Source organism: Culex quinquefasciatus, chromosome 2 (genome assembly GCF_015732765.1).
Source record: "Culex quinquefasciatus strain JHB chromosome 2, VPISU_Cqui_1.0_pri_paternal, whole genome shotgun sequence".
In the NCBI taxonomy this organism is placed as follows: Eukaryota; Metazoa; Arthropoda; class Insecta; order Diptera; family Culicidae; genus Culex; species Culex quinquefasciatus.
Genome location: NC_051862.1, coordinates 80,731,105 through 80,875,283, shown reverse-complemented (window position 1 = coordinate 80,875,283; position 144,179 = coordinate 80,731,105). Strand labels below are relative to the sequence as shown.

General features: G+C 36.7%; 2 protein-coding genes across 2 annotated transcripts; both read left to right on the top strand.

The window, feature by feature from the left end:
- Window positions 1-65,454: 65,454 nt before the first annotated feature.
- On the top strand, window positions 65,455-120,793 carry LOC119766078. The gene is made up of 4 exons (XM_038250459.1): window positions 65,455-65,635; window positions 120,226-120,546; window positions 120,617-120,657; window positions 120,737-120,793. Exons 1-4 carry the CDS (start codon window positions 65,455-65,457, stop codon window positions 120,791-120,793), a joined length of 600 nt encoding a protein of 199 aa, XP_038106387.1.
- A 7,706-nt stretch (window positions 120,794-128,499) lies between these two features.
- Window positions 128,500-129,811, top strand: LOC6040004 (caspase-1). Its single transcript, XM_038254977.1, has 3 exons — window positions 128,500-128,898; window positions 128,980-129,318; window positions 129,451-129,811. The coding sequence occupies exons 1-3, from the start codon at window positions 128,601-128,603 to the stop codon at window positions 129,663-129,665; spliced, it is 852 nt and encodes a 283-aa protein (XP_038110905.1). The 5' UTR covers window positions 128,500-128,600; the 3' UTR covers window positions 129,666-129,811.
- Window positions 129,812-144,179: the final 14,368 nt, after the last annotated feature.

Below are 144,179 nucleotides of genomic sequence, written 5' to 3'. Positions count from 1 at the left end.
TCCGATGATCCCTGCGATGTTGTTGTCCTTCTGGTTTCGAAGACTGTTGACCTTTGATGACTTCAATGTTTGATGCTGCTACCTTCGATGAACAATCCAGCTCGCACGCGATGAACAAGATTTTTCGCTGACAAGTTTCTGAGCTCACAGAACGCACAAAAAAAACGACGAGTTTAGGTCTTCGTCTACTATTTTCAAGTTCGTTTCTCGGAATTCACGAACGATGAATTTCAGTCTTCACCATCTGGTTTCTGAGCTCACTTCTCAGGACGCACAAAACGACGAATTAGAGTTTTCGCCAACTGGTTTCCGAGCCTCTCTCAGAATGCAAAACGACGATTTTTAGTCTTCGCCAACTAGTTTCTGAGCCTTTTCAGGATACAAAACGACGAATTGGAGTCTTCGCCAACTGGTTTCCGAGCCTCTCTCAGAATGCAAAACGACGAATTGGAGTCTTCGCCAACTAGTTTCTGAGCCTTTTCAGAATACAAAACGACAAATTGGAGTCTTCGCCAACTGGTTTCCGAGCCTCTCTCAGAATGCAAAACGACGAATTGGAGTTTCGCCAACTAGTTTCTGAGCCTTTTCAGAATACGAAACGACGAATTGGAGTCTTCGCCAACTGGTTTCCGAGCCTCTCTCAGAATGCAAAACGACGAATTGGAGTCTTCGCCAACTAGTTTCTGAGCCTTTTCAGAATACAAAACGACAAATTGGAGTCTTCGCCAACTGGTTTCCGAGCCTCTCTCAGAATGCAAAAACGACGAATTGGAGTTTCGCCAACTAGTTTCTGAGCCTTTTCAGAATACGAAACGACGAATTGGAGTCTTCGCCAACTGGTTTCCGAGCCTCTCTCAGAATGCAAAACGACGAATTGGAGTTTCGCCAACTAGTTTCTGAGCCTTTTCAGAATGCAAAACGACGAATGGAGTCTTCGCCAACTGGTTTCCGAGCCTCTCTCAGAATGCAAAACGACGAATTGGAGTTTCGCCAACTAGTTTCTGAGCCTCCCTCAGAATGCAAAACGACGAATGGAGTCTTCGCCAACTGGTTTCCGAGCCTCTCTCAGAATGCAAAACGACGAATTGGAGTTTCGCCAACTAGTTTCTGAGCCTCCCTCAGAATGCAAAACGACGAATAAGAGTCTTCACCAAATGCACATTTTGGCAGAAACAATCGTCACTTCGTCACAATTTCTACAAGCCCGCAACTTTTTAATCCGGCTAAGTCCAGTTTCGCTTTGCCGAGATTTTTCCAAGTTCGGAATATTTTCAAGTCCAGAACTCCGCAAGTTAACGAAGTCCGATCCTTTTTCGGCTAAGTCTTTACCAGAATTCCAGAAAGCCTTCTCACTACTTTGCTGGAGTTATTATAAGTCTCAGGACTTTACTTTTCGGTCTTTGCTCTACTTCGCCAGAATTCTTCCAAGTCCAGAATTCACTTTTCGGCTAAGTCTTCACCAAATTCTAAGTCCACGAACTTCTCTTTTGTTGGCTAAGTCCTTGCATTACTTTGACAGAATTCTTCTAAGTCCAGAATTCACTTCTTTGGCTAAGTCTTTTCACAACTTCACCAGAATTCTTCTAAGGACTTCACATTTTCGGCTAAGTCTCTGCACAACTCGGCCAAAATTCTTCTAAGTCCAAGAATTTCACTTTTTTCGGCTAAGTGTTAGCGCCACTACACATCACCGGATTTCTCTAAGTTCACTATCCGGTTATCTTCTTTGGGCACCAAATCACTTCATTGCACTTTCACAAGTCCGCTCTCAGCGTCGGACACGCTTATACTTACAGTCAGATTTCTACCGACCGGAAGCCGAGGATCCTCGACAAGAGATTTCTACACTTGCCGTCCTGGAGTCCTCTCTGGAGCCACCATGTTGCGCAGCCAAGTTATCAGGGCAGCATGCCCTCTGGAGTAAGCCTGCAGCGTTGCAAGGTCAGGAACTATCCACTGGTAGGGTTTCCTCGGCGATGTCACTCCAGGTACTTACTTCGGGACACTTTTGCACCTTACTCACTGCACTATTACTTTGAACTATAACTGGACTCCACTTGTATTTCTTTCTGAGGGAAACACGTTGGTAGGATGATCTTCGAACTTGATTTTATTGAATCTTCAACAGGATTTTGTTCCAGGTTGGATAAGTTACAGTAGCAATGTATGAATCACCTAATGCTTGATCATGTTACGTTAGCATTCGATATCTACGTAGAGAAATTTCGTGACCGAGTACATCCCTTCGATGCCCTAGTTTATTAATTAATTGATCCGATCTTCTCCTAGAACTAAACATGTACCCCAAAGGGTCAAATAGTTAAGCGGGTTGCCTACATTTCAAGCAACACTTAGATGTCCTGAGATTTCAAATCATTCTTGCCAGATTTACCGTTATTCTTCTATGGATCTTTAAGAGCGATTGAACGCATTTGTAACGTTCTCGTCCATTCCTCCTGTAGGATAGAAAAGGATGGCATACTAAAAATGAGTAGACCACGCCTTCTTTTAAGTTGACATAATGTAGTCCGAGCAGATGCCAGACATTCTTGGGAATCGTTCGTACGATCTCGCCTGATTTCTTCGCACTTTCTACATCTTGTGCGCTGAAAACAATAGATTCTTTGTATCCTCACTTATGGTTTGCTGTGACGCCACTTGGTTTTGACCTTGATTTTAGAAATGTTGTGACTTCTCGCGACACTTGCGTTTCGTTTTGATCATCGATATTGAGCTGGACTGATTTCAAATGTTTATTATGCTCGCGCGGCGACACATACCATCCTGCATTTTTCGTCAGTCTTTTGGTAACTTTTTAGGCTATTTCCTCAAAAAATTTGAACGAAAAAAAATCGTGACATCACCTTTAAATTTAAGTTTTAGACTTAAAAATCAAAAAATCTCATAGATGTGGCGTGTATTTTTGTTTCAGTGTATTTTTTTCAGAAAGCCCGTCCAATTTCCTACAAGTTTGTCTTTGACCACTTTTTGATACGACGTAACGGCTTCAAGATACAGTAATTTTTAAATTACAAAATACAAAAATATTTAAATACCTTACGCCCTTCTTAAATGTTATTTTCGAGTACTATTGGCTCCATATACACAAAAATGGCTTATATAGGCCTAGGATAACATGTCTACAAAGTTTCATTGAAATCGGAGAGGGTCGGGTACAAAAGTACCAGAAAAATTCCTGATTTGAGCTGGGATTGCTCCTATGGGCAATTCTCTGAGGCTTCGGCCATTCCATTTTTTTTTATTTTTTAATCTAGCTGAAACTTTTTTGTCCATACGAAAATGATTTATGAAAATTCAAAAATCTGTTTCTTTAGGTGGATTTAGGAATTTTTTGATCGATTTGGTGTATTTAAAAACAAGAAAATTGATGTTTTCTAAGTCTCACCCAAACATCCCACACTTTCCAATGTCGATATCTCAGCAACTAATTGTCCGATTTACAGTGTTAAAATATGAAACATTCGTGAAATTTTCGATCTTTTCCGATCTTTTCGAAAAGAACATTTTCAAATTTTACAAATGAGCAGTTCTCTACGGAATCGGTCTTTTTTCTTTAATTTTAATTTTTGTATTTTTTAATCCGGCTGAAACTTTTTTGGTGCCTTCGGTATGCCCAAAGAAGCCATTTTGCATCATTAGTTTGTCCATATAATTTTCCATACAAATTTGGCAGCTGTCCATACAAAATGATATGTGAAAATTCAAAAATCTGTATCTTTTGAAGGAATTTTTGATCGATTTGGTGTCTTCGGCAAAGTTGTAGGTATGGATATGGACTACACTGAAAAAATTGATACACGGTAAAAAAATTTGGTGATTTTTAATTTAACTTTTGTCACTAAAACTTGATTTGCAAAAAACACTATTTTTAATTTTTCATTTTTGATATGTTTTAGAGGACATAAAATGCCAACTTTTCAGAAATTTCAGAATGGGCAAAATCTTTGACCGAGTTATGATTTTTGAATCAATACAGATTTTTAAAAAATCGAAATATTGGTCGCAAATTTTTCAACTTCATTTTTCGATGTAAAATCGAATTTGCAATCAAAAGTACTTTAGTGAAATTTTGATAAAGTGTACCGTTTTAAGTTATAGCCATTTTTAAGTAACTTTTTTGAAAATAGTCGCAGTTTTCATTTTTAAAAATAGTGCCCATGTTTGCCCACTTTTGGAAAAAATATTTTGGAAAGTTGAGAAAATTCTCTATATTTTGCTTTTTCGGACTTTGTTGATACGACCCTTAGTTGCTGAGATATTGCCATGCAAATGTTAAAAACAGGAAAATTGATGTTTTCTAAGTCTCACCCAAACAACCCACCATTTTCTAATGTCGATATCTCAGCAACTATAGGTCCGATTTTCAATGTTAATATATGAAACATTCGTGAAATTTTCCGATCTTTTCGAAAAAAATACTTTCAAAAATTTTAAATCAAGTCTAACATTTCAAATGGGCGTAATATTGAATGTTTGGCCTGTTTGAAATGTTAGTCTTGATTTTGAATTTTTGAAAGTATTTTTTCGAAAAGATCGGAAAATTTCACAAATGTTTCATATATTAACATTGTGAATCGGACCTATAGTTGCTGAGATATCGACATTAGAAAATAGTGGGTTGTTTGGGTGAGACTTAGAAAACATCAATTTTCATGTTTTTAACCTTTGCATGGCAATATCTCAGCAACTAAGGGTCGTATCAACAAAGTCCGAAGAAGCAAAATATAGAGAATTTTCTCAGCTTTTCAAAATATTTTTTCAATAGTGGGCAAACAAGGGCACTATTTTTAAAAATGAAAACTGCGACTATTTTCAAAAAGTTACCTAAAAAGGTTATAACTTGAAAATGGTGCACTTTTTCAAAAATTCACTAAAGTACTTTTTGATTGCAAATTCGATTTTACATCGGAAAATAAAGTTGAAAAATTTTTGCGACCAATATTTCGATTTTTTGAAAAAATCTGTATTGATTCAAAAAATCATAACTCGGTCAAAGATTTTTTGCCCATTCTGGAAATTTCTGAAAAGTTGGCATTTTATGTCCTCTAAAACATATCAAAAAATGAAAAAAATTAAAAATAGTGTTTTTTGCAAATCAAGTTTTAGTGACAAAAGTTAAATTAAAAATCACCAAATTTTTTTTTATCGTGTATCAATTTTTTTCAGTGTAGTCCATATTCATACCTACAACTTTGCCGAAGACACCAAATCGATCAAAAAATTCCTTCAAAAGATACAGATTTTTGAATTTTCACATATCATTTTTGTATGGACAGCTGCCAAATTTGTATGGAAAATTATATGGACAAACTAATGATGCAAAATGGCTTCTTTGGGCATACCGAAGGCACCAAAAAAGTTTCAGCCGGATTAAAAAATACAAAAAAAATCGAATGACCGAAATCTCAGAGAATTGCTCAAATCAAGACTAACATCTCAAATGGGCGTACTATTGAATATCCATCAATTTTCCTGTTTTTAAACCTTTGCATGGCAATATCTCAGCAATTAAGGGTCTTTTGAATAAAGTTCAAAAATGCAAAATATAGAGAATTTTCTCAGCCCTTTAATTTTTTTTTCAAAAGTGGGCAAATATGAACACTAATTAAAAAAAATGAATAATTATTTTCATTATGTTCAAAAAAGTTACCTTAAAATGGCTATAACTTGAAAACATGCACTTTATCAAAATTTCACTTAAGTTCTTTTTGATTGCAAATTAGATTTTACATCGAAAATGAAGTTGAAAAAATTTGCAACCAATATTTCGATTTTTTTAAATCTGTATTGATTCAAAAAATCATAACTCGGTCAAAGATTTTTTGCCCGTTCTGTTTTGTCTTTTTTTAGGCTAAAACAACTCAATCATATTTATACGCGGATGACGAATTAACAACAAAACGAAGAGAGATGGCTGTAGATGAAACAGATGAAGAAGATGAAGATGTCATAAAAGCAAAATATTAGAAGAAAAAGTGTTGTGAGATAACTTCTAAATCCCTGGAAGAAGAGGACGAAGATAAACTTGAAGAACTTGATAATTCATTCTCTAAATATTCCGCTAAATATTTGAAACATAGACAGAAATCGTTAGAAAAAAGGCATGGCAACAATTATTGAAATATAGCCCGACAAGTGATTTTAAACTCTGTACACACTTAGATTTTTCTACCGTACTCGGTAAAATTTTTACCGAAATCTCAACAGCCGAGTGCTCGGTACTCAGCTCGGTAAAAGTTTGAACTACCGAGAGCTCAGTAAACGCTAATCTGACAGCTGGTTTGAACTTTTACAGAGGATCTCGGTAAAAAATTACCGGTTGCTCGGTACATATTCTGAATTTTTACGGTGCTTACGGTAATGGTTTTTTATGGATTGAATTTATTTTCCTTTTATTTACTCAAAAAGGTGACCAAATTTATTCACAAACAATACCTATGTACATTCACAATAACATCACAACTTATTTTTTCTCGATTATTAAACAATAGCAAAAATGACGACATAAACCAGCTCCTTCTAAAACGGATCAAAAGATGAAGCTTCGACGTGAGCTGAAAGAAAAATGATTATTCTAAATAGTAAATAATTTAATTTTCTCAAATAAAAAGACACATAGGGGAACAGCATCTAATTCCAGCGTGCCTCTAATGTTGGCAGGTTAGAACTTTGGTATTCAATTACAGCTGATTAGAAACGTTTTCAACTGAACTCGAGTGATAAATAGCTCAATAAGAAGTGAGCAAGCAAGTTTCTATCAAAAGTTTTGTAACATTAGTTGTTTAAATAGTAAAAATCAGCAAATTGGATGGAGTTAGGAGCGAGTTCTTAATCTGCCAAACATACGAGAATTTCCCCTACCTGTTATGTTGTCACAATTTATAGTTTTAAATTACTTTTTTTCTGAATGTACTCAGAGAAATGTCCGACAACAGCGACCAAATAAGGGGAGAGGGGGTAATATGCACCCCGGGGCAAAATGCACCCCCTGCTTTTCTCGGTATTTGGAAGAATTTTCCGGGAAAAAATCATAGAAATTGGAAGCTTAAAATTGTAAAACTATGCTGGAAAAGTTTGAGCATGGTAGGATAAAAACAGCCAAAGTTATTTGCAAAACTTTAGAATGTTGTGTTTTGATCTAATTTTTATTGAACTTTCAATATGATTTTTTGAAAATATAAAAAGCATTTATTGATATTGTAAGTGTTGAGGTGTATAGTTTTTGCCATAATTTTCATTATTCTGTAGATAGATGAGTCCAAAAACATAAAAAATGCATTTTTAATTGAATTTTCTGCAAAAAGCGTGGTCGGGCCAAAATGCACCGCTGTAAAAACAGCGGTGTCATCTAGTGGTGACTAGTGAAAACTGCTTTTACCCGGTGCATTTTGCCCCGTTGTTGTAGTGCATTTTGCCCCAATGTTGCGGTGCATATTGCCCCGCATGGTTGTTTGAAATGAATCAAAAATGTTTTTAGAAATTTGATATTTTCAAGCAATTTTGAGGTATCTTAAGACTTGTTTCACATGGATGACGAAGAATAATAGTTGTTTCAGAACATCGAACAAAATTCTTCCACAGTAATGCTGTAATGGTTGAGAAATCAAAGTTTTCCCTTAGGGGGTGCATATTACCCCCTCTCTCCCTACAAAAAAAATGACAGCTACAAAATGACATAAGTTTCAACTGAGAGACTCGGTAAAACTTTACTGAGCTTTCAGTAAAACACAAGGTTATTAGCTGAGTACTCGGTAATTAAATTACCGAGTACCAATAATTTACCGGAAACTAGGGTTCACTGAGTAGCTCAGTGAAATAAGTACTGAAGTACGGTACTTTCAGCGATTTTTTTACCGTAGTTCACTGCCGCTCTAATCTAGTCCGTCCCATATGTAAAAAGTGGATGCTGAGATAACGCCGTGAGAAGGCCAAAAAATGTTGCACCATTTTTCACATTTCCAATCAATATTTTTTTGCTCAATTTCTATACAAATATTTCTTACATGAATTTGTTTCATTAATCTTAAAATTTAGAGATAAATTTATATATTTTCATACTAGAACTGACTTGCCTTTATTTTTCTATAAATAAAGGCAAGTCAGTCAATGATATCAAGGTAGGCATGAACATTTTCACCAGAAGTTAAACTGTCATTTCAAGGTTTGTTTGGGTAATTTTCAAGTGATTTTCTCAAATGTTATAAAATGAAGTTTTTTATGTTTATTTCAGATTCATTAATTTATAGTTAAGTTCATAACAATGAAAATGTAATCATAAACGAGACGAAAATACTACAGAGGCAACAGATATTTGAATGCGTGTCTCTACGTCTGGACCGTTGAAATTTAGTGAACCACAGTCTACGTTTACCGGAAGCAGAACCTCTTCCAGAACTAGGACCAGGGCAATTCATTCAAGATTTAATAGAACTTATTTTATGGAATATTGCTCATAATGGTATGTAGTTTCTTGTTTACTTGTGGTTGTCCCTTGCATGAAAAAAAAGCACCAATTGTTTAAAATATTACGCATCAAAATTTATAAATATTCTTGCAGATATGAACTGCTTATAATCTTTTTTTCAAGTTCTGCGGGTTCATAGAAACATTGTCCTTGAAATTTAAATGGTTTCACGTTTATTCAATCGATTCATGATACATTTCTTTAGAAGGAACTGACTTGCCTTTATTTTGCTTATGGGACAGCACGAAAGTGATTTTTATTTTGGAATTTTCAGAACAAACATCACTTTTTTATTAGATTGGCTCAAAGTACATGTAAAAACAATACTTTTGCTATGTTTATCTCAAAAATGACCAAAATACATATGGGACGGACTAGATTAGAGCGGCAGTTCAGTATCCCTGACTGAAAAGTCCGTCAGACGTCCGTCGTTTGTCGTCCGTGCAATCGTACGACGTCGCACGACAATGTCGTGCGACTTTCGCGCGAATGTCATACGTTTTTGCACCAAAATGTCGTATTTGTCGTGCGATCGATAATCGAAATTGTACGACATTGTCGTACGACATTCGACCGACGTCGCACGGTTTTGTTATTTAGGATGTCGTGCTATTGTCGTGTGCTGTCATTTCGGATTTTTAGGCTGTTGAAAAAAACTGTTGTTTTGTTTTTTATTTTATTTTTTATTAAAACACATCTAATTTCACAATAATATTAACTTTTTCACTTCCGGATCGCCGATTCTTCTCCAACTTGGCATTCTTCGGATGCTCTCGGATTTGCCTTGACCGCAGCTTCCAGCTTGGATGTTAGTGTTGGACTTTTGCTTCTCGACGAGCTGATCAAAGTTTTACCCGGATGCGACGCCAATTTTGGATCTCAGACGGATTGATGGCCACCGGGGTACGAGATAACGTGAATACTTCCGTGGGTTCTACGGAGGCGGACTCATGGTTTCCGGCATGATCAGATTGGAATATGTTAGTTGCCTGAAAAAAGATAACGCAAGGATCATACAATATAAAATTTTAGGAATTTGGGCTTTTAAATATAAGGAATTTAAAAAATAACATTCTTAAAAAAATCTAAAATTTTAAAATTCTAAAATTTTAAAATTCTAAAATTTTAAAATTCTAAAATTCTAAAATTCTAAAATTCTAAAATTCTAAAATTCTAAAATTCTAAAATTCTAAAATTCTAAAATTCTAAAATTCTAAAATTCTAAAATTCTAAAATTCTAAAATTCTAAAATTCTAAAATTCTAAAATTCTAAAATTCTAAAATTCTAAAATTCTAAAATTCTAAAATTCTAAAATTCTAAAATTCTAAAATTCTAAAATTCTAAAATTCTAAAATTCTAAAATTCTAAAATTCTAAAATTCTAAAATTCTAAAATTCTAAAATTCTAAAATTCTAAAATTCTAAAATTCTAAAATTCTAAAATTCTAAAATTCTAAAATTCTAAAATTCTAAAATTCTAAAATTCTAAAATTCTAAAATTCTAAAATTCTAAAATTCTAAAATTCTAAAATTCTAAAATTCTAAAATTCTAAAATTCTAAAATTCTAAAATTCTAAAATTCTAAAATTCTAAAATTCTAAAATTCTAAAATTCTAAAATTCTAAAATTCTAAAATTCTAAAATTCTAAAATTCAAAAATTCATAAATCATCCAATGCAGTTCGCGTTATTTCTAAAATTCCTAATATTTGATAGACCAAATTTCAAAAATTTTAACATTGTATAATCCTTAAAATACTGCAAAAGCTAATAGTTCTTAAAGTTATTCAAAGATTTCTGGAGTTTTAAGAAGTCTTAGAATTATTAGAATTCTCGAATTTTTAGACTTTTGAAAATTTCTAATTTTATAATTAGGAATTCAAAATTTAAAAGCATTAAAAAATTTGATTGATATTTTATTTTAGAATTTTTAGAATTTTATACTCATAATTTGTAGAATTTTTGAATTCTAAACTCTAATTCTTAATATGTCGAACGACATTTAGATTTTTTTTTATTTCAAGAATTTTGTGAATATAAGAATTGTAATAATGTTAGAGGAGGGAGTGCGTGTGCCTTGAGCTGTGCGGTTCGTTTTGTTCAGCGGGCGTGATTCGGCTTCATTTTTTTAGTGTTTTATGTGCGTTCTGGTTCGGAAAATAGTTAGAAAGTCTCCACGTAGTACCAGCAGACTTTAATGTGTCGTTTGTTTTGAAAATTTCGCGGTGATGTCGAGGTTTTTCGAAAGTTTTTGCGTTTGTGATTGATATGTTTCGCCATGTTTTTTTCACATTTCGGGCTCAGAGGTACCGCAGAGAGACATATCACACGAATACCAATGCAGTGATACTGCGCTGTGAGAGAGTTTCTGGAGAGGAAGAGAGGAAAATAAAATAAAAGGAAAAAGAGAGGGCAAACAAACCACGTTTGCTTGTTTGGTGTGTTTGTGTGACAGCTGCTCGTGTTTAAGAGAGCGAGTGTGTGAGAGGCAGTCAACGTCGATGATACGACGGTCATCGTCACTGCACCGCCGTCATCGATGACTCTCTTGTTCTGGGCTACGGGCAATGCATTGCAATGCCCGGCTTATGAGAGAGAGAGCGAGGAGATTGATCGACGAACTGTGGCGCTTGCTGAGGGGGAGTGGGAGGATGAGTTTCGTGTGCAGAGGCTGACTGCTGCCCCACCGTTTCCAGGTGGGAGAGCGACGGAAATTTCTGTTGCGCTTGCCGACTGCATTCGGCGGATGCTGCGATGATGTTAGAGTTCGCTGTTCGCTCGCGTACTCGACAGTTGGTGCCCGCAAGGACTGGGGTCGGAGAGCAAGAAATTGGGAAGGTTGAGGATCAAGGGGGTTTCGCTTCACCTCAGGTATGCTTTTCCTTTTTCAGATGTTAAGTCAGCAGTTTTCTTTAAGGTGAGTCTGATAATTTTTTGCAATGTATAATTATAACATGTGCACACATGTAAAAATATTAAATAATAATTTTGATAAAAATTTTAAACCCATCAGAAGTGGTGATCCATGTTAGTACTATTTACTAAATATTATTTTCTCTACCAACAGGTAGCGAGTTGTGGCGCTATAACCACGGCAAATAGTGTCCAGGGCATTTGTGGAAATACAATGTCCCATCCCCGAGGGTCCCGGAGCACCAAAACTTCTTAGCATGGTGCTCCCATCGATTTATTGCTCTAACAAACAGGAACGTGAGCGGGGGATCCCCACATTTCTTCCTCCCCTGTAGATTCAGAATTGTGTTGTTGTTTGAACATTCGTGCTCAAACTCAACCTACTTCAGAGTTGCGTTGGAGAATTTGAACGGTGTGCGTCGTGGTCCTCACGCAGGATTTTCGTTGCCGTTTCCGTCTCTGTTGTCCCCCCGATTGTGTGTGTATTTCGATCCGGGCGGTTTCGGGATGTTTGACAGTTGCGTTGGAGAATTTGAACGGTGTGCGTCGCGGTCCTCACGCAGGATTTTCGTTGCCGTTTCCGTCTCTGTTGTCCCCCCGATTGTGCGTGTATTTCGATCCGGGCGGTTTCGGGATGTTTGACAGTTGAGTTGGAGAATTTGAACGGTGCGCGTCGCGGTCATCACGCAGGATTTTCGTTGCCGTGTCCGTCTTTGTTGTCCCCCCGATTGTGCGTGTATTTCGATCCGGGCGGTTTCGCGTTTTCGCATTTTAGTTGGTTTTATCTTTCCACAGCCGGCTGTCTAAGATTAAATCATTTATGCTAAACTCAACACCAAATAACCGGGAATAGTCTCATCCGCATACTCCGACTGTTTGCCTTGAGAATGCATAATACATCACACCATTAAACAAAATTTATTGATTATTGGGTCGCATCATCATCCTCTATGTTGAATCCTGGCCATTACCCTTACCCACTAACAAAATCCCAAGTAGAAGTAGTTTTCCGGCACACGCGGGGGTGTGGATATCGTATAGAACCCACCCTTGGTAGCAGCCTGTGCTAACTAACATTCCCGTCCTATTCCCTCGAGATCTACAAACTGACATGGCGGGCGCCGTTGGTGGCCAATGACTGTTTCCTATTCGCACCGGCTCTAGTTTTGATAATCGTGATGTTTTATCTTTTCAGCGCATTCATGCATGCTGTTGATAAGGGAAACATCATTTGATCGTTGAAGCGTGTGACCGGTTGTGCTGAAGGGATATTATGGTCCTGTTCAGCAACGGAGAAGGACAACCATGGGTGGTCTCTCATGCTCATGCTCATGCTATAAGAATTGTAATAATGTTAGAATTTAACAATTTTAGTATTTTAGAATTGAAGAATTTCAGTATTTGAGTTTTTTTTTTTCAATTTCCAAATTTCCAAATTTAAATATTTTAGAATTTCAGATTTTTTAGTGAAATGTTTTGAGAACTTTAAGATCTCGAATATTTTATGAATTATTAAAAATTTAAGAATATTTACAATTCACAATATTCCATGAATTTAAAGAAATTTTTAGTACTCGAATTCTTGCATTCTATAATTTTGAAATACTAGAGTTTGAAAATTAAGAATGAAAAACTTTAGAATTTTACAGTTTAAGTGTTTAGGATTTTTTAAATTCTAGTAATTTAGATTTTTCTTTAGTTTAGAATTATTGGGAAAAACGTGGATTAGATAACAATTTTGATGTTTTTCACACAAACACACACTTCGTTTCTAAAACATGACTCACCAGTTTCATCAGGTATGTGCCGCAACCTCCCGCGGAAAGTTAAACACCAAACACCAACCGCTACCTCGATCGCAAACCGGTTCCTTCCCGTCCCGTCTTTCGGAATGACCCGCCAAATTTCCCGTCCTCCTTCACCGCCACGAAGACCGAAATCTGGAATAGAAAACACCAAGGAAGACACTTTGATTCAGTCACTCGCGCACCCCGGCCGGAACATTTCGGCAGCAAAAATATCACAATCTAGAACTAAACTTACCTATTATCCGTCGAAAATGGTCCAAAACCTTTTCAGCTTCTAACGAAACGAAACTATTGGCACTACGCCCCCCGGGGCATGGCCTTCCTCTAACGTGGGATTTCTGCTCCAGCGCCTCTGACGAGACAGGAGAAACCGGGACCGACGTTTTACTTCACCATCCGATAGAAGCTCAGTGGATAAGGCGGGAATCGAACCCGCGTCTCATAACATCATCGGGATCGGCAGCCGAAGCCGCTACCCCTGCGCCACGAGACCCAGCTTCTAAACCAAATCCCAAAAGTAACGACAGCTGGTTCGATTCAGTTGCAATCAAGTCCGAACAAGATCAACTGAAGAGAACTGTCAAACTGCGTCGACGAATATCGTGACGTCAAATTGAAGGAAAATCGATGGAAAAAACAATGTCGCGCATGTCGAGTGTTAGTCGTTCGTTTGTCGTCCTTTCGACCAATCGATATCGAAACGGTAAAATGAAAACCGCGCGACAGCTCGTACGACGTGCGACATTTTTCAAACAGGGATATTTCCTAAATTCAACTGACAGCTCAGTAAAATTTGATTTTTACAGGGTAATTTCGGTAAATTTTTTACCGAGTATTGCGTATTAGTGTGTAATCTTTCCTCTTTCACTAACCACCTTGAAGAGATGAATGCACGATGGTGTAAAGTCTCTATAATAAAACAAAAAAAAACTTCAATCAAATTATTCGCTCTACAGCAGCCATTATCAACCTTCTTCTACGCTGGTACCCCCTGCCATGTAAATCAAGTAGGCCCGGTACCCCCGTTGAGAATCGCTGCTCTACAGCATTGCTTTGGCGTTCTCGATTGCGAGATTCTTACTCGAAACTAGGTGTCCGAAGGCTTAATTGTTGAGGCAATTAAACCTCTTTTTACACCTTAGCTTCCATCCACCCCGGGATTCAAACTAACGACCTTTGGATTGTTAGTCCAACTGCCTACCAGCGTCTCCACCGAGGCAGGACCCAGGGAGATGACTCCTGCACCTGGATTGAGCTAACGACCTAACCCTCTAGGTTAGACCGGGGCCAACATTTACTTCGCCGTCCGACGGAAGGCGTAGTCAGACAAATCTCGTCTCGAAAAATGCCACCGGGACCGTCTGGGATCAAACCCAAGAAGACTGGGTGAGAGGCAACCACGCTTACCCCTACACCACGGTTCCCGGCAAAACATATCAGAAAATAAAAAATAGTGTTTTTGCAAATCAAGTTTTAGTGACAAAAAGTACAATTAAAAATCACCAAAATGTTTTTTTTACCGTGAATCTTTTTATTTCAGTGTAGTCCTAATCCGATACCTACAACTTGACCGAAGACACCAAAGAGCAATTACATGTCAAATATGGAATCGGTTGTACCCGACCCTCTCCGATTTCAATTAAACTTTATAGACATGTTATCCTGTTGTTGTGTATATGGAGCCAGTTTCACAAAATAATGACATTTGAGAAGGGCGTAAGTGTTTTAAATATTTTTGCATTTCGTAATTAAAATATCGCTGTATCTCGAAACCGTTGCATCGTATCATTTTTTTATTTATTTGCGTTTAAGGACCACTTAACTCAAGAGTCATTCGGGTCCGAAGTGAGGTTTGCGTTAAATTGAGCAGTACAAATTTGATATCCTTAAAAACTCCAGGGTTTTTCCGATCTCGTCAAGATTGTCTCCTAGGGCGACGTAGAGTGAGTTTGCGATGCCACTTTCTTCTCTTTGGTGTTCGAACTTTCGGCAGTCTACTAGGATGTGTTGAACTGTAGTTGTTTCTCCACAAGTCTCACAGGGTTCTGGATCGCAGTTTGCCATTAGATGTCCATGGGTGAGGTGCGTATGGCCAATACGTAGTCTGGTGATAGCTCTGGAGTCTCGACGGGTTAGTGTTCTGGAGGACAGCCATTCCGTACTGCTTTCTTTGATTCTGCGAAGTTTTGTGTCGTAGCTGTACCAAAGTGTAGAGAATGAGACGAGAAAAGGCAATATTATGCAAAATTATATTAGCGATTCTATTATTCTTCGGAAAATAGTGCTACGAATTATATATTGACCATTTGAAATGTTGAAGTCGAAATTCGATTGTTGTTGCTTGCTGAGATGCAACGGCGACACACACGAAACGAGAATAACCTCATGTACCACGAAAAGGACAGCAACGCGTGAGTGACCGTACTAGTGTGTGTGTACGTCGATCAGGTTGAGCTTGTCTGTCTGCGCAACGCAAAGCGATGTGAATGAAAAGAGAGCGACAACGACCGAAGTCATCGATTGCTGTGATGCTTGCACGGCGGCGCAGGCGATGAGCGTCGGGTAGGTTACGCTCTAACAAAGGAAAAAATGAGAGAGTCGTATGTGTGTGTGTGCGCGCTCTTGGAATGATCGTGGAATGCTCGGGGGTCTTCAGTCTGGTTTGGAAATTTGCAGTGGTTGGTCGTTTGACGACATTTTGCAGTTTCCATCTTCAAGATGGCTGCACCGATAAAAAAGGCTTTGTTTCGAGCTTTGTTTACTACATGGCGCAGTTGGTGGGTAAGTTGGGTCAGGATTTCAAAGAAACAGGTGTTGAATAATAAAGTGATATGAAGTCAGTTGACGAACGCCTCAACTGGACTAATAATAAACAGTAGAAAAACAGTTGACGAACGCCTCAACTGAACTTTTTAACAACGAAAGTTGACGAACGCCTCAACTAAACTTAAAGAAAACAGTACGAAAACAGTTGACGAACGCCTCAACTGTACAAAAAAAAAAAAAAGAAGTGTTGACGTATGCCTCAACCACTTGAATCTGTGATTTTTGAAATAATAGTAAAAAGAGAATAATCTTGGACGTAATTTAGTGCTTGTTGGATTTTAGTTGTGACTTGGGTCCCAATCACACCGGCCAGAATCAAATAAAGGGCATAAATTACAGGTTGACTTCACAAAGATTGGCTTGATGAAAAAGAAAACAAAATGGCGATCATGAAGATGCATCATGAATTGCACAAATTGCATGGTATTTTGTTGATCAATTTGCTTAAATCAAAGTAAAAACATGAAAGAAGAGTTTGGTGAGTCACGAAGACGCAACTTGGCTAAGAAAAATTATGAAAAAAATGAACCAATGAGAAATACCAGAACATCAATGTTCTAACGAAGAGCAATAAAAAAAAGAGTACAAGCTATAAATGTGATAAGAAAAATATGTTCTTATCAAATTTTTATGAGAGGGAACAATAAAGAAATAAAGAGAAGCAACAATGTTTTATGAAGTTGCTGAAATAAATAATGAAGATGATAGAAAAGACACACTATTTAAAAAAAATGTTAGTGAAAAAAAAGAAGCTAAGCAAGAGCAAGAGCTAAATCCTCAAAGGTGATAAGATTTTGTAAAATATGAAATTCTTATCAAATACAATGATAGAAGATGCAAAAAAAAAAATAGTTGAAATGCAAAAACAAATCAAAGAAAAGCATGGTTCGTCACAAAGAGCGAACTACAAAAATACAAACTATGAAGAAGATCAAATAAGAATGAATGAAACAAAAGATGAGAGTAAATGTGTTTTTAATATTATGAGAGAGAAAAATAATGAAAGAAAGAGAAGCAAAAATGTTTTATGAATTTGCCGAAATAAACAATGAAGATGATAGAAAAGACAAATTATTGAGTAGATCAAAATAAGAGAGAATAAGTGGAAAGAGGAGAGTTAAAATGAGTTAAAAAAAATGCTGGAGATGATTAAACACAAATTGATTGAGTGAAAAAAACGCACAAGTGCAACAATGAGTAAAATTTGAAGAGTAAAATCCATAAAGGTGATAAGATTTTGGAATATATCAAATTCTTGTCAAATATTAGCATAGAAGATGCAAAAGAAAAAAGAAAAATTAAAACAGAAAAGTTAAGTTGAATTGCCGAAAAGAAAAAAAAAACACACATTTAAAAAAAATGTTATTGAAAAAAAGGAAAAACAAGAAAAAAGCTAAGCAAGAGCAAGAGCAAATTCCTCAAAGGTGATAAGATTTTGTAAAATATCAAATTCTTATCGAATATTATGATAGAAGATGCAGAAAACAAGTTAATTTAGTTTAAATGCAAAAACAAATCAAAGAAAAGCATGGTTCGTCACAAAGAGTGAACTACAAAAAATACAAACTATGAAGAAGATCAAATAAGAATGATTGAAACAAAAGAGGAGAGTAAATTTGTTTTTTTTTTATATTATGAAAGAGAAAAATAATGAAAGAAAGATAAGCAAAAATGTTTAATGAAGTTGCCGAAATAAACAATGAAGATGATAGAAAAGACAAATTATTGAGTAGATCAAAATAAGAGAGAATAAGTGGAAAGAGGAGAGTATTAAACACAAATTGGTTGCGTAAAAAAAAAAACGCACAAGTGCAACAGTAAGTAAAATTTGAAGAGTAAAATCCATAAAGGTGAAAAAAGAAAAATTAAAACAGGAAAGTTAAGAAAAAAAATCAAAGAAATGTATGGTGCGTCACAACAAGCAAATCAGAATAAATACAAAAAAAGAGAGACTTAAGTGAAAGAGGAGAGTTAGAGTGCTTTTGGTGGTCATTCACAACATGGTTCAGAGAAATTATAAAAAAATGCACCGCAAAACTATAGATACATCAAAAAGAAGAAATAGCAATCTAGCAAAACAGTACATAAAAACGAATGAAGAGTAAAACTCATAAAGGTGACCTTAAGGGAACACAGTGACTAAGTTAGTTATTATCTTCTTCTTGCAAAATCATTCAATTTCCGCACTCAATCTGGTTGGTATAGAAGTACAGATTAGAAACAATAATATTCAGACAGTATCCAAAAATTTAAATAATGTATTTGAAAACCAACACGTTTTATATTTTATTTTTGTATTCATTTAAAAAAAAATAAAAAAAAGGAAGGATTAAGTATTCTGTTAGTGACAGAAAGAATGACACCATTGTTTTAAATATTGAACTTGAGAGTTTCATAAAAAAAAAAATAAGGTGATTTTTAAACAGAAAAACAAATAGTTAACAATTGTTTGGAAGTTCCTGAATTAAACTGAAATTGAAACTTCCCATGGAAAGAAAAGTATGAAATATTTGGAACTGATTTCAAATCTCTGACATTTTAAGAAGTTAATGTAAGAAACATTTTTATGGAAACCTACATGCCTTCGATGTTATTTTAGGAAAAAAATGATATGTGATGTTTGAAATAATCATTAGACCGAATTTGCGAAGAAAAAAATAATTTAAGTTATTTTTCAAGGAGAAAAAAAACATTGAAATGATTTTGAATGTTTTTTAACTGTTAAAAAAAAAGATGTTATGAAGGAAAGAAAGAGCATATGTTTTGATATGGTTCCTAAAATTTGATAGTGTTCAGGAAGAATATGTAAAAAAAAGGGTAGCTCGGAAAATAATACGTTTTTTGTTTGTCATAAAACCAACACAAAACTGAATTTCTAGAGGAAATAAATTATGATATTTATTTCTCAAAAAATGGCAAAACAAAATTGGATTGATTAATATTTCGTTAGTTTATTCAGAAAATTTCAAAGACTTTGGATTTGGATGGATAAGAATACTAGAGCACTGGATTAAAATACATCAGTAGATTTATTTGCAGCACAAATTATACAACATAATTTGGTTTGGTGTTTGATGTTTCTGTAATGAATTCCTGAAGAAAAAAAGCAGTGTTTTTATTCAAGCAAAGAAAGCAAAATATTGTTGACTGGCAGACTTGTTGATACAGGTTTCTGTTAAAAGTAAAAGAAAGATACATGATAGGATAAGATCACTAGACGGAGTTTCTGGAGGAAATGTTATCAGAGATTTTCATGCATAAAAGAACAACGTAATTTGAAATGCTGGAGGCTTAGTTGCTTAAAAAAAAAACCTGTGATTTTTTCAAGCAAACAAAAGTGCAAAATAGTTTAGATTGATAAATGTTTCCATCAGTTTAAAGAATAAATGTAAGGGATGTCAGTTTTGATATGGCCTTAGAAAAAAAAAATAAATGGAAGGGATTTTTTTTTTCAAGAAGATATGAAAGATTTTTTGGATGAGATTGAAAATGGTTTTTACACGAAAAAAAAAATAAGTTACGATTCCTATAATTTCTGAAAGTGTAAACGCAAGTTTAAAGAAACAACGTTACAAACGGTAGCATAGTTTTCTTCAAGTTTTTATTGATCATTGAATCGTTATAATTTTTCACTGAAGAAATTGTATTTTCCTTAAAAAAAAAAAAAAAACGGTATTTTGGAAAAAATCCTACAACTGAGTTTTTGAAAAAATGAGCGATTTATTTTTTTTAAGGGATGTAAATAAATTTAAAATGTTTTGATTGATTTGAACTAAATTCTTAAAAAAAATGATGTTTTTATCTCAAGGAAGGAATAGTGCAAGATAATTCGAAATGATTATTAAATTCTTGATTGTTTCAGAAAAATGGAACGTTAGCTTGGAAACTTAAACGTCTGATCCGAATTTCTAGAGAAAATGAAGAAATTATTTCTGCTCAAGAAATGGAAAGAGCAAAATATCTTGGATCAATTAATTGACTAAAATTTTGAGCGAAAATTGAATTAAGGTGAAGCCGTTGATTATTTTCGGAGATAATTGATCAACACTCTAAAATATTCTGTACAAAATTCAATTTAATGAATTTCTGCCCCAAAATGAATCAGCATGTGCCGGTGGTTGCCTTCTTGAACCATTGAAGAAAATTTTGATATAAATCAAATGTGTCTCAAAATTTATATAATTTTGTGGAACAATCATTGACGTCCTAGTTGATAATCATTGATAATGACGATTTCCATAACTTCGCAAGGAATGGGATAATCGTTACCAAAAAGAATCAGCATGTGTAGAGCACTATTCTAAACCACTTGTAGAAGGAATTTTGTCAAAATATTGAAAGCGACACAAAATGTATAACATTGAACGAAAAATCATGGCAATGATGGAAGTCTTTACGTTAAAAGTGATAGTCTTAATGATTTTGAACAAATTTGAAAATATATATTTTTTTTTTGTAAGTGTGGAAAAAGCTTGGGAATTTATTGAAATATAAATAGGCATAGTTGGCAGGTTCGTCAAAGAAAGACAGATGTAAAAAAAAATGAAAAAAAAAACAAAAACAAAATTTGAAACTCTTGTATTAAAATTCAAGAACAAGAAAAAAATATGTGTTACGTGTACGTACACGGAAACAATGTGAGAGTATACGAGTAAAAAAAAAATTAAATAAATAAAATGAACAAGCTGCTTTGATGAATACTGGGAGTGGGAGAAATATCATAACGTATTATAATGGAAGAAAGTATGTATAACTTTTAAACTTTGGCCACTACAGATGAAAATATCAGTTATTTTTAAAGAAATCTTTAAAAGAAGCAGAAAAGAGTAGAGAAGGGGGCGAATGTAGAGAATGAGACGAGAAAAGGCAATATTATGCAAAATTATATTAGCGATTCTATTATTCTTCGGAAAATAGTGCTACGAATTATATATTGACCATTTGAAATGTTGAAGTCGAAATTCGATTGTTGTTGCTTGCTGAGATGCAACGGCGACACACACGAAACGAGAATAACCTCATGTACCACGAAAAAGGACAGCAACGCGTGAGTGACCGTACTAGTGTGTGTGTACGTCGATCAGGTTGAGCTTGTCTGTCTGCGCAACGCAAAGCGATGTGAATGAAAAGAGAGCGACAACGACCGAAGTCATCGATTGCTGTGATGCTTGCACGGCGGCGCAGGCGATGAGCGTCGGGTAGGTTACGCTCTAACAAAGGAAAAATGAGAGAGTCGTATGTGTGTGTGTGCGCGCTCTTGGAATGATCGTGGAATGCTCGGGGGTCTTCAGTCTGGTTTGGAAATTTGCAGTGGTTGGTCGTTTGACGACATTTTGCAGTTTCCATCTTCAAGATGGCTGCACCGATAAAAAAGGCTTTGTTTCGAGCTTTGTTTACTACACAAAGTTGATTCCATCTTTGTCGCAGCAACTTTTTTACGCAAAGCTTGAAGTCCGGGTATGGTATTTCCTCAAGTTCAGCGTTTTGTGTCGAGGAGGCACCGGTCTTTGCTAGCTCGTCCGCTTTTTCATTACCGTCAATATCACAGTGTGCTGGGACCCAGCAAAGTTCGACAGAGTCACGAAGCCTAGCGAGTTCTCGACGGATTTTGACAACCCACGGGTGATGCGTTTTGTTCCCTTAACTGCTGATATGACGCTCTTACTGTCGCTGAATATAACGGTTTGATGCGGGTTGCGTTTGGCGAGTTCGATGGCTTCCAGGATTGCGTAGGCTTCAGCGGAGAATATAGTCAGTTGCGAAGGCAGTGTTATACTTCTGGATGTTGACGAACTGTAGACACCGCAGCCTACCCCGCCAGTCTCGTTCAACGATCCGTCAGTGAAGATTTGTGCGTGGTTCGGATACAGCTCTCCAACAGTTTGGCGAAACACTGCTCGTTGAACCGCGGGTGGTTCACATCCAAAACGGTCAGCTCTGCATGTACCGCGCTTCAAGACCCAGTCGTTTGGAGTCGGGGCGTCAGCGACGATGACTTGTGACATGTTGACGTTCAGTTTGGTGGCGGTGGTCCTGGCCCGCAGGGCCACCGGGTAGTTTCTGTTAATCCTGTTCCTAGCGAGTTGACGAGTTGAGTAGAGAATCAGATGTTCATCAACCAGGAAGTTGAAGGTAGCAGCCCAGAGTCAGCTAGGATGCTGTCTATTGGGCTAGATCGGTAGGCTCCAGTTGCGAGACGGATGGCTTCGTGGTAGACTGGTGCGAGTTTCATGTACTCGCTCTCTCCGGCGCCGCTGGTGATTGGAATACCGTACAAAAGTTTTGGTAGAAGGGTGGCTCGAATCAGGTGAATCATGGTGACACGGTCAGCTCCGAACTTTGTTTTTCCAAGACATCTCATTAGATTTAGGCCTCTCCTGCATTCAGCCTTCGTTTTGGCTAGATGCCTTTTGAACGATAAACGGTAGTCTAGCCATACGCCAAGTACTTTGTGGGATCCAACAAACTCAACTTCTTGGTTCTCTAGCTTAAGGGTTGGTTGTTTCTTCGCGTGGAATCGTTTGAAGCACACGTGCATCGCAGCTGTTTTGGAGATTGCTACCTTGAAGCCAGTTTCTTTACTCCAACGGGCGATCGCGTTGACTACAGTTTGTAGTTTTGCCGAGCTCGTCGTACGTTCACGTCCGAGACTCCCAACGTGATGTCGTCGGCGAACAGTTCCAGGAAGACGTCTCTGTCGATGTACTGTCTAATGCTGTCGATGGCAAGCAGGAAAAATGTTACGGCTAGTACTGAACCTTGGGGTACGCCATTCTGAAACACCTTCAATGAAGATACTTCACCGTTGAAGTGCACACGGAAACGTCTGTCTTCGAGGAATCTCGAACAGAAACTTGCCATGTGTCCGCCAATTCGAGCTTTAGCGAGTCCTTCGAGGATGAGCCGACGCCATGTTCGATCATACGCCTTTTCAATGTCCAGAAAGAGAAATTCTGCGTGTTTTTCGTTGCGATCGCGTTCTTGCCGTAACTTTCTATACTTGCCAGCGTGTCCAATGTCTGCCTTCCCTTTCGGAACGCAGCCTGGTGCTGGCCGAAGACGTTTCGCTCTTCTAGCGTATCCATCAACCTCCGATTTATCATTCGCTCGAAGAGTTTCAGGACGCAGCTAGAGAGGTGAATCGGGCGGAGATTTCCAGGGATGTTCGGATTTTTTCCGGGCTTTGGGATTGGCACCAGTATAGTTTCCTTCCACGTGGCAGGGAAAGTATTACTCGTCCAGATTGAGTTATAAGCGTCGAGAAGCTTATCCTTTCCGATTGCTGGCAGATGCTGTAGCATTGTGTTGTGCACTCCATCGGGTCCAGGAGAAGATCCAGAGAGGTCGTTCAGCTGAGTTAGTAGCTCGTCCTTTGAGAATGTTTGTAAGTAATTTGCACCTCGATCTCCCGGAAATGAGAACGGCCGCCTTTCGACTCTGGTTTTTCGGGTACGGAAGTCATCAGGATACGACGAGTCGGACGAGCTTTGTTCGAAGAACTCTGCTAGATGTTCTGCGATTTCTTTTGAGTCGGATGTTTGTCGGTCTCCGACTTTGACTGACCAGGTGCGAGTGGACGATCTTTTGCCCGATATTGAACGAATTTTTCGCCACATTTCCGATGGGGGCGTGTCTTCATTGATTGTTGATACATATTCTTGCCACGAACGAGACTTCTCTTCTTCGATCACTTTTCTTGCCTTCATCCTCGCCTGCTTAAACTCTTCATGTGCTGCTTGAATGAGAGTTTCATTTACGCGCCTTTGCTTCCTTACGCTCTGGAGCTGACGTAGGGCACGTCTCCTTTGCTTGACGGCCTCAGCTACACGTTCGTTCCACCACGGGACGGAGCGGGGTGGATGTCCTCTTTGGTTTTTGGGATTGAGGCCTCGGCGGCGCTGATGATTACTGCTGTCAGTTCTTCTATGGTATACTGCTGCTCTGGATTGATGCTGTTGTATACGTCCAGTTCGAACTTGTTCCAGTCGGCCGAGGGTATTATCCAACTTTGTCTTCTTTTTTCGGGGACAGACACTCCTGAGAAACCGACAAGTATTGGAAAATGGTCACTGCTGTGCACGTCTTCGGCGAGCTTCCAGTTTAGTCGGCTGGCTAATGGTGCACTGCATGCTGTGATATCTGGCGTAGAAGGGCTTTGGCAGGCTTGATGAGGTTGGTAAGTGTCAGCTCCGTCATTTAACACAACCAGGTTCGTTTCTTCGAAGGTGCTGGCCAAAGTGCGCCCGCGTGCGTCGTCGTCATTGCTCCAGAGTTCGTTTTTGCGTTCAAATCCCTGCCAAGATAACTGGACCTGGAAGCTGCTCTAGAAGGTCCTCGATGTCGGATCTGGTGATCTCCTCGTTCGGTGGAATGTAAATTGAACACACTGTGGCTTTGACGGGGATGTCAATTTTTACTGCTACTGCTTCTAGGGTCGTTTGCAGGGTAACTTGTTCTGCGTCTACTCCATCTCGTACTGCCAGCATCACTCCTCCGCCGTGATTTGATCGCAGCTTAGAGAAGATGCTGAATCCTTTTATGCTGTAGTTTTGGTGTTGTAGTTTTACTTCTTGCAGTGCGATTACAGTTGGTTTGTGTTTGTTAATAAGAAGTTGAATTTCTGCATGTTTGGATCGCACTCCGTTGCAGTTCCACTGGATTAGGAATTTGGCGAGATGGAGTTCGGGTCGAACTCCATAGAGCTGGAAGATTCAACCTCCACGTAGATGGTCTCGGAAAGAGAAATAAGATCGTCCTTGCTGGTCGTTGTTGTCTCGATGGCCAGCGTTTTCGGCGCTGGAGATCGGGATCGGTTACTGTCGTCAGAGTCTAATTCGTCGTTTTCTTGGCTTCCGAAGATCTATCTCGCTTGGTGGGCATAGGGCGGCGTTCTTCGTTAGGTGTCATCTTATTACTGGTGAGAGTTTTCACTTTCTGCTCCAGGAGGGTGATGAAGTGCTGCTTGTTCTCCAGCTCTTTGGTCAGGTACTCGATTTGCATGGAACTTTTTTCGAAGCACTTCTGTAGTTTTAGGTAACTTTGGTCCACTTCACTTTGCTTTTTAGCATTTCTTCGAATTTCTGTTCATATTTTAGTTCTAACACTTTCAGCGATTCTTCCTTCTTCTTTATTTCACTTAACCACTTGTTTTTTTCTTCCTCAATGTTCACTTGCTCAGCCGTGTTCATAGAGCCGGCTGCAGCGACTTTGGCGTAGTTTCCGGCGTTCGTCCTGCTCTCAAGGAGTTTCCTCGCTTCGTGGTAAGGGATGTTTCGGTCGATTTTGATTCTCACTATTTCCTCCTCGGTTTTCCTTTTTGGGCACTGTCGATTTGTTGCAGCGTGGCCTTCTCCGCAGTGTTTACATTTTGCTGGGTTTGGGCAGTCGATGTTATCGCCGTGGAAAGGCCCAGAGCAGTTGGCACAGGCCTTTGCACCTCTACAATTTTTGCTGATATGGCCATATTCAAAGCATCCGTAGCACAGTGCTGGTGGGGGGTAGTATGGACGGACCGCGACCGAATGACATGCTACTTGTACTCTTTCCGGCGGGTGGGGTTTGTTGAAGGTTATCACAACCGATCCAGTTTCAACTTTATTCACACCTTTTTTCAGATGTCGTGCAGCTTTGATCCCTTGTTCCGACAGTTCTTCAACGATCTGCTCTTCCGTTACACCAATTAGATCCCGGCATGAATTCACTGCTCTTGATGTGTTTCGGAACTCGTCGTCCACAACTTCTACTTTTGTTATTTGATCGCCAAGTACAGTTAGCTTGTCCTTCAGCTGTTTAGCCTGTGCTTCGTTTGGTACTCTGACTGTGTACGTTCCGGCTTTGAAGTTCTTGCGGATGTTCTCGACGGTGGCACATGCCCGGATAGATTTGGTAACCAGGAAGATGTTTACAGTGGCCAGAGATCCTTTGTTCGGTGCTTGTACTGTCACGTAACGAGATGAACCTTTCAAGCTCCAACTTGGGTCAAGGGTAGGTGGGAATGCGTACATTCCCCTTCCACTCGAAGCCATGTTGACCGCCTCTCCCTCGGAGGGCGCCTCTTTGGCGGACAATTCACTCAGAAGGCTGAGATTGTGTACTTCCTTTGGCAAAAATTACAGTTCTTCTTCACTTGTTTACATTTTGGTTTGTTGTCTCTTCTAGGTTAGGTATTCTCCTTTGCGGAGCACACCACGGATGGTTTCGGCCCGGGCCCTTTTTGGTGGCCCACTGGGACTGCGAAACTATTTAAACACCACTGTACTGTCCTTAGCTAAGTTTGCAGTTAGTTCGATAACTAAATCACTTTTAAATCTGACAAAATCGCTCGAAATTGGCAGAGCAACGCAGACGCTTGTTTATTCAACCGAACGTCACTGACATCGTATCAAAAAGTGGTCAGAGACAAACTTGTAGGAAATTTGACGGGCTTTCTGAAAAAATATACTGAAAGAAAAAATAAACAATCCACTTTTATGAGATTTTTCGATTTTTAAGTTCAACAGTCAAATTTCAAGGTGAGCCCACGTTTTTTTTCGTTCAAAATGTTTGTGAAAATAGCCTAAGATGTTACAAAAAGGCTCACAAAAATGCAGGATTGAGCAACTTTCTTAAAAAAATACAAAAATCATTTACATGATAACATCATAATTTTGAAAAGTGCACTAAACGTTAAAATTTAAAAACCCGAATACGGAAATCGATTTTCCAGACAGTTTTACATAAAAGTCTCCATATTGACCACTGTCCTAAGCATCCAACCCTTGTGAAGTTACAGCGGTTTAAAAAAAAAGGTTGAAAAAATAGGTTTTTTGATGGTTTTTGGCAATTTCTATATGACAGACAACATATATTTAGGATTTTTCCCGCGAACTTATTAGCTTCTGGGTGATATCCTGATTTGGACCACCGTAGTATTGTAATTGAAATATTTTTTTTCTCTATTGTATCACACTAAACACATGTATACTCTAATCATACTAGCATAAAATTTGGACTAATGTTTTTAAAGTCATATTTCTTTTTCAAAGTAAAGGGTTATGAAAACTAGCATGATATATTTTTAAGGGCATTATTTTTAAACTTGGCATCATTTCCCGGCAACAGTTCTTCAACATCCCACCCCCACCCTCCAATACGTGGGAGGATGAAATACGAAGTGATACCATAAAAACCAGCTATAAAAGGATCGTTATCATTTCGTTTGTATGCATTTTCAGTGCTCCGTCGCGCCCGGGGCTACTTTTTGACATTCACAAAGGGTAGATACACTATACACGTGGCCCATGACTCGACTCAAAACGAATGAGTTAACTTGGGCAAGTGTTCCAACAGGGGGAGGAGTAGGTAAGGCTGTAACCAAATCCCTCTAGGTATCATCTCCAAGGATGTGAGTCGCGTGAGCTGGCACACTGCTGGCTTTGGCTCTGGCGTTGAGGTTATGTATCGGGTTGGTACGCAGGAAGATATACTCAGAGGAGGGATGCACCAGAGTCAGTATCCAGATTCGTGGGGACACCAAATTCAGTGCCATGTGGTATGTGCTTGCACCATCATCATCGTCCCGTCGTATCCAGGGCGATAAGAATAATGGCTTACAACTTGGTCCGCGACCTCCTCGCCGTGAAATCGCTGTTACTACCAGAGTTACGCGAAGATTTTATCGCTACGTCAGAGCACATAAATGGAGCGCCCGACCAAAAGTGATAGTGTGCAATATCTCTACTGTTCTGCGTACAGGGAAGGTCAAATTTATACTTTTGCATTTTGTAAAACATTGCATGAGATAACCAACTTAATTGTTATTATTTTTGAAACAGGCATTTTACAAATATCTTAAAACTTTCAACTCGTACTGTTCATACATCCTGACGAAATATCCCCTCAACATCGTGGCTTTCGGGATTGGGTGCAGGTTACTCTTATTTTTCCTTCTCCCTGAGTCTGTCTGTCGGTTCCGGTCCCTGATCTCTCATTTCTTGGTGCAGCACTTACAATATCCTGAAGTCACCAAGTACACACATAACAATGACTCCTGGCTGTCAACCGTTCGTTGTACGATTATGGTCGAGGGAGGGAGGTCCTCTCGACATATTTTTCTTTAAAAAAGTTCTGCACTTTTTTTCGTCGCATACCGGCTACCAGATCCAGGGGAGGTGAATATGGGCGAAAGCATAAATTCTTATAGGATAGCAGCCAGCATTCACAACCCATGAAGATATGATATGCCATCATCATGCGGGGGCAAATCCCGAGAAGTTGAGCGACCACGTACACGCTGAGAAGGAAAGAACTATTACTTTTCAGCGCACTGAAGTGCTTTTCCGGATCCTATTCTCTCGCTTCCTTGATTGTCGTGTAACATTTGACACTTGATTCAGCGCTGCTGCTTCTCAAGATGATTCCATTATCGCATTAGTTTACATCGCACGTGGCCCAGGATGGGATTATTGCGCATATTATGTTGTTTTTGAATGGTGCTATATCAGTTTTCTTTGAAATGCATGTGGTAATATAACTAGATGGGGCTTTTGATTGTTGTGCTGAACGGTTTTCGAGCAATCTTAATTTTGCTCGCTTACATGTTATATGTGCAAGTATAATTTGGTATCGAAATTGTTCATGCTTTTTGTTGAAAATTTTTGCGTCATCAACAGCAAACAGGTCGCCGAACTTTTGATGATATTTCAAAAGTAAAACTCCAGCCTCTGCCATGTCATGGTCCCCATTATATGGTCATAAAATTGCTCTCGGCGTATCATGTGCCCAGAAACTTATCAAATTCTGGCAGAAAAGTGGAAATCATAAAATTGGTCGCCTCATCTGCATAAAGGCCCATGTGCAAGCACATCCGAGAGGCGTTAGTCATCGGGGCAAATGATGCTCAAATACCTCCTTCTCTGCGGTAGAAAAAAAAGCAGCGATAAAAATGTTTTCTTCCGAAACTTTCAATAAAAGCGATTCCACCACGAGAGTTGCAGTCGCGAACGTTGCTGCTGCTGGGAGTGAACTGTAATTAGGGATAATGGCATGATTGACCAAAAATGTATATTATTTAAAAGACATTAGAAAAAATGCTGTTTTGCCTGCCATTCACTCGCGGCGGGCCACAGTTGGTCATAATTTTAATAACCTTCAATTTTTCATCCCTCCCTTCTTGGTTGGTCAAGCTTTTATCCGAGACCGGGAAGGCACAGGTACTTCTTCAGGCTCACGTTCCCTTTTGTTTCAGGTATGTTAAGGACCGGCCAACACACCGTGGTGGTGTGGAAGCCATAATTCAATTATCATCCGCGCGTAGTCTTGGGGAGGGTTCCCGTCGGTGGCATCGTGACTGGCGGAACATTCCGGCACTAGGCCACGCTGCACTGGGTCCGGGGAGCCGTAATTGTTTCAGCGGAATTCGTCATTAGATGATAAACTTTTAATAAGTCCTCGAAGTACGTTTGGACGTTGTCGGAGCAACTTAAGGTAGGTATTATAGATAGATAATGTAATTATAGTGTAACTAACGAGAAGCTTCTATAGATGTAGCTAACAGTCGAAAATGGAAGCGGTTTGTTTCAGTAAGGCAACCGAAAATAGGAGAGGTTTAAATTTTTTTCGGAATTTGGAGTCCGCCGTCATATAAAAGTTCCTTTGATATATATTTTCTAGCTGGTCGCCATTTAGAGCTGCAAATTATTAAAAACATGTCTTTATTCGAATGCCTCGAAAATGTTAGGTGACGTATCGCTTCACTGATACGAGATATCGAAAAATGGACCTCTTTGGAGGGCTCGGGGCAACTTTTTTACTCAAATATATTTTTAAACAATGAAATAATTGTATTTATTTAATTTTCGATTGATCAAAAAAAGTGCTTCAAGATTTTGAGTAGACATTTTTTTTTTAAAAAAGCAGATTTTATAACTTTTAGTTGTTTACTTACACTGCAAAATAAATTTCACTGTAAAAAAAAACTGCTAATTGGAACGGCAGACAGTTCTGTCAAAAACTTGAATCTACGAGCTCGGAGATCGTATAACAACTGGATTCAAACCTCACCATTAGTTTAACGGCTGGTTTTGACGTTTAGTGCTATTTAAATGCTTTCGATTTAGCGAGCATTCGGAATTTGAAATAATGAATCTGCTCTTTACCCAGCTTTCACTGGCTTATTTCGAAAATTGTTGGAAGAGGATTTGGTAGAATAAATTGTAAATAATTACCAAATAATCAACTTTAACATGGCTTCAATAAAACACTTCCATTCGAGCAGGTTTTGCTTTTTAGTTCAGTGTATTTATTATGGAAGAACGGCCATTTCTACCCACGGTGTGCTTTGTAGAACAAAGTAATGATAAAAAATTCGCTTTGTCTGATATTTGGCACCGTGAAAGAAGGGCTCTTTTCCGTCTTTTTTCCGAAATGTATCGTCGGGGGGTCTAGAGCTACTTTTTTCGATTTTATGGGACAATTTTCATAATGATATTATCATCATTGATCATTGAAAAATTAAAATTTTATCAAGTTTTGACGAAGTTCATAGAAATTATTCTATAGCATCGTAGACTGGGGTCAATCGGGACACATGGGGCGAATAGAGACAGCAGTTTTAACCATGTTGCAGCACAATATTTTGATTTTTCTGGTTGGTTTCGTTTAGAACAGACTCTGACCAACAAAATGTATACATCCATTTCCAAATTTAAAAGCTTTAAGTCAGGGGTGCCCAAAGTATGGCCCGCGGGCCAAACGTGGCCCGCGATGTGATATTTTGTGGCCCGCGGACCCATTTTTAACACTCAAACGCTCGGGTAGTCATTTGACCCCTATTTTTTTTTCTTAGAAATCCCATAACTTTTGATAGAATTGACCAATTTGGATGCTTTCGGTTGCAAAAGATCCAGATTTGTCTATATTTTGAACTGCCAGATGGGGGACAAATGTGGTCCATTTTTACCGGAGATATTCCGGATTCTGTTGGGGGTACCTCGGCCCTCCTATATGGGTATTTGGCCAATATAATAAAAACTTTTCAACAGAAAAATTTCGGAAATGATGCAAAACTACAAGGCATCATCCTAATACATCATCCTGCAAAAATAATTGACATGGTTAAGTCCTACGGGGCAGCGGAGCCGGTTCCAGTTGGGCAACAATTGACATCAGCTCAGTGAACCGTTTCCGGATAGAACCTGTTCCGGTGCCCGAAGGTCTTCAGCATGTCATGTATCTATGCAGGATGATGAATTAGGATGATTCCTTGAAGTTTTGCATCATTTCCGATTTTATTCTGTTGAAAAGTTTTTATTATATTGGCCAAATATTCATTTAGGAGGGCCGAGGTACCCCAACAGAATCCGGAATATCTCCGGTAAAAATGGACCACATTTGTCCTCCTTCTGACAGTTGAAAATATAGACAAATCTGGATCTTTTGCACCCGGAAGCATCCAAATTGGTCAATTCTATCAAAAGTTATGAGATTTTTAAGAAAAAAAATAGGGGTCAAATGACTACCCGAGCGTTTGAGTGTTAATGATCATGTAAAATGGCCCGTTGACCACTTTTAAAGTGATTTTATACTTTTTCAAAATTATGGTTTATTTTAAGTTTTTATATGCTAATCTTTTTTATTTTTTTGTTATTAAAAAGAAACTTATGGTTTATCAATATTTTGATCCCCACTTAAGGATACAAATAATTTGTTCAAAAGATTTTATAATTAAAACAATTTCACACGTTTCAATATGAGTGAAACTAGTGGATATCGTCAAAACTTTCATCAAACATTTTTAGAAATATCAAAAAAAACTAACTTTATCCACCTATGTGGTTGATGCCTTCCTCACTTTTTACCAACAATGGGTAATATGAGTGGTTTGGACACATTTTTCAGCTATTTTTTTAGATCCAGAAAAATAAGTACACAGATATAACTTAAGTGGTCATAACTCGAGACAGGGTTGCCAGATTATCAATGTTGTGGACTCGTTGGAAAGGGTTTTCGATTACCTAACTAATGATGATAGATCCGGCCATCGTTTGCATACATTTAATTGAGATCCGGCTTCAAAAAAGTACATAAATATAACATAAGTGGTCATAACTCGAGACAGGGTTGCCAGATCTTCAATGTTATGGATTCATTGGAAAGGTCTCTCGATTACCTAACCAACGATGGGTCGGATGATGGATCCGGACATCGTTTACATACATTTAATTGTGATCCGGCTTCAAAAAAGTACATAAATATCACTTAAGTGGTCATAACTCGAGACAGGGTTGCCAGATCTTCAATGTTGTGGACTCGTTGGAAAGGTCTTTCGATTTCCTAACCAACGATGGGTCGGATGATGGATCCGGACATCGTTTACATACATTTAATTGAGATCCGGCTTCAAAAAAGTACATAAATATCACTTAAGTGGTCATAATTTGAGACAGGGTTGCCAGATCTTCAATGTTGTGGACTCGTTGGAAAGGTCTCTCAATGACCAAACCAACGGTGGGTAGAATGATGGATACGGACATCATTTGCATACGTTTAATTGAGATCCGGCTTCAAAAAAGTACATAAATATCACTTAAGTGGTCATAACTCGAGACAGGGTTGCCAGATCTTCAATGTTGTGGACTCGTTGGAAAGGTCTCTCGATTACCTAACCAACGATGGGTCGGATGATGGATCCGGACATCGTTTAAATACATTTAATTGAGATCCAGCTTCAAAAAAGTACATAAATATCACTTAAGTGGTCATAATTTGAGACAGGGTTGCCAGATCTTCAATGTTGTGGATTCATTGGAAAGGTCTCTCAATTACCTAACCAACGATGGGTTGGATGATGGATCCGGACATCGTTTACATGCATATAAATGAGATCCGGATATATGTGAAAACACATTTTTATACATAACTTTTGAACTAGTTATCGAAACTTCAAACAATTCAATAGCAATGTATGGGACCCTATACCAAGTCGATTGCAACTGGTTTGGTCAAAATCGGTTCAGCCAGTGCTGAGAAAACTCCGTGAGAATTTTGGTCACATACATACATACACACACACATACACACACACATACACACACACAGACATTTGTTCAGTTTTCGATTCTGAGTCGATATGTATACATGAAGGTGGGTCTTCGAGCTTTTAATAAAAAGTTCATTTTTTGAGCAGGATTATAGCCTTACCTCAGTGAGGAAGGCAAAAAACGTTTAAGTTTGACTTAGGTAGAATTCTGTAATAGTTGCAAAAATAAAAGTTTTCTTTATTAATTTACAAGTCACCCTCAAACTTACATTGCACTTCCTTAGCCCGAGCAGGGGTAAATAACACGGGAATACCATATTTTGGTATTACTTGGCATAATAACAAATACCAAAATGTGCCCTTGGTTGCCCAGTAATAGATGGTATAATACCATGAAATCATACCAAAAAACTGTATGGGGAAGACCAAAGCAATACCAAAACGTGCCATTCCAAGGGCAAATGAATACCAGACAAATTACAACTTTCCGGGTAAATAAAAATCTCGTTGGACAAAAAACAATGAGAATTCTCTATAGAATTACAACGGGAATTCAATTTGGCTAATGGGATTGCAATGAGATATGGGTAGAATTTTGATGCTATATTTAAATTCTTCGAACAGGCAGGAAAACGAAGTCTTGCTTGGAGAGCCAAAAAATATCAGGTAAAGAAAACTAGAGGAATACTGGAATCGAACTCATGACAGGTAAGGTGCAGACACCATTTTAGCTACCCGTTTACCAACTGAGCTATCAACGCTTGCTGAAAACGAGCTGCTGCTGCATCAACATCTTTTAGCTGCAGGCAAAAATATCAGGAAATTCAACGAAAGAGAAACAAACTAAACCAGAACGAGAAAGGCTATAGCCCAGGCAGCGTGGCATTTTTTGTGAGATTTTTGAGGATGCATGATTCCAACTGAATAGGATTCAACACAAATTCAATATTAAAAGGATTTTAGAACGAAGTTCGAATACCACATGCATACCAACATTTTGGTATTGAAAGAGTTATTTCATCAAATTAACAAAGATTGACATTATTTTTTTGAGTTTATCGATTATGACGCAAAAGGCACACAATGTTAAATAAAATCCATTCTAAAATTTGAATTTTTTCACGTTAAACCTATTGTTGTCGTAAAGTTAATCGTCTAAATATATAAATGTTTTTCTTATCAATTTCAAATGTATGTATGTATGTATTTTAAGAATGTTAAACATCATTTAAAATAGATTTTTTTATGAATCACCTTTATTTTATAATATTTTTTTTAAATTCCTTTACAATACCAATGTATGGTATTCCCTAATTTATAAAGATCATCAAATGACTTTTTTAGACCAAAATAAAATAGTTGGCTTTAATTTGGAGTAGATTTGCGTCTTTAAGTATATAAGTAAGTAACAGTATGTCAAAATTCGATATTTTTCTAACATTTGCTCAATAACAAAACAATACCAAAATTTGGTATAATACCAGAGATTGGTATTAACTTACACTTTAGACATTTTTTCAAGGGCTCGCGAAAACCAACATTTGGTATTGATACCATTGAATGGTATTATTTTGCATTTCCCTTGTTATTTACCCATGCTTGGGAGGGATTCGAGCTCATTACAGTTAGATAACGAATCTGATTGACTATCAACTGATTCAGGCAGACAAGCAGACAGACAAGTTTGCAGCAAATATTTTACAAAGCTTTCGTCGATCAACCCACCCTCCACCATTATTAAAAAATTGACTCAAAAAACCAGGAGCATAAATGTATTTTCAAAAAACTTAAAAAAAATGAAATTTAAGTGCATTTAGCTGAAATTAATTAAATATGCATTCCTTTGCATTTAAAATCATTTGAGCATGTTTGGGTTTATTAAAAATAATTTGAATTTTAGTGAATTTCCGATTAAATAAATAAATGTTGATTCGCTTTTTTTGAAAAAAATGATTGCAGGTTAACTATACGGAAGCTTAAAACATTTTCTAAAAGTTGTTTTTCATTGAAATGTTCAAATTCTGGATCTCAACGATTGTTCATTAGCCACACTTAACTTATAGAAGAATTGTTCAACATGTAATGTCACAACAATTTTCGAAATATAAAAACAAAACTTTATTTTTTTTGAAAACACAAGTACATTCAGCTAAGAACTTTTCTTTTCAAATACCAGAAACAACAATACCGATAGTAACTCGTTATTTTGTGGTTTCTATTATTTTGAAAAGACATTACAGAAATGTAATCTTTTACATTAAAATAACGTAATTTATTTTTTTAAACAACCTTTTTTTGTAAATTTGGCCCGCAAGCTCATTTGAGCTTCAAATTTGGCCCGGCCTTCACAAACTTTGAGCACCCCTGCTTTAAGTGCTTCAAAAACTGCTGTCCTTATTCAGACTGGAGTCCCGATTCACCCCAGATAACGGCATTCTTTAAAAACATAAAGGTGGACAAAAAAGAGCGAACCGCTCAAAGAGCCGGTTCACTAAAAAGAATGAACGAACCATGGCTCACAAAAAAACACGGTTCTTTTTGAAACTCCGGTCTTTTGATAGAAACATTGCAACTATTCCAAGATGCAATAATATTCAAGCCTTTGTATATTTCTAAGTTTATAAATGATTGTAGCATAAAATTTGTTTTTGAGAACTAAAATGTGGTTTGAAAATTTTCAATGCTTTCAATTGTTTACATGGTGTACAAAAGTGAATGATTTTCTAAACAAAATAAAAAACTTTTTATTGCACAACTGATCGTAAATAAAGATTTAAGAATTACTCGAGTACAAATATAAGCATTTTAAAATGCTTTACTTGGAAAATTTTGCTGAAAAACTTCTTAATTGCCATATCCTAACTCCTCGTGCCCGATAATACTTTGGCATTTATAGACTTTTTTGATTGAATCAGAATGTAGAAAAATTTCGCAGGATATTTTCTCAAAATAAAATACCAGAATGTGTTAAATTTTAGCATAAATGATCGGAATTTCGTAAAATTGATAGACATTTTCTTCTAAATCCTAGATTTTAGTTTGGGTGCTCTCCCCATTCAATTATGAGAACTTTTAGACCTATGGTTTACAAGTTAAACTACTCGTGTTTCGTTTTTTTAAATGTTTTAAAGTCTAATATAAAAAAAAACATAAAAATCCCACAATTCTTTAAAATAGACAAAATTTTAAAAAAGAGTGATAGAACCGTTCAGAGGAGCGGCTCATTTTAAAGAGCGAGCGAAAATGAGCGGCTCCGAAAAAAGAGCGGTTTTGCCCACTTCTATTAAAAACTCAGTAGGCAATGTCCATTATTTGAAAGGGAATAAAATTCAGAAAATTTGGAGAAAGTCACTATTTATTTTAAAAAATAATGCATATCTCTGCTTACATTTAACTAAAACTGATACTTTTTTTATGGAATTTGTTCTAGAATATTTTAAAATGTAATGGTTTATTGTGGCAGAGGATTTAAAAAATATTTTTTGGAGCCTATTTAGTAACAAACAGTTCAATAATTTATTAATTCTGCAAAGCATTTTTAATTTTTATTATTGATATCCCAGCATAATTTGACTTGCATGCAAGTTGGAAAAACTTGAATGGGAACCAACTGAAAATATAATTTTAAAATGGCTATAAATATACGTAGAAACAATCAAATTTAAAAAACCAGGAGTGTTTCAGAAAGGGGAAAACGTGAACTATAAGATACATGTATTGGTTTAGTTGTTTATTCAATAGTTCTTTTGTAAAATAATCGACAAAGTAGCTAATTTTGGCCTAAACTAACATTTCAAACGGGTGTATCTCAAAATTGGAACCATTTGGAGCAATTCTGGACTCGGATTCGGATTCAGCAGGCAAAATTCTACTAGGAACACATATACTCGTCTCAGAGACAAAATCTTGTTGGACTGTGTTATCAGACACAGCGATTTTTTTGAATAATCATGTGCTCCAAAAGTACACCGTGTACCAATCAAATCTTGTACTCGCTCTTCAAATTATACATAAATTTTCGATTGTTTGCCCCTTTTTTTCCAACGAGGTTCACCGAGATTCATACTCGAAACTAGGTGTCCGAACGCTTGATTGAGAGAAGGCCTGGACTGAGCTAGACCTCTTTTTTCTCGTCCGACGAAAGTGTTGAAAAGTCCATTTCAGTGCATAAAAGTAGAACTTTTCAGCATTTGTTTTAAAAGCATTACTTTTCGTTTTTGTTAATTTGGTAGGGAAAAGTAGGCTGTTTCGTCGTTCAAGAATGACAGCAAAAGTAAGTAGTATAGGGTGACGTGAAGTTATAAGGAAAAATTCAATATGGACTAATTTAAGAGCGAGTCCACGAGCAAAGCATACCCATCTCGCATCGACCTCACCAATCTGCCTGAAATTTTCAGGAGTTGTTTGTATATACAAAACTAGCATCTGGCCAAAATATGAGCACTCTAGGTCAACGGGAAGTGGGGCAAATCGGGACACAAAGTTTGAAGGTTCAAAAACGTCAAAATTCGTTAAAAGGCTGTAACTTAGGCAAAATTCAATTTTATTTCAAAATTCAAATTGCGTCTGAAAGGGCTTAAAAAATACAACAAAATGCAGGGTAGAGCATCCCAATTGGTTAAATCTAAAGGGAGTTATTGGCATTTTAGTGAAAAAATAGCATAATTTTCAAACTCAAATAAAAAAGTGTTCCATCCAGATATCAACTCGGTTCGACCTGCAGCTTGTAGGGGACATCTGGGACTACCATCTGAAACTGAGAACGCTTTGGGTAAGGCAGTTTAACATATTAAATAGACACTTTTACTTTTAGTGAATTTTTTGGTTGAAAGTTTTTGCTCGGGAGACCCTTTAGATCCCGTTTTCTGGTGATAATTTTATCATATTCGTGATCCTGAGACAATTTCACAATAGAAACATGCTTAAACATGTTTATTTTGATCCATTTTATCCCTTTAAAAAATAAAACTTTAAAAAAATCATCGATTCACATTTATCGTAAATCAAGCTCGTTTCCAAGGATACTAGATGACACCAGAAAAAAGCAGCTTCTTATTTTTTTTTGACTTTCATTTTTTAAAGGGTTAAAATGGATCAAAATAAACATTTTTGTGTATGTTTCTATTGTGAAATTGTCTCAGGAACACGAATATGAAAAAATTATCTCCAGAAAATGGGATCTAAGGGGTCCCCCGAGCAAAAATTTACAACCAAAAAATTCACTAAAAGTAAAAGCGTCTATTTAATATGTAAAACTGCCTTACCCAAAGCGTTTTCAGTCTCAAATGGTAGTCCCAGATGTCCCCTACAAGCTGCAGGTCGAACCGAGTTGATATCTGGATGGAACACTTTTTTATTTGAGTTTGAAAATTATGCTATTTTTTCACTAAAATGCCGATAACTCCCTTTAGATTTAACCATTTGGGACGCTCTACCCTGCATTTTGTTGCATTTGTTAAGCCCTTTCAGACGCATTTTGAATTTTGAAATTAAATTGAATTTTGCCTAAGTTATAGACTTTTTAAGATTTTTGACGTTTTTGAACCTTCAAACTTTGTGTCCCGATTTGCCCCACTTCTCGTTGACCTAGAGTGCTCATATTTTGGCCAGATGCTAGTTTTGTATATACAAACAACCCCTGAAAATTTCAGGCAGATTGGTGAGGTCCAAACGACGTCCCATACAAAGGGGTATGCCCTGTTCGTGGACTCGCTCTTAATCAGAACAAGCATTTTCCGGTTCAATCTGGGCCCTCAAACATTTGAGAGCGATTGGTTTTGACCAGGCATTCGGCAAAGCAATTCAAAAGATTGGAAATTTGTATGGGAAAACCCACTTTTAGAAACCATTTTGATAGGTTGCTTCCTCATTACGTTAATCATAAAGATTTTGGGTAGTGCTGGCAAAAAATATAATTTTCAGCACTAATTTGAAATGCATCTTTTAAAAACTCTGTATCAGAAGCTAGATAAGACCATACCATGCAATTTTTCCAGAAAAAAATAGCTGAGCACCCAATTATACACCTTTTAATCGAATGAAAATAGTTCATTGAAGAATATCTTAACGGAGATAAAAAACTAAATTTAGAGCCTGGAAATTATGAACATCAAATAATGTTTGACAATAGTGATTACTGATGATTACTAATAATATATAATACAATGATTTTTTTTATAAATAAGTTCGTTAAAGCTTAGTCAATGTATTATAAAAGACTATATGGGCTAGTCATTGAACAATTCGGGAGAATCCTGATTGGCCGAAGGTTGGGCACCCCTGATTTAGAATAAACATTGATAGCGTCCAATTTTACCTAAAAAATCCTTTTAAAAATTCAAGGGTTGAAAAATATGTTTCGTTGTATCGTTTAATTTAAGCAATAATTCTAGTTTCACTTTATTGCCACTAAAATAGATTTTAGAATGCTACACAGCAAAAAAAATCTGTGTAAAAGCGGCGAGATAGTCGAGTGGGTTGGGGCGCGGACTTGGCAATCTGAACATGACTCTCGCCGGATTGATGTTATTTTTCCGGTGAGCAGACCTGAATTTTTTTCTTCGGTACATGCTTTTTGTGTACACGTTTTCTCATACAATATTACATGCTTTTTCTCACAAAAGTGATGTGCATGCATTTGCATGCGATTTTACCATCGGATTTTTTTGCTGTGTATTGTTGTGTAAATTCTAAAAATCTGATGAGATTTCTTGAAGTGAGTTAGGTGGTTGAAATCAAATTGTGGTTATTAGCATAAAATTATTTTAAATCAAGATTTTCATGCATTGAAAAGATTTTCAAATGAAATAAGATTCCTAAAACACTTTCCAACTCAAGCACACTTCTCCACCCAGCTTGGCTGCGACGAAACAAAATTTGATATTTATCAGCAGCTCCGAGACAGAATTCGATTTCAAATGTCAGGAGGCATAATCAAATCGGAATTTGACGATTATTAGATGTCAATCCAGTTTATCTCCTTCCGGCCGTGCTTTCTCTCTCAGCCTCACTCTGTCTTGGCATTGTGAAATCAACCCAGCAACAGAAAACATACAGCTTTTCTGGGGAGGCCACAAACATTGTGTGGCTCCTCCCCCCGAATCGAACGTATTTTTCAGTTGTTCGACGCGAAACCTCTCGAGAGCCAGCATCAGATAAAGGACACCTCCCTTCAAATCAAACACTCGATTTTTATGGAGATTTTTGCTCCACGGCTTTTCGGAAAACCGCACCGAGAGTCTCGAACAAGTGCGTCTTCATCAGGAGACGGCAGGTTTCCAATTGTGATCGGGGTTGAAGCCAAATTCAATGAGAAAATTTATGCCCGATTCTTTTTCCAGTGAAGGGGGCACTGTAGAAAAATATCTTAAGTTTTTTATTTTTATAAATTTTGTAAGTTTTGACAAAAAAAAGCGATGTTTTAAAAAGGTTCTTGAAAATATTTTTTCACCGTGACTTCAACGAAGAAAATTTATAGAAATTTATTCCAGCAGCAGCGAAAAGAGAGTTTTGAATTTTATCACAAGGCAAGATCTTTCCCCCGGCAAAATCCGGGGGAACATTTTCGGAAGAGAAGCTAACAAGTGAGGAGAAGGGGGAAAACTTGATGTCTCTGTTTGCGCCCTCTCAATTTTTCCACAAAGCCACACCACAGGCATCAATTGGGGAAAATTCACTTCCCTGGAAGAGGAAGAGAGAGGCCGGCGGCGGCGCGTGTTTGCTCCATATTTCCAATAGAAGACAACTTGATTATGTATATAAGTTTATTATCACCGAGTGTGGTAGCTGATAAATATTTATGGCCTGATAATGCAGTGATTTTTTGCTCTTTTCCGGTTCGTAAATGAGCTCGTGGCACAAGGAGTGAGGAGGGGGAGGAAAATTCGAGGGAAAACATTGTAAAAAAGGGCACTCAGGGGGAGGTTCATTTAGCCGAACAATACTCAATTTCGCAATCCCCCTTTTGCCGATGTGGGTTTAAAATTGGGACTGAATTAAAATATATGGTCAAACAAACAAAAACACAAGTGATGCATCATTTTGGTTACGAGCTCTGGAATGGTGGAGTTGGTATGAAGGGCTTTTTTTGGTTTGCATACTTTTATAACAATTTTCAAATCATATTTTATATTTTTGGGACCAAACTTCTACCACATTTTTTACCAACTTTTTAAAAGTCCAAATGAGATTTAAGCTTTTTAATAGTCCAAATGAGATTTTTTCTGGGAGTTCCCAGGCCAAAATGATTCGACCCGTTTTTTTTACCAAATAGCCTATGTCTAGAAATATTTTTATCGAATTCTTTGGACAATTTTACGTAACATTCAAAAAATGGGAGGAGTTCATAAACAGGATTTCGAGTTATTATTTTATTAAATAAAATCCAGGTTTTGCGACTGCGCACCTAAACGGGGTAAAGACGAAATCGATAAAAAATCAACTTTTCTCCCTAAAACTGTGATAACTTCAAAATTGGACCGATATTCTATACATGTGCGTCCATTCGCTTGTGTGTCTCAAAATTCTGCTACCTAGCAGAAAGGATTACAACTTGAACTACACAAAGATTGAATACTACAGCCATGACGATCCAGGTAAACGGCCCATGAAACAGGTCCTCCGTGGCCTGTACGACATGGATGTGAATGTTCTGAAAGAAGAGCTCAAAACTCTTAAGTTAGTCGTGATCGAAGTCTTCAAGATAACGAGACACAACAAGGACATCAAGTATCGTGATCAACTGTACCTGGTTCATTTCGAGAAAGGATCGACAACGCCGGCTAAGCTGAAGCAGTTCGGGCCATTTTCAACATCATCGTGACTTGGGAACGTTATCGTCCAGTGCACCGTGACGTGACGCAATGTTCGAACTGCTTGCAGTTTGGACATGGTGGAAGGAACTGTTTCATCAAGAGTCGTTGTGCAACCTGCGGAGGTGAGCACAAAACTCAAGCTTGCGAAACAATCAACGAGAACATCGAAGCGAAATGCTTCAATTGCGGCGGCGACCATTCGACCAAGAATCGAAGCTACCCAAAACGAGCTGAGTTTGTAAAAAATCGGCAGCAAGCGACGACGAGGCACCAACCAATTCGTCGCAAAACACCACCAGCATTCACGGACGTGGTTTTTTCTGCGTTGGCGTCACCAGGAGCGGGATCTGTTCGAGTGGTTCCAAATCTACAACCATTGCCGTTTGTACAGCGGCAAAAAGTTGCAGAGGATACAACACCATAAGGCTTCAGTCAGCAACCGAGGGAAAACCAACCAGCTTCAACGGATGAAGGCAGTAGTGACATGTTTTCACCACAAGAACTTTTGAACATTTTCATCGAGATGACAACAATACTGCGTGGTTGCAAAACTCGCCAGGAACAAGTAAGAACGCTTGGAGCATTCAGCTTAAAATACAGTTCGTAGTTTACTCGTTCTAATGATTTTAAATAACTCAACAAAAAAATGGTTTTAGGTTAGGATTTGTTGTTAAAGCGGTTATTCTTTTTACCCAAATGTATTCAATGCAAAAATGTAAAACAATTTGAAGTTAATAAATGAATGTGAACAGTTAACAATAAAACAAAAAAACAACAAAGATGAAGAGCATTGAAATGTGATTGTTTTAAGAATGTTCAATAAAGATATATTTGAATGAAAAAAAAAAAAAATACAAAAGGGGCAACTTTTGGTTTGGTTGAAAATTAGGGTTTTTGACCTTAATCGTGAACCAACTGAAAATTTTTGGGATTTTTTTGTCTTCTAAAAAGTTTTTGAGTTTGTCAATCCAAGCATCTTTGTCGAAGACCCCAAAGTTTAATCTCACAATCTACGCCTTCTACGACCAAATTTAGAAAAAAGCATCTGAACGAAAACCAGTTTTTTGAACGTAGCATTTCAGGGTAAAGTTTTAGAGAAAAGTTGTTACAAGCAGACTTTTAAAACATTTTAATAGAAAAAAAAATGTCATTCTGACACTCGTAAAAATAACCCTGTGAAGTTACCAAAATCACGGAACGGAATGATTTTTATTTGTTTTAAATGAAAAATGCCTCTTTTGGGTTATTGCAGTTTCGAAAAGAACATTCAAGTTCCCAAGAAATTTTTGTTACAGTTGAGTAACGGAAAAAGTAAAATAGTAGTTTATGCAACAAGTTCCAAAAGAGGATTTTTTCAGCACGAGTCGTACATTTATCCAACGAGGTTCACCGAGTTGAATAAATACGAAGAGTGCTGAAAAAATCAAGGTTTGCAACGAGTTCCATACAAATTTTTTTGCAATTCCAAAAAACACACACTGAGTGAAATTTTTATGTCAAATTTTCATGTATTTTGTCAATAAATCGTTTAAATAAAAAAAAATGTTGAAAAGTGTTACTTTTCGAAACAAGTGCTGAAAAGTTCAATTTTTCAGCACCCATTTGAGTGCTGAAAAGTAGAACTTTTCAGAATTTATTTTGAAAAGTGTTGCTATTCGATTCTGTTATTTTTGGTACAGAAAAGTAGGCTATTTCGTCGTTCAAGAATGACAGGAAAAGTAAGTAGTTTCACGACGGAATTGCAAAAAAAAAAATTTTTTTTTTTGTATTTTTTTCGATCAATTTTTTTTTTAAATTCTGCGTATGCCATCAAATTGATCGTCCAAAGCTTTAAAAACATACAAAAGTATTCTTTCCAAACTATTTATGCTGAAAATGTCATCATGTCATTTTAAGCGAATATGGGCAGTAAATATAAACAATAAAGTAATTTCCCACAATTTGCTGATTGATGAAAACTTCAGTTTAATTTTTCACGTGTTCGTGATCGAAACTTTTCCGCCGCAACTTTTAATTTTAATTCATCAACATGAGTTCGCTCGCCTAGCAAACTTTAGCCCGTCCATGTTTCGGAGTCTATTTCAATTAGCACTCGTTATCCCACCACCAGACAGTACTTTCTGCTTGCGAACAGCTTCCTTCAAGATGGTTCAACTGGGCGTGGGTGGATTCCGGTTCTACGGGAATGATAGGAAAAAAGTTTTCGACGCGTGAAGGATATTTTTAATTAATTTTATTTCATAAAATCGTACCAAACTCCCACGCCGGACACACCTGCTGCTGCTACTGCTGCTGCCTCACCGATGAAGGCCGATACCATCTTCTCAAAATCAAACTTAATCACGCACTCTACAACATCTGGGCAGATTACAAACTCGACAAGTCCCTTTTCATACCGGCGGCGGCCGCCGGGCTCAAGTGTCAGGTAGTGGTAATTTGTCAGCCCGAGGATGCTGGAATGATGCAAAAAATAGGATGATCCAGCGGACTAACCGGCAATCCAATTAGCAGAAGCTCGAGTTTATTAGATTCTTTCTTTGAATTACGATGAATTTTAATTTATGATGAATGAATAGCGCTCTGGAAGAAGTTCTCTGGCCGATATGCGAAGGAGCCTTCCTGGCTGCGGGATGTGGACTCTAAGCTCTTAATTAGTTGGAAATTTGTTGAACCAAGCGCTAATCGGGAATTGGAAGCTTTCGGAGCGGGCAAGGGTTCTAAATACAAGTAAATTGGATTTTATTCGCCGAAGCATTTTGACAAATTGCAACTAAAAACATAAAAAACCAGCTAAAATCGACACTCGAGATAATACAAAAAGGTTATCTTATGTTTTGAACAAATTTTCTAGCGATTTCATTCACATTTCTGCACCTTAATACGATATCATTGCAAGTGACAGCGTGACGAAACATTGGTACACGGTTAATTGCAGAAACTGCGCGACTGACAAATATAATACAGCTAATGTACCGCATCCTAGGGACAGACACTTTCCGTCACATTTGGCCAATATAATGGCGGCGGGAAATGCACTTGAATTTTTGCATCTGCTCGTCGCTCGACAAATCCTCAACGACGGCGGTAAGCATCCTCCATTAATGCATGTTTCCTCCCAAAGGGTTAGAAAAAGCAATCCCATTCAACTCTTGGACGTGTTTACACCACCATATTTTCACTTAACCCTTCACGAACTAATCCCATCTAAATCCACACAAAAAATGCGGAATCAGTTGAAGATTCAAGAAAGCATTCAAAATTGCTCTTAAAATATTAAGTTATCACATAAAAATAATTTAAAAAATAATGCAAAAATAAATGAAGCTACAGAAAAGTTAGAACTAGACTAAATTTATACATGTCATTTTTCTTGAGAATCAAATGCTGTTCAAATGGATATTATACAGTATGTAAAATAGTAGTTTATGCAACAAGTTGCAAAAAGAGGATTTTTTCAGCATCCAACCGAGTTGGATAAATACGAAGAGTGCTGAAAAAATCAAGTTTTGCAACGAGTTCCATACAACATTTTTTGCAATTCCACAAAACACACACTGAGTGAAATTTTATGTCAAATTTTCATGTATTTTGCAAGGGAATGATGGAACGAGAGGAATCACAAATCCGTATAATAATTTCAAGATTTTTCAGGTGTAAACCGAAAACGCCATCAAAAATAAAAGTGGAAGAATAAGGCTTTTGACTGCTAATTCAATTGTCGGTGTACTGTACAGGAGCCGCACTGTTTAATCATTTTCTGACGTCCATTCAATTTTGCAGTCCAAACCCAGTCATTGAATAGGAAAAATAATTTTTTTTTCAAATTTTCTTTTGTTGATTTGTGTGCACCTACGTCGAAGAACAAGATTGTTTACTTTTTGCTCTTTGGTCTGACAGATTTGGTCTGTCAGCTTTATCATGGATTTTGGTCTGGTCTAGGCGAGGGATAGGACACAGCACCTTCCTGGTATTTTGTCAATAAATCGTTTAAATAAAAAAAATGTTGAAAAGATGTTACTCCTCGAAAAAAGTGCTGAAACGTTCAAGTTATCAGCACCCATTTGAGTGCTGAAAAGTAGAACTTTTCAGCATTTATTTTGAAAAGGGTTGCTATTCGATTCTGTTATTTTTGGTACAGAAATGTAGGCTATTTTGTCGTTCAAGAATGACAGGAAAAGTAAATAGTTTCACGACGGATTTGCAAAAAAAGTATTTATACCCCTTGGAAACTATGTACATATTTTGATGAAACATGTAAACAATTTAATGATGCCAGAGAACTAGTACTACGTTTTGTTCAGAAACTCATACCGAACATTTTGCTACAAAAAGCTCATGAAAAGATGATTTCTATAAAAAGTTCTTTAACAAATACTATTTCAAAAATCAAAAAAAGGTGCAAAAAAGTTTGTAAACCTTTCGAAAAATTAACATAAATAATGTTATTTGTTGACAAATCACAATAAATGCAGTCTCCCAACTTGAAATAGGCATCCTTGACTGATCAAAAAAAATAATTTAGTTTGAATATAAAGTTTACTAACTACTTAGTATAATAGTTTATATAACACAACAGTATATTAGCATAAAAGTTTATAGACACAATAAATATATTAAAAAATGGGTAGTGACTATCTAATGGTGAGGGTTAACGACGATGATGCAGTTTTTCACACTCCGCGCGGATCACTTGTGGAACTTTGGCTGCTGCTGATGACTGTTGCAGTTCCACCAGCTCCAGCTCGGTGATTCTCTTATATGGCTTATTAGGGTGTAATATCAAAATCGATTTTCCAGCACAGCAATTTTTCAGTTCCTTTTGGGGTCCTAAACAACTCCCCAAAGTTTGGGCACGATTGGATTAGTCCTCACTTTGCGCAAAGCGATTCAATTTTCCATATAAATTTGTATGGGAAAAACCATTTTTTTGAATTTTGATATTTATTAAATCCACGTTTCAAGCTGTACTAAAACCGGATTCATATTCAAATGCTCTGGAAGGTGCTCTACAACTTTCCCGAAGAGAGTATGGTGCTAGCATGTCCCTAAGAGAAGATACAGCGTCCTCAAAACTCGTCTAAAACGTGATTTTCGAGCAAAAAACACATTTTAGACGAGTTTTTAACACGCTGTATCTTTTTTTAGGAGCAAGTTAGCACCATACTCTCTTCGGGAAAGTTGTAGAGCATCTTCTAGAGCATCCGAATATGAATCCGGTTTTAGTACAGCGTGAAACGTGGATTTTATAAATATCGAAACCCAAAAAAATGGTTTTTCCCATACAAATTTATATGGAAAATTGAATCGCTTTGCGCAAAGTGAGGACTAAACCAATCGTTCCCAAACTTTGGGGAGTTGTTTAGGACCCCAAAAGGAACTGAAAAATTGTTGTGCTCGCTAAATTTGGACAACTTTATTTTTTTCCATACAACCATATTACACCCTAATGGCTTATATAAATATAATAAAACCCGCGGGGATGATTTGTTGTCAACGCGGGTCCCGCCGACGTGGAAGAGCCGAAAATGTCATGTGCTTGTCGAGTTGCGTTGAAGCTGCTGCTGCATCTTGTGAAGTGTGAACCATTTCTCATCCTGTTCACGGTTGCACTGCACTGTGGCGAAAATCTGCGGCGGCGGCGGCGGGCTCTCTGGAATGTGCACTGTGGAAAATGTTATTCAACTGTAGCTAAGTGTTGTTTTTTAGAACTCTGGAAAAAATGTTTTGAGAACACATTTTTTGGAACCACACAGGTTTTGGATCTTCATAAATTTGTTTGTATTTTAGGCAAAGTTTTTTTTTCTCATAATGATACTTGTTTCAAGAACTTCTGCACCGTGATATTTAATTATAATTTAAAAATATCTTTTTCCTTAAACATTTTTTGCGTTTTATTTGAAAGTGTGGGTCACTCCATGACAACTGAGTACACACTTTTGGACTCAATATTTGTCGATTTAAACCAAACTTTGAGGAAACGTTAGTCTATAGATTGTAAACAGAAATTCCAAGTTTGGTGCCGATTTGACCATCCCTCTATTTTAACACCGCCCTATCCTTTCACGATTTTTCGATTTTATTTTCTTTGCTCATAATTTTGTAAGTAGAGGACCAAAAGACTTACTTTTGGTTGCATTTTGTAGGAAATTGTCCAAAGAATTCGATACTAATAAAATATCAATCCTTAAATGTCTAAAATATGATTTTTCGCAGTTTAAGTTTGAAAACGTGGTTTTGCGTAATTTTTCATTCATGATTGTTTTTACTTTATCTCCATCGTGTTTCCAGGACAATTTTATAAAAGAATCATTGAAAACGACAACCTCAAAACAAATCAAAGCATTGCCGAAAAACAACCTCCGGAGTTAAGTAACTTGAAAATTTCCCAGGCAAAACTGGCTGTTTCTTGGGATTTTTTTTATCGATTTGTTTGGACAATTTCCTATAAAATGTTACCGGAAGAAAGCCTTCAGTTTAATTGTTGCAAAGTTATGAGTAAAAAAAAGATGTTGAAAAATCGTTAAAATAGAGGTATCAAATGTAGACGAATGGTCCAATCTGCATCAAACTTAGACATTGTGATAAATATCGATAGAAAAACGTTCCCTCAAGGTTTGGTCCAAATCGGTTAAAGAAGAGTCCTAAGGTGACCCACACTTTTTGGCACACTATGTTGAGTGACCTAAACTGAAATAAAAAAAATGTACCAAATTCCTGAATTCTAGGAATTTTGGCTCCTTTTCTTATTAAGTAATTGTTTTTTTTGGATTACTTAATAAGAAAAGGAGGCAAAATTCCTAGAATTTAGGAATTTGGTACTTTTATTTATTTCAGGGTATTCAAATCACACGGCAGTTTCCACTATCAAATCAAAGCCATTCGAGAAATCTACAAAGAAATTTCCCTTTGATGATTGTTTATTTTTAAGTTGTGGTTTGGTTGAGCGTTTTAGCAGAATGCATTACTGTGAATACAAAGAGACGAGTTGTTCCTTTTAATTCCGCTATATATTTTAATATCTTGACAGATACGTATTTCGTCTACTACTTGCAGACTTTATCAGTGTTCTGTTCTCGACTTTTTTTAAAGTATTTTATGACTTTTAGACAGTCTGAACACCTGTTGAAAGCTATAATCCGTGGTGTAATAGGCATTTTTCTTCTTAAAGTGTTTTTTTCTAGAATTCCGAAAAAGTCAATATTGAAGGTTTGGCCCACTTGAAATGTTAGTCTTGGTCCTAAAATTTTCAAAATGTTCTTTTTTCAAATGAATTATACAATTTTACAAATGTCTTATTTCAACATTGAAACATTAGTTGTTCAGATACTGGCATTAGAAAATAGGGGAATGTTTGGATGAGACTTAACAAACTTAAATTTTCTTGTTTTTTTTTTCTTTTATTTGCTGTATTTTAGCAACCATAGTTCCAATTTTCTGTGTCTGCTAGGTAATTTTATTGGATTTTTTTAAAGTTTTCGATGAAATTATTTGAAGGAATGGACAATCATGGACACTTCAGAAAACGAATAACAAGATTTTTTTTGGTTGAAAATAAAAACATTTAATGGCTATATCTTGTGAACGGTGCACTTTATCAAAAAACCAATATTTAAAATCTTTTTTCAAGCTTCCCTGTACCGTGCGGTACACGCGGTTCACTTGTCCCTCGGGTTTGCTTTGCGCCTGCTTTGTTCGGTTTACACCCGTACCCGACTCACACGAACCGAGGGTATTTTGGTTCATCGTACCAGCGCACCACGACACTCTCGGTTCGCCGCGTCGGTTTTGTGTCTGGCACTCACCCATGGCATGAACCCGGTGTATGAACCAAGGTGCTTCACTAGGCACGAGCCGAGGTACGTGCCGTGGTATGCGCTGGCGGTACAAAATGGGTTCAATACCACGGCGCGTACCACAGCACGCTGGGTTCATGCCATGGGTGAGTGCCAGACACAAAACCGATGGGGCGAGCCGAGAGTGTCGTGGTGCGCTGGTACGATGTACCAAGATACCAATACACAAATGGGTTCAGGCACGTACCGAAGCTAGAAAACCAAACCCGCGGTGTGCGTTGGCACTGGCGCATGGGAAGCTTGCTTTTTTATTAAAAAAAAAACAATTATAACGGTGGCAATATTTTTATCCATACTTCTCCAAGGCTCAAAAGTTGACGTTTTTTGTCCCATAAAACATATCAAAAAAATTCAAATTGAAATTGATTTTCTGTAAAAGAAAAAAACATTTTAGAAATAGGCAAACAAAATACGTATACTTTTTTTTTAAATAGTCTTCAAAATTCAGAAAAGATCAGTAATGCGGTGCATGTGGGGACGCGCAGTCCTGTTTTTTTGTGTTATCTTCCGTCTCTTTTGTGTCGTTGTTTGAGTGTATGGGTCGATTAGTCATTATAATTAAATAATGGCATCAGTAGTGCGGTGCCTGTGGGGACGCGCAGTCCTGTTTTTTCGTGTTATTTTCGTCTCTTCTCTTTTGTGTCGCTATTTGTGTACATGGGGTGATTGGATTTCTTCTTCTTCTTTTTTTCATTTTTTTAGTTCACGCGTTCGTTGGCCGATGAGTTTTTGTTCTTTTTATATAGTTTTCGATAGAAACGATCCAATTTTTTTTGAGACAAGCAATTCGTATTGCTGGATTAAGTCCTTTTCATATCATCGAGGATCGGAAGGCACGTCGACGAATATGTTTTAAGGCTCATGATATAAAATAATTTTAATGAATGAAGCCCTTCCTACATCACCGTTGATCGGAAGGCACGCCGACGGAGAGTTGCAGGAGAATCGCGGTCGAATTAATACTATATTTAAATCCCTAGATAGCTATCTTTCCGCAGCCAGCTGCCTAAGATTTAAAAAAATATTTCAACCGATAAACAAATTGCTTATGGTTGCATCACCTACCACAGTGAATCCTGACCTCATACCCATCTTACTAACCCCTCAAAACTCATGTGATACTTTGTCGGAGACGCAGCCGATTTAGCGGTCCCATCACTCAAGTATCGGCTAACATTCCCATCCACTTCCCCGTGTCTTACCTCTGGTCGTGGCCGGCGTCGGTATTGATCAGCACGATAGGGACCTTTGAAAATTGCGAAGGGGTGATGATCAGAATCAGACAAATCTCGTTTAGAAAAATACCTCCGGAACCGTCTGTGATCGAACCCAGTCCAACTAGGGTGAGAGTCAACCACGCTTATCACTACACCATCGGTCCCGACGTAGAGAATTGCTCTATTTCAATTTTAATTGTGATTTTCCAAATGAAAATATCATTATATGCTTTTCTCGTTACCTGATAGAATTTTTCTGCTGAAGATCGATGAATGATGAGGCCTTTAGGAATCTAAAGAAATATTAGTATACACAAATTTTAAAAGTAATTTTCAATCAAATTTGCAGTGAAACTGCTATAAGCATGGTTGCTTTATAATTTGTTTAAAACAATTTTTTGAGTAAATTGTATTTTATTTTTAAAACAATTTTGATGTTTTAGATACTTTTCCCAAGGATAACGTAGAAAAAAATATAATAGTTGTTTCAGAAAATTTTATTAAACACTTCCACAGAAAGGCGTAAATGGCTGAGAAATCACAGTTTTCCCTTCTTATAAGCAGAGACGCATCGAGCTCTACAGGCTCAATAAAAACTCCTTACCTGCTCTGTATGGTAGAACAGAGCTAAGCTCTGTATGCAGCGAACAGAGCCAGCTCTGTATGGGGAAAAATAATATTGATTTGCATATATCTCAAAAACGATAAGTTTTAGAAAGTTGGCATGTTCTAGAAAGTTGCTGGTACCAAAAGGTTCTATATTATTGTCTCAGACGTCATTACAATTTGATTGATTTTAGTTGTGCAAAACAAGAAAAAACTATTTATTTTCTTAGATACAAGGTAAAGAATATTTTTGTTTTCGACAAAGTTGCTCAGCTACCAAAAATGAACAACTCTCTCGAAGACACCAAAGCTCTATCTTCAATAGATACCGAAATAAAAAATAAAAACTATTTTTATAATAAATACTGCTTGCGACAAACAGAATACAGGTAATATAATGGCAAATTTCCATAGAGAGCATTTAGAGCTAAAAACTCTTCACTAATTTCCCTTGTTTGAAAAATAAAAAAATATATGTAGAATACAGGTAATAGAATGGCAAATTTCCATAGAGAGCATTTAGAGCTAAAAACTCTTCACTAATTTCATTTGTTCGAAAAATAAAAAAATATTTAGAATATAGGTAATAAAATGGCAAATTTCCATAGAGAGCATTTAGAGCTAAAAACTCTTCATTGCGTTCACTGTTTGAAATGAAAAAAATATTTAGAATACAGGTAATAAAATGGCAAATTTCCATAGAGAGCATTTAGAGCTAAAAACTCTTCACTGAGTTCACTGTTTGAAAAATAAAAAAATATTTAGAATACAAGTAATACAATGTCAAATTTCCATAGGGAGCATTTAGAGCTAAAAACTCTTCACTAATTTCCTTTGTTTGAAATAAAAAAAAATATTTAGAATACAGGTAATAGAATGGCAAATTTCCATAGAGAGCATTTAGAGCTAAAAACTCTTCACTAATTTCCCTTGTTTGAAAAAAAATTAGAATACAAGTAGTCATACAATGGAAAATTTCCATAGAGAGCATTTAGAGCTAAAAACTCTTCACTGCGTTCACTGTTTGAAATAAAAAAAATATTTAGAATACAGGTAATAAAATGGCAAATTTCCATAGAGAGCATTTAGAGCTAAAAGCTCTTCACTGAGTTCACTGTTTGAAAAATAAAAAAATATTTAGAATACAAGTAATACAATGGCAAATTTCCATAGAGGGCATTTAGAGCTAAAAACTCTTCACTAATTTTCTTTGTTTGAAATAAAAAAAAAATTTAGAATACAGGTAATAGAATGGCAAATTTCCATAGAGAGCATTTAGAGCTAAAAACTCTACACTAATTTCCTTTGTTTGAAATAAAAAAAATATTTAGAATACAGGTAATACAATGGCAAATTTCCATAAAGAGCATTTAGAGCTAGAAACTCTTCACTGCTTTCCTTTGTTTGAAAAATAAAAAAAATATTTAGAATACAGGTAATAAAATGGCAAATTTCCATAGAGAGCATTTAGAGCTTGAAACTCTTCACTGATTTCCTGGCTTGAGAAATGAAGAAAAAATGGTTTTTGCTATTTAATTTCAATTTCTTATTTTATTTAAAAAAGGTGACAAAATGTAAAAAAATATCATAGAGATTATTTAGAGCTTAAAACTTTCTTATGGTTATCTTGCTTGAAAAATATAGTTTTTTTCTGTTGAATTAAATAAAATAGAAAAGTTTCCTGAAATCTTTATAAGGTTAAACTTATGTTAACTGATTTTCTTTTTATAAAATTAAAATAATTGTTAGAAGATTTAGTTTTTATTTTTTTAACTTGCATATTTGAAATTGTTTTTTATCTTAATTTGTTGTACAAAACTTGTAATTTTGTTAAACATTTGTTTTGTCAAGACAAACATAAAAATAGCTGTGCAATAATTTTGTTGTTTCTAATCTTAATTACTTACCAGTACAATAAAAAGAATATAATTTTATAAATTTGTAGAATTTTATCTGAAATTTCTTTCAACCATCCAGACGAGAGCATTTAACATAAAAACTCTCTATGAACACTCTGCTATACTAGTTTTCACTTCAGACGACTTCTACCAAACATGCCTCATATTACCTGTGCCTACGACGCGGTCGCTTTGTGTTTGTCGCAAGCAGTATTTATTATAAAAATAGTTTTTATTTTTTATTTCGGTATCTATTGAAGATAGAGCTTTGGTGTCTTCGAGAGAGTTGTTCATTTTTGGTAGCTGAGCAACTTCGTCAAAAACAAAAATATTCTTTACCTTGTATCTAAGAAAATAAATAGTTTTTTCTTGTTTTGCACAACTAAAATCAATCAAATTGTAATGACGTCTGAGACAATAATATAGAACCTTTTGGTACCAGCAACTTTCTAGAACACGTCAACTTTCTAAAACTTATCGTTTTTGAGATATATGCAAATCAATATTATTTTTCCCCATACAGAGCTGGCTCTGTTCGCTGCATACAGATCTTAGCTCTGTTCTACCATACAGAGCAGGTAAGGAGTTTTTATTGAGCCTGTAGAGCTCGATGCGTCTCTGCTTATAAGGGGAGAATCTTATCACCCAGCTGCTGAATTTAGTTTTAGAAGTCATGTTATTTTTTTTCTACATAACGTTTTTAACAGTGTTCCAGTAACACGTGTGTACAAATCCGAGTGTGTGTGTGGTATCAAGTGCAAATCGGTAAGGCATCATTAACTGTTGTACCCTGCACGGACAAGCCAGAGACAGAGTGCGCGGTAAGGAGCAGCAGTACGTGGCTGTGAAGCATCACACCAGCAAGTCACTTGTTCTTGACTGCGACGGAGTCGGTAGTTCTAAGTATAACGCAATGAAGCGTTACCGTCGACACTTTTGAATGTCAACGGGCGCGCTAAATGAAGAAGATATATTTTCGCACGCAGCTGTGAAATTGTTTGCGACTTTTAACACTCTCATGGGGACCGGGTTAGAAAAGATGAAGTTCTTTTTTTTTGTCATCAGGATGATCTGCTACGGGCCTTTACGAGACGCTTAGCGGGAGTTCTTATGGAGACACCGACCGCGGCGCGGCTTGTTCCGAAGTGCCATTCAGGACGCCGCCGGTGCATTGCATTGAATTGAAGTTCTGTCTACATGATTTGTGGCTCATGTAGAACTGTCGTTATGGCGTGTTTGTTATGATTTATGATGTGGTGGCGAAGAGGCCGCGGTAGATGAGATGTAGATCCCTTATTCTGCGGCCTGGCGCGATGATTTGTGCAGTGTGAACCAGTGCGCACTCCCCGGGGAAGGACCGCGCTGTGTGGCAACACTTGCTGGCTATGGTATTTTTTTACGATTTTAGAAATGTTTCTTGAATCTTGGAGATAAGGATTTTTGGCAAATGTAATGATCGGACTCCAGGTAATCGACAATTTTTTATACCATGTTGGATTTTCACTTTTCGGTTAAAGTTCCCTTCATTTATTAAACAAAAACATTCTACGAATAATTCTCAAAAAGAACAAGTTACTTAGTCGGAACGGATTCCCAAAAATCCAGCTGATACAATTCCAATTTGATCCACAGTCTGGTCGTTCCTGCAAAAAAACACAAAGCGTCATCCAAAATAGAACTTCTTATTGAAGTCCAAGTCCATTTCCGTAGTGTCCAAATTGCTGACGCCACTACCCCTGACAACCGACTGCGGGGTTCTTTCTACAGGAAGATGAAGACTAGCATAGAGTTGATGCTGGGCACATACACGCATATTTCAAACACACAATAGCAGCATAAATGAAGCACAGATGTGTTTTGTGTCGGCCACTTTCGGGTCGTTTGATTCATTTACAATACCCGATACTTCACCCCCCCCCGTACCCGGAAGAAGCAGAAGAAGACAAGGACATCCCCAAGCGGAAGGAGACGTGCCGAACAAAGGCCCAAATTAGATTTCGATCGAGCTCGCATCCTTCGGAAGTCTCTAAGAGTTTTCACACTGTATGTTTTGGGGGGAAGTCCTGCCAGGATACGATGGAGCCTTCCCGTAAGGCCCGCAGTACGTGGGTCGCCTATCGATACGTCTGTCTGTCCGCCGTATGAGATGCCTTCCGGGGCGAAACTGGTTCGCTCCCTTTTTCCAAGATGGGTTGCTGCCTGCTGGAAATCGAGGGGAAGTATTGGAATTAAATTACTTTATTATTGTGTGATTTAATAACTGCGTGAGGGTAAAGGAGGTTGCTGTCTCTATTCGAAACATGTTATGGAAGGAAACCTAGTCATCACACTACGTTGAGAAAGGAACACCAAAACCAAGTTTATGTACAAAGCAATGGTTAGAAATGATGATTAGGTTATGAGAGGCGCCGATATGAGCGAGTTATTTTATACTGAAAGATGACTCAGCACTTTGAACATATCCTGGCCTGTTATAACCTTTTTATTTAAAAAAATGTTCGAGCATTTTTTAAAAACTATCAACATTGATCTCTACTTTTTTGAAACACGGTTTATAAGGGGTTCACAAACATGTAGAAAACATCAAAATTTCATATTACAGAAAATTTATTAAATCCACTAAAAACATGTTTTCCTGACAGTTTCATGAAGATATGTCATGATTAAAATGAGTAACAGACGATTTAAGAGCGAGTTTTTCACCAATGTGTAACAGGCAGACATGCATCGGCACTATGAGCTCTTTCTAACGGCACTCAGCGGATGCATGTCTGGTAACAGGTCGTATCGAGGTGCTCCGATTTGGATGAAACTTTCAGCGTTTGTTTGTCTATGTATGAGATGAACTCATGCCAAATATGAGCCCTCTACGACAAAGGGAAGTGGGGTAAAACGGGCTTTGAAGTTTGAGGTCAAAAAAACATAAAAAATCTTAAAATTGCTCGCATTTCCGTAAAACTTCATCAATTCCAACTCTCTTAGATGCATTCGAAAGGTCTTTTGAAGCACTTCAAAATGTGACATCCAGGATTGGTTTGACTTTTTCTCTTAGCTTTTGCAAATTACTGTCAAAAATTGATTTTTTTAAAACCTTTATATCTTTTTCCAACATCCTCCAACACCCATTGTTATCCGAGCATTCGTTGGTGAAGGTTGTCTGAATCAACATGACTCGTCGCGTCCCGGCGCAAAACGCCGGCAATATTGCCCTACCTGCGGCTCAAGCAGGCAAAAAAGTGGGAATTTCCAAAAGGAAGGTTGAGGCCTCAACTGATGGCCAAAAACCGGGGATTTCCAAGAGGAAGGTGCTTTTGGAAGTGACATCGAACAGCAAAAAGACGAAAAAGAGCGACGGTACTGTACCGATGGATGAGGAGGAGGAGAACTCTTCGTCGCACGAGGAGCAGCTATTGAAGAACAACAAGTTCGCTGGACTGCCTGACGAGGACCAGGTAGCGGAAGCAAAGGAGAATGAAGTGAAACAGCGAAAGGAGAAACTGCCTCCTTTTTATGTGCGGCAATCAGCAGCAACGATCGACTTTCGTGCGGGGCTGGTTGAACTCATCAAGTCTGGGAAAGTCCTAGGCAACATTCGTCTGTGTCAGGACGGATTTAAGGTGCTGGTGCAATCCAGGCAGCACTATCAACTGGTCAAGGATTACTTGACCGAAAACGAGGCGGAGTACTTTACCCATGATGTCGTCATGGATAAGCCGTACAAAATCGTCGTCAGAGGTCTGTACGACATGCCAGTGGAGGAATTAGCTGCCGAGCTAAAAGTTTTGAAACTGGATGTGTTGGCCGTGCACAAAATGAGCCGACGCAACAAAGACATCAAGTACCGTGACCAGCTCTACCTGCTGCATTTGGCTAAGGGATCGACGACGCTTCCTGAGCTGAAGGCAATTCGAGCGGTTTTCAACATTATCGTGTCGTGGGAGCGATACCGACCAGTGCATCGTGACGTCACACAATGCTTCAACTGCCTGGGCTTCGGGCACGGAGGTAAGAACTGCCACCTAAAGCGTCGTTGCGCCAAATGTGGTACCGATGCGCACATCACATCCCAGTGCATCCAAGATTCGCTGGTGAAGTGCCTCAACTGCAACGGTGAGCATTCGTCAACCGACCGAAAGTGCCCCAAGAGAGCTGAGTTCGTGAAAATTCGGCAGCAAGCATCGACGAAGAATCAGCCTCAGCGTCGTAGAACTCCTCCAGCCCTGGTGGAGCAAAATTTTCCACCTCTTCAACCGCGACGCCAGGTCCCGAACTTGGCACCGTTGCCGTTGGATCCCAGGAAGAGAGCTGAGATGAATCATCCACGGCCGGGTTCCAGCCAGGAGCCGAGACCGCCACCACCGGGCTTCAGCCAGGAGCCAAGACCAACCCAAGAACCAGCAGTTGAGGAAAATGGTAATGATCTTTACACCTCAACCGAACTCCTCAATATTTTCAAACAGATGTCCGCTGCACTGCGTGGATGCAAAACCAAGACCCAGCAGATTGAAGTGCTGACCTCGTTCGTCATCCAGTATGGATCGTAGGTCCCTCAAGCTGCTGAATTGGAACGCTTGCTCCATTAGGAGGAAGAACTTAGAGCTGGTGGATTTTCTTCGCGAGAAGGAGATCGACGTAGCTGCCATCACGGAAACTCATCTGAAGCCCGGTGAAAAAGTTTATCTGCAAAACTACAAGATCGCGACGCAGCTCGATAGGACCACCTCTGGAGGAGGAGGTGTGCTTGTCGCTGTTCATCGTGATCTCAAGCCACGCCGGCTGCCACACTTCAAGCTGGACATCATCGAGGCCGTTGGGGTGGAAATTCCCACTTCGGTTGGCCCAGTACTCTTCATTGCTGCATACTGCCCACGTCAGGTGAATTCCAGAGATGGTTCAGCAGCAAAACTGAAGGGCGATATCCAGAAGCTGACACGGCGGAGCGCAAAGTACATCATCGCTGGTGACCTCAACGCGAAGCATGAAGTTTGGGGCAACAGCAGGAGGAATCGGAACGGAGTGATTCTGCACAACGATCTGCAAAACGGATACTACAACGTTGTGAGTCCGGATCGTCCAACGAGGGTGGCTCGGTCTGGGAATCACTCAATCATCGACTTCTTCATTACCAATATGGCTGAGAACGTGGCTCATCCTGAGGTGTTTGAAGAGTTGAGTTCTGATCACTATCCGGTGGTTGTGGAGGTTGGAGCTTCCGTTACTCCGCAGCGGCAACCAACCCGGAAAGATTACCACAACGTTGACTGGCAGCAGTTTCAGCAAGTGGTAGACAGCAACATCGACTATGATCAACACCCGGAAACTTCTGCTGATATTGATCGTTCGCTGGAGGTGATCCAGCAGGCTATCAACCAAGCAGAGGCTGCCAACGTTCGGGAGGTTCCTGTTAATTTTAAGGTAACTGATATTGACGTAGATACTAAACACTTGATTAGACTTAGGAATGTTTATAGGAGACAATATCAACGGACTGGGGACTATGACAAAAGATTTCAGTGAACAATTTGAACAAAATCATACAAGACCGACTTGACAATATCAGAAATCAAGAATTTTCAAAACATGTAAGCCAGCTTGGGAATTATTCAAAACCATTTTGGAAACTTTCAAAAGTTCTTAAAAACAAACCAAAGCCTATTCCTCCTCTTATTGTTGAGGATTCTCCTTTGATTACATCCGAGGAAAAGGCAAATGCACTTGGGCTTCATTTTGTTAGTTCACATAATCTTGGCGCTTCCATGACCAGCCGTAAAGAAACATCAGTTGCCAATAGTATTTCAACAATCAATGACTCTACCTTTGAATTTCCTGCAGATTCCCATGTTTCTGGTGAGGAAGTCAAAGTTGCAGTTAAACAAATGAAAAATATGAAAGCTCCAGGCTTTGATAACATTTTAATCTAGTGTTGAAAAAACAGAGTGATCAGTTCTTTCAACATCTAGCCAATATTTTCAATAAATGTTTGCAACTTGGTTACTTCCCCACCAATTGGAAACTGGGCAAAGTCATACCAATTTTGAAGCCTCAAAAGATCCAACATCGCCAACAAGTTATCGTCCCATTAGTCTTTTGAGTAGTCTGTCCAAACTCTTTGAGAAGGTCATCTATTCAAGGCTTTTGGATTTTACCAACGATAATAATATAATTTTGAATGAGCAGTTTGGCTTCCGAAAGGGGCATAATACTGCTCATCAGCTTACGAGAGTAACTAAAATCATCAAGCAGAACAAGCTTGAGTCTAAATCAACTGCTATGGCTTTGTTGGATGTTGAGAAGGCTTTTGACAATGTTTGGCATGATGGTTTGATACATAAACTGTATTTATACGGTTTTCCAATGTATCTTATCAAAATTATCCAGCACTATCTTTCGGAGAGATCGTTCAGGGTTTTTCTGAATGGGATTGCTTCTGGATTATTCAACATTGATGCTGGGGTTCCCCAAGGAAGTATTCTTGGCCCACTTCTGTACAATATTTTTACATCTGATTTGCCTACTCTTCCTGGTAATGGTGTGTTGTCACTTTTTGCTGATGACACTGCCGTTATTTATAAGGGTAAAATAACCAGATATTTAGTTGGCCGTCTTCAGAAGGGTCTTGACGTTCTTTCCGAATACTTTGGCGACTGGAAAATTCGCATAAATGCAGCCAAAACTCAAACCATCATTTTTCCACTTTCCAAATCGGCCAGATTTGCCCAAAGGATGATGTTTTGATAAAAATGAATGATGTTTCGATACCCTGGTCAAAGGAAGTTGTCTATTTAGGTCTCATACTTGACTCGAAACTATTGTTTCGGCAGCATGTAGATAAAATATTGAACAAGTGCAGCATTCTCATCAGGTGTTTGTATCCTTTAATTAACAGAAAATCAAAGCTATCTTTGAAAAATAAGCTAGCAGTTTACAAACAAATAATTTACCCCGTTATTGAGTATGCAGTACCTGTTTGGGAGTGTTGCGCTAGAACTCATAAATTGAAGCTCCAGCGTGTCCAAAACAAGGTACTCAAAATGGTTTTGAATGTTCCTGGCTGGACAAGATCAAGTGAGGTTCATGAATTAGCAGAAGTAAAAATGTTGGATCAGAAGATTCAAGAAAAATGTTTGAAATTCAGGGAAAAATGTGCTATATCTGAATACCCCTTGATTCAAGGATTGGTTTAGTTTATGGTAAGATTAAGTTAGTTTTATGTTAGGTTAGGTTATGTTTTCTTAATTTTTTTTCCTCATTGTACCTAGTGTTACAAAAATGATAAATCATATACTTTTAAAGTTAAGAAGACGAACAGTGTTAAAATCACGAAAAGCAAACTAAAGCTGAAGAGCCACAGCTGACCACTTATTATGTAAACCAAATGTAATTATTATAAGAAAGATTCAATAAAGTATATTTAATTCAAAAAAAAAAAAAAAAATTCCTCCAACACCCATACTCCCATAGGTCAAAAGAATTTTATGGACTATAAGCCTATGGTATTAACTTTTTGGCCAATCGCAGTTTTTCTCATAGTTTTTCGATTTTTCTACAACAAACTTTTTACAACGTTAGTTTTTGCCCTGTAGGCCTCCATAGCGGCACTTTTTGGTCTCAATTCTGTCATATTTGGAATCCTCGCTGAAAGTTTCATCCAAATCGGAGCACCTCGATGCGACCTCTTGAACAAACCGAGCAATATTTACAAATACTGCCTCTTAAGCTATGTTTTTCCCATGCGCTAAGCGAACTGTCAAACTACACGGAGAAAAAAGAGTTCCCAAAATCGTGAACACCCGTTCATGAAATTGGGAACCACGAACAAAGTGTTCAAATTCCATGGTACGTTTTTGAAAATCGTATCACTGCTAACTTCAAATTGCTATATCTCGGCAATGCTACAACCAAATGTCTTCAGATTTGTTTTGATAATAGATGAACATGTATGTTTGTATGTCCTGAAAACAGATTTCAATATAGTATAAGTTTTTGCTCATACCAACCTCTGACATTTTTGCCGATTTACATGTTTGTAGCCCCTTATTTTTTATGTTTTCCAAAAAGTTGTGGAAGCGGCTGTTTTTTTTTGTATTTATGGAATTCAAATTATTTTAATTGAATTAACATTAAAATATTTTCATAACTCATACATTATTTTTCTGAACGTCTAGTGTTTTTGTGGAATTTTTTTTCTTTGTATTAAAATGATGTTTCATGTCTATTTTGCTCAAACATTTAATATTATGCCCATTTGAAATGTTAGTATTGATTTCAAAATGTTCAAAATATTTTTTTTCGAATAGGTTGGAAAAGTTGCTGTGATATTGGCATTAGAAAACGTGGGCTAGTTTGAATCAGATTCTGAAAACCTTTTTTCCTGTTTCTTTTCTTTTATTTGCTGAATTTTAGCAATCAGAGGTCGAATCTTCATTGCCGATTTTCTTAATTTTTCATAAAAAAAACATTTAGCAATGGACATTTTTTGGCACTATTTTAAAAAATCAAAAACGGGAATTTTTAAGTAAAAATTTAACTTAAGGTAGCTATATCTTTAAAACGGTGCACTTTATCAAAAAATCTGTGTAGCTACTTTTCGATTTTGAAAATTTATATTTGGTGGCAAAATTTTTGTTCATACTTCTCTTTGGCTCAAAAATTGCGGTTTTTTGTTCCATTAAACATATTTTTTTATGTAAAAAGATATGGATTTGTAGAAATTGATTTGTTATGAAATAGTTAATAACAAATCGACAAAATTGTTTTTTCAAACAAATCGGCAAAATTGTTTTTTCAAACAAATCGGCAAAATTGTTTTTTCCGTGTACCTATTTTTTCTAAATAGTCCTCACCAATACCTACAACTTTGCCAAAGACACAAAATCGTTCAAAAAATTCTTTCAAAAGTTACACATTTTCGAATATTTACGTGAACAGCTGCCAAAATTATATGGAGACTTGTATGGGTGAACCAAGGACAAACAAGGGAAGGCCCCCATGAAGAGAAAAAAAAAAAAAACAAAAAATATAAAAAAATAAAAGCAAGCAAAATCGGCCGATTCCGTAGAGATTTGCTCAGGAGTTTGTGTTGCAAACCATTGAAATTTGGTTGATTATTTTAAACTTAAAATGCCTTTTACTTAAATTAAAAAAAAAAGTAAATTCATTTTCATTTTCATAATAATAACAGCAACCTCTGAATATTTTGATAAATTATGTTTTTTTTAAAGAGGTCATTAATCCGATACCAGTTTTTTTAGCGTAAATAAAAAAAAAATATCGGAAAATTTGAATATATCTTGTCAATTTGTTGTTATATTGCAATTTTGTCGCATGTGCATTTTGGGCCAAATTTAGTTATTAAGACTGCCATTTTTCGCATTTCACGTTCACGTGCATGTCAAACTACTGTATACGTTATTGATTATAACTCGGCATATCAGCAACTCAATTCAACTGAATTTCGGGACAAATCACAGAACAGTAAGCCAAACAAAATGTGTTTGTATTTGATTACATAGCGTTGCTTCAATATAAAAACAAATAAACTTTTTTGAAAATGTCTTATTTATGTAATGCAATTGTATAGTAATTTTTTGTTGATAAACTCGGAAAATTTGTATTTATTTTCAAACTATTAAAAACAATTTAATCGGTAAGATATGGCTGAGCAAGGTTTAAAGGGTGCTTTTGATAATATTGATTTGTTTTTTTTTTCATTTTATAAAAAAGGCATTGTGTTCGAAGCAGATGAGACATGAAGAAGACAAGCTTGATTGTAATGTATTTCTACGATAATCCATCCCCATTCAAGTTAAACGCTAAGGTTCAGGAAATTGTGTACTGTCGCAAATGGAAGAATGTTGTCAAAACTAAAAAAACACGTACGCTCACACTCTTCTGGCTATAAACTTTTCCGATTTTCCAGTTAAGCACATACATTTAACAAACTCCCACACCATCAATCGATCGATGCATGGTGCGAGCGAGGAATGTCGACACTTTCGATTTCTATAGCGACACCCCTGCAGCCAACATGCACGTCAAACGTAGGAGGGACACTTTTGACAGCAATTGCCACTCTTGGGAAACTGTAGGAAAACTTGTTCGCAGTGCTCATTTTTTTGCTTTAGAGTTTTTTTTCGTACAACTTTTGCGACATCCATCGTTCACCCTCCTTGGCGAAAACAGAGCACATAGTTCGATGTGAAGTAAAAATTTTGTCGGCAAACAGCATCCAACCAACCCCCGGAGAAATCGTCTCAGCAGGTGTTTTCATCACGTGGTAGTTTTCCCTGGTTAACTGGGGTAATATCGTCACCACTATGGGAAGAAAAGTCTGCGGGAAAAAAGTTGCTGCACATTTCAAGGAGTATGATATGACAACTTTTTTCCTCGTCGAGGGAAAACTTTCGACGAAATTGTAGTTTTCTGTTGAAAGTAAACGAGTCGGAAGAATAAGTTTGACTTGAAGTTTCTAAGAAAATTATAGTTTTAGTATTGTATGATGATGGTTCAATCATAAATTATTTTAAGATATTTATCAAAACTCAGTATGAAAAAAAAACAAGGTCAGCTTTTGAACAAAAAAAAGTATCTTGATTTTCTGAGATGAATTTCCCGTTTCTGCGTAAATTAGATATGTGCAAGCATAGCTATAAAACCTAAATGTTCTCAGCTAAGCTGTTGCTTCTCCACACCCAGCCGCAGGGCGGGTCGTTTTGTAAAAACCTGAAATGAATGGGGGAACGTTCAAGGGACTCAAAATAGGTAAGAGGTACTCCGCTTCGCGTGCGATGACTCCAAAAATATCCAAAACTGAACGAGGCCACCCGTTGTCCGTCCGAACAACCAGTCACCTGTTCGCTCTGGATCCTCACAGGATAATTTCTACCCCCGCACCAATCGCTGCGACGGGAAAAGACCCCAGGCTGAGATTCCCAAGCAGCCTTGCACTTGGAGTAAAACAACAGTAACAAAAACGTGGAGACGTCGAATGCGAAGCGAGGGACCTCTAGACCCGTGCAACTAATCTGGCGAGAGAGACATTTCGTTCACCAAAATAACTACGCTAACAACGTCTTGGGGGTGGTGAAAAACGAGATATATTGCATGCTAAATGTGGTTTTTAATTGTACATTTTTAACCTAGGTTTAAGTTACATGTTTGTAGTGTCCTACATATCTCACATCAAGCTAGTAAGATGTGTCGTGAATAGTTGAAGCAAACAAAACTTCAAAAATTAAAGTGTAAAACGTTGCACCGCTCAAAACTTTTCTTACCGTCGTGATCGCTAAGTCCCCGTGTGATACCCGCGAGTGCTAGTTTCGTACGAGCCCACCTGTCGTGCTGTTATTTTTGACGACAAATTTTCGGTATCCAGTAGAATAACGTGCACTGCCATTGTTGCTGCCTCCCGAGTTGACCGTATCAGTCCTCGATACCACGCACACTTTGCTTGGTACTCACGCTCGTCTGAGATAGTATGGCTAGCCTGTCGAGGACCCCTCCTGGTGTTGGTCACTTGATCGACGTAAATTCAGCAAATTCAGCAACAAAACGACGAAGAGAGGAGGTAAACAACCAGTCCTGGGAATCCTGGGACAATTCGCTGGAAACCGAAACTGGTCAGACTACAAACTCACTGACGTTGGGAGCGGCGGTTAAAATGCTCATGGGTCAGTTCACCGAAACGAGAGCTATGATTGATGGTCTTCGCAACGACATCAATACTAAAATCGATGCCGTCAAGTCTGACCTGGAGGAAAAGTTGAACGATGTGAAGCTCGATATCAACTCACTGAAGGTGGAGTGCACTACCAAATTCGCTACAAACGATGCTGCACTGAAATCGATAAACGACAGGCTTGGTAGTGTTTCACAAAACGTTGGCGCACTGGAGTTCCGCAACGAGCTGATCATCAGCGGCATCCCGTTCCAGTCCGGCGAAAATCTGTACGCGTACCTGCAAGAAATCTGTAAGGAGCTTTTACCCTCGACAAGTAACCCCCTGGCCAGCTGTAAACGGATGAAACTGGAGAGCCTGAAGAACGGTGATGAAAGCCTCGTCGTAGTAGAGTTTGCCCTCAAATCAGCCCGAGACGAAGTTTACAGTGCGTACATGCGCAGGTGTGACCTCAAACTGCGACACCTGGGACTAAACTCGGATCGGCGCGTTTACATCAACGAAAACTTGGACACTGCCGCGCGTAAGCTGAAGTCTGCTGCTCTAAGGCTAAAAAAAAAAAAAAAGGGCGGCAAGCTAGCATCCGTCTACACCAGCAAGGGGATAGTCTACGTGAAGCAGGCTGGAGGCACTTCATCTGTAGCCGTTTTCTCCGAAGAAGATCTGAACAAATTTACGTAACTATTGAATCGCCCTTTTATTTTTGAAGTTTGTCTAAATGTTGTATGTAATTCAAATTTGTAAAATTGTGAAAATTGTAAACCTATCAAATTATTTCATAGTATATTAGTACAGCCCTCTAAAAATTGTTTTCCTTACTTTACATGATGCCTAACCAACCGATTCAAACCTTCACGAATATTCCTGGAGCGGTTCTGAACGCAGCTTTACTCCCCGGTAAATTGAGCATTTGCCACGGAAACGCCCAGAGCATCTGTGCAAGGAGCTTCGGGAAACTGGACGAAATACGACAAGTTTTGACAGTAGCAAATATCGACGTGGCGTGTTTCACTGAGTCATGGCTGTCAACGAAGAAATCAAACCGCAGCGTCAGCATTGATGGATATTCTCTGATTCGCAACGATAGAGTTTACACGACTGGTGGAGGAATTGCAGTTTACTACTCAAAACGTGTTTCGTGTAGGAACGTTTTCCACACTGAATTGACTGCGGGTTCTGCTGACAGGACGGAAGGTCTGGCGTTGGACCTACACGTTGCAGCACATCGGTTGCTGCTGTTCGTCGTTTACAACCCACCCGGAAATGACTGCTCAAACTTTCTAGAGACTAAACTCGCTGAACTCGCTACTAAATATGAGGACATTCTTCTGATAGGAGACTTTAACACGGACCTGTTGAGGCCTAGCAACAAACGCTCACAATTCGAATCCGTTCTGCGAAATTTCTCAATCTGTCCGGTCAGTGAAGAAGCCACATACTTTCACAACAACGGCTGCTCTCAACTAGACCTGCTGCTCACCACCAGTGCGGAGAAAGTTTTACGTTTTGGACAAGTAAGCTTCCCGGGGCTGTCTCAGCACGACTTGATTTTTGCGTCGCTGGACTTTGATGTAGCAGAACCCTTACCACTACAACCTACCGTGACTACGTCAACTTTGATGCGCAGAGTCTGAAGGACGCTGTGCTCTGCATTCCGTGGAACAGATTTTACGAGTTTTCCGAACCAGAAGAGTCTGTGGACTTCTTCACGGATCAGCTCAAGACGGTACACGATGCTTACATTCCACTGAGAACCAGGTCAAATCGTAAAAAAGCCAACGCTTGGTTCACAGCGACTTTACAGCGATCCATGCTCGAACGGGATTTGGCGTACAAAGACTGGCAACACGCTACACCCGATTCCAAGGCACAGAAGCGACAACTTTACAACTTTTTGAGAAACAGAGCTAATGCTCTTGTGAAACGTGCTAAGGAGCAACATCTTAACGGCTTTCTGAGCAACACCAACTCGAACACTTTGTGGAAACGAGTACGTAGTCTTGGGATCGGAAAGGAGAAAGCACAGCATGTTTGCGAATTCGATCCTGACCAAATAAATCAAATGTTTCTATCCAACTTCACGGTAAACAGCACCGGCGATGGTTTCTCCAGACGAAGGCTACCCACACCGTTTAACTTCTCGTTTCGTCCCGTGCAGTACTGGGAAGTGGTGAATGCCATTTACGACATTGGTTCGAATGCAGCCGGTTTAGACGGGCTACCCATAAACTTCCTGAAAATCGTTCTTCCTTTGGTTTTCCGCCACATCACCCACATGTTTAACATGCTGATCGAAAAATCAGTCTTTCCCACCCGTTGGAAACATGCAAAGATCTTGCCTTTGAAGAAGAAACAAAACCTGAACAACATCACGAACCTACGTCCAATCTCTATTCTGTGTGCGATCTCCAAGGCGTTTGAAAAGCTGCTTGTTCGACAAATGACCCAATTCATCGACGAAAACCGTTTACTGTCCGAGCACCAAGCAGGTTTCCGGAAAGGCCAAAGCATCAAAACGGCAATACTTCGTGTCCACGACGATCTTAGCTCTACAGTAGACAAAAAAGGAGCTGCTATTCTAGTGCTACTGGATTTCTCGAAGGCGTTCGACACCATCCCCACGACAAACTCTGTGAAAAACTCCAAAACCAGTTCTTCTTTTCGGACCCCGCTCTGTTGCTGCTCAAGTCGTACCTGATTGACAGAAAACAAACGGTTTTCTGTGGCGATCAATCCTCTAGCTGTGGTGAGGTTACCTCAGGTGTCCCTCAAGGCTCTATTTTCGGACCCTTACTTTTTTGCTGTCATATAAATGACCTCCCAACCGAGCTCAAACACTGTTCCATACAGATGTATGCCGACGATGTTCAACTGTATGCTAAAGGTCTTGGCCCATGCGTACGGGAGCTGTCCAGAATGGTGAACGCCGATCTTCAGCGAGTTTCCGAGTGGTCCCAACGAAATGGTCTTCTCGTAAACCCCACCAAAAGCAAAGCAGTGTTCGTCCGAAGCCAAAATCGGAGAATTGCTGCTCAACCTTTGCAAGACATCGAGATGGATGGCATGCGAATCGAATGGGCTGATAAAGTTATCAATCTGGGTTTCGTGTTCCAAAACGACCTGAAATGGGATGGCCTGGTGGCGCAACAGTGCGGGAAGATATACGCTGGTTTGCGCTCCTTGTACAGCTGTGTGCCAACCGCGCCTGTTTCAACTAAACTAAAGCTGTTCAAGACATTAATCCTGCCCCACTTTTTGTTCGGAGACTCGTTCCTGCTTAATCCAAGCGCAAGCTGCTTCAATCGTCTTCGAGTTGCTCTCAACTGTTGTGTACGCTATGTATACGACCTGAACCGCTACGCCCACGTGAGTCATCTGCAGAAGAACCTGATTGGATGCCCCATACAGAACTTGTACGCGTATCGTTGCTGCGTTTTCCTGAGAAGGCTGATGGCGTCCCAGTTTCCACCTGTACTGTATCAAAAGCTTATCCCGTGCCGAGGTCGCCGTCTGCAGAACCTTGTGATTCCAAGAAACAGCACGCAGACCTACGCAAATTCCTTTTCGTGAGAGGTGTGGCTTACTGGAATTCATTACCCGTGGCAGTAAAATGTTCGACATCGGAAGTGATCTTTAAGAGAGGCTGCCTTGAATTTTTAACCAGCTTTAACTTTGCCTGAGGAAACCGCAAAAGTCAAACCACTGTCGCGCCCGGAGGTCCGGGGCCCCCCTAACCACAAGCCAAAGGAAGAGTGGAATAGGGACAACCCCCCGGCTCCTCCGGGTTGCCTGGAAGACACGACGCAAACTGGAGAATCCACTGAGGCGCTCGGGAGACCTGGGGCCCCCCTAACCACACGTTACAGGAATAGTGGAATAGGGAATACCCCCCGGGCTCCCGAGTGCCCCTGGAAGAGGTCGTATAAAGGGGCAAACCCCCTATCCCCTCGGACGAACCCTGGACGACGCTGAGAAATACAACCCATGACGACTACAAGGAAGATGACACGTGCCTGAGGACTAATCCGTCTAGTGAAATCCTAGTTTTGAAATTTTAGTTTTTAATGTAGTTTTTCATTTAGGTTATCAAATTTTATGTAAAGAACCAATGTAACATTGAAAGCAGTAATTTTAAAAGGTGGAAACCTTACACTGCTAGAAATAATAAACAAACAAAGTAGCAGCAAATTGGGTGGCATGCTCACCTCTTCGCACCCAGCGTAACAACATGGTCCGCACAGCGTGAAACCGTTTTTCGCGCCAAAAGTTTATTACACTCTTATAAAGCAATGCATAATTAAGCATCGTTTCGCGTTGACTCTCTATTGGGAGTTCCGTTGAAATTTATGTTTTGCTCGAGTTTCCTCGTTGTTTTTGTTTTGTGTCGATGAGGTCGAGTTTAAGAACTTTTTTGTCAAGCTTTAGCACAGTAGCAGATACTGTGACTATGTCGTAAAGATGGTGTAAAGGCAATTAATTTTGATTGCGTTTCCGCCTCTGAATTCCGCATAAAGTCTTTCAGGGATTGTTTTTTTGCTCGTCAACGCAAAAAAGGCTACTCTGCAATGTGTTCGTTTCCAGAGCAGCATAGATCGAAAACATTAAAACCGATGCTACGAGGGAAACTAATAAAGAGCTACGCTGGAGAGCTTTGCGATTGTCCCGATGGCTAAGGAGGAGCAAATTTACGAGCCAGTAATTAGTAAGTGTTGCACAGAGATTTTCCTCTTCGATGCTAACGTATGGTTGAGTATTAGGTTAGGGTAGAGTAGTCATCAATGAGACACGGGGAACAATGATAAAATGGCTCTCACAAGTCGTAGTTTCAACCAATCAGGCTCATATTTGGGGGAAAGGTGTGTCTACTGAATACACGTATGCCATATTAGTGGCTTTGGTTATGGACGCTCCCTTTAAAAGTAATTCATAAATGTTTGATTATGGGGTGTAAAAGTAAATTATGGACAAAAAATACTTTTTCGCTCGTAGGCTGCCATTTACACCAAAACTAATATTTCTTCAAATTTCTTTCGACGTTCCATAGGGATTGCAATATCCTTTCATTAGATTTGGCCAAAATTTTGAATATATCCAGAATCCAGGGCTGTCTCATTGTTCCCCACTCATTTCAGCCCATGGGCAACAATGAGACACTTTGATTTTTCTTCAATAAACTTTTCAAAATCGATGGAAATCTTTCAAAACATGAATTAAAAGTGATTTTTGGCATATTTATAGAGTTTAAACTTTATTTAACCAAAAATACTAAGTTATTTGGTATTAATATATGGATTTTACAAAATTTCAATACCTTTTAGTGTAACTTTTGTTATTAAAAGTTTCATGTTGGCAAAATTGCTCTAAAATTTTCAAGGCAAGTCACCTGCAATGGAACAATACAAAAACATGATGTTTTGCTAGAAAAATGTTCGATTTTCGTAAAGTGTCTCATTGTTCCCCAGCTGTCTCATTGTTCCTGCCGAGTGCGTCTACAATGAGACAGTTGAATAACTCTGGCTGTGGATGTCGGATCGATCTCATTTTTGATCAATGTTAGAATACATTAAAAGAAAGATAATGCAACTAAAAGCTCATTTAAACATGCTAATGAAAAAATTTGAAAAATCGTTGAAAGTTGAAAACCAAAAGTGTCTCATTGATGACTACCCTACCCTACTCATTTGTTTTTGTTATGTTGGACTTCCTCTTGAAAAGCGGTGGACTTCTAGTTATTTCTGCATGTAACTTGATTTCTAGGTTAAAACACAAATAACACAATCACACACAATACCAAATAAAGATTTCTCATGATAAATATATTGGTTTTAATAACTTTAAATCATTTATAGAGCCTCAGTAGATCAATTCGACAAATATCCTTTAAGGCTAATTGGTTCTCCGTGTGAATATTGAAATTTAAATTATGTGAGATGTTATCTACGTTTTTGTAAATTGACTTTTCAAGGCATGGTTTTTTGACTTGAATTAAACGATTCCTTATGTTCCAAGGAACGCAATTTTGGGTCGTTGATTTCTTTATTAAAATTACACCTGGCCCGGTTCACATGGCTAAGCTCATAATAATCAATTCGGATCGTTTTACACCATTCGGCAAAGTTGTATGGAACTGAATTTCCTACTACAATATTACATTTGGATAAGTTCGGCCGAGACCTGCGCCAACTTCCGGTAAACTTCTGACGTTTGTTTCCCATATAAACCTCATCAATCACCAGCGATTACTTAGGTTTTGCTGCCAAAATTTCAATTTCTCTTTTACAAAACATCAAAGAAAATGTTCGAAAATATGTAACTGTCTCGAGAATATTTTTTTGATCGATTTGTTATCATCACAAAGTTGTTACGGTCAAAACTTATTAAAAAAAGGAAAAGAGATTTTTAAATTTTGCGTTTGATCACAAAACTCGATTAAAACATGCTTAAAAAAAATTACACAGAATGTAACTTTGATGTGCAATTCACAATTGATAGCTCTGGTAGCCATTTTCACCCTACATTTTTTCTTATTAATCTTATAACTTATGGTAAAATTGATCAAACTGGTCGCTTCAGGTTGGAAATGATCCAAATTTGTCTTTTTTTCCAAAATTGACTAAATTTTCAACTGGATTTTTTTTAATTATATTTAAGAAAAAACCCCATTGGTGCGTTATGGTACCCCAATAGAATCTGTAATATCCCCATTAGAATTGGAATATATTTTCCCCTTTGACAGCTGAGCAGTTCTCTACGAAATCGATCGTTTTTTTTAATTTGAATTTTTGTATTTTTTTATCCGGCTGAAACTTTTTTGTGCCTTCGGTATGCCCAAAGAAGCCATTTTGCATCATTAGTTTGTCAATATAATTTTCCATAGAAATTTGGCAGCTGTCCATACAAAAATGATGTATGGAAATTCAATAATCTGTATATTTTAAAGGAATTTTTGATCGATTTGGTGTCTTCGGCAAAGTTGTAGGTATTGATAAGGACTTCAATGGAAAAAAATGATACACGGTTAAAACAAATTTGGTGATTTTTGATTTAACTTTTTGTCACTTAAACTTAATTCCCAAAAAGAAAAACACTCTTCTTATTTTTTTTGATATGTTTAAGGGCACATAAAATGCAAACTTTTCAGAAATTTCCAGCTTGTGCAAAAAATATTTGACCGAGTTATGATTTTTTGAATCTTTAATGATTTAAAAAAAATCGAAATATTGGTCCCAAAATTTTTTGTTGAAGCCATTTTTAGGTAACTTTTTTGAAAATAGTAGAAGTCTTTCATTTTTTAAAATTAGTGTTCATGTTTGCCCACTTTTGAAAAAATTTTTTTGAAAAGCTGAGAAAATTCTCTATGTTTTGCTTTTTTGAACTTTGTTGAAACGATCCATAGTTGCGGAGATTTTGCCATGCAATGTTTTAAAAACAGGAAAATTGATGTTTTCCAAGTCTTACTCAAACAACCCGCTATTTTCTAACGTCGATATCTCAGCAAGTAATGGTCTGGTTTGCAATGATAAAATATGAAACATTCGTGAAATTTTCCGATCTTTTCGAAAAAAAGTTTCTCCTTTTTTGTAAATCAAGACTAACATTTCAAAATGGCCAAACTTTGAATATTACGCCCTTTTGAATTTTTTACCGTGTATCATTTTTTTTCAGTTTAGTCCTTATTCATACTTTCCACTCGGCCCAACACACCAAATCGATCAAAAAATTCCTTCAAAAGATATAGATTTTTGAATTTTCATAAATCATTTTTGTATGGACAACTGCCAAATTTGTATGGAAATTTATGTGATAAAAAATGACCTCTTTGGGCATACCGAAGACACCAAATCGTCGCCGTCGTGCTAACTTATCGTACGTGCATTTTGGGCCAAATTGAGTTATTTTGTGCAGCTCACAATGCCTCACATTTTGACCGTCACAGATCCCCAAAATTCGATTTCATTCCTGAGATATTCAATAAAAACCAAAAAAGCTCCGCGATTTTTGTCACTTTTCATATGAAAGAAGTTTCAATCTTGTCGTGAAAAATTAGGTAAGTGTGACAATTGGTCAAAGGGATTTCAGGTTAGGATGCGTTTGACGCACGTACAAGTGAGACTACCGTAAACATTTGTAATTATAACTCGGGACTCCGGCAACCAAATACAACCAAACTTAGGGGCAATGCACAGAATGGTCAATCAAACAAAACGTGTTTTTGTTTATTCAAGGCCGTTTTTGTTTATTCAAGGTCAAATATTAAAACGCGTTTTTCTCGGAACGTCGAAATGGCGGGTGCGACATGATAGCACGACAGCGTCGAAATAGATAATATCCCTCATTTCCTATTTAGACTAAATTTTCAAATTATTATTATTAAAAAGATCAAAAAAAAAAAACCGAAACCAATAGTTTTCGAGTTATCGTCAGTTATAAATTTCAGGCTAATTAGGTGACACTTAAAATAAACTTATTTTCATCGATTCAAATTTTTTGTGAGGCTGTAACTCGGAAAATTATTGTCCGATTTTTAAAGTCTCAGAGAGAAAATTGTTGGAAAGTTAATCTGCTCTTCAGCAATATTTATTTCAGTGATGGCTTTTCAGCATGCAGTATTTACAAAAGAAAAAGCGAAAAACGATTAAATTTTCGTAATTTTTTTTTTTAAGTTTTAAAGTGTCTATAACTTCAAGACGGTGCACTTTATCTTGAATACGGTAAAGTACTTTTTGACTGCAAATTTCATCTTTTGAAAATCGTTTATTGAAATTGTTTTTTAATGATAAAGTTTTAAATATTTTTACATGCGTTTGCAAAACACCCTCCAACTCGTAACGGTAGCATAAATTAATCCCTTCTTCAGTTCTGCAAATTAATAAGCAGTATGATTTACTTCAAGCGCACAAAGTCATTCCCGACACTTCCAACGAGAAATTATGATTATTATCAATTCTTCAGTCGCAAAAAAATCATAGCAGATGCAAAACAACTCAAAACAAAGACCCAGGCCGGTGTTGAAATAATTGATGGCATGAACACACCCGTGTTGCCAATTACCGCGTGGTTCGTCATATGTATTATTATCATTATTGTCCTAATGATTTTACACCCGATATGATGCGCACACATGTCTAAACGTGCGTATGTGTTTGTGTGTAACATTACGTGATTGCAATAGCAATGCTCAAGTGCAACGCGCTGTCACCACTGCAATTTTTCTTGGAGCTCTTTTTCCTGTTTTTTTTCTGTTGCTTTGCTTTTTGCCTTCCTCACTGAGGTAAGGCTATAATCCTGCTCTAAAAATGAACTTTGTATAAAAACGTCGTAGACCCACCTTCATGTATACATATCGACTCAGAATCGAAAACTGAACAAATGTCTGTGTGTATGTGTGTGTGTATGTGTGTGTGTATGTGTGTGTGTGTATGTATGTATGTGACCAACAAATTAGCTCATGTTTCTCGGCACTGGCTGAACCGATTTGACTCGAACCTGTTGCATTCGACTTGGTTTAGGGTCCCATAGATCGAGTTTTATAAAGATTGCAGTTTCGATAAGTAGTTCAAAGGTTATGTATAAAAATGTGTTTTCACATATATCCGGATCTCACTTAAATGTATGTAAACCATGTCCGGGTCCATCATCCGACCCATCGTTGGTTAGGTTATCAAAAGACCTTTCCAACGAGTCCAAAACATTGATGATCTGGCAACCCTGTCTCGAGATATGGCCACTTAAGTGACATTTATGTACTTTTTTGAAGCCGAATCTCACTTAAATGTATGTAAACTATGTCCGGATCCACCATTCAACCCATCGTTGGTTAGGTTATCAAAAGACCTTTCCAACGAGTTTAAAACATTAAAGATCTGGCAACCCTGTCTCGCGGTATGGCCACTTAAGTGACATTTATGAACTTTTTTGAAGCCGGATCTCACTTAAATGTATGTAAACTATGTCCGGATCCACCATTCAACCCATCGTTGGTTAGGTTATCAAAAGACCTTTCCAACGAGTCCAAAACATTGATGATCTGGCAACCCTGTCTCGAGGTATGGCCACTTAAGTGATATTTATGTACTTTTTTATTCTGGATCTTAAAAATAGATGAAATTTTTGTACAATTCCATCATATCAGCAATTGTTGGTAATAAGTGAGGAAGGCTCCAACCACATAGGTGGATTAAGTTAGTTTTTATATAAGTTTTCCACTGCCATCATCAGCTGAAACTAACTGAAAGGGGTCTTCTTTTCTTTGTTTTGCTATTCATATTTTTTATTGCTTGAATTTGAATGATGAAATTTATAATGAGCCCTTGCACGTACTGTGGCACGTATGAGTCTGTGTGTGTGTGGAAATAATATAATAAAGAGAGGAAGACGACAACCTTTGAGCACTGCTGTTCAGCCATTTTTTTTAAATTATGATGTTTTTTATTCTGTAAGCATTCTCGCACACATGTACTAACATTTAACATGAATTAAATGTTTATATTCAACGATTTCTATGCATTTAGTCTAGCAAAAGTGATAAAAGTGTTTAGAAAAATTGTATCTACACTACATGTGAAGTTGAAAAAAGTTTAATCATAATTGCTCACACCTTGGTTCTTTCTTAAGCTGTCTTTCAATTTTGTTTAATAGAATTGAGAGCAAACTGTAAACATGATTGCTCAAGTTTTACCACTTATATAGTTTGTTATTTCTACTATATTTTTATTTATTTTTCATCAAATTGCATAATGTTTACTACTAACAATAACTAAAAACGTTTTCAAAAAGTATGCAGTGTAAAACTTCTACTCCCAGTTTTCATAATCATGTTGCATTCTTTCCATACTAACACGCACAAACTATTCACAAACAAGTTGGTCGCCGAGAAATGAAGACCCTTCGCTTGCGTGTAAGACCGTGGACGTCTCTCTCTTTTTTTATTGTTAGAATTGTGAAGGGTTGTAATTACGGGCATGTAATGCGATATCTTGACGGGCAAACTGTTGAAGGAAGGGGTTCATGGGACCGAGGAATGCAGCAACGAACGCCATTGAAAAAGCATTTAGCATTATTTTAATGAGTGCGGGTCGTTATTAAACGCTGATGGGAGGATCCAGGGCCAAGTACACTCCCACGGGTGTTTCCGGGGGTAGATTTTTTAACGGGGAGGGTCTTGGGCTGGTTGATCATGGATTTTGTGTAATTTAAGTTGATTTGATCGTAAAGACTTGTTGAACTCAAATTAATTTTGATTTCATTGAAATTTCGGAAAATTGTGTCAGAAAGTTTATAATGAATTTAAAACTAATTGAAAAGGTGTGACATTTTTATTGTAAGGCTCCAATCAAATGAATGTAGCAAGTCAATTTTGAGTTGATACCGGGACCGTCGGACGGGAAGTAAATGTTGGCCCCGGACTAACCTAAAAAGGTTAGGTCGTTAGCTCAGTCCAGGTGTAAGAGTCGTCTCCCTGGGTCCTGTCCTGGTGGAGTCGCTGGTAGGCAGTTGGACTCATAATCCAAAGGTCAGTTCGAATCTCGGGGTGGATGGAAGCTAAGGTGTAAAAAGAGGTTTGCAATTGCCTTAACAATCAAGCCTTCGGACACCTAGTTTCGAGGAGGAATCTCGCTATCGAGAACGCCAAGGCAATGCTGTAGAGCGAATAATTTGATTTTGATTTTGAAGTCAATTTTGAGTTTTATTTTGTACTAATAACTCGATGGAAGCAAATATCATTCGTCTTTCCCATCTACACCTTAAGTTCTACGTTTTGAGGTTTCTGATTGCTGATTAAACAAAATAGTCCGTTATATAGTTTCATAAACTACAAAAAGAAAAACAGACCTTATTAAAAGTTACTTTTAATTTTTGAACCTTTTGAGGCCAAAACTAAAAAAAAAAATTTGCCCAAGAAGCACGTGTTACAAGACAACAACGATTTGAGTGTTTGAAAGGAGAAATTTTCGGGCCATGTATTAAAATTATTTCTTTTTAGATTCTTTTTTCGTCATCTCAAAATGACAGAAAAAGAAAGTAGTTTCGCAATGGAGTTGCAAAAAGTATTTTTCAGAACTGTTATTTTTGGCGATGAAAAAAGGCCGTTTCGTCGTTCAAGTATGACAGAAAAAAATAATTAATAATAATTAATTTCGAAACGAAATTACAAAAACTACTATTTTAAGATATAAAAACGGTCTGCGAGAAAATTCACATGAATTCTGGACAATATTATGAATTCTGGACAATAAATTCCGAGACAATATATGTAATATTTTCACAAGACCCGAAATGTACAACAACAGCTGGCCTCCACGGCTAACACTGCGGAATTTGTTAAATAGTTACCTGCTGTCTCGGAATTTGCAATATAGTCCTAGCTGTCATAATGTTTATGCGCCCTTTTCAATTGTTGCTCCAGAATTTACGCCAAGTTAAATTCATGTCAAATAACTATCATTTAAAAATAGTTTCTTTCCTTCTTGCTTTATTTTCTCAATGAAGCAGGCTTGGTCGTATGGTTACGCTAACTGCTTTGTAAGTTGATGATCATGGGTTCGATTCCCATCTGCTCCAACCTGGGGAAGTAAAGCGTCGGTCCCGGCCTTGGCTGTTGTTAGGCTTTTACGTCGTTCCAGGTGTGGAAGTCGTTTCCCTGCTATAAAGACAAACAACACACCCAACCAAGCCTGCTCCGGTGGAATCGCTGGCGGCGGTTGGACTCGCAATCCAAAGGTCGTCAGTTTAAACCCTGGGGTGGAAGGTTCCTTGGAGTAGGATCCGGGTAGAAGACTCAACAATTCTAATTTAATGCTCATCGAATGCTAAATACAATCATGATAATAGAAATGGACGCAATAAACTAAAATTAAATCAGATCGTGAGCTTTTTTTTCTCTCTCTTTCAATTCGATAAAAACATTACGATTCACACTGAATTTCATTCCGAAAATTGTCCCAAAAGATCGCCCTTTGACAACCAACGCGGTACTGGAGCATCAGCAAAAAAAAAAGAGTGGTTTTCTCTTGTCCTGGGTGGAGACGAAAGACGGAAGATGAACAGCCCCATTGTTTATTACCCAGAATAAATGTCACATTATGCAGTGCCGCTGCACGTCTTCCAGCCGATCGACCGACCAAAGGCAGAGGTCGACTTTTTTTTCGTCTTGAAAGGGTACAAAACAAACCACAACGAAAAAATCAAGAACACAAGAGAGGAAATCGATCTTCCAGATCAAAGCCATAAATATTTATTCCCTTTTCCTGTGCGGCGGCGCGTCGACCGCGATTGCCAAAACTGCATTGCATTTGCCCCCCCCCCCCTCCTTGTTGGCTGGTTGGTCTTATTTTGATTTTGATATTCGTTTATGCCTTTTATGCCATTTTTATTTTATTTTCTTGCCCGACTTTTGGCGGAGGCCCCCATTTAATGCTGCCCCGGGGCCTTGGCGACACAGTTGATTGTTGCTTGCGGCCTCGTTTTTCTTTCTTTTTTCTTTGCATTTAGAAATCGTACTGGAAGTGCATTTTTTCTGCTCTTGAGAAAACAATCCAGCTGGAATGAGGAAATGTTGAATTTGACTTTGATTAAAATAAATTTCGCACCTAATTTTTTCTTAATTCTTCAAAATGATTTAAAGTTGAAAAACTGATGCTTTTCAATAAAAAAATGCAAAAAATTACTCCAGATGAAGAAGACAAGAACGAAGAAGTTCCGGTCTAAAGGGGTATTCTTCACCGGTTGAAAAACCTTGGATTGAAAATCAAAAAAACAACGCCTTTTTCCTTTAATTTTCAGAATTTGACTTAAATTTTCTTTCACATTGAAATCAAGGGTGGATATATTTTTTAGCTTTAAAATGAAAAAAAAAAAGTTAAATAAATGGTTCCTATACGAACTATTTATATGTATTGAATTTTGTTTTAAAACTATAGAACAATTCATAGAATGTTTGTGATTTATACCGTGTCCAGTGTCCACATTTTGAATCTTTCAACATTATTTTTCCATTTTTTTATGTTTTATTTTTTTTCAGAAAATCAAATAATTTCAATAGAAACAGAAGTCTATTCAACTGTAAACAATCTGTAATACATTTTCTCTATTGATATTCATATTCAGCATGTTAAGGCTCGTTTAAAAATATTTTGTTTGTTTTCATTCCAATGTTCAGCATCACAAAAACTTTTTCTCGCAAAAAAAAATCGTCAATTCTTAAATATTTTTTAGACTAATTATTGTAAAACAACTGGACTGGTATAAATTGCATTTTTCAATTTAAATATGACCTTGGCTTGTATTTTTTTTACTTGTTTGCTCTCTTCTCGACATTCAGAGTCGAGGAACAAAAACATCAAAAAAATATTTGCAACGGCCTAAATTAAAAATCATGATTTTGATTTTATTTTTTTTCTATGTAAGCTCCACTACATTAAATGTCAAGAAATGAGAAAATCTTCTACGGATTCAGAAAATTTAGCAACTCCACCTTCGGCTTTTGGAAATATAAACTCCGACTTCGACTCCGACTCCGACTTTAAATCCAACAACAACTCACATACAAAATTGTTTAAAATTAGCCGACCACGACTCTAGCCACTGTATATTCAGCGTCTCCGACTTGTTTCAAATCTGGCTTCTCAGACTTTGCCGAATCCGACTTAAAAAAAGGGTTCTACTTCGAATTCAACTCTGCCTATCCTTGACCAATCTAGCCAATTTTTATCTCACTTTGAAAAAAAATTGAAAAATATTTGCAACAACCTAATACAAGAATTGTTTTACTTTTGAGTGTTCTCAGAAATTATTTGTACTCAGGAATAAAAAAAAATCCGTTTGCATTTAAAAATGTATTTTTTTTAAATCTCACCCAATTTTCGTAAATTAACAATTAACAATTGTGAGACATGGAATACATTAGGGTAATTCTCCGCCAACTCACACAGCAGTTGCCCCGACCCCTCTCAGATTTGCGTGAAATTTTGTCCTAAGGGGTAACTTTTGTCCCTGATGACGAACCCGAGGTCCGTTTTTTGATATCTCGTGACGGAGAGGCGGTATGACCCCTTCCATTTTTGAACATGCGAAAAAAGAGCCTAAAACGGTGATGAGATAGAAATTTGGAGTCAAAGGGATTTTTATGTAAAATTACACGTTCGATTTGATGGCGTACTCAGAATTCCGAAAAAAACGTATTTTTTTTTTATCGAAAAAAACACCAAAAAATCTTTGAAAATTCTCCCATTTTCCGTTACCTGACTAAATTTTTTTTGGAACATGTCATTTTAAGGGAAATTTAATGTACTTTTCGAATCTACATTGACCCAGAAGGGTATTTTTTTCATTTATAACAAAATTTTTCATTTTCGAATTTCGTGTTTTTCTAACTTTGCAGGGATATTTTTAGAGTGTAATAATGTTGTACAAAGTTGTAGAAAAGACAATTACAAAAATTTTGATATATAAACATAAGGGGTTTGCTCATAAACATCACGAGTTATCGCGATTATACGAAAAAAAGTTTTGAAAAAGTTGGTCGTCGTCGATCATGGACGTTCATCGTCACCCGCGACAGATACGGACGACAAAACAAAAAGAAACACAAAAAATATTTTTTTCAAACTTTTTTTTTGTAAAATAGCGATTACTCGTGTTGTTTATAAGCAAACCCCTTATGTTAATATATCAAAATTTTTGTAATTGTCTGCTTTACAACTTTGTAGAACATTGTTACACTCTAAAAAATATCCCTGCAAAGTTAAAAAAACACTCGAAATTTCAAAATGAAAAAAAAAATGTTCTAAATTAAAAAATTACCCTTCTGGGTCAATATAGATTCGAAAAGTACATTAAATTTCCCTTAAAATAACATATTCCAACAATTTTACAGTCGAGTAACGGAAAATGGGAGAATTTTTAAATTTTTTTTAGTGTTTTTTTCGATGAAAAATACGTTTTTTCGGAATTCTGAGTACGCCATAAAATCGGGCGTCTAATTTTACATAAAAGTCCCTTTGACTCCAAATTTCTATCTCATCACCGTTTTAGGCTGCAAATTATTGAAAAACACCTCTTGTTTCGCATGTTCAAAAATGAAAGGGGTCATACCGCCCCTCCGTCACGAGATATCAAAAAACGGACCTCGGATTCGTGATCAGGGACAAAAGTTACCTCTAAGGACAAAGTTTCACGCAAGAGGGGTCGGGGCAACTTTTCCGATTTCGTGTGAGTTGGTAGATAATTACCCATTACCAATCTTCCAAAAAACCTAATTTTAATACCCAAACGTAATAAAAGAACGCGCTCTTAAAAATACACCAAAATTTTAGGGTTGGAAGTTTAAATTGTTTTGCGTAACTTTGCCAATGTTTAAAAGTGTCATTTTTCTGGGGTCAACTTTAGCTGCGTTTTTCGCTAATATTTTCTATATTAAATGTTAAAATAAGTATGCAGTAATTTTTTTATTTTCCCAGACTATGGCTTTAGGAAACAATTTAAATGATAATAGCTTTATTCTAGAGAAATAAATGTGAAAAACATGCAAATGAATAAATAAATAAATTTAAGAGTGGCTGCTGAAACATGAAACAAATAAATTGACAAAAGGAGATGGTAGTATTGGCCAAATACTATCACAAACAAACATAAACTAAACAAGATAAATGCAAATATAAATACTAAAATGAAAGAAAAATGTAAAACAAGAGAAGTAAAGTATTTCGTAGAACAAAAGATGCTCAATATAATCAACTGAACTCGGGAAATATAAAAAATCCAAAAAAGGTTGTATAAAAAAATGGCCAGTAAAGGGTTAACCTGAGCTGGTTTGTTCTAAATGAAAAAAAAAACTCTTCTAGGTAAGCGCAGTTTTGGAATAGTAGTTTATGCAACAAGTTGCAAACAGAGGATTTTTTCAGCACGAGTCGTACATTTATCCAACGAGGTTCACCGAGTTGGATAAATACGAAGAGTGAGCATGAGCATGAGCATGAGCATGGTTGACTGCCAATGAGCTGCTACTCCGTTATTGACAGATCAGCTGAAGTTAAACAATGAATCAAAAATGATCAGTGGGAGCCAACCATCCGTTCACTGTTTAACCCCTGAAGACCCCGACTTTATTAGTCAATACCGGCGCCCTCCCAAGAAGCCTGCAGTTCAACAAAAGGGAGGAATGTTAGTCCGATAGTTGAAGTTGCAGACTCATCAAGCACATAGGTTTTTCGCTATATACTTGTTGATACCGCTTGAGACCGTTGAATCCACAGCATCTCCTTCAAGCATCACGTGATTATTTTTGTTTGGGTTAGAAGGATAAGGTATTGGCTTTTCGATGCCTCCCGAGCTACGATGCTATGGGGAGGACTTTCATAACAAACCCGTCGGCGAGCCTTCCGAGCAACGATGCTATGGGAAGGTCTTTCTAATTAGCACACCAAAACACTCGCGCAAAGGTATTTAAATACTGAATAAATGTAATTTTTCATCACAATTACACAGACGACATTGATGATATAGGAAGGACTTTTTTACAGTCATTTACAGTAATACTTAAACTTATTTTAATGCAACAATTCACACGACGTCGTGCCTCCCGATCAACGATGATGTAGGAAGGACTTGAGCAAGCCAATCAGGATGAAACACGAAATAAAATTCTTTTCTTTTCACATACAATGCCACATAATTGACCGCGTCACCACCCAACTAATTGAACTGATTTTCTTCTGCTTGTGGGCAAGCCAACCAGGATGAAACACGAAATAAAATTCTTTTCTTTTCACACACAATGCCACATAATTGACCGCGCGTCACCACCCAACTAATTGAACCGATTTTCTTCTGCTTGTGGGCAAGCCAACCAGGATGAAACACGAAATAAAATTCTTTTCTTTTCACACACAATGCCACATAATTGACCGCGCGTCACCACCCAACTAATTGAACTGATTTTCTTCTGCTTGTGGGCAAGCCAACCAGGATGAAACACCAAATAAAAATCTTTTCTTTTCACACATAATGCCACATAATTGACCGCGCGTCACCACACAACAAATTGAACTCAAGTTGGATAAATACGAAGAGTGCTGAAAAAATCAAGTTTTGCAACGAGTTCCATACAACATTTTTTGCAATTCCGAAAAACACCCATTGAGTGAAATTTTAAGTCAAATTTTCATGTATTTTGTCAATAAATCGTTTAAATAAAAAAAAATGTTGAAAAGTGTTACTTTTCGAAACAAGTGCTGAAAAGTTCAACTTTTCAGCACCCATTATGTTGAAAAGTGTTGCTATTCGATTCTGTTATTTTTGGTACAGAAAAGTAGGCTATTTCGTCGTTCAAGAATGACAGGAAAAGTACGTAGTTTCACGACGGAATTGCAAAAAGTACATTTACAAAAACAATTTCGAGGGCCGTGTTACGCAGTTTTGAAAAGTACATTACAAAAACAATTTCGAGGGCCGTGTTACGATCCCTACAAATTAAAAAAATGTATGAAAATTTCCTTACCATCCCTTCATCATGAGATATCGAAAAAAAAAACATTCAAAAATGAGCATGAGCATGAGCATGAGAGATCACCCATGGTTGCCCCTCCGTTGCTGAACAGAACCGTAATATCCTTTCAGCACTACTGATTATAGGCTTCGACGATCTAGTGGTGTTTCCCTTATCAACAGCATGTATGAATGCGCTGAAAAGATAAAACACCATGATTGCTAAAGCTAGATCAGTTGCGAATAGGTAACAGTCATTGGCCACCAACGGCGCCCGCCATGTCAGTTTGTAGACCTCGATTTTAAGGGACGGGAATGTTAGTTAGCGCAGGTTGCTACTAGGGCAGCTGATTTACTCTGTGCTTACACCCCACGAGCGCCAGGAACCTGAAAACTTGTTAGTAGGATAGGGTGTTTGGTCAGGATTCATCATAGAAGATGATGATGCGACCCAAAATCATAGTGTTTGTTGAACGGTATTTTGTATTATTCTCAAGGCAATCGGAGGCTGCGGATGAGACATTTCCCGTTTATCTGTTGTTAAATTTTAAATGAAATGGTCTAGTCTTAGACAGCCGGCTGTGGAAAGATAGAACCAAAATCATTTGTAATTAAAACTGAAGGGTTAAACAGTGTAATTTTTAACTTGAGATGATTTCACGAGTTTTGAATGATTGATGTTTAGTGAGGTACTGATTAACTTTGCGAACGACGAGTTACGATGTATCGAGATGAAATGGTATGATAGGGTTTTGTTGTTGTTGCACATCGACAACGGACGCGAAATATTTACCGACCCGACGAAAAGGCATCGCAAACCGAACTGGCTAACTGTCATCGGGACAGCCAAAGCCAGCCGCACCTTCACACGCACACACGCACGCGAAAAAAAAAAAACGAAAAACACACTGCGACGGACGCGAAAAATTTTGCGACCCAACGAAAAGGCATCGCAAATCGAACTGGCTAACTGTCATCGGGACAGTCAAAGCCAGCCGCACCTTCACACGCACACACGCACGCGAAAAAAAACGAAAAACACACTGCGACGGACGCGAAAAATTTTGCGACCCAACGAAAAGGCATCGCAAATCCGATATCGAAAAAAAAACATTCAAAAATAAAAACTAAGATGAAAAAAAGTGATTTAATCGAAATTGAATCAAAACTAAACATTTTCACACATTTCGCATGGAATTGCTTCCTCCTTCTCTTAACTTGCTCTCAATTCGTGGCTTCATTGCACTAACTTATTATTTATTAAATTTATTTGAAAGCTTTAATGCACTTTTAACGAAGAACGACACGAAAAGTTAGAAGCATTGGAAACAAATAAATTATGCTTGCACTCTTTTTTTCTCGCTGCTCTCTCTTCTCTCAAACAAGCCTTAGAGACCTCGAACCAGGCCATGTTTCCCGCGAGCGGCCCCGGCGATGTCACCGCTGGCCTGGCTCCGGGGAGCAAAGGGTCTCTGCCATCGTGGACGACCCAAAGCACCATCGCACGTCGGGCGCAAGTACCCAGAAGAAAAATTACCGGAGAAATGTGAGTTTGATTTGAAACGGGCGATAAATGGCCGATCGTTTATTTCATTGATTTAGGGCCCGATCCGGGTCCAGGTGACTTTAGAAAGGGAAAATAAAGCTCCGGAATGTCAAGTCGCGGAACATCGCGTTTATCGCGGACGAAATCGCGATCGAACGGGGCGAAATCGTGCGAAGGTCTTTGAGCGATCAAAGATGAGATTATTCTTTGGGGCAGGATGCGCCTCTTATTCTATGGGACACTACATAAATTTAGAGAAATTTGTTTTTAGAAAAAAGAGAGATTATGGGATGTTTGAAAATTCACACAAATTAATTGCATCCCCTTGGTTACAACAACATCGTCGTCGCCAAAACAACGTGTCAAATTTTCGCTACAAGTCAAATTTTCCACCCCAAAACACTTTTCTCGATTGGAATTTTCCCACAAAAAAATAACAACCCACCATCCGAACCACCAAGCCAGGAAAAACAAGTTTTAATTTAGTTTCGACAGTTTGAGCAGTATCTTTTTTTGCGTCACATTTTCCATCATTGTACTTGCACTTCCGGGAAAAAAAGCCTGCCCCGCCGTCGTCCCGGTTTGTCGTCGGCCGGATATGACATACGCAACGAAAGTCACGTTTTCCGAGTTTTCCAAGAGCGTGTTGGTTCAGCTCTTTGGCGGCGTGGAATGTTTTTTTTTCACCCAGAGTTTTGCCGTTCTCGGGAAGAGAAAAGAGTTCTAATTGATGATGTATTTATCATAATTGAGGTTTTCAGTGAGGAAAAATGCTCGAGAAGGAGTTCAAGATTTTACGATTTTGAGTTTTGTTTTGTGCAACGTGAAGTGATTTTTGGGTAAGGTTGGAGTTCTGAACAACTCCCCAAAGTTTTGTTTAGTCCTCCCTTTGCGCAAAGCGATTCAATTTTCTATGGTTGTTTTTCATTATTTCTTGGTCATTTTTTTTCGAATATGAAAACTACACCATTAGCCTTTTGCAAACATATTTTAAAGTTTTTATCACCATCTCCCCTCCTAATTTTCAGGATGTTTAATAGGAAAGCCTTTTTTTTATCTGCCTTTTTGGCATAAAAAGAAGGGGATTAAATCCATATTTTGCATATGTTTAAGGATCTCTTTGTCATATCTTAATGGGGTTATTCATGTTTTTTCCATTTTTTAGATTGAAGCTCATTTAGAAGCGCATTTGGATCTTAGATGGTACACGGCGTGTTTTCTGGGCAACCTTAAGGAGAAAAAATAGTCATCGCTACTTTCAAATGTGAGCGAAATGTTTCATCGAGAAATTTCTGAGATATCTTTATTTTGTTTTAAATCTCATCATCATTTTTTGGAAACATTTTATTAACAGTTCAGGAAACTTGTCAAAAGATGCGTTTTATGTGTCATTTACTCATCAAATGTGCAAAATAAGTCAAGAAACAAATAGTTAAAGGGTTTCAAATCGCTAAACATATTAAAAATTAAGTTTAAACCGAGTTTTTGAAGTAATCAGCAAAGTTATAGAAGTCTTATCTGTTGTAAAAACGTTTTACAAGTATCTTAATTTTTGTTCAAATAGCTTGTAATTGAGGCTTCCTTTTGATTTTTTGTTAAAATTATTATTTTATTTTATGTTTGTGAAGGTTTTTTCTACATTCTCAATTGAAGCTCACGAATTTTATTGCTATTTTCAAAGGCATTTTCAACAGTAAAACTAAAAAAAATATTTACTTTATACTCATGACTTTTCAAGCATGCAACAGTAATTTGTAGTACATTTTCGAGTTTGAATCATATTTGTATTTATGTTCCTGATTCATGTTTGTTAATGGAAATATCTTATTTATTCATAAAAATGCAATAATACTCTTAAAAATCTAAAACCTGCCAAATTTTTGGTTATATCAGCCAAATCATAGCAGGCACGTGATACATGTTCACAAAAATTATGTAATAGTTTATTAATTCTAGTAAATTTTTTATTTGAATACGTTTTTATGATTTTGATTGCTGAATAAATCCCACAAATTCAAAACTCAGTTAAAATATAACTTTTACAATGTTTAGCGATTTGCAACCTTGTTGTGCTTCTTGTCTTATTTTGCACATTTTGATGAGTAAATTACACATAAACACATCATTTGACTAGATGAAGGGATTTAAAACAAAACACTTAAAATAAAGATATCTCAGAAATTTCTCTGTGAAACATTTCGCTTTTAGAAGCATTGGAAAGCTGAGAAAATTTCCTATAAGACACATATGACAGTGGCGATGACTATTTTTTCCTGATAAGGTTGTTCTAGAAAACACGCCGTGGGTAATTTTAACCAGTTTTTTTACTTTTGTTGTTTCTCAACAGCCTCTAGTTGCAAAGTTATGATTAAAAGAAAAAAAAGTTTTTTAGAAAATCGTGAAAACAGAGGGCAGTGCCAAAACTAGAGGGATGGTCCAATCTGGACCAAACTTGGGATTTCTGTTAACTTTTTATAGATGAACGTTCCCTCCAAGTTTGGTCTAAATCGGTGAAGGTCGAGTCCAAAAATGTACCGAGTTGACCTGAAATGACCTATATTTTGCCTAATACTTCTAACTGACAATATATTTCGACAAGTTTTGTTATGTTTTTTAGGAAGCAAAAACTAAAAATTAATATTTCAAAAATTTGTTTAGCCAAAAAAATCTCTTCACATTATTCACAGATCAGAATGTACATTAGGGTGGGTACGTTTTTCAAAAAGTTCTCGGATCAAGTTTTAGTATGGTTCCCCTTGTAGGGCATGCCCATAGGGACTTTCATGCCAAATATCAGCTCATTTGGTTGTAATCTGGCTGCGCGCATCAGGGTTAAAGTTTAAATGGGAATTACTATGGGAAAATTTGAAATTTTGTTCAAACGCTCCTACAGGTCTGGGAAAATAACGCGCCAACTTCTGGTATGGTCAGGCCTATGGGGAATGGTCTGGAGAACACTTTTCCCGAAGAGAGCATATGGATTCGTTGTCCCTAGACCTGGCGCATCGGCAAACAATCCGATGTCTCCGAAATCAACGGTTTTCCCCCAAAAAGCATCAAATTTTCCTTAGCATGCTATGAAAGCTTGATGAACACCGCGACGCCATACGTCAGGCAGCTACCACGTGGTTGAAATATTTGCAAAAAAATACAAATTTGCTATGCAAAGATTCTGAATTCGACTAAATAATATCAGGATTGCCTGAAATGATCATTTTCTAGTTCAAAGAAGGTTTGCAATTGAATATTCCAGCCGTTTCTCACCCACGTGGTAGCTGCCTGACGTATGGCGTCGCGGTGTTCATCAAGCTTTCATAGCATGCTAAGGAAAATTTGATGCTTTTTGGGGGAAAACCGTTGATTTCGGAGACATCGGATTGTTTGCCGATGCGCCAGGTCTAGGGACAACGAATCCATATGCTCTCTTCGGGAAAAGTGTTCTCCAGACCATTCCCCATAGGCCTGACCATACCAGAAGTTGGCGCGTTATTTTCCCAGACCTGTAGGAGCGATTGAACAAAATTTCAAATTTTCCCATAGTAATTCCCATTTAAACTTTAACCCTGATGCGCGCAGCCAGTTTACAACCAAATGAGCTGATATTTGGCATGAAAGTCCCTATGGGCATGCCCTACAAGGGGAACCATACTAAAACTTGATCCGAGAACTTTTTGAAAAACGTACCCACCCTAATGTACATATTTCAAAGAACTGTTTTTGTTCGAAGTAATGCAAAGAATGCAGAAAGGCTTGTTAAAAATTGCGAAACTCATAGAAATGAGTTAAATTAAAACAATTGATTTTATGAGCCTGACACATGCTTGAAAACAAAATGGACATATTGCTTTCAAAAAATATTTTTAAAGAACTGGTCGTGTTAGAAAGATAGCAAAAACTACATTTTTTTTTGGTTTAAAAACCAAAGAATTAGTTATTTTCAAAAGAATGCCCAAAGAACTGATCATGTTTTAATGAATGCAACTGTTCATGTTGAAAATAGTATAAAACTTCTAGAAATTGATAAAAACATTTTATAAATAGTCCAAAAAACTAGTCGCACATCTTTTTATTGTATTGATTTTCTTAACAATTCTCACAAAAATTCCAGATTTTTTCAACAAATCTATTTTTGTGATTTTTTCCATCTTCTTTAAAGTTGTTGGGTTTGCCAATCCAAGCAACTTTGTCGAAGACTCCAAAATTTTATCTCGCAATCTACGCCTTCTATGACCAAATTTAGAGAAAGCATCTAAGGAAACCTTCAAAAAACAGTTTTTGAATGTAGCAATTCGGGGTTAAGTATTTGAAGAAAAGTGATATTTGGGGCACATTTTGAGCTCTTCAAAATAAACAGAATCATTGTTTAGACAAATCAATTTGGACTTAAGGATCAAAAGTTACAGCTATTTTAAGGTAAAAAAGATGCAAATTTAAAACTCAAATATCTCGAAAAGGTTCTTACCAAATTTTAAGCGCCATGTTGCATTCGAAAGAGAAAATCCATCACTACAAACGCTGAAAAAATCTCAGAGGTGTTTTTCTTTAAACTAGAGTGCATTTGAAAATGTCTAGTTTTCAAAGGAAATTGCATGAGCAACCCTAACGAAATGCGAAAATGTTTGAACCACATGTTTTTCTATGTAATTTTGCCCGCTCAAACAGAATTTGCCCTCAGAATTGAGCAAATTTGTCAAAATATTGTTTTTTTGACATATTGGACAATGCACAGAATGGTCAACCAAACAAAACGTGTGTGTGATTGTTTACATTGTGTGATATATTTTTTGTTTATTCAAGGTCAAAATTTTAAACGTGTTTTATTCGGAACGTGGAAAAGCGACGAGCAAAAACTCGCACAAAAATTTAAAATGTTTTTTGTTAAGAACAACTTAGATTTCGACAACAACATAACACAGAACTCACAGAAATGAATGAAAAATAGGAAATTACACTGACCTACAAAAAATTACAAAAATGACTGCGCTGGCTCAATTCGAGGGGAAGCATGAAGTTTTGGGTCCCCAGAAACACGTGCACATTTAATTTTTCAAAAATATTTAGACAGGGTCGAATGAGTTTACTCCAAAGTATGTATGGAGAATTAGGGTGGTTCGTCGCTCTTGCATACAAGCAAAAATTGCATGCAATGTGTGGGATTAGCGAACAGCACTAATTCTCCAAACAAACTTAAGGAGAAAAACCATTTGACCCTTTTGAAATATTTTTGAAAAATTCGAAGTACACGTGCGCATAAATTTTTTTGATCGGTGTTATTTATTGAATTTTATAAACATATTTTAAGACTTTGGATTCTTTTTTAATCCTCATTTACCCCCAGGGGAAGTAATTAACCCACAAATCATGTTTTATTTACAAAAGAAAAATTAACTGAAAATTTATCAGTAAAAAAATTCCAATACATGAATCGATCCCCTAGCATTTTCGACAAACTCATGTTTCAGGTCCTGCTGGCTGCCTATCGCTGCTCGACAAGCATCACTCATCGTCCTCTTGTTGTTTTTTCGACGCGGCCATCGACCGAATCCTATATGAAGTCGAGCCGTCCAGTGGACTTCCGTCCAAAAAAACTGCGAGTCACTGAGTTATGTTGTTGCTCGTTTGCCTACAGAAACAAACATCATCCGGCTGCTGTTCGAGAAAACGATCCTTGTCCGGCAGGGATGCAAGTGGATGCATTTTATGGGCTCGTCACTAGGTGCAATCCAATGCTACTTCGTCCGGCAGAGTGGACATTGCGATGGATGCAATGATCCGGGGTGTTGGTTCCTTTTTTCCGGTCGATGAGCAATGTTTTGGTGGGGGATGACTTTACACAGCATTGTGTCACTTCAGGATGAAATTTTCGAGTTTTTCACAGATCAGGGAAATTATGGAGACTGGAAGGGTTCGAACGAACGTCAAACAGTCTCAAACTGGTGTCAATTATTTGAGGGGATTGATGTGTATTACTACTGCTATTTTAAAACAAATATTTCGAAGCGCTAAAAGAACAAAGTGATAAATAAAATATCACTTGTATCATGCACTTTTGAAATAATCATGACTGAGAGTAATCTTTTGTCAAGTGCTGCGAACAACAGCTATATTTTTTTAACTAAGTTTTAACGACTCATTATCTTTTGTTAAGATTTTGTGCATTAAATACACAATCTTTTGTTTTTTTTTTTTTTTTTGAAAAGACCGACTTTTGCACTTCAAACTATGTTGTTTGAACTATTTACCTACTTCAATTTTCACGAAGTTAGGCTCGGATTGTCTTTTCTTTTATATACTGTTGATTCTTTTTTTTTTTTGCAACATTATTCTTTTTGCATTTATGGAGCAAGGCATGTAACCTTCTCATCTTTTCAAAATTTACTGACATGTAATACAATTATAATTCCCAGTGAGCTAATAGCTCTTTTAAGGGAATACGTGTGTGTGTGTGTGTGTGTGTGTGTGTGTGTGTGTGTGTGTGTGTGTGTGTGTGTGTGTGTGTGTTTATATACTTTTACACTAAGTTAAACAAAATTGGTTTTGAGGGTTGCTAGCATGTGCTTAATTGTGTGATGGTGCGCGGTGGGCGGTGGCTGATGGTGGGCGGTGAGCGATGGGTGGTGGCGGGCGGTGGGCGATGGGTGGTGGCGGGCGGTGGGCGAGGGCGGCGCTGGCGGTGGAGGCGGAAACGAGACGAAAGAACATTTGTTTGAGTAGTGACGGTAAGGGTTATGGCAGATAGCAGTCAATTTTTTGTTTTAGGATGCGTCTAAGTTCATACTTAAACGCATGTAACCTGGTTAAGGCTTTGCAGGAAGGAGGCAGATCGTTGTAGAGTTTGGATCCAAGGAAAGCCAATCTCTTCTTTCCCATCTCCGTGTTTGGTTTTCCAGGACAAAACTACCAGCTTGTCTGGATGACCGGATGTGTACTCTCCTTTTGACCGCACTGTTGTGGTGCAATGTTGGAACGGTGGCGATTTTATGCATTTGTAGTAGGATTTGGTATTGGCTGAGGGCTTGTATCGGAAGAAAAGGTTTGGATGGGTCCGAGTACAGTTGCACGGTGGGGTACAGGAACGGTTTGTGTAGGATGGCTTTCATGCAACGGTTTTGGATGACTTGAAGTCCACGCAGCTGCTGTTTCGTTGCTTGTCCCCAGATTGCCACAAGATACTGTAGCCGAGAGTTTACCAACGAGAAGTAGATGCTCTCTAGACACGTACGTGGCAAGAATGCTGATACCTTGCGTAGAATACCACATAGCGAGCTGAGCTTCTTTCTAAGACCCTCTATGTGAGGACCCCAAGTCATGGTTTCGTCGAGAGTCAGACCCAGGAAACAGAAGGCTGGAACTTCCTCGATGCGATGGCCTTCGAACTCGATCTCATCGTGCGGCGGTACTGGTCTTCTTGATGAGTGTATAACCATGAATTTTGTTTTGGACAGGTTTAGCGAAAGAAGGTTGGCTTTGAAGTATCCATTCAACAGGACGATGTCTTGTCTGGTGAAGTTCTGCAATGTCTCCAAGCGAGTGTTCTCATAGAAAACTGAAGTGTCGTCCGCAAACAACCTAAGTTGACCTTTGATTTGGAGTTCGGCGATGTCATTAATGAACATGAGAAAGAGCAGCGGCCCCAAGTTGCTCCCCTGTGGTACACCGATAGAAATAGGACTGAGGGAGCTCCTACTATCACCAACAACAACAAATTGCGATCGGTCGTCCAGATAACTCCTTATGAGAGATTCTGCAACTCCTCGTATTCCAAACGCGTAATTCAGCTTTTTGATGAGTAGGGTGTGGTCAATGGTGTCAAATGCTTTGCGAAGGTCAATGAAGAGGGCTCCGACAAATTTCTGACTGTCCATGGCACTGTAGATAGCATCTACAAGATCAACAGCAGCTGTGAGGGTGCTGGATCCTTGGCGAAACCCGTATTGGTGGGAAAAGAGGAGTTCAAAACGATTCAAGTAGTCGACCAGCCTGGATGCAATCAGCTTTTCGATGATCTTGTCGAGTACAGATAGAGTTGAGATTGGACGGTAATTATTCGATTCCTTAGCATCGCCAGATTTCAAAAAAGGTACAACTTTCGCAATCTTAAGGCACTGCGGAAATTGCCCAGTGAGGATGATCTCGTTGAAAACTCCAACCAGCAGAGCGGCAAAAAACGAGTGGTGATTCTTGACGAATGATATTGGTATGTTGTCAGGACCGGCAGACTTTTTTGGATTCAGGCCTTGAATTAGACTGCTCACTTCGGCGATGGTTGACGGGCTCAAGAAGATTGAGTTATCGAGACGTTTCAGCGTTCCAAACTTGAAGATATCTCTATCGCTTACTATTGAATCAGCAAGATGTTTTCCCACGTTGCAGAAGTATTCGTTCAAGCACTCGCAAATTTCTGTCCCTTCGCTGATTGTTCGTCCATTGTAGTTGAGAGCCTGAATGGCAGATTTAGATCGCTCTCTCCCAAGTACCTCGTTAACCACGTTCCAGGTGTTCCTTTGATTGGAGTTTTCCAACCTTCCTGTGTAATAGTTTCGCTTCGCTTTGGCCTTGGCTGCATTTAGTTTATTGGAAGCATGCCGCAAGAGCGCTTTTAGCCTTTCGTCGGTGGGTTTTTTCCGGGACTTTTCCAATAATTTTTCCTTAATGTGCAACAGCTTCCAAGTGTCCAATGTCATCCACGGACAGTGTCCTTTCAGTTTGGCTTGCACGGTTACCCTTCTGGTACATTGCTCGAGTGCTGTATTATAGCTATCAATCACGTAACACAATCTGTCGTTTGCCGTCAGTGTGGATGACAACCCTGCCATGGAATTAACGAACAGTTCCTCCAAACGGCGATGATCAACGATGTCCTTGTGAAGCAATTTCACCAGCGTCGGGGCTGAAATCTCGAACGTAGACAGAATGAGACAATGGTCGCTTAGTTCACATACTATGGTTTCATTCACCGCAGCCTCTGCCAGTCTTTCAGAACAGATAACGTGATCTAGAATGTTCGAGCTTACTGGTCTTGTTGTTTCAGTGTTAGTCATAGATACTTCATACGGGGGACCAATTCGCACATCGTTGAACAGTAATAAGGTCCCTGGCGAAGTGCGTCGGCGGCTTCAGCAGATAAACCTTTACATTTCACATGCTCACAGCTCTTGCATTGTCCACATCTCAACAATTTGGACAGGCTTTTTTCGCGTAAATTGCAGATCACGCACTGATACTCCGGCATGTTGATTGACGACAAACGTTTGACAGATCTTATTATAGTAGTGTTACGGATTGATTGCGCTATAATTTGGTTGACACAGTTCAGATGACTCACATGAAGGTTACGCTCGCGTGACGATACAAATCATTGTTGTTGTGTTTACTTGCCCGATACCCACAATTTTCCAGCGCGTTTTCCACTGTTTTCCAGGCAGGGTTGTATCAGATAACGCCAACAGCTGGAGTCCTCCAGTTATCTTTCTGACTGCACCAGTTATCTCGGCGAGATTTGATTGATTTCACGGTAAAATTATATTTCAAGACTCTCCGGTATGCACAGCAACCTAACTCGTAGAGTGATGCACGAGGAAACAATGCTCAATGTTTTTTTACGACCGATTAGTGATGAAACTCCTGAACTTTCATCTGCACTATGCTCAAATAACTTCTTAGTATTACTAAGATTCTTCCAACCGGTGAAAACTCTTTCTATGCAAATTTTTTTCCGAACTGTACGAAAAGACATCGTCTTAAATTTCAACCTTTCAAAATCTCCAATTGCTCAACACGTTCGAAACTGTTGCGAAGCCTTTTTTCCCCACTTTCGAGTACACAGTTTGTTCGCCTTTAATTAGCATTCCAGCAGCGCGGTTCCAATTTCAGGGTGCCAAGGATTCCATTTTCGGCCTCGGTCACCGGACTATATGATGATGCGGTGTCCGGACTTCTGGAAGGAAAAAGGAGGTCTATTTTAATTTAACGCCTCTTACGCCCCGATGGGATGCGACATGAAAATAGATGAGTGCTAATTAGTGTTTGTTTTTCGGAGGAGAGGTCCTTCCGGTGGTAACTCTTCGAACGGTAGCTGTTGCATGGCCCCTTTGGTTGGCTGATGTTCCGGTTGTGATTCAAAGTCTCTTTGATGTGTAAACACACTGGGACAAAGTGCTTATAAAAATGTAAATTATCTAATCCTGGTGACTTTGCATTTAAGGTGGCTTGTGTAAAGGTGATGTTTCCACGTGTTCTCCGACGTTGTCACCCTACCTGGCTTTGGCGGCTTGTTCAGAATCGGATGTCGTTCATCAACCTGAACGCAGGTAAAGGAAGAGCTTGCCGGTAGAGGAACTTAAATGTTTTTGGGTTTTATTATTAGCAACACGTGGATGCCTACAACCGGTAGTCATGAGCGGTTTGGTTCGGCATCTAGAAACGTTGGAAATTAATCTCATAAATCTATGGACATTGGAAATATTCTTATTTGGTATTTATATCCGTTTATTTATGTAATTTGTTTCAAGGTTCACGGTTCCATTAATATTTCCAGCCACAATAATATTAATTTTTTTAAATTATTTTCATGTAGAGAAAATAATAAAAAAAAATATCAATACACCAAAGAGCTGCAATTATTTTTAATATTGTGACTAGAGGGTGACGAGTGGGAATTCCCGAGAAATCGACCATTTTTGGACCTCTTGATTCCCGGGAACTTTGGTTGAGACTCCCGGGAAATTTAAATTTTATGAATATCGATGCAAAATTATATTATTGTTTCGAGCATTGAATGTGGGTAATTCTCTACCAACTCACACGAAATCGGGAAAAGTTGCCCCGACCCCTCTTCAATTTGCGTGAAACTTTGTCCTAAGGGATAACTTTTGTCCCTGATCAAGAATCCGAGGTCCGTTTTTTGGTATTTCGTGACGGAGGGGCGGTACGACCCCTTCCATTTTTGAACATGCGAAAAAGATGTGTTTTTCAATAATTTGCAGCCTGAAACGGTGATGAGATAGAAATTTGGTGTCAAAGGGACTTTCATGTAAAATTAGACGCCCGATTTGATGGCGTACTTCAGAATTTTCAAAATTCTCCCATTTTTCGTTTACTCGACTGTAAATTTTTTGGAACATGTCATTTTAAGGGAAATTTAATGTACTTTTCGAATCTATATTGACTTAGCAGGGTATTTTTTTCATTTAGAACATAATTTTTCATTTTGGAATTTCTTGTGTTTTTCTAACTTTGCAGGGATATTTTTAGAGTGTAAAAATGTTCTACAAAGTTATAAAGCAGACAATTACAAAAAATTTGATTTATTAACATAAGTGGTTTGCTTATAAACAACACGAGTTATCGCGATTTAACAAAAAATAAAAAGTTTTGAAAAAAATATATTTTGTGTTTCTCTTCGTTTCGTCGTCCGTGTCTGTCGCGGGTGACGATGAACGTCCATTTTTTTCGTAAACTCGTGAACATGAAATTTTAAAATGAAAAGTTTTGTTTTAAATGAAAAAATGACCCATTCTGGGTCAATATAGATTCAAAAAGTACATTAAATTTCTCTTAAAATGACATAATCCAAAAAAATTTACAGTCAAGACACGAAAAATGGGAGATTTTTTAAAACTTTTTTTGTTTTTTTTTCGATGAAAACTACATTTTATCGGAATTCAGAGTACGCCATCAAATCAGGCGTCTAATTTTACATTAAAGTCCCTTTGACACCAAATTTCTATCTCATCACCGTTTCAGGCTGCAATTTTTTGAAAAACACCTCTTATTTCGCATGTTTAAAAATGGAAGGGGTCGTACCGCCCCTCCATTACGAGATATCAAAATACGGACCTCTGATTCGTGATCAAGAACAAAAGTTACCCAGGGTGGCCACTCAAGTCGGGAATCGGGAATGTCGGGAAAAAGTCGGGAATTCGCCAAAATCTACCAAAAATCGGGGAAAAACCGGGAATTTATGATTTTTTGTCAAAAAATCGGGAAATGTCGGGAATTCTGAGCATATTTGTTTGAAAATTATGTTTTAACTCTTGAATAATTTTGTAATATATTGTACAATTTTCAAATTGAATTCACTCATTGCTGCTTAAGTAACTTACTTTAAATTTAAGGTTCTTTTCACTATTTCAATATATTTGAGTATGAAAAGCTGTTTAAGACATTCAAAATCTTAATGAATATTGGAGTTTTTGACACAAATTTTCATAATATTTTTTATGAATCAAATGATCGCTATTAAAAACAAGACGTAAAGTTAATGAAAAACTCATATAAAAATAGAGCCTAATGGTAAAATCACATAATTGAAAATTAAACAGATTCCTACTTGAGTTTGGCAATGGTTTTTTTTGGTAAATATTTTTAATTGTTTAACTAAATTCAATAAGTAATTTAATTTTTTTTTTTTAAATACCTCCTTTGAACTTTTTTTTGTGAGTATGGGCTTACCATAGATAAAGCTTGAATCATCGGAAAACTCAAATATCGAATAAAATCCAAAATTGTAAAACTTTTTTACGTTTTGAAAACATAAAGAAAATATTGAAACTGCAAAAAAATAATCCAAGAAATTTTGAGTTATTGCAAAATTGTCTCTTCAAACATTTTGCTTAAAATAAGTGGAAAAACATAATCATATCAAACTGAATTTTCATTGAAAAAAAAAAAAAAAAAACAATTAAATGCTGACCACTAGATAAATTAACATTGAAATTCAATATCAAAAATTACAAAATTAATAAGGAAACTTGGCAATTTTTTTTTATGAATTCCTTGACATTTTTTTCCAAATCCTTTGAATGAATGACAGCAGCAATTATGTTTTAATCATTCTTTGGTTTTAAATGAGGATGAAGTTTAAAAAAAATAGGAACGATATTTTAAGTTCAGTTATCTTTAACTTTTTGTTATTTCCAGTTGAAACGAAGCATCAAAAACTATACGTTTACCAATTTAAAAAATAACATGGAAGTTATAAGTATTTGCTGAACTTCATATTATTTTTTCAAAGACTAATTGTTTGTGTTTCTACTCTGAATCATGATAATGAAATTCCATTTTTGAAGTTTTTTTTATTTGTTGTTTAGTTTCTGTGTTTACAAAAAATGCCTATACTTGATTTTTTTTTTAAATTCATTGAGTTTTTTTTTCTGTGGTTATTATTGACTTTTCTTATAGAAAGTTTTTTGTTTGATATCATTCTTTAGATAACAAATGCCTATTATTTGAGCATTCTGGAAAAGTCTGGAAAAAAGTCGGGAAAAAGTCGGGAATTTGAAAAAGGAATTTGAGTAGTCACCCGTCCCCTTAGGACAAAATTTCACGCAAATCGAATAGGGGTTGGGGCAACTGCTGTGTGAGTTGGCGGAGAATTACCCATGTTCAATGGAAGATGTTCAAGTTCGAATGAATCAATGCTTCTCTTATCTTCTTATTCAAAAAGTGTAAATTTTAACTTATCAAAAATTGCAATGTTTGGGTTTTCCTGATTACTATTTCTTCAATGAATATTTAAAGTTGACCTAAATAAAGAAATTTAAAACTCGACATTCAAACTGTTGAAAACTTACATGGTTAACCAACTTTGATCTGTGTTTCATATGCGTCCCGCGATACTACGGCAAAGCCACCATCACGAAGAAGGATGATTTTTTTAAACCTGGCAGTATTTACTACTGTTGTTTAGTGTGTTTTATTTTTTTTATTTTTTTTAAGATTGAACGATTATTATATTTAAGCCCATAATCAACACTTTTGAAAAAATCTCCATTGAAAACTATTTACAGGGGAAAAACACGCATGTTTGGCAGGTTAAGGACTTCATCCTAATTCCATCCAATTTGCAGTAGCTCACTATTTAAACCAATTGTTTTACAAATGTTTCGATAGAAACTTGCCTTCTCACTTCCCATTAAGCGTTGTATTGCTTGACATGGGCTGTAATCCAACGCAAAAGAGATGTTATATTAACATTAGGTGTGCGATGGAAATGCATGCCATTCCTCTATCTTGTACCAATGCTCAAAAGGAGACATTGTAGTCATGAGACATATCCAAAAATGTTTCTTTCTGTTACAAATAAAAGAAAAAAAAGAGGTATAATTCCCCGTTCAAAAGTAAGAGTGTCGAATTCAATCAATCAATGTCTCCGACCTCTTGAAAAGTGTCTACGGTACATGTCTCCAAAACGACCTATCACTGAGTGTATCACAAAAGCGACCTTTAAACGTCCTGGTCATTTTTCTTGTCTCCTTTTGTGGTCACTCAAAAGTAGGTTAATTGTTCAAGCAAGGATTCTATTCGTTTTTCCTCAAAGGTAGAGAGGGCCTAACTTGATTGATGAACTTCAAATTGAAAAATTCTTGTACCCTTGTTCCACTGCTACCAGAACTATCATGAAATATTCATCTTACCGTCCAGTCCTCACACATTTAAATTTGTCATCACCTTTCCCTGTACAACATTGCATTGGCCACGTACCTTTCCTTAACTTTTCCTTCATGGTCAAGCAAGCAAGCAAGGTAAAACTTCAAAGTTATGTTCGCGTCATCAACCATCTGATAAGTTCGGAATCAATTTCACTTATCTTTCTGAGTCGTCACATTACGCAGCCCTTAATGGTGGTGGAGATACCCTTTTGCAGCAGGTATATCTTCACTTTTTGTTGTTGTTGCATCCCTTCGATTTAATAATATTCAGTTCCGAAAGAACATCAGCAGAACCTGGTCCCGTCGACCCGTTGTCGTGCATGTCCCGGGATAGCCCGGGAGACCTGTCCGCCAGGTAATCTCGCGCGGAGTTCTTTTTTACCTTGTACACCACCGCACCGCACCGTTCCGAGGAACTTCGGCTTGGTCAGAATCTGGATAAGCAAAAACAGAACGTGCAGAAACATGGAAGGTCGAAAGTGATTCGGCCGTCGCAACGCAGCAGCACTGATTTCCATCGGACGTCGTCGTCCTCGCCGATATTGTTGTCTCATGTGTGCCGAACGCGGGAAGGGACGAGACCCGGGCTTATCGGGTCGCGGTGAGACAGCATCGGGAAGAACATTTCAGAATTTCAATTAGGGCAGAACAACGGCAGAAGCAGAGCCACGTCCTGAGGTGCAGTTTATCTTAGATCTATCGATTGTGGCGAAGGTAATTTGGAGAGTCTTTTTGCGCTGGTGATTGGTTGCATGCAGCTGTAAAAAATGGGGTTTCAATTTTAAAATCTTATCTCGGGCTGGAATTTCGGCTTTCTTGATAAAAAATATCGATGAGAAAAAAAACACGTACCATAAAAGTTATTGTGTGACTTTCTTTGTTGATGGTAAAAGTACATCCGAAAATTTGGAACAATGTGAACCTGGTGAAAATTTATCAGAAACTGATGAATATACATCATTTCCTGATGTAATATTACACATTTATTTGACACAAAATCATTTTATTTCTGTGTTATTGTCGAGAAAATTTATCAATTATATAAGGATGATAAGAAAGTTGGCTGCCATTTTTATCGTGATTTGCCACAATCAGTATTATAGTTTATGAATATTTTCTTATCACGTTTGAGAAAGTTTTCTCTAAAAAGCAAGATTAATTATTGTACTTTTTAAGTTGTTTTTTTTTTAAATTTCATCAAAAAAATATGCGTGACTTTAGAAGAATTCTTTAAAATTTAAAATGCCCAACACGGAGAAAATTGTTTCAACTGATGTCAAGATAATCCGTTATAATGTGATACAAATTTGTGGTAAATTATTGGTAACATTTCGTTTTACAATTGATAAGGCAAAACAAACTTTGTCTAAGGCCCTAGCAAAATTAGCAAAAAACACATCAATTTTCAATTATTCTAAAATTTGGTAAAAAATTAAAAAAATCGTAAAAAAATCCAAGAAAATCGGCTAAGTCAATACTTAATAGGATAAACTACAATACCTAATAGGATAAACTTTTCACTTTCTGATCATATCATCTACCAATAATAAATCCGGATCTAGTTTAAATTGTACGTCACCGAATAATGCGTTAATTCAAATTTCATTTCGTTTTGAAAGTCCATCCCAAAGCATCGTTGCTCGGATGGCACGCCGGCGGTTTGAAGTAAAAAATACGCGAATGATAAGTCCTTCTCATAGCGCCGTAGCTCAGAAGGCAACGATTATGGTTCACATTCTGGTCATATCATCTACCAAGATGAATCCTGACCTTCCCTGTCCTTCCCCTACTAACACAATTCCCCCACTTCCCGTGATGCTTGAAGGAGATGCTGTGGATTCAACGGTCTCATGCGGTGTCAACAGGTATAGAGCGACAAACTCTGTGTCTGATGAGTCTGCAACTTCAACTATCGGACTAACATTCCTACCTTTGTTGAACTGCATCTCCTTGGGGGGGCGCCGGTATTGACTTAAAGCAGAGATCTTCAGGGGTTATACAGTGAGGATGATTAGCTCCCACTACTCATCTGTTGGTTCATTGTGTAACTTCAGCTGATCCGTCAATAACGGAGTAGCAGCTCATTGGCAGTCAACCATGCTCATGCTTATGCTCATGCTCAGTCAATACCTAATAGGATAAACTTCACAGAAAAAATATGGTAATATTAATCAGGAAATGATGACAGATTTTGTGTCGAAAATAATGTGTAATATTACATCGTGAGTGACTATCCATAAACGACGTGGGCACTTCAGTGGTGGAAGGGGAGGGGGGGGGGAGGCGGTATGGCGATTGTCCACGATCCATGCAAACAAGTTTTTTTTGTATGGACAATTGTCTACGAAAGGGGGGGGGGGGTAACAGAGTCCCAAGAAAGTGCCCACGTGGTTTATGGATGGTCCCATCAGGAATTGGTGAATTTTCATCAGTTTCTGATGAATTTCCATCAGGCTCACATTTTAACACATTATTTAGATAAAATTACTCAACAAAGAGATAATATTCAACCGACTACATTTTCAACCTTCTAAAGATCAACTTTTCTTTTTTGTGCTAATTATTAACATTTGAATATTTTATACATTATTGAATTTTAAATTCGAAACCTTTACCTTCACTGTTTCGTTACTTTTAGCGATGAAGTTTTATTTGAGTGCTTAATAGCACATTTATGGAGTTTTTTTTTAAATGGTCCAATAAACCAAATTTCCAGTTTTTGCTTTTTGGGTGTTTTTGAAACCGCCTTGAGTCAGGGGTATTAAAAAATACCCAAAAAGCAAAAACTGAAAATTTGGTTTATTGGACCTTTTCAAAAAAAAAAAACTCCAGATTTGGTGATTAGGGACCACCACTTTTTTGAACCACACTTTTTTGAAATCTAAGACCCCCTCCCCCCTCCTAGACAATTTCCATACAAAAAAAATGTTTGTATGAAGCTAGGACAATCGCTGCCCCCTATCTATTGTGGGTGCAACTGCAAGTTTGGCGATGAAAAGAAGTTCGTTTCGTTGTTCGAGAATAACAGGCAAAGTAAGTAGTTCACAACGGCATTGCACTGGTTTGCGAAAAGCCAATGATTTTAAGATTTTTTGGTTAGGATAAATTTTCCAGTTTCTCGTGGTTATGACCGGGGGGATGGCTATTCCGACCACAACAAACTGACAACAGTCGACATTAGCACGGTTGTCAAATGAGAGCCCACAACAAAAGCACTAGCTGTCAAATGGTAGCCCATAATAAATCATTGTTTGGGCTTTTGATTTTAAAATTTTCCACAATTTAAACGATAAGATCCTGAAAAATCGCGTGAATTGTGTTGCTGATGGCAAATTCTATCACATCCTTGGAGATTCCATCCCAATATTGGCTGAAAATTCATATCGAAAAAAAAAAAATTTATGTTTACCTTTTTTTGCTTTTTTTCTTTTGGTCGATCAAACGAGTGCGCCCTTACACTGAGAATCGTCATTAGACATTTTCCAGTTTGTGCTTACACATTTGCATGGGACTTTTGAGTTTCACCAGGATAACACTCTTCGTATTACTAAAGTAATATTCATAATATTGATTCTCAGTGTTTGTTTTCTGAACTTCTACTTCTACCTTCTACTATCAATAATACGCTCTTTTGAAATGTTAGTCTTGATTTTGCTTTTCAAAATGTTGTTTTGATTTTTTGTGGGCTAAACATTAAATATTGTGCCCGTTTTGAAATGTTAGTCTTGATTAAAAAAAAAAACAAAATATTGTTTTGAACAGTTCGAAAATTTCACGAATGTTTCATTTTTCGGACTATTAGTTGCTGAGATATCCAATCTTCAATTTCTCTTAGACAATTTTATGGCAAATTTTCTAAACTTTTCAAAAACAGTGCCACATGGCCACTATTTTAAAAAATCGAAAAACTGCAAATATGTCGTTGAAATCAAACGTTCGGTGACTTTATCTTGAAAACTGGGCCCTTTATCAACAAAATTGTAAATTACTTTCGATTGAAAAATCGATTTTACCCAAAATGGTATTAATGAAATTTAGTTTTTTTTTTCAAAAAATCCCATTTTTTCAAATATTCATAACCTGGCGGAAGAATTTTTGACCATACTATTCGATAGCTCAAAAGTTGCAGGTTTAAAAATATGAATTTTGAGAAATTTAGTTTTTCTGAAAAAAAGATAATTTTAAAATCGGCATTTTTCCGTGTACCTATTTTTTCTGAATAGTCCTCAATAATACCTACAACTTTACCGAAGACACACAATTAATCAGAATATTCATTCATAATTTATAGGTTATCATTTTTGTACGGACAGCTGCCAAAATTGTATGGAGACTTGTATGGGTGAACCGATGACACAAAATAGCTTTTCTAGTCATAGGAAAGACTCCCACAAAGATTGAACCAAATAAAAAAATACAGATACAAAAATGGTTGAAACGGTCGATTTCGTAGAGAATTGCTCATATGCAATGGAAAATGATGCGATTCTAAAGCAGAAAAACCCTTTTGTCATATTTTATTCTAGAAAACTTCATAATACCCCACCTTTTTGCGTAATCCTTAACACATAACTTTATGGATTAGACAAATTTGATTTTGCATTTATGGGAAGTATATTTTTTAAATAATTTGTGATAATTTTAGCACGAATGCTGATTGCTGTAATTTTACCACCAATTTTAACCACTAACGATTCGATTGAATACATTAGCAGCTGAAGTCTCAATCCGACATCTTTAGGTAACGTTTCCACGTTTGCACCCTAATTGGCACATCAATTGTACCTTCTGTGCTCGCATTACCTTAGGACGTGATTAGCACCATAAAGGCGTGCAAGGCGCAGATGTTTTGCGCACGAAAATCTGCCCTTTTCTTGCGCGCCAAAATTGCAAACTCGCTTGCAGCGAAAATTTTCATCAATTCTGTGCAACTGCGCCGCACTGTTGCTTCTGCACTTTGAATACAGAATGATGGGCCACCACACCGCAACCAAGCCAGGTCGTACAGAGTGTCGAAATAAAAAGAAAGGAGTGTAAAATTTAATTACAATTTTCTCGTTGAACCTTAGCCAACGATGACGAGACGCTGCTGCCGCGAGCTTTTCTTTTGGGCTTTTCTCAGCAGCAGCAGCATCTTCAGATGCACTTTCGGCACGTTGGGCTTCATCCTTCCGAAAGCACAAAGGAACCGCCAAACTTAGTAGCTGCTCAGCTGCATAAGAATTTTGTGTACCGTAAGGTGATGTAACATGTTGATTTAGATTTTACGTATTTAAAAAAATATATATTCCATTGATTGATGAATTTCAAAAAAAAAATAAGTATTTATTTTTAACATATTTTTTTGGTATCGTTAGTGAGATTCAGTTTACAACACTTTACTATCCTCAAATTACCTCGTATATATTCCCGACCATAACTTGCAGGGTTCCAAAACGGGTTGTGGAAATTCAATTATCCTCTCATTACATGCCATCAGCCAGTGCAGTGCAGTGCGGCGAATTATCTGAGCATCGCGATTCGACGCCATAACCTGGCGGCCCGATGTCCGAGGAACAGAACACACCCCGCAGGCGATGCAGTTCTTTCACTCCAGCTGCGCCGCGGCGGCGGTGGCCAGTTAGCACATCCGAAGCGATAAAAGCGGCAGTTTACATTTTTTTTCTTTCGGCAATATCGCCAAGGAGAGAAACAAGTCGCAAAGAAATGGCTTCCGGAGTTGCGTGCGCAATTATTTCGACAATCGCGGAATGGCGTTCGGAATTAATTAATTGCCCCTGCTCAAGGGGGGGTTTATGGCGATCATATTTTGTGCCCTGAAATTGTCAGAAAATTTATACTTTTTTTGATTCTGTTTCCGTTTCTCATGTAGCGATTGCCGAAGAGCTTTTTATGGCGTGCGTAAATAAATATTAATTAATTAGGGCTATCTTAACCTTGACTGTAGAGACAATTTATTTAATGTGTTTTTAACAGAAAAACGACGTGTTAAACAGTTTTTCAAAGTTTCAATCTTGAGCATGAGCAGAGCATGAGCATGAGTTCTTCTAAACTGTTTTTTCTCGAAAAAAAAATCTGCAAATTTCGTATTTGAATGTCCTTTTAAACGTTTGTAGATGCTTGAATTTCAGGACTTTTCTTAAAATAAAGGAACGAACACACCAGTTTTCTTCCGCTGAGAATACGTAACGTTTCACAGAATTTTCATCAACTGAAATTTTGATAAACGATTCAGCAATTTTACTTTTGCAGAACTCTCGTGCCCGCGAGTTGATTTTATGTGCCTCGCCGAACCATTTTGATTGCTCATGTTAAATGGACCTTTGACCCTTCTATAAAATTTTAATAAAGTTTTATAAAATGTATGTAAGTTCTTACTTTTTTGTCAATATAAAACTTTAAATTAATTCTTTTAAATGTAATTAAAAATAGTTAATTTCGTCAAAATTTTCATCAGAAGTTTTCGAAAAAAAATAAAGTTAATTAAACTAGAAAATTTAAAAGTCATTTCTATGGACTGGGACTCAAACTTAATTTGCACATAGAAACCTCCTATCTCATAAATTGAACTCATGACATTTGGATTGCGAATCTGAGTGATTTCCATCTGCATAATTTATTGATTTTTTGTTGAAATCGGAGAGATAATTGCAAAATAAATCTTATCGCAACTATGTACCATCATTAGATGTACTTTATTTAAACATATAATAACGCCCTTACATACTTTGTTTTATAATTCTTACAGAACGTAATTTCATTTTTTCAATGTACCTATTTTTTCCAAGAAGTCATATTTTGTTTCATCAAAACTTAGATTTTTTTTAATTAATGAATGCAAACTAACTGTACAATGTGCATTATGCACTTTTGTCGTGTATTGTGTGCTGCGAGGAGAAGATTGCTCTCTGAAAATGCAGCGTCATCAGTGCATAATTGACAAAGGGAGCGCGTGGTCGTAAAAAAATATTTGGAGTGAAAAGTGATTTCTTTTGTGATTTTCAAAGCCCTTCCTATATCATCGTTGATCGGAAGGCACGGCGTCGGGTGGATTGTGTTTAAATTTTTCAAATAAGGTTTTATTTTTTTGCGGTGAAAAGCCATTTCTATATAATGAACGAAAGACGCACTGACAATTTGGATCGTTTAGTTAATAGTGGAGCAATTAACTGTGTGTGAGTGATTTTGTGTGTTAACCAGAAAGACCTTCCCATAGCATCGTTGCTCGGAAGGCTCGCCGACGGGTCTGTTATGAAAGTCCTCCCCAAAGCGTCGTAGCTCGGGAGGCATCGAAAAGCAAATACCTTATCCTACTAACCCAAAAAAATATTAATCACGTGATACTTGAAGGAGATGCTGTGGATTCAACGGTCTCAAGCGGTATCAACAAGTATATAACGAAAAACTATGTGCTTAATGAGTCTGCAACTTCAACTATCGGACTAACATTCCTCCCTTTCGTTGAACTGCAGGCTTCTTGGGAGGGCGCCGGTATTGACTAATAAAGTAGGGATCTTCAGAGGTTAAACAGTGAACGGATGGTTGCCTCCTGATCATTTTTGATTCATTGTTTAACTTCAGCTGATCTGTCAATAACGGAGAAGCAGCTCATTGGCAGTCAACCATGCTCATGCTCATGCTCATTCTCATGCTCATGCTCAAAGCCGAAGGGCAAAATCTTTTTTAAAATTTTTGCATCAGCCTTCTCATATTTAGCATGTTTAGGCAAGTTTCAAAATATTTTGAATTTACTCGAAATGCCAAATGAAGATTTTTCGCAAATAATTGCAAAACAACTGTACAGATTAGTGCGTCCATCCCGGGACAAAAATCTCGGGATTTTCCCAAAACTGGGAATATCCGAATCCCGGGAATTTTCATAATTTGTCCCGGAAATTCCCGAAAATGATAAAAAAAAATCAAATTTTGGTCTTGATATTCAGATCGGATTGATTACTATGTATTGAACTGTTCATCTATATCTACAACTTAGATGAACAGTTCAATACATGATAATCAATCCGAATTTTAAAGCATTAAAATTTGTATTCGGCATCAGGGGCGCCGACTCTGGGGGGGCACGGTACTTTTTGCCCCCCTTAAAATTGGGCAGGGGGGGCAGCCCATACATTGTGCCCCCCCAGAAATTTTGGAAGAAAAATATTCTTATTTTTAATATTACAAAAAAAATCACAGAAATAATTGAAAATAATATTTAAAACTGAATTGGAATTGGATAGAATTCTTGTAAGGGCATCTCCACCGCAGGGACCTAATTGCGTTGCAAAGCTAATTTGGCACTCGCGTCAAGCCCACCGCGGTACTTGTGCGAGAGCTAATTTAGGATCGAGTTCATCCGTGTTCATCCGAATCTAAACAAAACTCAGGTTAGCTCCGGGATCTACCGGGAGCAAATCGTCTTACGGATGGTTTTTTCAAGCAAAACAATGTAATTAGGCCAATGTGAGTTTGTAAACAAAGAGTTTATCCTGCTCACGTCAGTAAATGTTTACATTAGTAGTGATGATTGATTTTTCGATTTCAATTCTTCGAGTTTGGAGATATTTTCCCTCCTGTGCTGTGCTGCAAGTTTACGCATGAAATAGTAGTTTATGCAACAAGTTGCAAAAAGGGGATTTTTTCAGCACGAGTCGTACATTTATCCAACGAGGTTCACCGAGTTGGTTAAATACATCGAGTGCTGAAAAAATCAAGTTTTGCAACGAGTTCCATACAACATTTTTTGCAATTCCGAAAAACACTTGAGTGAAATTTTAAGTCAAATGTTCTTGTATTTTGTCAATAAATCGTTTAAGGGTGCACAGCAATGAAGGAAGTTGTTATCTTCTTATTCCAAAATTGTCAAACTTACGGACCCAATCCTGCAACAACGGAATTGTAAAATTAGTCAAACTTTGTTATAAATTACTTTGTGTGCAGTACTTTAGGGAATGAATAAAAAAATATTTCGATAGTACTCGTAGTTTTGAAGTTACCAAAATTTCTGTAATCAAAATCTGGGTGCAAAAGCTCTGGTTGATGTGCACCGTTAAATCAAAAAAATGTTGAAAAGTGTTACTTTTCGAAACAAGTGCTGAAAAGTTCAACTTTTCAGCACCCATTTCAGTGCTGAAAAGTAGAACTTTTAAGCATTTATATTGAAAAGTGTTGCTATTCGATTCTTTTATTTTTGGTACAGAAAAGTAGGCTATTTCGTCGTTCAAGAATGACAGGAAAAGTAAGTAGTTTCACGACGGAATTGCAAAAAATGACTTTTGGCAATCTGGGGTGATGCAGTTTAGTTTTTGAGGTCAGATTGGGGCTGTGTTTGATAAATTTTGGTCAACGCATTGTCGATCAACTGCTGGACATGCAAGAGACAAGTCATTTGTTTTGAATAAAAAGCAAAATTCAAGCAAAACATTTTAAATAATGGCTTATATACGGATTCGAAAACATGCAATCCTGATCTCAAATTCTTAAATTCTTAAATTCTTAAATTCTTAAATTCTTAAATTCTTAAATTCTTAAATTCTTAAATTCTTAAATTCTTAAATTCTTAAATTCTTAAATTCTTAAATTCTTAAATTCTTAAATTCTTAAATTCTTAAATTCTTAAATTCTTAAATTCTTAAATTCTTAAATTCTTAAATTCTTAAATTCTTAAATTCTTAAATTCTTAAATTCTTAAATTCTTAAATTCTTAAATTCTTAAATTCTTAAATTCTTAAATTCTTAAATTCTTAAATTCTTAAATTCTTAAATTCTTAAATTCTTAAATTCTTAAATTCTTAAATTCTTAAATTCTTAAATTCTTAAATTCTTAAATTCTTAAATTCTTAAATTCTTAAATTCTTAAATTCTTAAATTCTTAAATTCTTAAATTCTTAAATTCTTAAATTCTTAAATTCTTAAATTCTTAAATTCTTAAATTCTTAAATTCTTAAATTCTTAAATTCTTAAATTCTTAAATTCTTAAATTCTTAAATTCTTAAATTCTTAAATTCTTAAATTCTTAAATTCTTAAATTCTTAAATTCTTAAATTCTTAAATTCTTAAATTCTTAAATTCTTAAATTCTTAAATTCTTAAATTCTTAAATTCTTAAATTCTTAAATTCTTAAATTCTTAAATTCTTAAATTCTTAAATTCTTAAATTCTTAAATTCTTAAATTCTTAAATTCTTAAATTCTTAAATTCTTAAATTCTTAAATTCTTAAATTCTTAAATTCTTAAATTCTTAAATTCTTAAATTCTTAAATTCTTAAATTCTTAAATTCTTAAATTCTTAAATTCTTAAATTCTTAAATTCTTAAATTCTTAAATTCTTAAATTCTTAAATTCTTAAATTCTTAAATTCTTAAATTCTTAAATTCTTAAATTCTTAAATTCTTAAATTCTTAAATTCTTAAATTCTTAAATTCTTAAATTCTTAAATTCTTAAATTCTTAAATTCTTAAATTCTTAAATTCTTAAATTCTTAAATTCTTAAATTCTTAAATTCTTAAATTCTTAAATTTTTAAATTCTTAAATTCCTAAATTCTTAAATTCTTAAATTCTTAAATTCTTAAATTCTTAAATTCTTAAATTCTTAAATTCTTAAATTCTTAAATTCTTAAATTCTTAAATTCTTAAATTCTTAAATTCTTAAATTCTTAAATTCTTAAATTCTTAAATTCTTAAATTCTTAAATTCTTAAATTCTTAAATTCTTAAATTCTTAAATTCTTAAATTCGTAACAAAATAATTGATGTTAAATTTTCGATTTTTTTAAACATTGATTTTTTTGTAATTTCCAAATTTCAGATTTTTTAAATTTCTGAATTTCTACTTTTGATTTCAAATTTTTTTTAAGCCATGAGTTTTCTTTAACCCTAGAGTTTTTTGAACTTTTTTTTAAATTTTGGAATGTTTATTTTTTCTGTTATTTTTTTTTCTTAATTGCAGACTTGAAAAAATGTTGTTTTTTTTAATGTGTATTTTCCAATTTCTAAAGTTCTAAATTTTTGTTTTTTACTTTTGTTTTCATTTTTAGAATATTTGTGTTGTTGAATTTTAAATTCCTGATCATTTTTATTATTGACTGTTACTTCTGGAAAATAAGTGAGAATATGCCAATTAGAAGGAATTCGCCTTCCAAACATTTAAAAAATTCCCCCAATAAACATTCTCAATCACGTTTTAATAAATTATCTTTAAAAAAATGGATTCCGGATGAAACAAACTCGTATCACATCGTAATATTCAAATTGGTAAAATTTGTGATATACAATAAACTTACCCAAGTAGCAAGAAAAACATCGCCTTTTATTTTTTTGTTGAACAATTACTGCACAAGCGTTTTTATACGTTAATTATTGAACACGTGTCATAACAATTGGTAAATTGTTCAAATTTTGATCAAAAAACCATTGTTAAACATAGTTGTGTAACATAAATGCCAAATCTAGCAACGGATTACGAAAAGTTCATTTTGAAGTTTATTCTGACTTAAATGAAACATGCTTGTGGAACTCGGAGAGCAAAATGACATTTGCAGACATGATGTTTCATTTCAGTTTGCTAAACATGATAACATAGTAGATTTGATCTTTGGCTTCGGCTGGGATTTCTCGTAAACAAGTTGTTTATGTGTAGTTTGCCTTCGTGTTCTAAAAACCGAGAAAGAACATGTTGATGAAACAAGCTCAGATAGTTCTAAAAATAGAAACAGCTTATGTTCAAGGGAAGTTTTAGCAAACTGTTAGTGAACTTGGTAAAAGCTAGATGACCGCAGGCTTCTAATTGACGTTTAGGCCTGCTCATCCAACATAACCCCTCGTGGAAAGATGCAGACGCGCGCCCGGACTTGACATTTGGAGTGATCGAGGGTTCGATACTTGCCGTGAGGATTCTTCATCAAAAAGGAGAACTGAAAATGCAGCCACCGGTGAACCAGCAGCAGAGTATATAATAGCAGCAAGCGATGTTGATTAGAACTCAAAAATTGAAAAAAAATAATCTCCAAAAGCATAATATTGAAATTGAATGATTTTTTTTTTGGTTGATATTTTTATTATTCATCGTATCCCTGTCAAAACTGATAAATCACAGTAGTTTAAGTATCGTTAAGTGACATTACTCACAAATAAAGTTTAAAATAAAGAAAAAATATATTCAAAGCGAAAACTTGGGACGTATATTATGAAAAGCCTCTTTAAATTTCTTCTTCCACGATATGTTCTTGGACGGTTCTCAAAATGTTTTCCTAACTCACTTCTGAACCTTAAAGGCAGGATGTTGTTAAACGGTCCTAACAACGTTCACCTAACTCAATTCAGAATCTTATAGTCAAGAGTTCTTATGGCATGTTTAACAAACGTTCTCTATGCAAGGATGATTTGCATTGGCAAAACTAACTTAAACCACGCACATTTCTGACGGATGAAGGGATGTTCAACAACAAAAAAACGTGCGCTTTTTCCAGCGTTCAAGAGTCCTCAGGGACGTTGGGAAAACATAGTAAACGAGTTCAACTTGCAGTTCGGAAATCTCTTGGCGAATAAAGTGTGCTACTTAAACATCAAATCACCACTCTCACCTAACGATTTCGGAAAACAACCGTGCCCCCCCAACATTTTGGACTAGTCGGTGCCTCTGTTCGGCATATATCAGCTTTAATTTGGAATATTACAGAAAATGGTTTGAATTTTAGTTCACAGATCCTCAAAATGCCTGGCGCTTTGAATATTTTCTATTTAATTATATGGTTATTTTAAAGACTGGGTATTATATTTATATTTAGGATTTTAAATTTGATAAAAATATAATCTTAAATTATTTTTCATCAAACACCGGAATCAAAACAGTTAGTACACCGATTTCCAAATGTATTGCTCTGAAATCTCCTGTACCTTTTCAGCCTGTAGTCCTGATTTTCCCCAGTTGGCGGATGTAACTTAAAAATAATCAGTAAAATATGTTTTTTTTTAAAATAAAATAAGACATTCAAAACTTATCGAAAAATTACATTGACTGGTATCATTTTAATTCTAGAGTTTTTTTTGAAATCTCTGTAATTACTCTTAGCTTTAAGAAAAATTTAATTACAAAAGCCGACTCCGTCTTAACCAGGTCCCAGTACCGAAAAGGACCTAATAAAAATAATTTTATGAAAAAAACAGTTTATTTGAAAACATGAAAGAAAATAGTTTATAGGACCTTTTTTAAAATAAAACTCTGGTTTTGTTGTCGCTTCGCATTTTGTAGACATTTTTGAAGAAATTTTTCAAGCTTTTTTAGTTAAATATATAAAAGAAATATTTTTATAAAATTTTTATTTAATTTGGTCACATTGAAATAAAAGTTAGTTTTTTTTTCAAATCCTAAAAAACATTTATAATTTCTTATAAGGCCGATGCAAATATTTAAAAAAGTTTTTGTCCCTCGGCCCTGGCCGAGGTCAAGGGGGGAGGGGGGGGGGAGGGTAAAAAAAATATAAACATTTAAATAACAAGCCATAATCTTCACATTTAAATGAAAAAAGTGTTTTAAAATGCATTTTACACTAGTTCAGTTGTTTTGCAATCATTAGTTTTTAAAAAATCTAAGATCTCATAAAAACAAAAATTGTATCGAAAAAAAAGATTTTGCATCGAAAATTTTCAAAAAATCTTAAGATTTTTTAATAAACCCAAACATGCTAAAAATGATTTTAAACGCAGGAGAATGTACTTTAATTTGATTTCAAATGGTTGCACTTGAATTTTCATTGAAATTTTGAAGTTTATTGTAAAAATATTTTTTTTGCCCCCTGATTTTTCGGGCCAATTTTGAAAGGGGGTGACAAAAACTTTTAAAAATATTTGTACCAGCCTAAGTTGTTTAAAAACTGTTGTCTTTGTTTAGATTGAAGTGTAGATTGTCACCAATTATTATTATTATAAAGCTGATTCTATAATTTAAGCTTGAAAACATATAAATTATTATTGAAACATAGCTTTTATGACTGCTTCAAAAATTTTCCGAGATCCCGGGAATTCCCGAGATTTAAAAAATATTTTCCCGTTTCCCGGGAAATTCAAAACCCGGGAAAATTGGACGCCTTAGTACAGATGTGTAATACATTTCGCTTTTCTCATTCAAATGTTGTTGGTTTCAACTTGAAACCATGGCTTGTAGTTTCAAATTTTATAGTTGCATAGCTACTAATCATGTATGTTTTATAACCATTTTTTCTGTTTACAAAGCATTATAAAATGTATTAAATAAAATATTTCATGTCAATTTCAATTTTGTAATTATTAATGGTATGCTAAGGCAGCTTATTTTTTTAGATTTGTAGCATCTTATGCATACTAGCAAAATAACAATCAAGCTGTATAAATGGATGAAAAATGCACAATTTCGGATGTTGCACCCGGTCCGGGCTCAAGTGGTGCGTATTTTTTCACTCATTGTCCACATCCTTTTTTGGTGTCTCATCTGATGCACCGTTTCCAATCGCAACTGCTGCATCCAGCCCGGCACACCCAACTGAGAGAGGGATGCAGTGGTGCATTCACAGCTTTTAGTTAAATTTTCACGCCGGCCGCGTCCGCCGAATGAATAAAATATTTACGCTGACATTAATTTGCTATTAATTTCATATTAAATTAATTGCGAGGATTTTTTTCCGCGAAACGCCGGAAAAAATATGTCGTCCATCGTGGCCCATGGAGTGTAGCAGGTTCGACCATTTTGTAATCGTTTGTCCGCGGCGAATTTGTGCGTGCATTTTTCATGCAACGTTTCACTCTTTTTCACTTTTGGCCATTTGGTGTGTGTTTTTTTGTATTTGAGCTTCGAAATACACACAAAATGAGAAATGACACGAAAGGGAGGGAGGTGGCAATCATTCTGTCAGGAACTCGCGGGGCCAGAATTGCATGTCACGTGTTACGGCGGGTGATAAAAGTAACGTGACGTGAATAATTGATACGTGCAATCGTGATTATGTTTCGAGTCATCCTGACGGTTGAGTATGATGGACATGGAGTGAGGGGTAAAGTTCACAGTTACTGGCATTGATGAATTTAAAGTAAGAAATGGTTAAATTAATTTAAAAGTTCTGCATTTTATTAGATCCATTTTTAATATCTCGGAACTGATAACGGAAATGATGTAATTTTCTTGAGATTTTATTTGTAATACATAGAGTGCTACTTGCCTAAATCTAATGTGAACCTATTGAACTACTCCTTGGCTGAGCCAAGTTGGCTCCATCGATTCTGCTCCAGATAACCCAAACTCAACCATTAATCGTCAAACAAAATTAGCTCCCAAACATAGCAGGGGAAAAAAATAAACTTTCAACACCAAACTTGTTTGGGCAAGTGCAGATTTAGGTTGCCATATTTGGTACGCGACCGTCGTAAATTATAGCAAAGACGTGGACACGCAACAACAACAACAAAACCAGCAACCTCCCGATATCTCTGGTTCTAGCAAGTTTCCTGAGCGGAGCCATGCTCCAGATATTTCTTGTTTTATTTTTGGGACACACCATCTTAAGCTTTTCTTATCAGATGCTGGAAGCTGGCCGTGGGGCTCCCCTGGGGGCGGGTACGCGCGTGAACCAATAACAGTCATTTGCGCTAAATTGTGTATGGACCCATTAAGATTTTATCATACGTTAATCGACGCCAGCAAAGTTTGGATAAAACTTTGGCCCCCACCCGAAATGTGGGCTGAGCACGCGAAAACGACACAGACTTTCGGCAAGTAATAGCAGTAGACTAGATATCAGTTCAATGGAGTGTTTTTCCCCAGACAAACAGACGATAAGCTCTTTTAATATTGATTAATGTGCTTAGCAACGGCCAATTTGAATAATTCTAAACTCACCACGGCAATTGTAAATTCACCATAGCCCATTTACACGCATTTGACTGCTAGTTCAGCCTGTATGCACTCACACTTACACAAATTTCAAAAGGTGTTTGTTTTTACAACAAGATGGATTTTGGTTTTTAGAAATTCATGTTGTTCATGTTCGATTTACATCTGTTTGTCTGTGTTTTTAGGCGTTGAAAAAAAATAAATAAAATTAATAAAACGTTATAGAAACCCAAAGACAAACAGACATAAGTTTTTGCTTGCATACTGTTTTAAGTTATTTCAATACTGGTTTTTCATAGTTAATGCTTATTCTTGGGAACAATGCCAGTTTATGGAGCAGTAAGCATTCAAAATATAATTTTTTCCCAACAACTTTGTATTCCTGAAAAGTGAACCATGCAACTTTGTAAACGAACTACTTTTTTATCCTCAAACTAAACAGCCACTGTCAAAGATAAACGACACGCCACTATATTTATTTACCCTTGTCCCAAACTCACCCCAGGATTGTCACATGCATTTCCGTGTGTGTTTGTGTGTGTTGCCAGAAAAGGTTTGCCCCGGAGAGTGGAAAATCGGCAGACAATCGCGTGCAAATGACGTGTTTACTTTCGATGCTCTTCTCCCGGGGGCCAAAGTCAGCTTTTCGTAAAAGACCAAATGTTTCCGTGCCAAACGGAACGTAGCTTGTGACCGTTGGGGCAAGATAGTTGATATAGGGAAAGAGTCTTTGGCCAATTGACGTTCTTTGAAATTTATTTCACTAATTAAACCTTCGCTAACGGTTGCCCGGTTTGAGATTGAGCGATTAGTTGGGAATGTTAATTGCGGGAATTTTGTCCTAAATAAACGACACAAAACGTAATGTTTGTTCTGGCAGATGGCACAAATGTATGTGCGCGGAGATTTAGATAGATTATTTTTTAAATTTAACAGTTTTCTTAATTGAACATTATTTTATGAATACAATTTCAAAATGGATGAAACTAAACGCATATCTGCAAACTTGTGATTGACTTATACTTTCAATGTTATTTATTTGTTCAGATTATCAGTTCTGGAAAATATGTTATAAGCCACAAAATCACAAGTCATGCGCGATAAGGAATAATTATGAAATCTTTGTGCATTTCAAGCGTTTATCGATAGATACGAGTGTAAAGAAATTGGTATGTGATTAGTTCTCTACGATTTCGAATCAAATCAACTTTTTCTATGCATTTCGCATGTAAAAAGTAGCAATTTTGAATCATTAGTTTTTTCATACAAGTCTGCGTCGAATTTGGAGGCTGATGGTCATTAAAAAAATGCATGCGTATCTTGAGAAAGGAGTTTTTGATCGGTTTTGTGTCTTCGGCACAGTTGTAGGTTATTATTAGGTCGTATTGGAAAAGATACTTTTTGCTACAAAATAGAATTCCCAAAATACGAATTTGATGGAAAATATTGGTCCGATTTTAAATGCTATGGAATGAAACTATTGCGATATTTTCAGACCATTCTAATAAAAATATTTCAAAATTTTTATGATTTTTTTTCTTAACTATTAAATTATGATGATTATCTATAAAAAGACTATTGAAATAAAATCAAATCAAATTATTCGCTGTACAGCATTGCCTTGGCGTTCTCGATTGCGAGATTCCTACTCGAAACTAAGTGTCCGAAAGCTTGATTGTTGAGGCAATTGCAAACCTCTTTTTACACCTTAGCTTCCATCCACCCCGGGATTCGAAATGACGACCTTTGGATTGGAAAAGGGGTTCCATAACAGGCAAAAAACACTTTATAAAGCAAAAGCATATAGATATACAGCAAAAAATCCGATGGTAAAATCGCATGCAAAAGCATGCACATCACCTTTGTGAGAAATAGCATGTAATATTGTATGAGAAAACGTGTACAAAAAAAGCATGTACCGAAGAAAAAAATTCCGGTCTGCAGTTAACACAGTATACGACGTACGGAAAACCTACTATTAGATTGGCATTGATCCATCTATTTTCATAGCGGCAAGATAGCCGAGTGGGTTGGGGCGCAGACTTGGTAACCTGAATATGACGCTCACCGGATTGAGGTTATTTTTGGGGTGAGCAGACCTGATTTTTTTTCTTCGGTACATGCTTTTTGTGTACACGTTTTCTCATACGAGCAATTCTCTACAAAATCGGTCTTTTTTTCTTAAATTTTAATTTTTGTATTTTTTAATCCGACTGAAACTTTTTTGGTGCCTTCGGTATGCCCAAAGAAGCCATTTTGCATCATTAGTTTGTCCATATAATTTTCCATACAAATTTGGCAGCTGTCCATACAAAAATGATGTATGAAAATTTAAAAATCTGTATCTTTTGAAGGAATTTTTTGATCGATTTGGTGTCTTCGGCAAAGTTGTAGATATGGATATGGACTACACTGAAAAATATGATGCACGGTAAAAAAAAATTGGTGATTTTTTTATCTAACTTTTTGTCATATTTTTGAAAAGCTGAGAAAATTCTTTATATTTTGCATTTTTGAACTTTGTTGATACGACCCTTAGTTGCTGAGATATTGCCATGCAAAGGTTTAAAAACAGGAAAATTGATGTTTTCTAAGTCCCACCCAAACAACTCACCATTTTCCAATGTTTATCTCTCAGCAACTAATGGTCCGATTTTCAATGTTAAAATATGAAACATTCGTAAAATTTTCCGATCTTTCCGAAAAAAATATTTTCAAAATTTTTAAACCAAGACTAACATTTTAAAAAAGCGTAATATTGAATGTTTGACCCTTTTGAAGTGTTAGTCTTGGTTTAAAAGCTTTGAAAATATTTTTTTCGGAAAGATCGGAAAATTTTACGAATGTTTCATATTTTAACATTGAAAATCGGACCATTAGTTGCTGAGAGATCGACATAGGAAAATGGTGTGTTGTTTGGGTGGGACTTAGAAAACATTAATTTTCCTGTTTTTAAACCTTTGCATGGCAATATCTCAGCAATTAAGGGTCGTATCAACAAAGTTCAAAAATGCAAAATATAGAGAATTTTCTCAGCTTTTCAAAAAAAAAATTTTCAAAGGTAGGCAAACATGTGCATTTATTTAAAAAAATGAAAAACTGTGACTATTTTCGAAAAAGTCACCTAAAATGGATTTAACTTGAAAACGGTGCACTTTATCAAAATTTCACTAAAGTACTTTTTGATTGCAAATTTGATTTTACATCGAAAAATGAAGTTGAAAAATTTTTGCGACCATTTTTTCGATTTTTTGAAAAAATCAGTATTGATTCAAAAATTCATAACTCGCTCAAAGATTTTGGCACAACCTGGAAATTTCTGAAAAGTTGGCAATTGATGTCCTCTAAAATTTATCAAAAAATAAAAAAAATTAAGAATTGTGTTTTTTTGCAAATCAAGTTTTAGTGACAAAAAGTTAAATAAAAAATCACCAAATTTTTTTTTACCGTGCTAATTTTTTTTCAGTATAGTCCATATCCATGACTACAACTTTGCCGAAGACACCAAATCGATCAAAAAATTCCTTCAAAAGATACAGATGTTTGAATTTTCATGCATCATTTTTGTATGGCCAGCTGCCAAATTTGTAATGATGCAAAATGGCTTCTTTGGGCATACCGAAGGCACCAAAAAAGTTTCAGTCGGATTAAAAAATACAAAAAAAAAATCGAATGACTGAAACCTTTTTCTCACAAAGGTGATGTGCATGCTTTTGCATGCGATTTCATTTCACAGATTTTTTTGCTGTGTATTTTCAAATGACTATTTTTCTGTTCAAAAACAAATAAATCATGAAAAAAAAGTCAAATTGTTCAAAAGACTTCAGATTGTTTTGTACAAAGGATTATGAAAAAGTGCATAAAATATTGAAAATGGCCTAAAATGCGCTTCGGCTCTACTTGGGGGTCCACTAATGGCTAAAATACCTTACCGTCAACATTGTGCGAATGGGGACACATGGGGCGAATTGAGACAGTAATTTTAACAATGTTAGAGCACAACATTTTGATTTTTCGGGTTGATTCGGATAGAACAGACTCAGACCAACAAAATACGTACATTCAATTGTAGTTTGGTTGAGCGTTTTAGCAGAATGCATTACTATGAATACAAAGAGACGAGTTGTTCCTTTTAATTATGCTATATATTTTTAATATCTTGACAGATACGTATTTCGTCTACTACTTGCAGACTTCATCAGTGTTCCGTTCTCCAATTCCAAATTTATAACCTTTAAGTGCTCTAAACACTGCTGTCCCTATTCAGACTGTAGTCCCGATTCACCCCAGATGACGGTACTACCTCTATGTGGATTAAATCGTTTTTTGGTCTTCCACCAAATGAGAAAGATTGTTAGTATCACATTTTGTTATCAGCGTTTTGTTTTTTTTTCACTTCAAGTAACTAAGTTATCAGTTTTTGGAAATGGATGATGTTGATCAGCTGCTAACAATTCACACTGTTAAAAATGTCTTCTTGATTGTTTTTATTGAACTGATGACGTAATTAAGCTTAGAATTTTAAGTGCTCATAAACAAATAATTTTCCAAGGCTAATATGCCTTTCATCTCAGTATTCCATATTTTTTCAACTGTGTCCTTAGTTTACGACTCTTATCTTGTGTAGCGTAGCTTAAGCGTTGTCAAATTTAATTTGCCATTTCAGTTTTGCTTACTCGATCGTGTACAGTGCTGCAGTTCAGCTTGTTTTCGGGCGTTCAGAAAATAAACACTAAGTGCCTTTAAAATGGATCCTGCGAATATTCCGGAAGTTGAGAGTGTTTCCCCCGACAGCAAGAGAAACGACGGATGCAGCTCGATTTACGGATTCGGCCACATCTCCTTCTGGCTCGAAAGAGGCTCTGCCAACTCCAAATGGACCAGATTGTGCCGTGTACGCGATGAACGGGTCAAGACGTGGAAAGGTGCTGATCTTCAACCATTTTAAATTCGATGAAAGGGAAAAAGATGAAAAATCCCTTGAGCCACGACACGGAACTGACGAAGATGTCAAGACGCTGCGTGAGACATTGCCAAAGTTGGGGTTTTTAAAGGACGATATTAAGGAATTTAAGGATCGCACTAAAAAAGAGATTTGGGAAGCAACAGAGGAGTGTGCGTTTAGAATGCTTGTAAAGTTGTTAATTATTTTATTTAAATGCAAAACTGTTTGATATTTTTCCAGTGAGAAATGATGCTGACCTGAAAAATTCGGATTGCCTCATGGTAGTTATTCTTACTCATGGAGAACAAAACGATATTTTGTGGGCTAAAGACACAACATATTGCTTGTATGATCTTATAGAACAATTTAAACCATCCCTTCTTCAATCAATGGCTGGGAAGCCTAAGATTTTCGTAGTTGAGGCACCTCGTGGGGACAAAATAGACTACGGCGTCAACCTTACTGCCATAAACAATGGTTCTAGTGGCACCCAAGAGGATTCTTTTTGTCCAAAAATTGAAACATTTAAATACCCGGAGCATGCTGATTTGATGATACTGATGAGTTCCCATCATGGTTAGTATTGATTAATAACGTTTGATCGATGAAAAATCTTAAAATTTCTATGTTTGCATCGTGACTTTTTCTTACTTTCCAGGACATACCTCGAATCTATATGCCAACCCAAAGCAAGGAAGCTGGTTCATCCAGCAACTGTGCAATGTCATTGAGCAATGTGACCCAAAGACGGACTCAATCATTGACATGATAATTGCAACCAATAGTGCCGTATCTAAGGAGAAAGGAGAGGATAATGTCAAGCAAATTTCTAGTTTTTACTCGACTTTTACCAAGCAAATGTTTTTCGGTATGGAACATTAGGTGAACCAGATCTGATCAACTTAAAAAGCGATTTAATTCTTTTTTTACAATAAACTATCGTCAATTGGTATTATGTGGCTCACTATGTAGACTAGCTAGGCTTTATTAAAAAAGGTAAAATTATCAAATCAAACCAGAACAAGTTTTTAATCAGTGCATTTTGAGTCTTAAAACAACTTCTGAAATGTGGAACCGATTGATTGAGTCCACGCTTTGCGCATTTGGTTTTAATTTAGTTCAAACCAACAAAATAGCGTTAAAATTGAGCAAAGCTCTAAAACATCCCTAAAAAAAGATGGGGGCAGTCTTGCTCCTGTTCCTGTCAAAAGATTCACTGCCCCTGATCGCATAAATGTCCCATATGCATTTTCATCAACTTCGAGTTATTGATGCAGTTTGGTTCAAAATCGTGTGCTCTTTCAAAAGAGCCTATAACATCGAGTACTTTGTTCTAGAAATCAGGAGGAAATCCAGTTTTTTTCGCGAAAACTTAACACGTAGCCTTATGTATGGGACAAACTTTAAATGTGTTTTTCTCAGCTTGCTGTTTTTGCATATGGGACATTTATGCGAACATGGGCAGTACAGCTTCCTCAAAACTGGACAAAAAGGTGCTTTTGCTCGGAAATCGCGTGTTAGACCAGTCTTGAGCACGCTGCATTTTTGGCAGGAGCAAGATCGCATTATGCTTTCTTCGAGAAAGTTTGAGATAATTTTCTCAATTTCAACGCAATTGAGTTGGTTTGAAATAGGTTAGTGGAAAATAAATTATAAAAATCAAAATGTGAAAAAGTTCTAACACAAATTTTCATAAAAGAATTGAAATGCAATCGACAAGGTGTGGACTTACCCAATCGCTCAATTTTTTTGAAAGTTGTACAATTCCTAAAAACCACTGCACAGTGGGCGAAATGAAACCCAAAATCGGACTTAATTGAACGCGGCTGGTTCCCTGGTATGAATAATACTGTTTCTAATGTAAAAAATCCGGGGAATCGATTGGTGATGGTTTCATCCACCGCAAGAAACGGCAAAGGGTCCATTTTGCCCCAATTCCCCATTTTTCACATTTTTTCTTGAAAATCGGTCTGTATTTAGAGCGGAGGCTTTATGCGGCCTTCCAAAATGTACTTAACTTATGGGTCATTCCATCTGAAGCGGAACAGCATTTGAAAATTACTCTCTCCGATCCTGCTCAAATTTGGCAGGGCTGTTGATACTATCAAAACATGCAAGAATCCCGAATTTCATCCAAATCGGACCACCCCCTCCATTTTTGTACCCTCCCAAAAAAATCGACTTTTTGCCGATTTTTGAGCAAAACCCCTATCTTCAAACGGCGATAACTCAGGAACCACAAATCTTAGAGGGTCGGTCTTAGACTCAATTTTGAAGGAAATTGGACGTAGAGTCCATTTCCGTGAACGAAATGTTGATTAATTTATTTTTTCTACCTGTATTGCGCAATTGAAAACTTTAAACGGCCGTATCTCAAAACACCCCAACTTATTTTTGCCTTCCTCACCTCACTGAGGCAAGGCTATAAAATCACTCGAAAAATGAACTTCTTAAATACACCTCCTAGATATACCTTCACGTATACCTATCGACTCAGAATCAAATTCTGAACAAATGTCTGTGGGGATGTGTGTAGAAATGATTTTTTTCCACACGATTATCTCAGAACTGGCTGAACCGATTTTGGCCGGATCCGCCTTATTCTGTTCGTTTTGGGGTCCCCTAAGACCCTATTAAATTTTATTCTGTTTAGTTAAGTACTTTTAAAGTTATGCCAAGAAAAAGAATTTTGTAGATACAAAAAAGGGTGATTTTTTGCCTAACCTCAAAAGGCCGGGTCTTTTTGTTTACGTGCGAGAGTCGCGCCAGATGCGAAACGCCCGGTTGCCACATTGCTTCAAATGAGAGTCTGCATGTTTTCTGGAAAAGTCTGTATCAGGTATATATTTTTTTCATAAACTTATTTTCATTATTACTTTGTAAATGTGAGGAAGGCACCAACCACCTAATGGTGGATTAAGAACCGTTTTTTTATTTGACCTCACCATCGTGTTCCCCGGCCAATTTTACACAAGAATCACTTATCGACAGAAATGAATATGTTTCGTTCCAGAGATATCGAATTTTAAAGTTTTGTGTTTTCGAGATTACCTTCATCAGCTTCATTCGCCGCATCTGCTAGAAGCACACAGGCGGGCAGATCAATAACTGCTACCTGGTCATTTATTGAAATAATATTTCATCATAAATAATCTTTATCAAATTGGGCAAAAAATAACTGTATAACACTGTAGGAAACTGGAGTTTAATCGCGAATGTTTATTTGCTCAACCACAGGACAGAGCAATAACGACACACAGTAAAGGGCAGAATTGGATTCCGACGAAGCGAGCAGGAAAATGCAATTAATCTTGTTAGTAACACTGAACAATAAGTGCACGATACATTATTGAGTAAAAATATGAATTGAAATGAATAAAATTTGTTGATACGTTGTACTCTAGTGAAGGACGATCACAAGGAGTAGGAAAAGGATTTCTGGAAATTATAAAATTGAAAAATGTAAGAAAATCACAAAGTTTGATCTGCTGCAAAGCGGCAAATTCCCCAAATTTAGTTGCGATGATTTTGACACCGTCCGAACAACAGTTTTTTCTTCTTTCATTCTTGGATTCTTGGAACACAATACGGCTGCTGTCCTCACGTGTAAGGATTTTTTTAAATTGAATGTACCTTGACCAAAATCATCTTTTAATCAAATGAAGCTGGCTCATAATATAAAAATTGATTTAATATGATCAATCTTTTAATCCATAAATCAGGTTTGCCAAATTATGGTAAAGTGTCAATAATAAACATTAATAATAAAAAAAAATAATAATAAAGCAGGTTTTGGGGTTTTTGCTGAATGGCACTATTTTGCTACCGCTTATGATAAAGGCCCTAGTCATGGCCTCGGAGGTACTCTAAAACGGTTAGCAACATGTAAAAAACGGTGCATTCAAAATAACCCAATAAATATTCCTTTCACAAAAATAGATTGATCAAGGTAGTGGAACAGCATCTAATTCCAGCGTTCCTCTAATGTTGCCATATCAGCACTTTGGCATTCAATTACAGCTGATTAAAAGCGTTTTCAACTGAAACCGAGAGATAAATAGCTCAATAAGAAGTGAACAAGCAAGTTTCTATCAAAAGTTTTGCAAAATTTGTTGTTTGAATAGTGAAAATGAGCAAATTGGACGAAACTAGGAGCGTGGACTTAATCTGCCAAACATACGAGAATTTCCCCTATTAGCCATTTGAATAAATATTTGCGTAAAATTATAAAAATATAAATTAAATCAATCATCTCCCGAAACACCAGGTAGCAGTTATTGATCAGCCCGCCTGTGATGCGGCGAATGAAGCTGATGTAGGTAATCTCGAAAACACAAAACTTTAAAATTCGATATCTCTGGAACGAAACATATTCATTTCTGTCGATAAGTGATTCTTATGTAAAATTGGCCGGGGAACACGATGGTGAGGTCAAATCAAAAAAATAAGTTGGGGTGTTTTGAGATACGGCCGTTTAAAGTTTTCAATTGCGCAATACAGGTAGAAAAAATAAATTAATCAACATTTTGATCACGGAAATGGACTCTACGTCCAATTTCCTTCAAAATTGAGTCTAAGACCGACCCTCTAAGATTTGTGGTTCCTGAGCTATCGCCTTTTGAAACTAGGAGGTTTGGTCAAAAATCGCCAAAAAGTCGATTTTTTGGGGAGGTACAAAAATGGAGGGGGTGGTCCGATTTGGATGAAATTCGGGATTCTTGCATGTTTTGATAGTATCAACAGCTCTGCCAAATTTGAGCAGGATCGGAGAGGGTAATTTTCAAATTTGCACTTTTTCGTGCACAGTTGAGATGGAATGACCCTTATGTGAAAATGTCCTAGGAATCCAGTAAAAATAACCACTTGCACTGCAAAAATCATCTAGGGATGGACCCCAATTCCGGTATAAAAGCATTTTTAGCCGTTTCCAAATGTTAGGTCAGATTTTAAAAATCTGAAAATATTTTTATCGTAAAGATCAGACAATTTTACATCAGAATGACGATTTGCACTTGAAAGTTTGACACATTTATGTTAATAAAAATAAAATGTATGTGAAAGGCAGTTTATTTCTTTTCTTCTTCTTCCCTCTCTCCCATATGTCTTCCAAAAATTTCGGGGGGGGGGAGCTTTAGCCCGAAGCCCACCCCCCTGGCTACGGGCCTGTAGATAAGATTAGCACTAGATTTTTGAACCTGAAATCTTTTCAGAGTCTATTTTCATCCAGATATCATTAAGTTTATGTTTTGACCAGCAAATTAGTAAACAATTTTGCTCATTTAGGGGAGAGTGGGGAGACTTGATCCCCTTTTTTTGTATCGCACATAACTCTGTCAATTTCTCACAAAACTATAAACTTTTTGCATGAGTTGAAAGCTTAAACATTCATCTATGTTTGGCTAATAAGGATATTTCATCAGATGAACTCTTCGAATCATGCCAAACGTTTTAAAAAAATATTTTAAACCGGCATTTTAAAAATGGTAGGGGTAACTTGATCCCCCTTTCAACATTTTGAAGAAATCTTAAGCAAAATGTTTCTTATTCATCCAAACTTTTAATTTTCTATAAGTTACAGCAATTTCACATAAAACCTGTAAGTTTGTGTTCAAAATATAACAAGTTTATTATGTTAAATATTTAAAAACTTAAAATATTATTTTTTAAACCATAATTAAGCATGTTTACAAAAGCTGGAAATTTTTGTTTACGAAACTTTTGAAAAATGGTTCAAACTGCAGTAAGTTATGTACAACTATACTAAAGGAAACTATGTATGAAAACCCAGCTCAATTAATTAATCTTGAGGCTGATTCCAGTGACTTTAAAAATGCAGGGATCAAGTCTCCCTAAACGCACTTTTTTCAAACAATTGATTGTAAAAATAGTATGACGATAAATTTAACATCAAATGCGTAAGGGTTTTGGAGTTGATAAGTTTATCAAACAATTCATGTATAAAAAATATGTTTTTGAATAATTGTTGAGTGTTTCCTATACATATCAATACAAAGAAAAAAAGATCTCTTAGAAGTTTTTTGCAGCTCGTTTTAGAAAAATGTGTGTAACTGAATCTAAACATTTTTTAATTTTTTTCTTTGTTTTCTACAATGAATTTTAGTTAATTTCGCACAACTTTCTAGAACAAAGCTAATTGTTTTACCCACATGCTGACGAGATACAGGCTTGGGATCAAGTGTCCCCGGGGATCAAGTCTCCCCACTCTCCCCTACTTAACTAAAAAAAGTCCTTTCCATTTAACGGCTTGTAGCCCTTATTTGTTCAATATATGTGGTGATTGAGTCATGAAAATGAAATTTTCAACCAGTACATGTGGTCAAAGGCACAATTTTACAGATAACACTATCAAATTGAAAGAATTCAGTTTTAAACAAAAAGCCATTCAAAAACATGCACCGTAAACTGCTTGGGCCCAAAATATGAAGCTTTTCCAAAATTTATTTTCAGAGATATAGTCATATTGGTATTTTACGTCTTATTTTTAGCCTATTTTTATCCTATTAAATTGTTGGTTTGATTCAGAATCACATACTGAACATCAAATCCGAAGTCCCGGCTCGTTCTCGATGGAAAGATAGACAAGTCGTCAAGTCGAAGCATAAACGCCAGCACATTTACGCTTGCGCGTTTTACGCTGCGCGTGAAAGTGTTCTTTCTGGCTTCTCATAATAGATCGACAAAGTGCAATATCGATTCATATTTTTTTAAGTTAAGACTGAGTAACCTTTATTTTTTTCTAATAGTGTCAAACCAATACGTTTTTCCTTATTAAACATAATTATCTTGCGACCCATAATGTACTTCTGAAATTTAAAAAAATGGCATTCGAGGTTTAGCTCCAAAGAGATTCGAAGCTATAGGTCAAATTCTCACTGGGTGGTATCATTATGTTTCTGAAAAATTAATTGCACCAATATATTTGTTGGAATTTCTATATGTCGGAGTTTCATCATTTTTTTTAAAAGGCTCTATTTCACCTCTGGTGATATTAAATTGGATTTTTTTTGGCTTTAAATGACAAACAATATGTTTACGATGTTATATTTCACATTTCGACAAATTGATAGTGCAAATGCAAATGGCGATAAGGAATACCAAGAACTGAATGCGAATAGCTCAAATCAGTAATTGAGTCCGACTATCTTAATTGCTTTGGTTTCTTGGAAGACAATTCGTTGCCGCTGGTGGATTGAGCTGAGAAATCATGGATTGTGATTGAACACTAAGCAAATTTTTAAATTTTGAGCATGCCAAATATGTTGCTTTAGGTCATATGCCGTTATATTCATGATAAGGACTTTTCTGTCTGACCATCCACTGAAAACCCAACCATGGTAGTTGCTACCATATTGTAGGGTTAAATTGAGAACACGCACCGACGTATTTTTGCTAAAAACATTCCGTGCTTGAATTAACTGATTAACGCAGTCAGTTTTACTATGTCGAGAGCGGTATGGTAATTTCAACCCTCCAATATGGAAAGAATGATAATGAATTCGTAATTGCTACCATGCAATTTTGTGGAAGCATGGTACATTCTACCATTTTTGCGTTTACTTTCACCAAAAAGCAACAGTTTCTTTAATAAGCAGCATTTTTAGCAAATTTTCTTAAAATTACCATGGTCGGGCTTTCAGTGTCCGTTGCATATCGCTTATTTATAAAATAAACACATTTGGATTAAATTTTACAAAAAAATAATGCGAATTGTTCGTTGTTATCAGTGTATATATGCAGTCACGTTATCAGTTTTCACAGAAATCTTCGCATTGAACATTGGCCCAATTTGAACACTGTAAATAATAATAATAATATTAAATGGAAAATAATAGTAAGAAAATTATCCCCAGCTCCTAAAAGAAACACGCTCTGAGAGTATCGGGACCGGCATTTGAAATGCAGATTCAGTGAATATTTTAACTTAATTAATATGTTTGTCAACATTCCATAGTTCAATTTAGTTATATACAACAGCCATGGAAAAGAAATGACTAAGTCAATATGAAAGGGTATTGAAACAACAAAAACTAACGATTCGGATGAAATGTGATGTGCTCTGTTTTTACTGTGTCTATTATTAACGAAAGATAAGGCTTAAACGTAGATTTTGGTGTCCGCATTTCAGTCCTACGTTTCTACTCGTGAGCAGTTAGTTCTACTACATTTTTGTTTGTGTATTCAAAAGTGATTCTTACCGTTTGTAATGAACCCTACACAACATCCGGAAATTGTGACCGCTGATCTCAAAAGAAAAAGAAGTGATGACATTTTGCCCACTTCGAATGGACTGACATCAATAGCATACGCGATGAATAGGACAAATCGTGGAAAGGTGCTTATATTTAATCAAGTTGAATGTGCCGGTGAATCTCCACGACGTGGCTCTGATGAAGATGTGAAAAAACTACTTGAAACGTTGCCAAAGCTGGGATTCCTTCCGAGTGATATTAAAGTGTGTACAAATTACACCAAGGACCAAATTTATGAGAAAGTTTCAAAGTGTAAGTGTTGAATGTGCAAACGTTAGTTATTCTTTTTCCTGACCAGTAGCATACTAATTTCTATTGTATTTTAATTTTCAGTGGATGATGAAAATGAACTTAATGATGCCGACTGTCTTATGGTTGTAATTTTAACTCACGGAACTCATGGCGATGCCTTGATGGCAAGCGATCAGTTATATCATTTGTACGATCTCATCGACCAATTTACTCCATTGGCTCTTCCGTCAATGGCAGGAAAGCCTAAGATATTCATCGTACAGGCATGTCGTGGAGGCAGGGAAGATGCAGGTGCTAACCTATATGTCGAAAACAATAATGGTTCGAACTATACCCAAGTGGACGATTTAGGTTCACAAGCTCACACATTTACCTATCCAGAGTATGCCGATTTGCTTATAATGATGGCTTCACATTATGGTTAGTTGAATTGATTAAATATTGTTTTATTAACACTAGCCAGCAGACAGAACGATGTCGAAGATCTGTTTTGTCCCCAGAAAACAAAAAAATAATAATATGAGTAATATTTCACTCTATAATTCTTTTTAGATCATGTCTCCTATCGTTCCACTGTTCGAGGAAGCTGGTTCATTCAACATTTGTGCAGTGTCATTGAGAAATGTGACCGGAAAATGAACTCCATTTTCGACATTGTTATAAAAACCAATAACGCCGTGTCAAAACAAGGACAGTATGGCCCGCAGCAAATTTCTAGCTTTTACTCGACTTTAACTAAGCAATTGTTTTTCGATGTTCAAAATTAAGAGTATTGAGGCAAGAACTACTAAATTCTCAAAGCTGGTGTTGAACCAAATCATACACTGTTATTATCGTTTGATTTTGGTTGAAGCAGAATAAAAAATGGTCCTTAAATGACAAATTAAGGAAATTTTGAATAATCAAGTTTATAGCCACGAAAGAAATAATAAAAATAATGTAATAAAAGATTCGTAATCTGTAACATTTATTTAATTTGCTACCCTAACAGTCTTGAAAGCTCTCAATCTGATCCGCCCCGAATATATGGATATGGATAAGATAAGGTATAGGGAAGTATATCGATAAGAAGTTAGGGGCCATCCATAAACAACTTAGAAGCGTTGCTTTATTTCATACTCCAACTTGTTCCTGTAGTTTATGGATGGTCTCTTAGCAATACGACGCATTTTTAAAAATCAATTATTCTAATTTGATTTGTATACAGCTGGAAGATTCACCTTACCTTGTCTAATCCATATACTTCGATTTGAACTTACAAAATCCGACATGTTTTAAAACAATCAGGATACTCAATATACCATTTTATAAATAAATTTCTCAAAAAGTTCCAGCCGAAGCAAACCAACGCTTTTCAGCAGAGTGTTTCCTGTGTGTTCGATGAATTGATAAATAGTTAATTGATAGCATATTAAATCAGACGAAAAGAAACTCACTTAGTGGTAAATGTGCGTAGCCAAAATAATCTTTAATAAGCATGGTTCAATATAGAATTGGAAACTTATTTTCTCTAACTTTTAAGGGTCTGGAAGGCATCATCCCCAATCGGCCATTTTCGCCCATGTTTGTTTTAGAAAACATTCAAATCTTGATTCGGAATGTTTTAATCATGGTTTCTTTGTGTTTTTTGTAGAAGCATTTCATTTCAATTTACTATTTCTGGACCCTAAATTCAAAACCATCATTTCCCCAAAAGTGAAGGACACCATCTATCACTTTAAGTCTCAAATCAACATTTTTTAGAGATTTTTTTGAGGTCATTCAGAGTAACTCTTAGTTTTCATAATTTTCATTGAATTATTGAATTATTTGTGCAATTGTTATAGCCGATTGTTGCTAAATATGCAAATTTAGCAAACTTATGAGAGAAACTTGCGTGATCACTTCTCAACAAATTTTTAATAAAGTTCAGACTTGATACTGCAATGTTCTCTTAAAAAAATCTATGTCATCCAAGATAGCTTGAACATAAAGAAGATAAACTTTTAAGTACCTGTTGTTGTTGTTGACATTACCTTATGGGTCATTTGCTCCCGATTTAGGTACCTGATAAAGTTATGTTCAAACGTAGAAAAGTTAAACCAAATTATAAATCAAAAAAATAATCTAAATAACACGTGGATTTTTTTCGTGTAGACTAGGGTTACAATACATAAAATCGGCATCAGCGATACTCACTGATTCGGTTCCTTAGGCAAAAATAAGTAATAAGTCACTTTTAATTGATGAAGTAGGTGAAAAAAATAATATTTTCATAAAAAACGTAATCTTTAAATTTTTAATAACTCGTCAGGGTTAACTCGGATCGTTTTCGATCTTCGACAAAGTTGTTTGTCATAACATTTTACATGAGAAACTCACGTTTGACTATGACTATGAAGAATCCTAAAGAATCAAGCCAACCTACACCGTGTATGCAAAATCGATCAGAAATTCAATTTTCCACTTATGAAGATCTTTAAAGATCGCACTATTTTCGACCATACGGATTTTCAACGCTCTTTGCGGATTTTTAAACAGGCCGGATTTTTGTACGGTTTTTTTTTCGTTTAATACGGATTCGTACTGAATTTTAATGATGACAACAACTACTTTATATTGAGTTGCTTTTTGATTTTTGCAACGTTTTTCTAGCTAAACATTTTTGTTTGACTGTTAATTTAATTTTAAAAGGGTAATTTGAATAGTTATTCTTTTCAAATTTCTTACAAAAGTAAAGTAAATCTTTCCCAGTTCTTGAGGGGAACACCCTTGAAGAGTATCGGGGCCGGCATTTACAAAGCGGATTCAGTGGCAGTTTCATTCTCAACTTAATGTTAACATGTTAAGGTTAATGTTAACATTCCATAGGTCGCCTCCCTAAGGTGTCGTGATAAGGTCCAGTTTGTGACGATACACTACCTTCCCTTTACTAAGCAATCGATTCCAGAAGGGAAAAGATCACCAGTTGTGTTGGTCCGAGCCGGGATTTGAACCCCGATCTACCGCTTACGAGGCGGAAGCGTTACCACTGGGCTACGTGGCTCGGTCACAAGGGACAAGGGACCATCCATAAACCACGTGTACAATTGTCCATACAAAAAAATATTTTTTTTTGTATCGAGCGACGACAATTGCCAATTTTATACAATAGGGCATATCTGCAAAGGGTACGGATTTTTGCTCAGCAAGAGTTGGTAGCCGTAGTCGTGACCAAGTTATCTGCACTGAATTTGTTCTGATTCTACGCACTGGACTTTGTATCAGTGTATATTTTTAATATGAATACATAGTACTTCTGGGAAACCATGTAGCAGCGTTATCAGTTTATGGAAATTGTTACCATTGATCAGTTGGCCAAAATGAGTTTAGGCACTGTACAAAATTAGAGCAATGACAATGTTATTTACATTTGATACTATTTTCATCGTGACAATTTGGAGACATATTAAAACAATTTACACTTTTGGAACGAACTATAACATTTATTTTTTACTGTGGCTTCTTTTGCCGTTAAAAGTGCGTGATAAGTGCTAAGCCGTAGTGTGGTTCTATTTTTTGTATTTTAGTTCTGCTCTTCTGTTTGTGAGCAGCACACGTTGTTTTTTGGTTATATTCAAAAGTGATTGGAACCGTTTGCAATGGACCCTTCACAAATTCCGGATATCGAGAGCGTTGTGAGTGGCTTGAACAGAAAACGAAACGATGACGTCGGCTCAGATCTTGAGTTGGTTAAATCTTCAAGGTCGGAGAAAACGTTGCTGCCCACACCGAACGAAGCGCTGTCTACAAAATACACTATGAACGGAACAAGACGTGGAAAGGTTATAATATTTAACCATTTTACATTTTATGATAAAAATGGTAAAACACGTTTTAAACCACGGGACGGATCTGACAACGATGTCAAAAAACTACAAGATACATTACCAAAATTGGGATTCTGTCTGGAGGATATCAAAGTGTTTCCAGATTGCAATGAGGAACAAATGTTTGAAGTATTTACTAAATGTGCGTGTGCTTGTGCAAATCGAGACACACGGGGGGATGGGGACAACTGTTTCATTTGTTTTGTTAGCTTGCGATATAAATAGATTTGGCACTTTCATTTACTACTGTAAAAATTAGACAGTTTTTCCTATTCGCTCAGGTTGTCACTATTTTTTAATGTTGCTGTATTTTTGTAATACGAAATGTTTTTTTATATATTTTCAGTGGACAGTGACAATGATCTTGAATCTTCGGATTGTCTCATAGTTGTGATCTTAACTCATGGCGGTGCAAACGATAAATTAGCGGCATGCGACAGAGACTATCGCTTGTATGATCTTATCGATAAGTGTAACCCAGTCAATCTTCCTTCTATGGCTGGAAAGCCAAAAATATTCATAGTACAAGCATGTCGCGGAGAAAACAAGGATTCAGGTGTGAAACTGCATGCCGCAAGCAACGGATCAAGTAGTACTCAAGTTGATTTCATATCTTCACAAGCTGACAACTTTACTCATCCGGAGCATGCTGATTTGTTAGTATTGATGAGTTCACATTATGGTGAGTAGAGAGCTGATCAAAATTATACGAACTGTTCCGAGAGTATGTTATGGTAAGGTATGGTATGGTTCACTCTGACTGAAGTCGAGGGAAGGAGAAGGGAAGGGGATTTTCAACGCAGGAAAATGGCTTTCAAATTGTTTTCAGTTGATTAGCCTTCTAATAAAGTTCTTTATCTTTTTAGGATGTAAAGCATATCGCAAGCATGGAAGCTGGTTGATTCAGGAGTTGGGCAACGTCATTGAGCGGTTGGAAGCAAAACCTTGTTCCATTTTTGACATTTTAATTCAAACCAATAATGCCGTAGCAAAACGTGAAACAAGGGAAGGCCTGAAACAAATACCGAGCTTTTATTCGACGTTCATCAAACAGTTGTATTTTGATATAAAAAATTAGGATTGTCATGACCAAAAATGATTAAATGATTGACAATTATTTAAAAAAAAATCAAAACTCAATTCAACTATATCACAAAACATACCAACATCAGCGATTAAAATTGTCTTAGTCTCTTTCTTGTCGTACGTCGCTTCTAGACGTACCGAGAAAAACGCGTTTAAATTTTTGACCCTGAATAAACAAAAAACAGAGCAAAAAAAATTAAGGTGTAAAAAATAACAAACATGTTTTGTTTGGCTGACCATTATTTGCATTGCCCCGAAGTTTGGTTGAATTTGGTTGCCGGAGTTCGGAGTTATAATTACAAATGTTAACGGTAGTTGGACTTGTACGTGTGTCAAACGCGTTCTGACCTTAAATCCCTTTGACCATTTGTCGCATTTACATCAATTTTCAGGGTGTGTCAAGATATCACGACAAGATCGAAACTTCTTTCATAAGAAAAGTGACAACAATGCAAGGAGTTTTTTTTCGGTTTCTGTCGAATATCTCAGGATTGAAATCGAATTTTCAAGGATCTTCAAGGTCAAAAGGTAAGGCATTGTGGGTTGCACAAAATTGCGTTCTAATCTCAATTTGGCCCAAAATGCATGTTCGACAAGATAGCACGACAACGACGAGTTAACGTGCGGAGGAGGGAAATTAATCGACCTTCGGGCGATTAGTGTGTATGAGTGTGGGAACTTTGTTGGTACCATCAACTGGGGTGAATCAGGACTACAGTCTGAAAATCTAGAAATTTGTTAGTTCTATCCGAAACTAACCAAAATATCCAAACATTGTACAGTAACAAGGCTAAAACAGCTGTCCCAATTCGCCCCATATGTCCCGTTTCGCCCCAGATGACGGTAGTTTTATTTACTCCCTGAAAGTGAGCGGAAAATTAACTAGGATCTTAGCGTGGAAGGGATGGATTCTACGTGAAATCGAAAATTAATTATTTGTTTGGGAATGTGACCTTAGAATATTAATTTTTGTATTTTTAATAAAACAATTTTGTGTTCAGAAAAAAACATGATGAAATGGTTTACTTATGATGAAAACCATTTATGGTGTTTGCAACTACACTCAACCCCCAGTTGTTGGTAACTATTTCGTTTGACACTTTTTTAGTTTGTAGTACAAACTTTGTACCCAATGTCAATGGCAATGTCAAACTAAAAAGTGACGAACTGTCACTTTTTACACGAGGCTTACATTTACTCTCATACCAAATGTTTGGTAGGAAGTGTGAGCTCTGTGTTAAGAAGGTGTCAAACAAAAAAGTGACCCTGTCCGTTTGACAACGGTGGCAAACCATCGGGGTTTCGGGGTAGTTGTAAAATGAATATTTTTTTCAGCACGAGTCGTACATGTATCCAACAAGGATCTGCCGAATGTTTCGAGTTTTCAAATGTTTTCTATTATTTCCCGAACAGACGGTAATAACTAAATTCATGCCATTTCAATAACAAATACTGTTAAAATAACAGAAATTGTTATGGAATATTCTTTCAAAATCCATTTTTGCATAAGAGTTCAATAACAGTTTATGTTATCATAACAAAATTTGTTATTTGTCTGATATTGATTGAAAGCCATAACAACTAGAGAATAACATTTTTTGTTATGGAAGAATACCTCTAACTGTTTTTGGGATGATCGGATTAGTTGTTAAAATAACAAAAAATAATAACAAAAATTTGTTCGAAGAATAACTATAAATGTTATTAGTCTGTTATTACAATAACAATCCAATTACAAAAAAATCATAACGGCGAATAAAAAATCTTGTTATCAATAACGTAAAATGTTATTGGCCTAGTATTTTCCAATATCAAAAAATGTTATTCCCGCGTTATTTCCGTCTGCTCGGGTCCCGAACAGACGGTAATAACTAAATTCATGCCATTTCAATAACAAATACTGTTAAAATAACAGAAAGTGTTATGGAATAATCTTGAAAAATCCATTTTGGCATAAGAGTTCAATAACAGTTTATGTTATCATAACAAAAATTGTTATTGGTCTGATATTGATTGACAGCAAAAACAACTTGAGAATAACATTTTTTGTTATCGAAGAATAACTCCAAACGTTATTGGGATGATCGGATTAGTTGTTAAAATAACAAAAAATAATAACTAAGATTTGTTCGAAAAATAACGTAAAATGTTATTAGTCTGTTATTACAATAACAATCCAATAACAAAAAAATCATAACGGCGAATAACAAATCTTGTTATAAATAACATAAAATGTTATTGGCCTAGTATTTTCAAATAACAAAGAATGTTATTCCCAAGTTATTTCCGTCTGCTCGGGGTTACTATTAGATGTGGATCGAATTTGCAAATGAAATGCTTTCTAGTTTATTTATGTTTTCCTATTAAAATAGCGTCTTGCAATAGTAAAATTAATTAAAAACTGTTAATATCGTGGAAAATTTATAAAAAAAAACAGCAGTAGCTAGACGACATAAAGAACTGTCAAAAGGCAATGGAGCGCAAAAGAAAAGCGAAGAAGAAGATTCAAAAGAGGTGATATTTCGGGAAGAGTACCAGATAAGGAATAATGAGAGAAAATGTTAATGTGACACTTTGTAATTGCCTTCCTATATATCGGCAAAGCGAACGAAGCGGAGCTTTAAAATTTTAATGATTCAGCGCGAGATTAATCTCTGGACCAAAAGTTTTCTTATTAAGAGCCCCAACGAGGACCGTTTCGTCGTCGTCGTCCGGGTTGGATTGCGTGTCTGATGGTCCGTTCCCTACGGACCGTCTCTCGGTATATCTCAACCGCACGCCACATATAAACGGAATGTCAACATAAAAAATAGGATTAAAAATAAATATTGACCCAGATACTTGCTGTGCAAATCCCGGGTGCGTGCATATCAGCCAAAAACGGCACGTCCTCATCCTCACCAGTTCTCTGGCCACGTGTTCTGGGCCACAGTCAGCAGTGGCATCCAGATGATGGTGATGCTGGTGCTGGTGGGTGGGGAGTTACTGCACACGGTAGCATATTCGACGACTCGCACGGTGTTCTTTATGTTCCAGGTTGTGACCGCCATGTGGTGGCGGCCATTAATTATACACTCTATCGATAGATAAAGGGACGCGCGTGCACAGGTCCATGACAGTGTCCTCCTAGGGTTCGTTGTGAATGGGTTAGAGAGGTAACTGGAGCTGGGAATTTGTGCTAGCAAGCTTCACTATTTTGTGAGTTTTTTTTATATCCAACAAACCAACTTATTACTATTTGTCATTTTACATCAGTGTCTGCCTGTGTGGATCAATCGGACCGCGCACTGGACTCACAATCCAGAGGTTGCCGGTTCGAATCCCGGGGCGGACGCAAAAAATTCTAAGTGTAAATATAGGTATTCGGTGCCCTCTCCCCGTGCCCATACCTTCACACTTAGGAGACCCGGGAGGCGGAGTCTTGTCGCAAAAAGAACGATACACGCCTGTGGATCCGTTGACGAAACCGCAAGGTTTAAGAGGGCCACATTATAAGGTGTTACGTCGATTCCGTCCGTTACATCAGTGTTTCTCAACCGGTGAGGATTTTGGCCGTTCTTGGGGTGGAACCACGATGCAATAGAAAAAACATCACAACAACAACAACAGCAATTTTAATTTCCATAGATTTCATCTTTGTACGTGTTAAATAAATAGCTGACAAAGGCTAAAATTGAAAAATGTTCACCAATAAAAAAATGAAAATTCCGTGAAATTGTGCTAAATAATTCAAGAAAATGTTTTTTTATTTATATATTCCTTCAAAATCAGCAGCTATTGAAAAAATAAAATGGTTTTTGGTAGGTTAAGGTAATTTTATAAAAATTAAATTAAATTAATTTTACTTAGAAAAACAATTGCTTGACATCTTTTATTTTGTTTTCTTCTTTAAAAAAACAGCCAAGATTTCTGTCTATTTTGATTGATATTTTTTTAAGTATTTGTTAATTGCTGTGATTGAAGAAAAAATGTACTGTTGCGATAAAAATAATCTTTATGCAAACATTGATGCAAAAATTATGACATTTGTGTAATGATACCCATTAGTTAGATATTAAAGGGGGGAATGAAGTTCTTGAAATTCGGCCAAGGGGGAATGGATCAATACAGGTTTAGAACCAGACGGAATGTTGGTTTTTCCCCAGATCTAAATTTTACGAAGTGTTCGATTTTCAGAAGGCTTCCCGTTAATTTTCTTTCAGATAGTCGAGTCTTCGTAGAATCACGATAAAAAAGAGCAATTCCAGAACAAAACAGGATCTTTAATGTACTTTTATCTCGACCCTCACCGATTCTAATGAAACTTTGAAGACATATGTTACCCTACGCATATATAAGCCTTTTTTGAGCAATTGTCTACGAAATCGGCCGATATCGACCATTTATGTTTTACAGCTTTGCCGAAAACACCAAATTGATCAGTAAATTCCTTCAAAGTTCCAGATTTTCGAATATTTACGTACCATTTTTGTATGGAAACTTGTATGGGTGAACCAATGACACAAAATGGCTTCTTTGATGATAGGGAAAGCCCCACATAGTTTGAGCCAAATCAAAATAATTCAAATAATACCATTTCCAGTTTTGGTAGAGTAATTATAGCAACAAACTCCAAAGTGTACAAATGTAATGCTAAAATAATAAAATAAATGAAACGAATCCCGGGCAGACGGTAATAACAAAATTAAAAATATTTCAATAACAAATCCTGTTAAAATAACAAAAAGTGTTATTATTTTATCCTGAACTTCAACTTCAAGAAAAAAAAATAATAACAGTTTCTGATAAAATAACAAGATTTGGTATTGAAAAAAAAAATCAAATTATTCGCTCTACAGCTTTGCCTTGGCGTTCTCGATTGCGAGATTCCTACTCGAAACTAGGTGTACTGAAGTGATATTATATTGAAAATGTTTAATAACACGCTAATAAGAGGAAATGTTATACATTTCAAAAACTCTCCTAATAACAAGATTTGTTATTCGTTTGGTATTCTGACTTAGAAATAAAATTACCATAAATCGCACAAATGGAAAAGTTTTTAAGTGTCCATAATACAATCTGTTATTATTTTTTTCTTTTGTTGAATGTATTTAGATCTTTGGGATAATTTTGTCCAATTTTGTCGGGGTCATTATGTTGACCATGAAATGGGGTCCTTAAGCTAAAATTATTCTAAAAAGTTAAAATTTTGATAGTTGATTTTTTTTAAATTATTTGATATACCCCCTAAAGGACTTTGCTAAAAATGGCTAAAACTATGGGATAATTTTGTCCAATTTCGTCGGGGTCGTTATTTTTGCCATGAAATAGGGTCCTTATGTTAAAATTATTCTAAATAGTTGAAATTTTGAAAGTTGATTTTTTATTATTTAATATACCTCTGAGGGACTTTACTAAAATTGGCTAGAACTATGGAATAATTTTGACCAATTTCATCGGAGTCATTTATTTGACCATTAAATGGGGTCCTTAAGCTAAAATTAATCCGATAGAATTTACTTTTGAAAGCAGATTTTTTTTTAATTTTGTTATATTCCTTAAGGGAATTGATTTATTAATTGAGAATTTTTGAAATGTGAATAACAAAAACTGTTATTTTTTTCACAGAGCCAATTCCAGCAAGCGAATTGCAAATTGCAAATCCCGGGTTGACGGTAATAACAAAATTCATGCCATTTCAATAACAAATACTGTTAAAATAACATAAATTGTTATGGAATCTTCTTGAAAAATCCATTTTTGCATAAGGTTATAATAACAATTTATGTTATCATAACAAAATGTGTTTTATTTGTAAAATAACAAAAAAATAATAACAAAGATTTGTTCGAAGAATAACTGAAAATGTTATTAGTCTGTTATTACAATAACAATCCAATAACAAAAAAATCATAAAGACGAATAACAAATCTTGTTATAAATAACAGAAAATGTTATTGGCCTAGTATTTTCAAATAACAAAACATGTTGTTCCCGAGTTATTTCCGTCTACTCTGGTTAAAACAAAACAATAACTTTTTTTTTGTTATGGAGACAAACCAGTTCAATAACATTTTTTGTTATTACGCTACTCCGCCTTTCCGCACGAAATAACAAATCTTGTTATTTCTTCATGATTCCTTCTGTGTTATTGGTTTGTTATTGCAATAACAACATAATAACAGCTTAGGTTATTCTTGGAACAAATTTTTGTTATTGATTTTGGTTATTTTAACAACTAGTCCGATCATCCCAATACCATATTTCGATCTTCTCACAATATCAAACACTGACCTTCCCAAGTCATTTCCGTCTACTCGGGAATACCAAACCAAGTTGGGTTGATACAAATAACCCTACATTTCGAATTCACTTTGGTTGCCCTTGAACTTGAACCTTTTTCCACGAAAGAAACAATGTGGCCAAAAAAAAAAAAAAAACAACGCAAAAAAAAGCTAAAGCGAAAAAAGACGTTTCGTCACGATCCTGTTGTGGGTGTTTCCACCGAAAAGTCTTGTCACGCGAATTGAGTGGATTAGGCTGTTGTTTTAGGGCATGGGCGTTTGTGTGTAATGCAAATTCGATTCTTCCTTTTTGTGCTACGCGATTTGGTTTGCCAAAAATAAATTCTGGATTAGGGCCTGTCGAAGGTGGTAAAATGTACGCTCGACAAAAATCGATGACATTGAAATAAAGCAAAGTGAACCCGACAAAGGTGTTAGCGCAAACAATGAACGGTTGTGTTCAAAAATGACTTTAAATGGCATGAATTATGCCAGGTAAACAAGGGACAAGACTTTCCGTGCCAACCAGCAGCATTGGTGACAATGATTTGCATGATCATTATGCCACTCTTCTTCGGAGGAATCGTTTTCGTTCCGCGCTGACAGTAGACAGTGCCTAATCCTTTTTCAAACGCTAATCCTTGGCGTCAACCGAGTCTGCGGATGGATTTTCTTGTCTAGAATGTGGTTACGCGGAATCTCTTGTCTTAGAGGTCTTTGAGACGTTTTTAATTTCTCAACAAAAATGATACGAGTCACTCCCGGTCAACTGAGTACACTTTTGAAAATGAACGCTGGAAATATCAATCAAATTCAAGAATCATAAAAATAGCTAACAAATTGCTAACCCAAATACTTCACTGCTCCAGCATTCCCAGGATTGCAACGTAGCGCATCGTTCTCCGGTAATGCTTAGGACCATCATCTTGTCGACGTTTCTTCCCGTTGCTGCACTTCTCTGTCCCACTGCTAATGACTCTCTGTTCCAATTCCATTCTTTATCGTTATGATTTTATGTCCTATTCAAATACCATTTCCGTTCTCTCCACGAGATCTCCTGCGGGCTTTACTGACAGGCAGACGACTCTCGTCGTCGTCATCCGTTGACAACTTGCCAACCGGCATTACACTCAATTTGATATTCGAGCGTTGCTTCACTTCCGAAGGCCATTACGGTCCTTAAGGACTGTTGGTTGGAATGTACCAATTTCTTTAATTTTGACGGATTTTGTACGTCACTAGACATGATTGAACATTTAAAAAATGACATTTAACGAAATATTAAATTTATGCTAATTTCCTTCTGAACATCCCTACTGCAAATCGTCTCACCCTCTAGCCACAACACATCGGTTCAATGGACGGAAAAGTGAAAATTCATCAGGAAGTAAAAAATGTGTTCCATTGACATTAATCGCTCGGCAGGAGTGCTGAATTGTGAGCGGAATATTGAAAACTCTTCACCACCTTCTCCTCCACCGACCTGGTTTGTTCTATTCTTGCTGTGCAACGACGAGCAGTTGCTCCATTGTTGAAGGATTAGTTCCGCATTCATGGGAGTGATTAAAATCCAGCAAAAATGGAACCCGTATCCGGGCCAGACCCCAACACGTGTGCGCTGTAAAATTGTAAAATGTTGGGATGATTGGTTGTTCTTCGAAACTGTACTAATTTTTTATCAAGCAGTTTTCTCGAAAAGATTTGTAGAATTTTATTTTTTCCATTTAAATTCGAAAGGTTAGTTTTTTGATAGGCAATACATCGTTTAGGCATATTTTTTCTTAATATTTTTCATTTTTGGATGAGAATTGTTTGATTTATTGTCCAGCCTAGTAATTATAATTAATCACTAAATGTAGTTATAATTTCTTACTTGCAACTAAAAAAGCAAAAAAAAAAACAAGGATGAACTTGAAATTCTGATGCATTGTTTCAAGCATTAGGGTAGAGTAGTCATCAATGAGACACGGGGAACAATGATAAAATGGTTCTCACAAGTCGTAGTTTCAACCAATCAGGATCATATTTGGGGGAAAGGTGTGTCTACTGGATACACGTCTGCCATATAAATGGCTTTGGTTATGGGCGCTCCCTTGAAAAGTAATTCATAAATGTTTGATTCTGGGGTGTAAAAGTAAATCATGAACAAAAAATACTTTTTCGCTTGTAGGCTGCCATTTACACCAAAACTAATATTTCTTCAAATGTCTTTCGACATTCCATAGGGATTAAGTTGGGCTACAATGTCCTTTCATAAGATTTGGCCAAAATTTAGAATACACCCAGAATCCAGAACTGTCTCATTGTTCCCCACTCATTTCAGCCCGTGGGTAACAATGAGACACTTTGATTTTTCTTCAATAAACTTTTCAAAATCGATGGAAATCTTTCAAAACATGAATTAAAAGTGATTTTTGGCATATTTACAGAGTATAAACTTCATTTAACCAAAAATATAAAGTTATTTGGTATTAATATATGGATTTTACAAAATTTAAATACTTTTTAGTGTAACTTTTGTTATTAAAAGTTTCATGTTGGCAAAATTGCTCTAAAATGTTCAAGGCAAGTCACCTGCAATGGAACAATACGAAAACATGATGTTTGCTAGAAAAATGTTGATTTTCGTAGAGTGTCTCATTGTTCCTCAGCTGTCTCATTGTTCCTGCCAAGTGCGTCTACAATGAGACAGTTGAATAACTCTGGCTGTAGATGTCGGATCGATCTCAAATTTTGGTCAATGATAGAATACATTAAAAGAAAGATAATGCAACTAAAAGCTCATTAAGACATGCTGATGAAAAAATTAGAAAAATCGTTGAAAGTTGAAAACCAAAAGTGTCTCATTGATGACTACCCTACCCTACACAACTTTTTTGAACAAGTTTTCTGATAAAGACAAAACTTCATCCAGTTGGGCTGTTTCCAGCGACTTTCCGGAAAAGCATTTGCACCACCTGTTCTGTCTTAGCTCCGTACAGTTTATAAAGAACAAAACCAATATAGAAGTCAATAAATTAATCGCCATGATCTGGAAAAGTCTGGAGCAGCAACGAAAAAAAACTTTCAAAATATAAAACAAATGTTTTCCAAAAGTTTTAATTCAGTTCTGTTTGGAAGTTTTTCGTCTTTCCTGAGCTGATTGCCGCCCGGGTTGGTTCGGATTTTCGTACTAAACTCATTCGGACTTTGTGTCTATATATTTCCCAGTTGGTCCATTAGGGTGTAATATGGTTGTATGGAAAAAAATAAAGTTGTCCAAATTTAGCGAGCACAACCATTTTTCAGTTCCTTTTGGGGTCCTAAACAACTTCCCAAAGTTTGGGAACGATTGGTTTAGTCCTCACTTTGCGCAAAGCGATTCAATTTTCCATATAAATTTGTATGGGAAAACCCATTTTTTTGGATATTGATATTTATAAAATCCACGTTTCACGCTGTACTAAAACCGGATTCATATTCGGATGCTCTGGAATGTGCTCTACAACTTTCCCGAAGAGAGTATGGTGCTAGCTTGTCCCTGAAAGAAGATACAGCGTCCTCAAAACTCGTCTAAAACGTGATTTTCGAGCAAAAAACACGTTTTAGACGAGTTTTGAACACGCTGTATCTTTTTATAGGAGCAAGATAGCACCATACTCTCTTCGGGAAAGTTGTAGAGCACCTTCCAGAGCATCCGAATATGAATCCGGTTTTAGTACAGCGTGAAACGTGGATTTTATAAATATCAAAATCCAAAAAAATGGTTTTTTCCATACAAATTTATATGGAAAATTGAATCGCTTTGCGCAAAGTGAGGACTAAACCAATCGTTCTCAAACTTTGGGGAGTTGTTTAGGACCCCAAAAGGAACTGAAAAATTGCTGTGCTGGAAAATCGATTTTGATATTACACCCTATTGGTCCATCTTAGGTCCACCGACCGCTGCTGCTGCTGCATCCCTTATCATCCCGTCAGCAAGTTCTGGGGCTTTGGTCCAGCGGGGATTTTTTTCTTCCTTCAATTCACCATGAATAGCGAACCTTCAAAGTTACTTCTCATTCTGGTGTGTTCCTTACAGTTTCTTCTCGACTCACTCTCT

Excerpts from the sequence above, each read along its gene's own strand:
- LOC119766078 (XM_038250459.1), top strand. The coding sequence starts at position 65,455 with ATGAAACTGGAGAGCCTGAAGAACGGTGATGAAAGCCTCGTCGTAGTA. Across the intron at positions 65,636-120,225 it reads AAACTTGGACACTGCCGCGC|CAAGAGAAACGACGGATGCA; the intron begins GTAAGCTGAAGT and ends TTCCCCCGACAG. Across the intron at positions 120,658-120,736 it reads AAAATTCGGATTGCCTCATG|AACAATTTAAACCATCCCTT; the intron begins GTAGTTATTCTT and ends ATGATCTTATAG.
- LOC6040004 (XM_038254977.1), top strand. The coding sequence starts at position 128,601 with ATGAACCCTACACAACATCCGGAAATTGTGACCGCTGATCTCAAAAGA. Across the intron at positions 128,899-128,979 it reads TTATGAGAAAGTTTCAAAGT|TGGATGATGAAAATGAACTT; the intron begins GTAAGTGTTGAA and ends TTTAATTTTCAG. Across the intron at positions 129,319-129,450 it reads AATGATGGCTTCACATTATG|ATCATGTCTCCTATCGTTCC; the intron begins GTTAGTTGAATT and ends AATTCTTTTTAG.